This window comes from Macaca nemestrina, chromosome 2 (assembly GCF_043159975.1).
Source record: "Macaca nemestrina isolate mMacNem1 chromosome 2, mMacNem.hap1, whole genome shotgun sequence".
NCBI lineage: Eukaryota > Metazoa > Chordata > Mammalia > Primates > Cercopithecidae > Macaca > Macaca nemestrina.
Window position 1 is genome coordinate 57,813,296 of NC_092126.1, and position 144,179 is coordinate 57,957,474.

General features: G+C 38.3%; 1 protein-coding gene and 1 long non-coding RNA gene across 9 annotated transcripts; one reads left to right on the forward strand and one right to left on the reverse strand.

The window, feature by feature from the left end:
• The first annotated feature begins 16,386 nt into the window (after positions 1-16,386).
• Positions 16,387-117,224, forward strand: LOC105499001 (membrane metalloendopeptidase). 8 transcript variants are annotated; one of them, XR_011619821.1, is made up of 25 exons: positions 16,895-17,215; positions 18,720-18,766; positions 20,840-21,009; positions 21,738-21,773; positions 51,939-52,100; positions 53,403-53,483; positions 53,582-53,677; positions 53,790-53,908; positions 55,659-55,724; positions 64,224-64,358; positions 66,316-66,417; positions 68,141-68,277; positions 68,387-68,480; positions 69,601-69,729; positions 70,520-70,618; positions 73,285-73,365; positions 74,694-74,797; positions 83,822-83,880; positions 90,346-90,465; positions 92,207-92,340; positions 92,446-92,511; positions 96,134-96,229; positions 96,561-96,637; positions 110,728-111,223; positions 116,689-117,224. XR_011619821.1 is itself a non-coding variant. In XM_011771386.2 (25 exons), exons 4-25 carry the CDS (start codon positions 20,850-20,852, stop codon positions 110,825-110,827), a joined length of 2,253 nt encoding a protein of 750 aa, XP_011769688.1. In that variant the 5' UTR covers positions 16,895-17,215; positions 17,580-17,677; positions 18,720-18,766; positions 20,840-20,849; the 3' UTR covers positions 110,828-111,971. The 8 variants fall into 8 exon arrangements, 7 of the variants coding, with proteins under 7 accessions (XP_011769687.1, XP_011769690.1, XP_011769691.1 ...); XM_011771386.2 differs by lacking the exon at positions 116,689-117,224 and adding an exon at positions 17,580-17,677 and having other exon boundaries at positions 110,728-111,971; XM_011771387.3 differs by lacking the exon at positions 116,689-117,224 and adding an exon at positions 17,580-17,677 and having other exon boundaries at positions 16,895-17,054; positions 110,728-111,971.
• On the reverse strand, positions 50,977-61,667 carry LOC105499000 (uncharacterized). The gene is made up of 3 exons (XR_011619822.1): positions 61,551-61,667; positions 58,762-58,966; positions 50,977-51,308 (listed from the first exon to the last, which is right to left on the reverse strand). It is a non-coding gene; the product is annotated as an uncharacterized lncRNA (long non-coding RNA).
• Positions 117,225-144,179: the final 26,955 nt, after the last annotated feature.

Below are 144,179 nucleotides of genomic sequence, written 5' to 3' on the forward strand. Positions count from 1 at the left end.
ATCTATACCTATATACAGACACATCTCATTTTTTACACTTTGCTTTATTGCACTTCAAGATAGGGCATTTTTTACAAATTGAAAGTTTTTGGCAATCCTGTGTCAGGCAAGTCTATCAGCATCATTTTTCCAACAGCATGTGTTTACTTCATGTCTCTGTGTTAGCAATTTTAGCAATAAAGAATTTCTTAATTAAGATATGTACTTTTTTTTAGAGATAATGCTGTTGCTCATCTAATAGACCACAGTATAGTATAAACATACTTTTATATACACTAAGAAACCAAAAAAACTGTGTGACTCATTTTATTATAATATTCACTTTATTGCTATGGTCTGAAACTGAGCCTCCAATATCTCTGAGGTATACCTGAATGCATATATAAGCACATATGTTACATAAATGTGAGTGTGTGTGTATATATATATATAGTATATATAGGTGGTAGTTTTTCTTACACTGAAAAAGATCACAACTAAATAAACAGTAAATAAAAGCTCTATAAACTTTCTCAAAATTTCATTGGCCTGGTAAAGAAAAAAATAAACATTGTCTGTCAACAGATGGCCAATAACCCACACTCCAATTTTGAGTCCTACAGAAACAGAAAATTGGCCATCACATAACCTTTTACAGTTGAATTTTACTAGGAAGTTAGATCCTTGAGTCAGTGGGTAGACAAAAACCATGTAGAGCCAAAATAACCCTTGAAAACTCATTAGGAAGGTGCTAAATTGGAAAGTTGTAACATACCTCTCAGTAATTAAAAATATATATCTAGTGTTCTGTCCCATATTTGAATAGATAGCTGTTTCTTTCAATGAGCACCAGATGAAGGGTTTGGCTCATCCCTAGGGAACAATTTTTTGTTTTTGTTTTAAAAATATATTTAGGGCCGGGAGCAGTGGCCCATGCCTGTAATCCCAGCACTTTGGGAGGCCGAGGCGGGTGGAACACCTGCGGTCAGGAGTTCAAGACCAGCCTGGCCAACACGGCAAAACCTTGTCTCTACTAAAAATGCAAAAATTAGCCAGGCATGGTGGTGGGCACCTGTAATCCCAGCTACTCAGGAGGCTGAGATAGGAGAATCGCTTGAATCCGGGAGGTGGAGTTTGCAGTGAGCTGAGATCATGCTAATACACTTCAGTCTGGGCAACAGAGTGAGACTCTGTCTCAAAAAAATTATACATATATAATATAATATTATATATATATATATGCACTGTTCTAACCCTCTGATTTGCAAAATATTCAATAATGAAGGCACAAGAGAGGACAGCCATGCAGTCACAAAGGCAGAGATTGGGTGATTCATTAAGTGAGGCTAAGGAAAAAAGGTTTATGTCTCATTTCTCTTGTTGATTCTGAGACATATACGAAATGTGTGAAATAATGAGGAATATAACACACTGTTTGTGTATATGTTATTTATTGAACTGCACATATCATTTCGTATTTAGGTAACTCAATTATGTTGATGAGACTCTTCTGAATACTCTTTCACTCCTTCATGCCTGTGAACATGCTGTTACCTTCACTTGGAAAACTTTCCCTTCGGTCTACTTAATGAGCTCCTAGATATGTTATTAATTTTCCAGGGATGCTGCAACAAAGTGCAACTGGTGCTTAAAACAAGAAAAATATATTGCCTTACCATTCCAGAGACTAGAAGTCTGAAATTAAGGTGCTGGCAGAACTGCGCTCTCTCTAAGACTTTCTAAGGGAGAAACCTTCCTTGACTCTTCTGGCTTCCGGTGTTTGTCATCAACCTTTGGCGTCGCTTGACTTGTAAGTGCATCACTCAATCTTTGCTTCTGTTATCACATGGCCATATTCTCCCTGACAGAAATAGTGTCTCTGTTTCTGTGTGTCTTCTCTTCATCTTACAAGGATACCAGTCATACTGCATAAGGGCCAACTTACTCCAGTATGACCTTTTCTTAGATAATTCCATCTGTGACAATCCTGTTTCCAAATTAGATCACATGATTCCAAGAAGGACACGAATTTTGCAAGGACACTATTCAACCCAATAAAGTATCCTTTGGCAGTTTCCTCAAAGACAGTCTCATTTCTGAAGTGTGTGTGTCTGTGTGTGTGTGTGTATGTGTGTGTGTTTTCTTTTAACCTACCACTTTGGACATTCTTTCATCAAGACACATATAGTTGTAGCTACTGTTTCTCTCTCTTCCTCTCTCCCTTACTAGACTAAGACTTAAGAAAAGGCAGCATTCTATTTATCTCTATGTCTTAAGGACCTACCAGAATGGCTAGCATATGTATGTACTTAGTAAACATTTATGAAATAAAATGAATAAATTTCCCTTCCCTGAAGTCCTAAAGACCCTACAGATATGAAGACAAATGGGGACACCTCCCCCAGCAAACCAGCTATAGAAAAGTGGAACAGGATATAGTCACACTCAGCCTTCAACAAATAGCAGCTTACAGTTATCTTTAACTTTTCTTGAAATCTATATGAATAAAGTGAAATTTTGTCTCTTTATCTGCTAGTACATAGCAACAAAAACAGTTGCATAATAGATTCTTAGCAAGCACAAAGGTTAAGTTGTGGATTGCATAACTTAAAACATGAGTTAGATGACTTACACTCATGTGGAGCCCTGGGAGGTGCCTGAAATAGACAGGCGGTCAGTCACCCTCCAGAGCAGGCCCAGCTGAGGTAAAGCGAGAGGGTGGTGACTAATTAGGAGAAGCATTTCATACATAATATGACACTGTGGTCATAAAAGACAGTGCTTTCAAATACGGGCTCAAGTTGTTGAGATATACACTGATGTTCCAGATTGTTGTAGCTTCTGTGCAGTGGAGCTGCTTCTCACATAGTCAGTTCCATGAACTGCTTTTCAGGGTGAGTAGGACAGGGATTTAATTATTTAAGAAATTCAGGAGTGTTTCGCTATTCACTTAACAGAGCAAAGGGCTGTTAGACTAGGACAATATTCTAGATGTCGTCTAGTCCAATTTTCATTTTATATAGAAGTGAAGCTAAGGTTTACAGTTAAATAAATATTCTACAGTCCAAAAATTAATTTTTAAAGAGCACTTAATGACAGAAAATTAGCATGTTATAGTACTATTTTTTTAAGTATGTAACATTATGACAATCTAATTTTAAAAATGTGTATGAGCTTAGAAAAAGATTGAAAGAATATACAGTAAAAGGAAATAATCATACATGTGAATATGCATGATTATTGTCCTCTTTTTTTTTTTTTTGAAGTTTCCTGTTTTCCATAAATAAGTAATGAGTTGCTCTAGTTGATTCCAGGGCTGGTTTCCTAAACTTGTTTGCTCACTCTCTCCTTGCCTGCTCATTGCCATCTCCTCAACCCAATGGTGAAGGCACCTCCTAGTAAACCCTAGTTTTCCATGGAGTAAGTATAGTTTGAAAATAATTGGGCTAAACATTAAATAATTTTTCCCCAAATTGAGTCATTTGTATATTACGGTAACAACTTTTGATGAATCTGAATATCAATAGAATATTACTTATCTAATATGTTTTCTATCAATTAACTCATTTCCTTTAACTAAAATACATGGTGTAATGACATTTTATTCGCTATCACTGGCTGACTGATTGAAAATCTATGTCACTTACTAAAAAAGTAAATACAATGAAAAAATGCAAACAAAAAATCCTAGCTTAGTACTCTCAACTGCTGAAGACTTGAGACTAAGGACTGCTCTCTGTTGAGAAAAGTGATCAACTATTATCACAGAGATGTTACACAAACATAATTTCCAAGTTGAGATTTTTTCTTTACATAAGAAAATGAATCTAAAGAGAAGTCAAAATAGAATACCATTCTTATAATGAGATTTATCCTTATATAATAACTCTGTATACCCCTACAACCATCTCACCTACTACCATTAGAACTCATAGCATGTTTTAGAACTCACTTATTTAGAGACTATAGAGGAACCATGAGTAATAAGGCAGAATATTTAGGCTGGATTCATATAATGCATTTTCTGGATGTAGATAATGTTGAAGAAAGCTATGCTTTCCTTGTGCTTGCAAATGATTCTCCCAGAGACTTTATTTGTAGTTATTATTCCAACAATTATTTGGAAGAAAACATGGGCAATTTGGAAAAAAAAAAAAAAAAAAACCTCTCATTCAAAGATAAAATAGAGAGACTTTTGTATGTTTTAAAAATTTATATAACAGAGTTAGCTTTTGCAATTTATTTTCCTTTTTTTTTTTTTTTTTTTTTTTTGAGACTGATTCTTACTCTGTCTGGAGTGCAATGGTATGATCTTGGCTCACTGCAACCTCCTCCTCCCAGGTTCAAGCAATTCTCCTGCCTCAGCCTCCCGAGTAGCTGGAATTACAGGTGCGTGCCACCATGTCTGGCTAATTTTTGTATTTTTAGTTGAGACGGGGTTTCACCGTGTTGGTCAGGCTGGTCTTGAACTCCTGACCTCGTGATCTGCCCACCTCGGCCTCCCAAAGTGTTGAGATAACAGGTGGTCTTGAACTCCTGACTTCATGATCTGCCCACCTCGGCCTCCCAAAGTGCTGGGATTACAGGCGTGAGCCACAGCGCCTGGCCCTTATTTTCCTTTTAAAATACTTTTCAAACACTCACCAAACAAGATATATGGATAACAAATAGATGAAAAGATACTTGACATCATTAGTCATTAAGGAAATGCAAATTAAAACCACGATACACTATCATACACCAATTATAATGGCTAAAACTAAAAACTGTACCAAGTGTTAACAAGAATGTGGGGCAAATGGAATGCTTATACAGTACTGGTGTGAAAAATGCTACAACCGCTTTGGAAAATAGTTTGGCAGTCTGTTAAACAGTTAAACTTTACTGTCATATGATTCAGCTATTGCACTCCTAGATATTTACCTAGGAAAAGTGAAAGCATATGTTCCTATAAAGATTTAAAAATGAATTTACGTAGCAACTTTATTTGTAATGGCCCCAAGCTATAAATTATACAAATTTCTATCAACAAGTGAATTGATAAACTAAGGTATATCCATTCAATGGAATACTATTCAATAATAAAAAAGAATGAACTACTGCTACTACATGAATGAATATCAGCATAATTATGCTGAATGTAAAAAGGCAAAAAATAGTATATACTGTGTAATTACATCTATATAAAATTCTAGAAAATGCAAACTAGTATACAAATGGTATACTAACAGAGAGGCAATCAATGGTTGCCTGAGAATAAGAGATAGGTAGGGAAGGACAGCAGAGAGATATTACCAAGGCACAAGAGTTACTTTTGGAAGGTGATGGATAAATTTATTATCTCAATGGGATGACTCTTTTGTAGGCGTATGCATAATAAATGTCACATTTTATTAAATTATACACTTAAATATATGCAGTTTATTGTTATATCAATTATGCATTAATAACTGTTGAAGCCAAAATAATTCCTCCCAAAACTTGAATATTTTAGGCTGGTCTGACACGGTGTCACTGGTGTTACGGTATCAGCCACTTTTTTTTTTTTGTTTCTATACTTTTAACTACATTTCCCATTCTAACAGGCTTAGCACATGTAAAGTAGCACAAGTTTTATTAAATTAGGCTTAGCCGGCATAAAATCTGAAAATACAGAATTTTGCAGTTTCTGAACATCTGAGTGAGTAAAATATTCTGAGTTTCTATTTAGTTGACCAGGAAATAATGTGAACAATGAATTGAGATAAAGAAAAGATGAAATAGTGTCTTTCTAAGGATAATGTTCAAAATGTTAGTATAATAATCAAGGAAAAATAAGAGAATAGAATTTCTGCTGGCTAATGTTGGCTTTGGAAATAAAATGTAGGGAAAAGGATTCAGGAGATCCTGTGGAGATCAAAACGCTGACATTTGTAAATTCATTGTTTGTTGGGGAGTAATAAAGGACTCATCAAAGGCCACTGGGATGTGTCAAGCCTAGATGAACTGGAACAAGGCTGAGCCTGTAAAGTATATAAGTTCATGAGAGCATGGGTTTGTGAAGTATTCTACAAATGAAAGGAAAAGAGGGGAATACGTTGGACTAATTGTTGTAGGTTTGGGAGTTGTCTGCCATGAGATCAGAGTTGAAATAATGATATGCATAAAAACAGTCAAGCAAGAATTCCTAGAAAGAGAGAGATGAAAGGACAAGAAAAGATGCTTTATTTAGTAGGCAGATGGAGGACAAAGAGGAGGGAGAGACCTGCACAATGTTGTAGAAGCTAGAAGAACTGAAAGTTCAAGAAATAGATGTATTAAAGATTAAGAAATGTCATCAGGCTAGAAATAATGGAGAAAATTAAAGATGCTTTCAGTGAGAAGGATGAAAGAAATGATCAGCTTGGGGCAACTCAGAGTTAAGAGAGGTTTGTTAAGGCCCAGAATGACTGAGCTCACAAGTGAATGACTTCGAGGGAAGATGAACGTACCAGTAATTGAACAGCACTAACCTGGCCCTTTTTCTCTGAGACAACTTCAAATATTATTATTCATATCATTCCTTGCTATAATATGAAATTGGGCCTTAGCAATTTATTGGTGATATTACAGGAAGAGAAACATTGTACTTTATGGAGAATCCTCCTTACTGTTATTAATACCTATTTAAATAGTGACTGGATAAATTAATATCACTCTGAATTCCTTAGCAGGAAGAAACTCACTGGGTTTCAAATGGGTAAAAAGCAATACCATTAAATTAATGAACTAGGAATAGGCTCCATTACCTTCAGCTATTTTAATACCCTAGTACCAACAAGAATGTGACTCCCTCACCCTTGTCCCTGTGATGTCGGTTGACGTCAGCAGAAGGACCTTATTGAGAACTACCCCCCTACCCAGCTCCAGAAGCAACAGGAAATGGGCATAACCGCAGGGAACAGGAAGAGATTGTTTTCCCTTTGGAATGGAACTGCTGCCTCTAACAATAACCACTAGATAAGGCAGGTGGACAAGGCAAACAGACAACAACTCTCCTGTAAGAATACACTTAGTGTGATAGAGACAAAAGCAAAACAATCACATTGTTTAATGTTTTTGGAGCTATTTTTCAATTATATACAACATTGTACTAGTCAAATGGGCCCTCTTAATGCTTTTATTTCTTTAATTTTTCTGGCCTAGTTTTAAAATTTGCAGTGCATTAATATGCATTGAATACGCTTTTGTGAAATAACATCCTAAATCATTATAATTGAAAAGATTTCTTACACTAAAAGCATCTTGTAACAAGGAGCAGTTCTTTTCTTTAGGACTTGGCATTGAGATATTTTAAACATTGTAATGAAAGCATACAACAGAAGCCACTATGTACATACATCTGCATAAACAGATCAGGATGAGTTTTTAAAAGTGTTCTTTTTGCTTGGACTTAAAGGATCTAGGTAAATGCAATAATCTGAATTGGTAAGAATCCTTGTGGTAAGAATGACCAGCTGATAAAAAAGATTAAGAATAATGGGGTTCAAGATAAACTTTATCTTTGCAAAAGGATTGGTGTGGTATAAAGCATAAATAAATAAAGCACGGAACATAAAAGTCTAACATTTAGATATTTCTGTTTCACCTGGCACTTTTCCTGGAAGCATTATGGATTCAAGAGAAGTTGGGAATTGATTACATTTGGAATATGATTATTTCAAGTTAAGACACAAACTTTCCCACTCAGGAGTTGCTTAGAAGACGCATTTCTTCTTCTTGCTTGTCCTAGTTTTGATTATTTGGAATCAGCACCTCTGCCAAACATCAGAGTCAGAAAGAACCAGAGATTTAAAGGTTAATCATGCCAAAATTGGACAGCTGTCCCCCTGAGAAAAATCTGGGGTGTTTGGGTTTATTCCTGTGGCTGCTGCTGTGTAGTATTCAATACCCTGCTCTCGCCCCCAGAGTCAGGGCCACAGCTGTCCACAGGAAATGCATCAGAGAGGTCTAATGTGAATGAATCATATGCACATGTTCCTTGGTATGTGGTGATAGGTAAACCAAAGGCTCAAAATCAGCCCTCCCTCCAGGTCAGAATTGGTTCCAGGTTTGTGAATGCAAAGTGTCCACACAAGTTGTGCTGTGAAACTACCCTACTTTCCCCTTTCTCTATGTATTGCCAGTAAAGGAATTTTAGTGTGTTGCTGGGATGAAACACATAATCATCTTGAAGACATGAGGGGATGAGCATATCTCTGTAACTGAGCTTAGTCACATCATACGCGTGGCATGTGCAGCATGTCTGGGAGGGACTTTCATGCCCCACTGCATCAGCACATGGAACAGTTTAGACAGGGAATAGGCCCAATTCCATGTTTGGAAATTTAATTTTCAGTCACTCAGCTATAGTCATTTGAAAAACTGCTTAGTGAGTGACTGTTTTCAAATAATCGTTTGGTAATCATAGGGTATTTTTTCTTGAATGAAATTTGAAGGTATAATATTTCTGAGTCGTATTTGTCCCACCATCACAATTAATTATTGCATTTGGCATGTAACAAATATTTAGATGTTTTACCAAATTGTCAGGAGCAGCAAATATCCCATTGTATGACAGTAATGCTACAATTTCAACATGATGTCCATCATCCTAGCCACAACTCACCACCACCACTATCAGATGTTCCCTATCTCAGTGAAGTGGCAGATCTATCCAGTTGCCTGATACTATAGTAGTCATTCTGGATTCTTTCTTCTTTACCTTCAATATGAAAAAGTCGCTAAGTCCTATGGATTTACCTCAAAAATCTATCCAATTGCCTTAGATCACTTATTTATTTTTAAAACATCTCTCATAAGAATCACTGTCCAAGCCCTTTAACAGATCTCCTTGCCTCCATCCTTTCCCATCCTCCTCATTCCCATCAATGCAACATAGGCATTATAACGGACACTCCGACCTTATTGCTCCATTGCACAAAATTCCACCACGCCAAAAAGAGTAAACACTTTTCTATCACATGCAAATCTACTGTAAATGCTTGTTTGCATTTTTCTTACCCACTAAACTGTGGATTCCCTGATTACATAATCATTACATCTTCTGTTTTCTTTGTATCTGTTAATAGTCTACACAGAGTTTTCTTGCTTTTTCATTCAACATTATTTTTCTCATTTGTTTAGCTGCAACTGGTTATTTTGTATTCTGTGTAGTTTAGCTGCAGTTGGTTTGTTTGTTTGGTTGGTTGGTTGGTTTGTTGGTTTGTTTAGGGCAGTTGGTTATTTTGTATTCTGTGTAGTATTCTATTTTATGAATGTATTACCATTATCTATCCATTCTCTTATCAATGGACTTTTGTATTGTTTCTACTTTTTTGAAAATTATTATAGACCACACTGCTACAGAATCTTACACATATCTTCAGGTTTTTTTCTGAGACTGTGCACCTAAAGGTAAATTTGTTGGGCTGTAAGTCATGTGTTTCTTTAACAATTCTTGATAATATAAATGTTTTCTAAAATGGTTTACTGAAAGTTTACCAAAGTTTAGTTTTTTAAAAACTATGTTGGCCTATCAAAACTTTTATTAGCCTATAAAATGTAATGTTTAGAGTTATCGTTTCCATGGAAATCAATAGGATCTCTCCCAGAAAAAGTTCATTTTCATGATTTTAAACAAGAATCATTTGTATTGTTGTGTTTCCTACAAATTGCTAAACTAATCCATTTTCATCACTATCTATTTCCAACAAGGACAACTTTTTCCAAGTTGTGGAATAGCTTGGTCAATGAAAAGTCAACCAAAGGTGCATATCCCAATAGAATCACATAATCTCTGGAGGATCCACTGACCAGGAATCTGCAAACTACAACCAGTCAGCCAAATCCAACAGTGGTCAGTGGCCCCTTTCAGAGCCTACAAGCTAAAAATAATGTTACATTTTTAAGAACAAACAGACATTAAAATGAAGAATAAATAGAAATGACCACAGTACAGGAGATGCACAGTCTCATGAATTAATAAGTAAATGCCAGCTAGAACTCCAAATAAAACCAAGTCTTATTCACCTGACTTCTTATATACCACTAACAAGAATATCAATTTAGACACTAGTCAGTGCATAAAGTCTACTAAGCCTTGTACTTCACATTAGTTTGCTGTAAATAGAATGTTTTAAACAACAGTAGTGGCTAATAATAACACACAATGGCATTAATTTTAGAAAAGAGTATGAATTTGTACAATCTGCCAAAAGAGGGGAAAAAAAAAAAACAGTGTCCTTGTAAAGACCAAAACCAATTATTCGCTGTCTTTTCAGTAGGATTCTGAGCATTGGCTAGCACAAAGGCAGTGAAACTTGCTCTGTATCAAGCCAGATAATAAATATTTTAGGCTCTAAGGATGATTTAGGTCTCTGTTGCATATTCTTTTCTTCCCTTTTTTTTTTTACAACCCCTCATTTAGGATATATCTATATATTTATATCAATGCCTGTTTATCTGTCTACCTATAGGACTGTAGATGGGTCTTCTAAGGTTATGTTTTCTCATTTGTTTCTCTTGTAAAAATGCAATTAATTTTTTAATATTCATCTTATATCCAGCAATCATATTACTCTCTTATAAATATGAGTAAAATTTTATAGATTACTTTGATTTTCCAGTATTGATAATCGCACTACATAATTTACCATTATTTAATTAGTTCTGTCTTCTTTTCTATTCACTTCCCTTCATCTCTCCTTCCTTTTCTTCTCTCTCTCTCTCTTTTTCCAACTACACCATCCAGGCCTTCTAACCCAATACTTACTATTGAACTCATATTTAATTTTAATATTGAAAGTAAAAGAAAGCTATCTTTGGTCATTTTTATGTACTACTGCATTCAGTTCACTTTCTTAGGATTTGTTATTTTCTTTTTCTAACTTTCCAAGTTATATGCTCACCTCATTAAATTTTAGCTTTTTCCCTCTAAAATAAAATTATTTAAGGCTACAGATTTTCTGCTATTGATAGATACCTCGATTGACATATATTGTTAAGAAATATTTTTATTGCATTCAGTTATAGGTTTCTTCACTTCAATCATGATTTGCTCTTGCTCTTTATGTGTGTGTGTGTTTTCTTTCTTTCCCTTTCCTTCCTTCCTTCCTTCCTTCCTTCCTTCCTTCCTTCCTTCCTTCCTTCCTTCCTTCCTTCCTTCCTTCCTTCCTTCCTCCTTCCCTCCCTCCTTTCTTTCTTTTTTTTTTTTTTTTCCAGAGTTGTACTCTGTGACCCAGGCTGGAGTGCAGTGGTGTGATCTCGGCTCACTGCAATCTCTGCTTCCCTCATTCAAGTGATTCTCCTGCCTCAGCCTCCCGAGTAGCTAGGATTACAGGCACGTGCCACCACGCCCATCAAATTTTTGTATTTTTAGTAGAGGGGGTGGTTTCTCCATGTTGGCCAGGCTGGTCTCAAACTCCTGACCTCAGGTGATCCTCCCGCCTCGGCTTCCCAAAGTGCTCGGAATACAGGCATGAGCTACCACGCCTGGCCAATTTATGCGTTATTTTAAGGTGTTTGTGTGCATTGTTTAACAATTTCTAGATGTATATGTGGTTTTATTTTTATTTAATCATGTTAAGGTCCAAAAATGTGTTATGAAAAGTCTTCAAGATTCACTGAAGCTTATTTAATAGTTTGGCATATAATCAATGTTTATAAATATTTCATAGGTGCTTAAAAAATGTATAGTCTCCAATTCTTAAGTGAAATATTCTATATATTTCTATTGGATTATCTTTTAATATTGTTATCCAGATCTTCTATATCCTTACTGATTTGTGCACTTGATTTATCAAATATTGAGAAAAGTGTATTAAAATCACCCAGTAACATTGGTGATTTTACCCTTTTAATTCTTATATTATTTTTGTAATATATACTTAAAATTTATGCTACTAAATGTAATCAAGCTTAGAATTTTATCATCCTGCTGAATTGATTGCTCTCTTTTTTTGGTAAAATTTTAGTTTTATTACAATCTTGCTATACCAGTAATCCTTCAGTTATATTTGTTTGATGTATTTTTTACATTATTTTACTTTCAACTATTCTATAGCCTTATGTTTTAGATGTGTCTCTTTCAAACAGAAGCAGCTGGATTTTGTTCATTTGTTTGTTTTATGCCAATCTGTCTTCTAACTGGAGAATTTGGTTCAATTATATTCATTGCAATTAATATATTTTGATTTATTTCTAGCATTTTATGTTATACTTCCTATATTTTCTTCTCTAATGCTTTTTCTTTTTCTGTCCTCCTTTAGATTGACTTAGGTTTACTTTTGTTTTTTCTTTCTGCAAAACTTGACCTCATGCACTATATTTTTATCTTTTTAGTGGTTATATTAGTACTTTTTACATACATAATTAACCTAATGAAGTCTAAAGTATACAATTAATCAATATCATTATCCTTCTTTCCAACAATATAAGTAAGGACTTCATTTTATTTATTTAGCCAGTGTCTCACTATGTTGCTCAGGCTGGTCTCAAACTTGGGCTCAAGTGCTTTTCCTGCCTCAGCCTCCTGAGTAGCTGGGACTACAGGTGCACATCATCAGGCTTGATTGAGTAAAGACTTTCGAGTGCTTTAATTGTAATTAAACTCTCCCAACTTACACACCCCTGTTGTCTGGTTTTTTAGTTGATCTTTTTTATCACCATTTTTAAATTTTTGTTAATGTTTGCTTAGATTTATTTATGTTGTTACTATATTCTTTGCTTATCATTCTTTCTCGCATATCAGATCTTCCATAAACTATTACTTTGCTTCATAAATTCATTCTCAAGAAGTTCTTTTGGTTAGAGTCAGTTGTGGTAAGTTTTTCAGTTTTTATTTCGAACAGTCTAGCTGGGACTGTTTTACCATAAATCTTTAACTTGGAAATACTCAGGCTACACAATTAGTATAAATTCTAGCCCTGCATCCATCTGAAGTCTAGCTGAATCATGAATTCTTACAGAAAATTTTTGTTGTAAGTTTACCAGCCTGAATCAGGACTGAAAAAAGCAAATATATTTATGTTTCTTGTGGGAGAGTAGGGGTGAGGAGTGGGAGTTGGGGCTGAGTTTCATTTTTTGTTAGCCCACCTTTTCACTTTACTCTGAACTAGGCTTTGTATGAAGTCCCTCGGCACTTGCAAGTTCTGTTAAAGTGAAAGCTCTCGGTCACTTAAGTCCAGTGAGGCCTCCTGAAATGGATAGATACTACCAGGACATCCATATCCTTCTTGATTTTTTTGTCTGTGTTACAGGAAAGACATCTTGATCCCCCAAAAGAGGGTTCTTGGACCTCTTGCAAGAAAGAATTCAGGATGAATCCGCAAAGTGAAATCAAGTTTATTAGGAAAGTAAAGGAATAAAGAATGGCTACTCTATAGGCAGAGCAGCAGTATAGGCCACTTGACTGAGTATACTTACAGTTATTTCTTCATTGTGTGCCAAACAAGAGGTAGATTATTCATGAGTTTTCAGGGAAAGGGGCAGAGATTTCCTGGAACTGAGGATCCCCTCCCCTTTTTAGACTATGTAGGTTAACTTCTGGATGTTGCTATGGCATATGTAAATGGTCATGGCACTGGTGGTAGTGTCTTTTAGCATGGTAATACATTATAATTCACAAATAATGAGCAGTGAGGACCACCAGTGGTCACTTTCGTGGCCATCTTGGTTTTGGTGGGTTTTGACTGACTTCTTTACAGTATCCTGTTTTATCAGCACCGTCTTTATGACCTATATCTTGTGCCAACCAACCTTCTATCTCATCCTATGACTAAGAATGTCTCACCTCCTGGGAGTTCAGTCCAGCAGGTCTCAGCCTTATTTTACCTAGCCCCTATTCAAGATGAAGTTGCTCTGGTCCAAATGCCTCTTACAGCTCCCTTTGTTTTTGGCTTCTAAGGTTTTCCTTTACTTGCCTCCTGGCTCAATGGTGCGTATAAAAAGGCACTATTGCATTCTGAAAGGACTTAAAAAAACTTCATCAAGCATTTGTGTCACACTGGTGGTTTTTAAGGATCTATTCTGCATATTGCTAGAGCCAATGCATTCCATTCTTAATAACTTATGTGTGGTCACCAGGAGGACTACTTTTCCTCCATTCCTATAAGTAGCCAAACCGAGTGATCTTGGACCAACTCAGTAAGCCTCAGTTTTCTAAATTTACTTACTGTAAATACTTGAAGACTCTTTATTAGATCCCTTAAAAATTTTATCTCAAACTTGCATAAACTTCTGGGAGGAGATTTAGCATTCTTGATTTAAAAACAAACAAACAACAACAAAAATAAAAACCCCTAAGTTTCTAATGAACTTGAATGAAATCAAGATATTGTAAGGCAGGTGTGGGTAGTACAAGCCTGTAATCCAAGCTACTCAAGAGGTTGAGGCTGAAGGATTGCTTGAGCCCAGAGTTAGAGACCAGCCTGGGCAACACAGTAAGACTCTCATCTAAAAACAAAACAAAACAAAACAGAAAGAAAAGAGAAAAAGAAAAAAAGATTTGTTCTGGGAAAACAGTTAACAATCCATACTGTGGACTATCAGCTGAAAGTCAGAGTCTAAAAATAACTTTAAGTAGGCATTTTTTTTTCTTTTGTCATACATTCTAAGTAAATCCTCTCCCCTCCCCCCCCGCCCTTTTTTTTTTTTCCTTTAAAATGTCCTCACCGCCAGGCATGGTAGCTAACACCCGTAATTCCAGCACTTTGGGAGACCGAGGTGTGCGGATCACTTGAGGCCAGGAGTTCGAGACCAGCCTGGCCAACATGGAGAAACCCCGAAACTAAAAGTACACACACACACACACACACACACACACACACACACACACACAATAGGCTGGGTGTGGTGGTGCGTGCCTGTATTTCCAGCTGCTCAGGAGGCTGAGGCAGGCGAATCGCTTGAACCCAGGAGGCAGAGGTTGCAGTGGGTCCAGATCACACCACTGCACTCCAGCCTGGGCGACAGCGCCAGACTCTGTAGGAAAATAAGTAAATGAATAAATTCCCGTTGAGATGCTTTCCAGGGCGCTAGTCAAGCTCCATATGCTTATTTGTGGGAGTGAAAACACCAATATTTCAGGATTGTTGTGAGGTCTAAGTAGTGTCTGTAAGATGCACAGAGAAAGCGTAAATAGTCGTGAATAGCACTTGTTAGGTCTACACACTCCATTTTTCTCTATATTAATAAAATTATTTAAAGATTGGCTAGCTTTTTGGGGAAATGTCTCTCCATTGTATTCCACTTATTAGCATGAACTACCTTTTCTCCTTGCTTTTCAGCTTTCTCTCCTATGAAAAAGATGGAAAATGTTTTAGTACAAGAGGACCCTCTCAAGCAGTAAATCATTTTGATATTAAAAACAGATAATTGCAAACCCAGTTTTACTTCAGTATGAGTTCCGAGGGGAGTGTGAGTGTGTGTGTGTGTGTGTGTGTGTGTCTGTAATTACATGTGATTCAAAAGAGGAAAGGGATCAGTATTAAAGGTACTTGTATACTAGAAGCAAAAAAAAAAAAAAAAAAAAAAAAAAAGGAAGTTTAGTTCCTCTGAGCTCCTTATTATAGCTGCTAAAGGTAGCTTTTACAAAGAAACTGCCTTTGTGCCAAAAGTATTTATTTCCTTGTTTGTATTTATCTCTTTGAGGAGGAATCACTGTGTCTTGAGTGAAAGGGTGCTCTGCTTGCCTGCATTAAACTGATGAGGGTCCAGGCGCATGATGGATGATTTCAGTAGGTAGAGCAGACACATTTTAGTTTCTTTCTCTCTTTCTCACTCCCCACACTCAACCTCCGATGTACACACGTTACAAGATTCCCTGGAGTAAGGAGGTGGGAGCGGAGAGTTTCAGTACAGATCTTGACATCAGAGTACTCTGACCAAGAAAAAGAAAGAAAGAGGGAAGCGAGGTGGAGAAAGCAGGAGCAAGGAAAGAAAGAAGGAAAAGCGGAGGGACAGTAAGAAAAAAGAAAACGAAGGAGGGAGGGAGGGAGGAAATTTAAGTGAAGAAGGAAGGAAGCTTGGATTCAGGGAGGAAAGGGAGCGAGAAAGAGAGCGAAAGAAGAGCGTGAGAAGAGCCAAGCATTACAGTCTCCGGTCCACAGGAGAGAGATGGAGCCCTCATCCGCACTAGAGAATCCCAAAGAGCCAGTGTATTGTTTTCTTGAAAGCCCCGAAGCTAAGCAACTCCGAAAATGTTTAGCAAAGCCCTTTTGGGAATGGTGAGATGAGGGGTGGGGAGGATAGGACATTCTCATTGCCACCGCCCGCCCCCCTCCCCCCCCCGTCTCCCCTGCCCCCTCACATGAAGTGACTGGATTTGGGAGACCTAGCGGAAACCTTCAGGTCACCCAGGGAACTGCTCCTCTCGCTGGTCCTGCAGCGGCGAGGCGGGGGGGCGGGTGGCGGGGGGCGGGGGGGCTGTGAGAGCGCCGAGACGCGCGGGGCGCGGAGATGTGCAAGTGGCGAAGCTTGACCGAGCGCAGACTGGAGCAGCCGCCTAACTCCTGGCGCGGGATCTACTGAGAGGTCACGGTGAGTCTCTGCGGGTGCGGGTAGGAGGGATGCCCAGGTGCCTCGACGCCCCCCGGCCCGGGAGGAGGCGGGTCCGGAACCTCCCCCTAGTCCGGCCTCACCCCGGAGCCCGCGCGCCTTGGGCGGATGCACCGACTGAGCGGCGCTCGGCTGGGCTCCCAGCCCGCCACTGCCACCCGGCCCCGCGCGCTCATTGGTCGGGATGTGTCGGCTCAGCAGCCTCCAACTTCTCCCGAATCCCACTGGTGAGTCCCAGGAGAGCGAGCTGAGGGAGAAAGGTCCAAAGGGCGCGAGCGCCCAGGGCGCTGGGAGCCCGTGGGACGGGCACGGGGAGGGCAGAGCCAGCCCAGAGGAGCTGCTGCCGGGAGGTGCGCTGAGCAGGGTCCGCAGCGAAGGTCCGGCGCGATCCGAGCGCCCAGGACCCTGCGGCGGTGGAGGAGGCGTGCCCTGGGAAGGAGCCGCTACTGGGACCTGAAGAGTGAGGGGAGGGAGAGGGGCCCGGAGGTTGACCTGGAGGAGGGCTCTGGAAGTCACGTCAGGTTGGCTCTTCAGGTTCATTTCCATAGTTCCCTGCGGCCTCTGCCTCGGGGAGTTATGTTTGGTTACCGAGATCCGCGCTACCAGATTGCACCGGGGCTGATTTGGGGGCTGGGAATTTGCCATTCTGCTGTACAGACACTGATTTTTTTTTTAAAGCAAGGTTTGTTTTCATTATGGTTTCTGTCGGATTTTCTCATTTGTAACTCACTTTTCTATTTTTACTTTTCTTAACCGGAAGATCTTTTCATTATCCCACCTCTTCATCTTGCTTTTAACCTGATTTCCTATTATATAATTTATGCTTAAATCTCACAAGGGTTGGTCGGTGCGGGGTTGGGGTGTCCTTTTGTAGATGAAAGTTTAAGACTTCTTACTTAACTGGTTTCAATCTATTTGTATTGTTTCAAAATAAGGGTAATTGCAACCAAATATCCCTCTTTAGCCTCTTGATCAAGTCGATTCCTCCCCCATATATGATTCGAATTGCAATTTTATTAAACTGAAAACTAGTACCTGACTTGCAGCGTCAGCATTGGAAACTGCTTATCGGCAAATCGACTGTATGAAGGCGTGTAACTTCATTCCCTGCCATTTTTGTGGGTTCCAGCACTTTAAAAAATTGGTAATTTCTTGGACTTAACGCTGTGTCTTTGGTTGTAGAGCAGCACTAACCAGGAGAGTAACATGGTTGGCACTTTGTGTCCAGAACTCCGTATTTCAGGCTGGGAAACACCTAATTAATGTCTGGGAAACAAGAAGATGATTTATCCTGAGTACCTCTGTCCTCAGCTTCTGCAGACACAGTCTAAATATGCACACTGTTTCTCCTTCTTCCTGTGCCTCAGTTTCCATAATACAAACTGTAATTGCAAAGCACAGCTTCAGGAACCTGCAGATATAAGTTAATGTTATAATGTGCTATGAAGATGAAAATTGCTTAGCTAAGTCTAAGTCTGTAAGTCTATGAGATTTCCTTTTTAACAAATCAGTTATTCAGGTTTCCTGCTTTGACTATCTGATATAGTTATGCTTATGCTCAACTGGTATAAGAATTGCTGCTTTACATTGCTTTGAAATTCAGCTTACACTTAAAATAGTAATTTATTCTCTTGGTAATGTCGAGCTGAAGTTTGCAGGTTCTTGTTATCTTAAACTTTTTATTTAACACATCTTCAGTTGAAGTGAAATATTTTAAGAATACAGGTATGTTTTTGCATACCCTGCTTTATATGGGACTACAAGCATCAACTTTGTTGTTGTTTTTTTTTTAATTCTTTTGTTCACTTGTCCCCCTTACTCTTCTCTTAAATGGGATTGGGTGCGGTTAAGTTGGATATTCAGGTATCTGGGAGTTAGTCATATGTTCCACAGTGAGATTCCAGATACTGTCCCCTGATTTCTTAAAGAAAAATAGTGAACCTTCCAGAATTAACTGGAAATGAATGACAAAGTTAATTAGGAGATTAAACTTGCATCATTTCTGCCTGCGCTCAATGCTTTTGGAAAAACGCTACTAAGACCAAAAGACTTCCTTTAAGAATTTACAGAGCATTTACAAGAGGGGGAGATGGAGGAACACCTTGTAGATTATTCAAAGATTATATTGTTTTGATGCAGCTTCTCTCACTGTCTTCATTTCTCTGTAACTGTTTCTGCAAACTTAGGTGCTGAACCATTAAGAGCCCAGCTGCTTCAGTACGCAGTCTTAAAGGTAAGGAGAAGCCAAGGGAAAGTAACTTACAGAAACAAATGCTTATCCACTAGCTTTACTACACCACAAGGCATGGAGTTGCCACAGAGCACCTGTAATTTAGCCCTGAGGCTGCCCTGGTTCACCTCTTCACTTTAAAGGGACACAGACTGCCATTTCTAAGGAAGAACTAAAAACACAAACAACAAAAAACGTCATTTTGTACCAATAAAACATTTCTCTACATTGCCTTCTGAAATATACAGGGGGAACAATATTCAGGAAAGGGAAATACTTTAGCAAATGTGCTTAATATTCAGATGTTCTTTAGGACAGTCATGAAACATGGGGAGACTGGGAGACTTATTATTGTTTACCTCTCTGTAAGGTGTCCAAAGTATTATTAAATTTGTTCCCATCTTTTCTTTGCCCAACCAATACACTATTAAAATAGGACTACAATCAATGCAATTCCATATCATAACCCCAGGGGTGGTGAGACTAAGCCAGCATGCCTTACATAACCATTAAGTAAGACATTTTAACATTCAGATACATTACATTCCCCTTTTATTGAGCAGACACAGTTTTCATTGTCTAATAAAATATTTTTATTTGATAGTCTGTCCTTGCTTATAGCCTCATGTAATCAAGGGGACAGCATGCTTAAGACTTTGTATCCAGAACCTTAAGGTCTAGTTGTGGTTCGCTTATGAATAATTCACTGGGAAGGGTAATTGCTAGTTTTCTGCTGGGTCTCCCCACCACACTTCAAATGTGAAATATGTTTCTTCTTTCTCCTATGCGTCAGTTTCCACAAAACACACCCTTAGAGAATTGTGCGTATTCAACAAAGATCTTTAACTATAAGAGCATTTCTGAGCCGTCCCTGCATCCAGGGACCAAATTCTCAGAGCAGTTTGTATTGAGCTATAAACAGCTAATCTGTCAGTTTAAGATGTTCTTTTATACAGTCATGAAGCAAAATGGAAATTGTGTGTTCTAATCCTTGGAGACGGACTGATAAACTGTCACTAGGCCCCTGATAAAGTTTAATATTTAGGCTTATACCCCCTTAATTTTCCCCCTAAATTTCTACAATAAGATCTAAATTAGCTTTTACTGCATGATGATACAGCTTTATTTTGAACAATGACCGAGTGTGTTCTTTCCAAAGAATATTGACTAGTTGTGTAGTCTTAAACACGTTGTCTGACTTCTCTGTGCCCCAGTTTCCCAATTCTTTATTCTCTTCTGTGGCAGTGTCCACTTTATGGTTTAAAGTTGTTAACACATCTCCAGTTGAGGTGAAAGATTTTAAGAATACAGGTATGTTTTTGCATACCCTGCTTTACACAAGACTACAAGTGTCAACTTGGTAACTTTTTGTATTATTTTGTTTACTTGTCCCCTTTACTCCCCTCTTAAATGGGATTGGGTGTGGTTAAGCTGGATATTCAGGTATCTTTTGGTACAGTGAGTGTCCATTTTCAGAATGTTGTCTAACCAGTTAATAGATACCAGTATCAGTAGTAGTAGTAATTTTGAACTGTAAAAATAAAAGTTGTCTTTATGACTAAAATAAACTACCTCATGTGTTCATTCCTTTTGGTGTTTATCTATATTAATATTTCAAATTATTGCTTAGTCAAAACCTCAAGGTATTAGTCATTGGTTTTTGAGCTTATAAAGGAAGCCACTGGAGCAAGATATAAAATTAACTTTGATGTTAGTCCAGGGTTCAAAAGGGTAAGTTTAAAACTTTCTTAATGGTGGTATAGCAATTATTTGCTTATAAACTGCTGAATTAATCCTACTTGAGTATTTAACCAAGTCTTACTGTCTAATTTTGCTGAGATTTTCAGTGATACATCAAAACAAAACAAAACAACAGCAACAAAAAACAAAAAGTTGTGACTGAGACCTGTCGAATTCATTTGACTCTATAATCTTTGCATTCAGCAACAAAATTTTGACTTCTCAACAGCAAAAACATATTTCTATTTTAAAATGACTGAACCTTTTACTTTTATCCAGTCACATTACGCATTTGGACATTTTCTTTTTTATCATTAGCATTTTCATTTTTTGCAGATTTTAGGTGATGGGCAGATCAGAAAGTCAGATGGATATAACTGATATCAACACTCCAAAGCCAAAGAAGAAACAGCGATGGACTCCGCTAGAGATCAGCCTCTCGGTCCTTGTCCTGCTCCTCACCATCATAGCTGTGACAATGATCGCGCTCTATGCAACCTACGATGGTGAGTTTCTCCCACACCTGTGCATCCATAAATGCAAAAGAGAAGGAAATCTTCCTCCATGCTTTTACTGTCTATCTAACAAATGTGTTAGGGATAGAGGCACTTAAAGACTGACAAAGAGATTCATTTAAAAAATGTAACATCCGTATGTCAAAACAATTAACTTTGAAGTACAGTGCCTTTTATGTTTGAGCTAAGTTATTAATTGCAAGTATATTTAGTGTGCTCATGCTTACTTATGAGGAATCTCAAATATGGTTTTATTTGATTAAAATATACACAATTTTATGGCCAGCTTTAGTAATAGTCATTAGTCAGTTTTTGTTGTGTCATTGAAATTCTAAAGGGCTTCACAGGAATTTAACAAATTTAATTTGAGTCTTGGAAGTTTTTCAAAACTAGGATTAAAAAAGATTGATTTGTAATGGTTAAAAAAATGATTACCAAGCAAAAACAACTGATTATTTCAATGTAATAGGCCTAGAGCTTAGTTGGTAGAGAAGATATAATAACACATTTTTCTTCATAATCAAAATTTTCAATTTAGATTTTACCTATTTTATTTTCTTATATTTTTTCTAACCACTGGCAATGATATATAATGCTCAGTTTTTAGTTCTTGCTTTAAGAAATTGCTTATTTAATCGACAGTTTTTAAAAGAACAAAAGAAAAACAAATTTAAAAATGTGCGTTGCCAGTATTTATGCATATTCTCTCCTTTTTCTAGATGGTATTTGCAAGTCATCAGACTGCATAAAATCAGGTAAGAAACGGCTTTTACATGTAATAGTTACACAACTGATGTATAATATTGAAAATTAAATGCTAATCTTAGTTTGCTTTGTTTACACTTTTATTCATTATAGATCAATTATTTGTGTGTCTGGCTCTATAATCAAGGGAAATAAAATTATTTTTAAGTAATAGATTAATTAACTTGTCTACTGTGAAAAATATGTTACTATTGGCAGCCCTGGGCTGTATAGCAGGGCAATAGAAAACTATTTCTCTATTTGTATGGAGCTTGCCATGCAGTTGAAGAAAGAAAATGAGCACATATGAAATGGTAAGCATTGTATCATTGTGTTAAATTTCTCAATGCACCTCACTAGGTGGGTGAGAAGAAGGGAGTGAGATGTAGCATGTAAATCTAGATGGAGAAGTTAAAATTTGGGAAGAAACTTCTTTTTTTTTTAGACAGGGTCTCACTCTGTCGCCCAGGCTGGAGTGCAGTGATGTGATCTCAGCTCACTGCAACCTCTGCCTGCCAGGTTCAAGGGATTCTCCTGCTTCAGCCTCCCGAGTAGCTGGGACTACAGGTGCCCACCACCACGCCTGGCTAATTTTTGTATTTTTAGTAGAGACGGGGTTTCACCATATTGGTCAGGCTGGTCTCGAACTCCTGACCTCAGGTGATCTGCCTGCCTCGGCCTCCCAAAATGCTGGGATTACAGGCATGAGCCACTGCAGCCAGCCTTAAATTTGGGAAGAACCTTGAAGTAGGGCTGGAATTTAGATGTGGCAGTGCAGAAGAGGGAATTCCAAACACAACAGAAATAAACTATGTTATTGAGAAGTAGTAAAAATGTACGCTTGATAGAAGGGCATGTTGTGGAGAACCTTGAAAATCCATGTTTAGCCTTCATATTGTAATACAGGAGAAACAGATATTTTTGAACAGAGGAGTGACCAGGCCAAAGGTGAAGGATGATTCCGGGAATGTGAGGTTGGATGGATTGAGTGAAAAGGAGGGCAGGCAGGTGGGGGCTGCGTCTGTACTCCAAGTGTAAGCTAAAGAGGTTGGCCTGTGGTGAGATAAGAGTGCTATTGAGATAATACAGAGGGAGAATTGGGTGACTTAATAGAACGGACTTGCTAAATAAAATGAATGAGTTGAGAATGATGCCAAGTTTTAAAACCCAAGGGACTGAAGAGAATGGTGGCAGCCCACACAGAAAGAGAGAAGTTATGAGGTGGATGTGGATGTGTTTGGTCTAAGCCATGGGTAACAGCCCCATGAGAATAGACAGCAGGAAGGTAGAGGTGAGGTTCAGGAATTTGGAATATGAATTTGGGATCTGTCAGTTTAAGAGTGATAGTGGAAGCCTTGGGAGTATTTGAGTTCTCAATAGAAGAGAAGAGGTTCAAGGGCTAAACTTAAGACAATATCAGTGATTAGAAGAGAAGAAAAATAAGTCAGAGCAGAAAACAGAGAAGTGTATGGAGCTATATAAATCCCAGCAATTAGAGTGTGGTGAAAATGAAAGTATTTCTTCTTTCATCAAGAAGAAGGAAGGTGGTAGCTGAGGGCAGCACCCTGGGATATGAACACGATGTTTGTGGCCTTTAACAAGAGATTCTAAACCTCCTTTCTAACATCTAAGTGTCTTATAAGAGATAAATAAACTGCCCCAAATAATTTGAACCATTTTCTGCTGGATTTTTTTTAAAATTTTATTTATGTGTGTTTGTATGTATGTATGTATGTATGTATGTATGTATGTATGTATGTATTTTTTGAGGTAGGGTCTTGCTCTGTCACCCAGGCTGGAGTGTAGTGGTGTGATCACAGCTCACTGTAACTTTGATCTCCTGGGCTCAAGGCATCCTCCCACCTGAGCCTCCTGAGTAGCCGGGACTATAGGCACCTGCCACCATTCCTGGCTACGTTTTTTTTTTTTTTTTTTTTTTTTTAAGTTTTTTTGTAGAGACAGGGTCTCTCTATGTTGCCCAGGCTTGGTTTTGAACTCCTGAGATCAAGCAATCCTCCTACTTGTCTTCCCAAAGTGCTGGGATTACAGGCATGAGCCACTGCACCCAGCCTTGGATATTCTTTACATGATTTTTTGTTATTCACTGAATTTTGCAAAAGAATGACGGGAAAATATCTGGCAATTCTAGGTTATAGTCTAATGTCCTGAATCTATGCTCTTTGCTTTTTTTTTTTTGTATTGTTTTTTGATGTTTTTATTTGCTCTGGGTCACAAGTGCAATGGTCAGACGCCCTGAGATGTGATGTGGGGAGTGTGAGGGAAAGTTGATTTAGATGTTAGCCATTTACTCCTCAACATGGTACGTTTTTCTCAAAAATAAAGTTTCTTTATTCCCCAGGGAAATGACTGCACAGGTACTTTGGCTGGGGGATCTCCGTGGCCATGTGCGAAAGTCAGCATGTGTCCAAGTTGTCAAAGTTAACATTTACTTCCTCCCCGGATCCTCCTATGCTTCCTCTCTCTACCAGCTACCCTATTACATGCTCAGGCTGTCCTGTTATGGGAAACTTCCACTTACATATTGACTACTGAGGATTAATTCGTCTGTCTGCAATACACTTGACATGTCTGTCTCTTTGGTATCTTAATCTATAGCTCTCTTCTCTCACTATTTTTCTTTTTTCTCTTCTTTTCCTTGAATTTTATTTTCGAAGAAACTGGATTTTTTGACTAGGTAGGCATGTTTTTATAAACGACAACTGATTTTGCCTCAGAGATCTAGGCAGGTTTTTCTTCCCAAGGAGCAATGTGACATTCAGAATCTGGAATCTTAAATGTGACTTAATGTTTAGAGATATGGTTTTTAAATAGTGTTTGGCAAGTCTCAACTCACTAAAATGTATTTAACCTGTATCCTTTAATTGCAGCTTAGAAATCAAACCAAATATATAATACCTTGCAGAATGTATTTTGGCAGAGAAATGTAAACAATAGAAATAACTTCAGTGGGAAACAAGGTTGCTGTATAGCTGTGTATTTTTCTTCATTCTGCTCTGTTGGTTCACAAGCCATTAGAATACTTGTTCACACTGGTAGTTACTGTTCTTCCTAGGAGAATGAATAAGATGACACACACCCTCATGGATACACTCTTCATACTCAAACACACACACACACACACACACACACACACACACACACACACACACACAGAGTCTTCTGCTGGTTAGGAAATCTTTTCTGCCACAGAAAAATACAACTATTTCTTTTAGAAGTCGTTGCAAATTAGGAAAACCCTAGAGGAAATCTTGGACAAAAGCAAGTATTGAAGAAGAATGACAAGAGTAGAATAGGCCGGGCGCGGTGGCTCAAGCCTGTAATCCCAGCACTTGGGGAGGCCGAGATGGGCAGATCACGAGGTCAGGAGATGGAGACCATCCTGGCTAACACAATGAAACCCCGTCTCTACTAAAAATACAAAAAAAATTAGCCGGGCGTGGTGGCGGCGCCTGTAGTCCCAGCTACTCGGGAGGCTGAGGCAGGAGAATGGCGGGAACCCGGGAGGCGGAGCTTGCAGTGAGCCGAGATCGCGCCACTGCACTCCAGCCTGGGCGACAGAGCAAGACTCCGCCTCAAAAAAAAAAAAAAAAAAAAAAAGAGTAGAATAGATGGAAAGAAAAAGAAATAAGAAAAGAGAAGGCTGGGCGCGATGGCTCACGCCTGTAATCCCAGCACTTTGGGAGGCTGAGGTGGGCAGATCACCTGAGGTTGGGAGTTCAAGACCAGCCTGACCAACATGGAGAAATCCCATCTCTACTAAAAATACAAAATTAGCCGGCTGTGGTGGTACATGCCTGTAACCAAAGCTATTCAGGAGGCTGAGGCAGGAGAATCACTTGAACCCGGGAGACAGAGGTTGCAGTGAGCCAAGATAGCACCATTGCACCATAGCCTGGGCAACAAGAGTGAAACTCCATTTGAAAAAAAAAAAAAAAAAAAGAAAGAAAGAAATATGAAAAAAGAGATGTTGAAAAAAATATAAAATATCTTACCAGCAAGTCTATAGGTCACTTTAAGAGAGTAGGGGGTTCAAACCTGAGCTCAGAAATTCTTGAGAATGGGAAAACGAAGTATTGACACTCAGGGTGCTTACATTATGTGAAAGATGGCCCCAACTTGAACCTTTCTCCCAGTGGAAAGGAATGTCACAGCAAATGGACTTTTCTCTTTGATCCTTTGAAGTCAAGGAATAGAAGTCAAGCCGTACCAAGACAGAAGTAAAATATTGCAGAAGGCTGATTCAAATCTGTTTGGTGTTATGTATTTTAAATCTGAGCATCTAGGATTTAAATATTTATGATGTACATAAAATGATGTTTATGTATACTTTAAATCAACTTCCCTATATGTGTAATGCTTCAGTATAAAAGATTACACCAGACCTAAAGTAAAACAAATACCATTTAAGAAATAACATCTTAAGGCGGAGATCAAAATACTTCAAAGTATTGTTCATCACTTATTTACCCTATAAGGTTGTCAAAAACTTAGAGTTATAGAACTTGTATGTGATTTTGCAGACTTTTCCATACAAATCTAAATCCTGAAACTGACTTCCATTGTATTGTAACCTTCCTAACTCAGCTTTCAAGGAATCTTATGCTTTAAATCAGGGTTTCTCAACTCACTATTGATATTTTTGTGCTGGAATTATTCTTTGTTGTGGGTGTTATTCTGTGTATTATAGGATATTTAGCAGCATCCCTGGCCTCTACCAACTAGATGTCCAGTAGCAGTCCTCTCCTAGTTTTGACAACCAAAAAATGTCTCTAGCCATTACTAAATGTTCCCTGCAGGCAGCACAGTCACTTGTGACTGGGTATCCCTGGTTTAAATGGTCTCAAGATGTTATCAATGCTTCCCTCTTAATGGTAGGCAGGATAATGGCCTTTCAAAAATATTCACATCCAATGTCAAACTTAATCACATAGTAGCCTCATTTCCTACACTAAAAGGCTGCTACAGGGCCAGCAGCCCCCATGAGTTAGCCATCAGTCCTTCCTGTATTTACCTAATTGTGCTGTTTTTCTTCATGGAGGTTTCAAGGTGTTAATAGGCAAGAAGGCAGAGATGCTTTGTTGCAGCCAGGAAAGGCCAGCTGTTGCCAAGATACATCACCTAGGGCATCACCATGATGTGGCCCTTGCAGACATTTGCAAGTTTCATTTCAGTTCAAAGGTCATAGCTCAAAGCACACAAATCTGATCATTAAATCAGCATGTGCGTACAGTAGTCTCCCCCTTATCTGTGGTTTCACTTTCCATGGTTTCAGTTACCCAAGGTCAACTACCGTCCAATATATTAAATAGAAAATTCCAGAAACAGACAACTCATATGTCTTAAATCACACACCATTCTGAGTAGTGTGATGAAAGTCATGAAGGAGCCTTCTCCATTATTATCATATCAACTGTTGCAAGATGATAGTGTTTGTGTTCAAGTAACCCTATTTTACTTAATGACCCCAAACCATAAGAATAGTGATGCTGGAATAGTGTCATAATTGTTCTATTTTTTATTAATTATTGTTATTAATCTCTATGTCTAATTTATAAATTCAACTATATCATAGGTATGTGTATAGAAAAAAATATACCATATATAGGGTTCAGTACTGGTTCAGTCCAGTGTCAGGCATCCACTGAGGTCTTGGGGATCCTCAGAGGATAAGAGGGGGACTGCTGTGCATTATCTTACCATACTGAAAATATCTTTCAAGTAACAGAATGCCACCTCTCCTTGTATTAATAATTAAATAATCATCAAAAATTTTCTTGATACGTGCAGAATTAAAATAAAAGGAGTGGACAGTTCTGAGAGGTGTTTCATCCAGGTCTTCATGTTCCACAAGCCTGTCTGTCAAGGCTGCCATCGACAAATGTGCAGTGTACAACCTGCATGACTACACAGGTGGAGGTGGTCCCACTCTCTCTAGTAAACTGTATCGATCACATCTTAACTTGGCTACTCTGGTCTCTGGATAATTTAGGACCACACTTCTAACATATGCTTTTGCGGACCCCTCAAATCTCTGTTGTCTTTTTTTTTTTTCTTTTGGAGTCTTGCTTTGTCGTCCGGGCTGGAGTGCAGTGGTGCAATCTTGGCTTGCTGCAACCTTTGCCTGCTGCAACCTTTGCCTCCCGGGTTCAAGCAATTCTCCTCCCTCTGGGATTACAGGCGCGTGCCACCATGCCCGGATTTTTGAATTTTTAGTAGAGATGGGGTTTCACCATGTTGGCCAGGCTGGTCTTGAACTCCTGACCTCAAGTGATCCACCCGCCTTGGCCTCCCAAAGTGCTGGAATTACAGGCATGTTGTCATGTAAGGCAATATATTCAGAGGCTCTGGAAATTGGATGATTTAATGATCAGATTTGTGTGCTTTGAGCTATGACCTTTGAACTGAAATGAAACTTGCAAATGTCTGCAAGGGCCACATTATGGTGATACCCTAGGTGATGTATCTTGGCAACAGCTGGCCTTTCCTGGCTGCAACAAAGCATCTCTGCCTTCTTGCCTATTAACACCTTGAAACCTCCATGAAGAAAAACAGCACAATTAGGTAAATACAGGAAGGACTGATGGCTAACTCATGGGGGCTGCTGGCCCTGTAGCAGCCTTTTAGTGTAGGAAATGAGGCTACTATGTGATTGAGTTTGAAAAAAATCCTTCGTGGAATAAGAAAGCAGCAGACATCTTAGTATGAAGACCACTGAAGCACACCTTTGTTAATTTAAATGTGGCATGTGACAATTTGTTTTGGGTGGCTTCCCTGGCACAATTCTCGTGAAAATGGTATAGGGATATTACCTTACATTTATCCAGTCAAAATTAGCATCTTTCAATCAAATCCTTTCCAAGAAAGGGAATCAATTATATGATAAATATACAAATGTATAACATGTGTTTTTTACTCTCCAGGGAAATTTTAAGGAAGTAGTACATCATCATTTTTTAATGAATGGTCAAGAAATTGAAAACATACATTAGTTGAATTAAGCAGTTGAAGGGAAAGAAAATTAGCAATGCCTGGTAAGCTAAGTGGTACTCCAAAGATTTATTTTATAGCTACGGAAATTATCTACATGTAAAGGGGGTGAATACAAACTAACTTAGGTTGGGGTGAGAACCCTGGTTTGACATTTAACATTTTAGAATAAGAGACATAGAAAGATTCCTCTGTAGTTGAAGGATCCTGCTTTGTCCTACTCATAAGCAAATCCCTGGGGTAGCAAGGTGCTTTCTGGTAAACCTTTGATATAATATGAAGCTCAAGTTGATAAAATAGATTAATTGAAGTAAATTGAAAAATACAGAATTTTAAAAACCGTAAGAAGAATGTTGCACAAGCTTTTGAATCCTGTAAATTTTCATTCTTTAAGACCATTCAGAAAAGGAGATTTTGTCGGGGGCCGGTAGTGACTTGTTTTGATCCTATTTCTAAACTGACTGAAAACTAGAATACATTCTTTCTGTTCAAAACATCCTAGAAGGGCCACATATTAGTCAGCCCTTCTCCAGAGAACAGAACCAATGGTCTATATATATAAAGTCTCAAAATCCAAAGGCCCAAGAACCTGGAGTTCTGATGTCTGAGAACAGGAGAAGGTGGATGTCCCAGTTCCAGAAAAAAACAGAGAATTTCCTCTCCCACTGCCTTTTGTTTTATCTAGGCCTTCAGCAGATTGGATGATGCTCAGCCACAATGGCGGTTGAGTGTGGATCTTCTCTACTCCGTCCACTGATTCAGATGCCACTCTCTTCCATAAACACCTTCACGGATGCACCCAGAAATAATGCTTTAGAAATAATGCTTTATCAGCTATCTGGGTATCTCTTAACCTGGTCAAGCTGACACCTAAAATTAACCACCACAGGCTACAATGAAAAAGATAGTTCCAACTGTGAATGAGGATGTGGAGAAACTGAACCATCACTCATTAATGGTGGGAATGTAAATTTTAGTACACCTGGATCAACATAGAAACATTTTGGAAAACAGTTCGACAGTTTTTACAAAATGTTGAATATATACTTTCCAGACAACCCAGCAATTCTAGTCCTAGGTACTACTTAAAGTAAATGAAAACACATATCATCACAAGGACTTCTTTGTGATTGTTCCTTACAGCATTATTTATAAAAGCCAAAATATGGAAACATTCCAAATGTGTATAAACAGGTGAATAAACAAAATGCCATATAGCTATGAACTATGATACCACACAGCAATAAAAAGGAGCAAACTACTGTTATGTGCAATGGTATAGATGAACATCAAAAACGTGATGCTAAGTGAAATAAGCCAGACACAAACTGCATATTGTAAAATTCAATTTATATGAAATTTCTAGAAGAGGCAATTATAGGGGCAGAAGACAAATATTGATTGCCTGAGGCTGGAGATGAAGCAGGCATTGGCTGCAAATGGGCATAAGGGGACTTCTTGGGGTAATGGACGTGTTCTAAAATTGGACTGTGACAGATTCTCAGCCTTTTGGCTAAAGATGAAGTGTAAATTGGATTGTGGTGATGGTTGCACAACTATATAAATTTACCGAAAATTAATCAGGTGAACTTTATGGTATACCAATTAATAACCCAAAGCTGTTAAAAAAAAAAAAAAAAAAAAGCTGCCGGGCGCGGTGGCTCACGCCTGTAATCCCAGCACTTTGGGAGGCCGAGGCGGGCGGATCACAAGGTCAGGAGATCGAGACCACGGTGAAACCCCGTCTTTACTAAAAATACAAAAAATTAGCCAGGCGCGGTGGCGGGTGCCTATAGTCCCAGCTACTCGGGAGGCTGAGGCAGGAGAATGGCGGGAACCTGGGAGGTGGAGCTTGCAGTGAGCCGAGATCGCGCCACTGCACTCCAGCCAGGGGGACAGAGCGAGACTCCGCCTCAAAAAAAAAAAAAAAAAAAGCAAACAAAAATTTACCTTCATTCTTTCCCCTATCTCGCCAATGTCCATTTTTACATAGTTATCTCATGTTTTGATCTTATGCTTGCTATTGTATGTTGAGTCCATTGAGCTCCATTTTTGCAGTTTAAATGATTATATGTAGTTTTCAATGTCTACTAAATCTTCCCTAAATAAACTCAAGCTTTTTAGTTTAAGTGAACCTCTATTATTTGATTATATTAACATTATATTGATGAAAAGTCTCTGGAAATAGTAAATCAATTGGGAAGTTAAAAATTATTTCAGGATTAGGAGTTGGAAGCCCTGTTTTTACCCCCTGGGGTTTCATTTACAGAGGAAGTCAAAGACATATATGTCCAGGTGTACCAGCCATCTGGATCAAAGCCAGACCACTTGGTCTACCACAGAGCAGTTAGCAGTTCCTGTTTCTGGAAAAATGTGTGTGTTTTTCACACGGGTGCTGTGAGATGTTTCCCTTTCACCTTAACTGATAGAAAGCCAAGAACCAAGACAGGCGCGGTGGCTCATATCTATAATCCCAGCACTTTGGGAGGCTGAGGCAGGTGACACACGAGGTCAAGAGTTCACGACCAGCCTGGCCAAGATGGTGAAACCCTGTCTCTACTAAAAATACGAAAATTAGTTGGGCGTGGTGGCAGGCGCCTGTAATTCCAGCTACTCGGGAGGCTGAGGCACAAGAATTGCTTGAACCCGGGGGGCAGAGTTTTCAGTGAGCTGAGATCTTGCCACTGCATTCCAGCCTGGGTGACAGAGTGAGACTCTGTCTCAAAAAAAAAGAAAGTCAAGAGCCAAATTTGAATTTAACTTGAAATTATAGGACTTCTTTGTATAAACTTGCTTCATCAGCTTTATTCCTGTTCCTCTTTTCTTTCTCATACAATGTATATTAGTTTATTTTATGGATCTCTCTAAAGCCACTTTGAATTATTTTAGGAAGAATGTAGGTTAATAATTAGATGAATAGAATATAAATTCCAGCAACAGATATGTGCAGGAGAAGGGCTGTTAAATTATAAACTTTATTTCTAAGAGATGCAAGTGCTATGAGTAACTGAGGTACAATTTTTAGAAGCTTACTGCTTCTTTTTCCACTAAGCCAACTTTTAGCATGGGAGATCTGGGATGTAAGTTTTGGCCCCATCCTGTGTTATTGGTATGTGATCCTAATTAAGTCAGTTCAGCTTTCTGCATTTCATTTTCGTTATCTACAAAATTGGAATTAAAAGTGTCTCCTTTTACAGGGAAACAGCAAAGACTAACGACAGCCTATTTCATGTTACACGTCCTTCAGGGAGATACACCATAGGTATAATGCACAGATATGATTCATATAACATCTTAGTTCATGAAAATTACAAATACACTATTTAAAATTTTTTTATTGAGAATCAAATAAAAATCAAATCAAAAGCCAGTATATTTTTAAAAAGGAAGTTGTAGCCAGAGAGAGTGAGAAAGAAAGAGAGAATGCGGTACATTTTACATATTCTCAAATAAAAATGTGTCATCCTTTATTAACATTTTCTTTGATTGCTGTGCTCTGTCTTAGCATGGGGGTGAAAGTTCAGGCTTTGAATCAATTAGAATGAGCACGATCAGAAATGAACACTTGAATCTGTGTTTCCTGTAAAGAAAAACGTACCAACAGGGACACCTTAGTTTGCAAACCTAGCTAATCTGCACTCACCCTTGCCATTACCCCTTTTCTCACCTCTGATTAATCCCTAAAAGTAAATAAGTCAGAGGCCTGCATCAGGAGAATGACTAGATCCTTGGTATTCAATGCGTGGTCCGTGGACCAACAACAGCACTGAGAATGTGCAAAAATGCAGAGTCTCAGGCCCCGCCTCAGACCTACTGAATGTGCAGCTGCACTTTCAGTAGCCTCTTCAGGTGATCTGTTTGCACAATAAAGTTGAGAAGCACTGAAGAAACGTGATTTTCATATATGGCTGCTTATTACAATGATTTGGGAAGCTTTTGAAACGTACCCATACTACTAAACTTTCTATTCTTCCTGGGCACACAAAATTTCCATTTCTTCAGTGGAGTAGTTTCTGTTATGTGTTAGGAGGAAAAGCAATTTAAGTAAATGAATAGATGTTAAGGGATATAGGAATTGCCTGGATATTTGCATTTTTTAAAAGAAGGTACATATTGACCAACTGATTGCTTTAACAGGTTCAATTTCAGACTGTGTGCTCAGTGAAGACTTTAAGTTAGAGAGGAGAGACATCGAGCCTGATTTTCTGCTAATCATAGACAAGCTGAACCTGGAATGCCTTCCTAAATTTCCCCAGTGTGATGCAGGCATGATATTTCTGTAGAGACAGTAGAACAACTTTTTCCTCTTCCATTCATTTATTCATTTATCTATTCATTAGTTAATTAATTGTATTTTTTAAATTTTATTTTTCATTGTTTTTTAGAGGCAAGGTCTCCTTGTGTTGCCCAGGCTGACCTCAAGCTCCTGGGCTCGAGCAATCCACACGCCTCAGCCTCCCCAAGCAGCTGGGACTACAGGCACATGCCACCATACCTGGCATCCATTTTTTTTCCCCACAAAAGCATTAATCAAGCACTTTCTAAATATTCAACACTAGACATTGGAAATATGAACTAAAATACCCCCTGCCCTCAGGAAAATGATAATCTGGTCAGTGTGACAGACATAAACAAAATTACCATATTGTTTGATAAGTGCTATGATGGTGATAAGAAGATTTGTGTGCTACAGGTACTCTGAGAGAGGAGCACTTAACCAGAGTGGGTCTGGGAGTGGGCAGCTAAAGTGATAGCAATGAGGCCAGGAAAGCAGTCCCACATCACCCACTAAGTTCTGAAGAGCTAGATTGCCCAACCAATGGGAGCAGGGGAGAGCATGTGCATAGGCTGTATGCAAGATGGAGGCAAGAGCTCAGGGAGTTTAGGACCTACTAGTGGTTCATGATGGCTGGGATGTAGAAGCTAGCAAGACATGATACTAGAGAAGTAACCAGGGCCCAGGTCACAAAGGGTCTTATATGCCATGATAAATGGGTTACATTATCTCCTGACGTTTATAGAAAATGAATAAAATTAAAATGCCACAGAGGGCATCTACAGGATTTTAAATAGGGGTGTGGCATTGTCAAGCAAGATTGGCTGCTATCTATCTCACGCCGGGTAAAGTGGAGGCAAAGATTTACCCAAACAAGGGAATAACATTTCAGTGGCCCTGGTGTGTGAGAGAGCTTGGCAAGACTGAGAAACTGAAAGAATATCTGTAAGGCTGTCATAGAGGGTGTGTATGAAGATATGAGAGTGAAGGCAAGAAGAAGTGTTCACTGTTGGCAAAAGAAATAAGCAGGAGTTGAATTTTGTAGTCTGTGTTAAAGTGAATGCACTTCCTTCTAGTAGCCCTGGGAAGTCACAGAAGGAAGGGTTTTAAATGATGCATGACTTTGTCAGAATTATTGAGAAAGATCACTGACTAAAAATAAAGAATGGCTCTGGGCAGGAAATTGGGCTACTGCACTTATTTGGATGAGTATTATTATGGTTGCCTGGATTTGAATGGCAACAGTTTTTGTTGTTGTCGCTTGCTGTTGTTTGTTTGTTTCGAGACAGGGTCTCACTTTGTCAGCCAGGCTGGAGTTCAGTGGCTCAATCACAGCTCACTGCAGCCTCAGCTTCCCCAGACTCAGGTGATCCTCCCACCTCAGCCTCCTGAGTAGCTAGGATTATAGGCACGCACCACCATACCCCGTAAGTATTGTAATTTTCTGTAGACATGGGGTTTCACCATGTTGCCCAGGCTGAGAAATGGATAGATTTGAGAAGTATTTACTGGGAAGTAGAATTCATAAGGCACAGTGTTTCTGTAAGTAGGTGAGGTTGTGAAGGGGAAGTGAGGAAAAGGTAACTCAAGTTTCTGGCTTGGTAAATCGGGTGATAAGTCAGCCATTCACCAAGCTAGGGAACACTGAAGCAGAGCTTATTGGGTAATAGACTGGGACCAATGCAGTGAAGAGTTCACTTTGAGATAGTTTAAACTTGAGATACTGTAAATATTCGATGTGGTAGAGTTCAGGGAAAATAGTGTTGGAAATAAAGATTCAGGGGTTATCAGCATGTGGATGATACAGTTGAGATTTCCTAGGGAGGAAATGGAGAAGAGAACCCATAATTGCATCACATAAAGCAACATTTAAAAATGAGAAGAGGAAGAAACTCCAAAAGAAACTGAGAAGAAGTAATCAGAGAGGTAGAAGGAAAATCAGCAAAGTGTAAAATCACCAAAGCAAATGGAAGAGCAGATGTCAAAAATCAGAGAGTGATCATTGGAATTAAGCACAGCTGAGAGGTTGAGTAGGCTAAATGTTGAAACATAGAGGAAGACATTGAAGATTCAGGTGACGATCAGGTGGAAAATAGATGGATTTTGTCCATGGGGAAGTAAAAGAGGATGTATATCCAGAGAAAAGAATATAGGATAATTCTGAGATAAAGGATGGCCTCCTACTTCCCCTTTTGTTTAATACTAGGGAGAAAGAAACCAAGATGGCTGAAATGCAAATATGTTTGGAGGCTGGGAGGGACAGGAAGTTGAATGGGTCATGATCCAGTTGCCTCTGTGAAGTAACAAGCAAAAATCTCCCCCTGGGAGTGAGCTGATAGAGAAAGTAAGGAGAGTATGAAGACTGGAAAGGCTCCATGTGAGGAGTGGGCCATGCACACAGAATTGAGGACTCTGTTGAAGTGGAAGGCTATAATTTGAAATGGCATTTAAACCAGGCAGTTGTGGGGTTTCTCCAGCATCACCGATAATAGCTTCAACAGATATTGTCAGCACTGTTTTAGATGCTGAGGATACCTAGCACCTAAACACAGAGTGAACAACACAATGTCCCTGCTCACAGGAGCTTACAGTAGTAAAGGAGACAGTAAATAAACACACACAGGCATATAAAAACATTATTAGACTAGAATTGGAAGGGAAAAGGAAGGCAGCTGGATCAATTCAGGGTAGGCTCATTTGCAGAGGACAAGGGAATGAAATACTTTGGTGAGATGATGTTTTCAGGGATTGCACCACAGGATGTACTGGATAGAAGATATAAAACAAAGGTAAAGTAAAAACAGAGAGCTGGCCGGGTGCGGTGGCTCACGCCTGTAATCCCAGCACTTTGGGAAGCCAAGGCGAGCGGATCACCAGGTCAGGAGATCAAGACTATCCTGGCTAACATGGTGAAACCCTGTCTCCTAAAAATACAAAAAAATTAGCTGGGTGTGGTGGCACCCGCTTGTAGTCCCAGCTACTCGGGAGGCTGAGGCGGGAGAATCGCTTGAACCCAGGAGGCGGAGGTTGCAATGAGCCAAGATCGCACCACTGCACTCCAACCTGGGTGGCAGAGTGAGACTCCACCTCAAAAAAAAAAAAAAAGCACAAAGGAACAAGAAAAAATGGATGGGGTGAGAGTTCTCAGTGAAGTCGAAGAGCAGGTGTAGAGGGAATAAAGAAATGAAAAAAAAAAAACAAAACAAAAAGCACTTCTAAGAATCAGATGATTCTTATTGGAGATGGGGGTTACTCCTGATGAATGTTTCAGAGGTACAATTGTTCTGGGTGATGAGAGCATTAAGTTGTCGTCATGAAAATGTGTGGACCAATGTGAAGTGAAAGTGAAAGTTAGGAGAGTTCAGATGGTCAAGAAATTCTTAAGCTAGAGTGTAGCAGAGGTTGTCCACAGGGTCTCTGATGTTACATATCAAGATGGTAGAACTTATGTGGAAGGACAGACTGCACAAGGTGCCACAGTCTTAAACAAGCAGAGATGAATGCCTCTGGAGTCAGTAGAAGACAGAGATAAAGTAGGTGAGGCTGGGATGATCTGCTGGAAGAAGCCTAAATAAGCAGAGTGGAGAGTAAGGATTTGGCTATCGCACAAAGTTACAGAAAACTAGTTTTGCTTTTCCATGTTGGGACAAGGTGGAGGGATATGCCACCTGATGAGATTAGTTCATATGGGTTAGTATTTTCAGTACACGTGTTGTCATATGTAACTATCACTCAAAAGGGTAAGCAGCAACTAAGAAGAAGAGGTGCTGGAGGGCCACCTGTCTGGCATATAGTGTGGGATTCCATTTGACAGAATTACAAATGAATTCATTTTTACTCGTTTTTATCTTTTCACTATCCTAAATAAAAACTCAAAATGAATCCATGAGTTCTTATCTTAAAACAATATGTTTTGTTTAAACATTTCTCAGCGGTGTAATCTTCTTTTAATCTTCCATTTCTTCAATCCAGAGGAGTTCAACTACAGTGCCTTCACTGTGAAGCTAATGAAAAGGGAGTTGGTCCACTGCATAGACTAGACTAGATGATGGTGAAGTTAAACTGAAGTCACTGAGCAGGTACCCAATAGCCAGCAGTGGATTTGTTTCTCTGCGCTTGATGCTTAAGTAAAAACGAGCAAGCCAAGTATAAAATGGTGGATGTGGCCCAGGCCATATCGTCTAAGGAAGTTTGTTTTGTTAATCAAGGCTTCCCTGAACTTCAAATAAATTCTTATTTAAGTAACTCCAAATCATTAAAGACTTCTAATAAGATATATTTGAGGATCCGGTAGTTACTTAAAAATACTCCCAGAAAAGAAAGCTTTTGTTACATTCTTTGGCTTAATTTACTGGAGTAATGAAATTAGCTGAATGAAATTAGGATGTTTCTGATACTTCTGCCAGTTTGACACTAAATGAATTATTTTCAAAACACATGTATGTAGGAATTAATGATATTACTAACTTAGAAGCCAAGAAGCAAAATAGTAATAACTGTGTTTGTGACAGAGAAATAATTTTAATAATGTTTGAATGAATCAAATATACAAATAGTACTGTGATACAATATACACACAATCATTAACTCAACTATGCATTACTCAAAGCACTGTAGATAATAGTCTAGCAAGGATCTGACAATATGTTGAGAAGAAATGATGCAAAGGAAATCTTGAAAGTTGCCTTAAAGAAACTCATATCATGCAAATATGGATCTTCTAATAGCTACTATAAAATAGTAGAACTGAGTGCTGTGGCACACACCTGTAGTCCAACTACTCAGGAGGCTGAGGCAGCAGGATCACTGGAGCCCAGGAGTTGGAGATTAGCCTGGGCAATGTAGCAAGACCCCATCTCCAATCAATCAATCAATCAATCAATCAATCAATCAATCAGTCAGTCAAGAAGTTAGTAGCAATGGTTGCTATGAAACTTTTTGATGTAGCTTGGATATTTGTCCTCACCCAAATCTCATGCTGAAATAATCCTCAGTGTTGGAGGTGGAGCCTGTGGGAGGTATTTATTATGGGGGCAGATCCCTAATGACTTGGTGCTGTCTTTGCAATAGTGAATGAGTTTTCATGAGATCTGGTTGCTTATAAGTGTGTGGCACCTCCCCACCCACTCTCTTCCTCCCATTCTTGCCATGTGAGATGCCTGCTCCTCCTTCACCTTCTCTCATAGGTAAAAGCTCCCCTGAGGCTTCCCAGAAAGGAGATGCTGGTGTTATGCTTCCTGTACAGCCTGTAGAGCCATGAGCCAATTAAACCTCTTTCCTTTATAAATTACTCAGTCTCCATCATTTCTTTATAGCATTGCAAGAACAGCCTAATACACTTTGCATGGTGCATATCAACCATGGTAATAAAGTGAAAACAAAGAAGTGGGAAGCTTTGAAAAGTTGACAAATTGGTTGAGCTCCATATGGAACTCCAGCTGTAGGATCAGTCCCATTCCAGGCCCAGTTGCTCTCTGGGGCCAAGGTCAGTAGCTCAAACATTCCACGTCCAGTCAGCCCTACTCCTGGTGATCTGCCTCTGACCCCAGCTCTAGTAAATGGGTTTCTGCCTTTTCCCTTGGGGATCTCACTCCTGGCTCATTCCCCACTTCTGGAAAATTAGTTTCTTTTTTTCTTTTCTGTCTTCTGGGACTGAAATCTAGCTTAGCTCTTAACCTCATGACCTTTTGCCAGACCGTGGAGAACTGAAGTTTCCTTGGATCAACACACACCATCTGCTGGTTATAGCTCCCTCCTCACAGCTGCCTTGGGTGCCCTCCCTGTGTGGCTTCTTTCTGTTGCTTGTAGCTAGGAACTTCTGTTGATGATCCTTTATAGTCTGACGAAACCAGGATTCAGTCTCACTGGGCTGGTCAAACCACTTCTACCAGAGCCCAGTTTATGTGAATGATGAATGTTTTACATGGAAAAAAAGTTTCTTCGTTTACTGAGGAAGGAACAGCCTCACTGATTTTGTATGCCAACACAGACAGCCAAGGATCCTGCTTGTCCTTCACCTATCAGCCATCACACCTATTAATTTTCAAAACCTAGGAGGGGGGGAATTGGTCTTTTGTTTATTTAGTAAAAGAAAATCTAATTATATGTTAAAAGTTGAAAAAACTTTAGGTCCTGCCTATTTGACTTTAAAGTAAGCAATAAAAGTCGTTTTTTATTCGGGGATAGTAGCAGGAAAAAGAAGCTAGTATCAGAATGTTTTAAGATTCTGATACAGTGCATGTGCGGGTTTTACTTTGCAAATAGCAGATGGAGATGATTTACTATAAGAAGATGTCATTAATTGAGAATGAAGTATCCTTTTGGAGTGTCCATTATGGACTAGTCATTGTGCTAGGGGTAGGAATTAGAATCCTTTCCGTGGGTGGGGGTATGTTTAAAATTATTGCTTTTGTACTCTATGGATTACCTTGAAATATACTTTGAGTCATTTCTCAAAAATTGTGCATACCATACTGATCTGATAACTCATTGCACTATTGCTCTGAGGCTCCATCCCCTCACCTAACCAATGGTCATCCATTTTGCAGTCCACAAGAGCCCCGTCTGAATTCATGGAAAGAACTTGCTCGCACTTGGGCTTGATAAAGCATAAGTCAATTTGGCAGCGCATGTGTTAACAAGATGATTTAGAACTTTGCAACCAGCCAGAACCATAAAGACAGCTTGGAATAAAACTAAAGTTGTTCCCATGAGATGCCCATGATGAGGGCTTCTAAGGCAAGGCTGCTGTTTTCTGCAGCCTCAGCAAGAACGAGGTCTCTTTCCCATGATCATTTCCCTCCCGTTCACTGGGCAGGGTGACAAAGACCAGGCCTCTGCTCCCACCAGTCAACAACAGGCAGGGCTCCCAGCATGCCAAAACTGGAGACCTACCTCTTCCTCCTTTATCCGTTCTTCAGAGGGTAGCCTACCTGTCCACACCTGCAGAGAGTCACTCTGCATGCCAGTCCTCTTTCGGTTGCCTCTTTTGTCAAAAGCGTCACCTACTTTCTCTGCCTAGGACGCAGCTCAGAACCTGACTCAAATATTTGTTGAATGGCCAGATGAATGATTGAATTGCTCCTCTCTCCTCTGCCTTCGACTGGTAACTCCTCCTTCACTCCCAGAGCACCCTATACACTTTACCTATAACTCACAACCCACTTCTTATCAGTTGTTCAGTCTGGTTTTTGTCCACTAAAATGTAAGTTTTGACTGTTTCTATTTTATTCATTATTCTATTTCTAGCACCCAGCAGTGTGTAAGTTATCAATAAATATTGATTGAATAAATATACTCTCAGGTTCCTTATCTTGAAGTCACAAAAGTATTGATGCCTATACAAGGTGACTTGTAAGCACACCTGATACACAAATATAGCTGCAGCAAGGAAACATTTTCAGTCTAGTTAGGTCCTGCTTATGTAAGTCAGATTTCTCAGTTCAATATTTCTGTATCAAGCCTCCTAGGTTTAGCCTCTTTCTGTCTGATCCATCTTCTTTGCTAGCAATAAAGTCAATTACTCTCTTCTCAGTTGTCTAATTCACCTTGCCAATTCTACCCTCCTAAGCTAGAACTAGGTTAATGAGGAAACAGTTTCTGGATGTGTTTCTCTTTCCTACTATTTTTCTGTTTAAGGGAGAATCTCAACGAATTTTCCACTTGGGTAAGCATTTCCAGCTCTCTAGGAGCAAAGTCTCCATCAGTCTGGTTTTTCTTTTCCAACTCTGGTTTGTTCTGAATTCCTCCCTTCTCAATAATTCATTTCTTCTTTCTTTTAACACTCTATGTTCTTCTCTTGAACACCATTGTTTAGCTAAGTGTTGCTGTTCTTCAAAAACCACCATCCTCTAAAACTCCTCTGTCCCTGCTCACTTCATTCATAACACATGAATTCAAATTCCTAGCCAGCTCACGCATACATGCATAAACTCATTTATGGAAGGACATGACAAGTGACTCCTTACCTCTAGGTTAGGAGGAGCTTTACTTATCAACTGACTGAAGTAGGAGCTTTACTTGTCAATGAACACTGAGTAAGTTTGAGAATTGAAAATAAGACCTGAGCATCACAAAACAACCTTTCATATCTAGATATAGTGACCATGTAGGAGTTCACACACATTATAAAAGTCTTGTTTAAGATGAAACCCTGCAAGCTCTGTGAGGGCAGGGATTATGTCTGTTTATCACACCATGGTATGTTCAGTTCCTAATAGTGTCAGGTATATAGAGGCCGTCACTATTTGTTGAAATTAAATGAAAAGTTTCAGTCTTTTCATGCTTCACAAGAAGAAAACCTTTTGGAGAAAGCAAATGATTTAACATAATCTTCTGGATCTTCTATGATAGAAAATAGCTATTTACTCAGTAAAAAATATAAACACGTGAAGCCGAACACTGCCTTGTGCCAATCAAATGTTTGGTTTATTAATAGTTACTCAATTTATTAGTGCTCTCTAGACAAGAGCCTTTTTAGAATTTGATATCATTTTAGGCAGCATTCAAGAAGCACTATCGACTCAGCTTGTCCTCTGGCTGTTGTCTTTTTATACCACTCCCTAACCAAAATTGATGCAAAGGCAGGATGCTTTGAGTTACTCTCAGTAATTACATATTATTGAAGTTGGCTGGTTATTCTTGACCAACAGTATGATCCAAAATAACACAATGTTTAAACAGGAGGAACATGGGTGTGGAACCCCAGTGCTGCCTCTTCAGAGATGTCTTCCAGGGTGCAGGGAACTTGGGATCTGCCTGAAGAGTGTTACTAAGGGAACAATGGAGCCTTTTCATGACCTTCTATAGCTTTAGTTTAAAAAAGGAACATTGTCGTCATTTGCTAACATTATAATCAACAGCAGATCTCTGATAACTCATTTTAAGTGATATATTGTATTTAAATTACAGTATAATCCCTAATAGCTTCTTGCCAACAGAGTCTTTCAGGATTCAAAATGCAAATTGCACCTGAAAAAGAAAAATTATTTTTAGACTTATGGCACTTTAACTTAACTGTAACACAGAGTACTTTTTATTATTATTATTAATAGAATATGTTTCGGTTGCAAATTCTGGAGGAATCCCTACAGGAAAATAATTGCCAGTCCTCCCTTGGCTCTGAGCCATTCATTGAGATGGTCTATGAGATAAGACTGAAGAATTTCACTAATTTCGGGAGTGCCAACTGAAGATTATTATTGTGAATCCATTAGACATGAGATTTCTGCGATTATCTCAATGAGTTCTAAAATCCAGGGCCAAATGAGGTGAAAAACATTTATACGATTATATACATGTTATAGAGCAATTAAAATTTTAATTGGGTGTCAAGAAAAACAGTGGCTGCTCTATAACTTAATTTGGGTTCTCTCTGCCTCTCTGTAGAGTTTCTGAAAATTTTTAAATGTTATTTGGAGTTAAAGCAGAATGATACTGTGGAAAAAGCATCAGCTTAAAATTAGACCTAGGCTCAGCTTTAGATGAATTCCTTAAATTTGTATTGGTGACCTTGAGTTTGTAACCACCCCATAGCTAGATTTTCTTAAAATAGGAGTAATATGTCCTACTTTATAAAGCAGTTCTAAGGAAGAAAAATGATTAAAACCCAAGGCAGTTTCACATAGTATAAGATCCCAGACGCTGGCCACCAGGCTACTTGAGTTCAAACCACAGCATTATCCTTTGCCAACTATGTGAACTTGGACACAAATTACTTACCCTCAATTTCTATACTTGGAAAATGGGGACACAAATATAGTTACCATACAGGGTTAAAAGAAAACAAACATTAAAGAATGCATTTAAAAAACAACCAGCATGAAGCTGGTACTTGGTGTTTGACGTATGTCAAGTGTTGGCCTCTATTGTTATTATTATTATTACATTTAAGAATCTTTGGCTAAACCTAAATGAAAATCCTATAATTTACATTGTATATTTAAATCTGATAGTGAATTTATCTGATAGCAAGTGGATTCCAGGTTGATTATTCATATGTTTGTGCCTATGTGTGTGTATGCATATTTGTTGTATGTGTAAGACATATGTATTTAAGATAAATTAGTCACATGTATATATGAAATATAGTTATAAACTAATTACTCCTGAAACTAGAGCAGCAAAAATAGGTCTCGTTACTTGAGAGTACAGCTATGCAGAGTAAATTTACTACGCTTGGAAACTTCTTTCATATCTGCTTATGTAAGTCTGCGGCTAGTTTCTGAACAGTTGTATAGTGATGGTTTCTTGGTACTCACCAATTAGACAAGCATAAGTCATGACCTTGGCTTTCTTGGAACGTAACCAGTGGTTGACAGGGAGTGTTTGAGTTAAATGATAAACTAGCAGTCCAGATTACACTGAGCATCTGGTATCCCCCACTTTCCATCTTTCTTCAACCAAGGCATCACAAAAGCAATTTGGGGGCAGGGATTTTCATTTAAAAATGAAGAGTGGATTGTGGAAGCATCCTGGGTGTTTGTAATGAAAGCCATTTGGTTTTTATTAGTATTAGAGTCTATGTGCTTGCTAGTTTTCAGTCATTTTCTCTTCAAGAATGGTCCCCCAGATTCCAGTTTTCACATTGCTGCCTTTTGAATGGAATCCTTTGTGACCCGTTGTGATTACATTGCATTTTCCTTGTGTTCTTTTAAAAAGTTCTGACTTTCTCTGAATTTTGGTTGGGGGGATGGTGGGAGGAGGGTGGCAGCAAGGGAATGGGGTCAATTGTACTTTCAGAATGTTGTCAAAAGAGATTTTTAAATTGTCAAAAATTGTCTAGAAGTAATATCAAGCTTAGTGTCTGCTAATAAAGCAAGCATTTACAACAGAAAGTTCGGTCAAAAATGGGTGTCGTAAGGTCTTTACAAAAGAGCATTTGCTCCTGAGTGCCCCAACATTTCTCTGACCTCTGTTGGACACTTCTAGAACAGTTATAAATCGGGCTAATTATAATGATGTTAGGATACTGGTGTTGTGTGTTTGGGGTTAGGAAACTGAGAGCTTAAGCAATTTGAAGAGAACAAGCTGAAAACAGTTTTGTTCATATATCATTCCCTAAACCTTAATTCAGTGCAGATTAAGAATAATCAATGGGCCGGGCACGGTGGCTCATGCCTGTAATCCCAGCTCTTTGGGAGGCCGAGGCAGGCGGATCACGAGGTCAGGAATTTGAGACCAGCCTGGCCAACATGGTGAATCCCCGTCTCTACTAACATACAAAAATTAGCTGGGCGTGGCGGTGGGCGCCTGTAATCCCAGCTACTCGGAAGGCTGAGGCAGGAGAATTGATTGAGGCTGAGGCAGGAGAATTGCTTGAACCTTGGAGGTGGAGGTTGCAGTGAGCCAAGATTGCGCCATTGCACTCCAGCCTAGGCGACAGAGTGAGACTCTGTCTCAAAAAAAAAAAAAAAAAAAAAAAAAAAGAATAGTCAATAGAGGAATTTTGTCACGGCACCAGGGGTATTTACGTGGTATGTATGTTGTAAATAGATGCCTAACCTATTTAAAATGTGGCTAATCTATAGTGACCAAGAGTTTTTAAAATAGAGTAGTAATTGAGAAAGAAATTATTTGTATCTTTTTCCCACTTAGTTTTCTTTCCTGTTTTGGACATTTTTCTAGATGCTTCAAAAAGACCCAAAGAAAAAAGGAATACAAGCACAGTCATTACTCATTATTTGTGGATTCTGTGTTTGCTAATTTGCCTACTGCCTAAAATGTATTTATTACCCCCAAATCACTACTTGTAGCTTTCTCACAGTCATTTACAGACATGCACAGACTGGTGAAAAATCTTTGAGTCTTTCTACACAAATGTACTCAGCTGAGGTTGAACAAGGGAACCATAGACAAGGATCCTTTTTGTAGTCCATTTAGTCAACATTTTTTGCATTTTTGTGCTTTTTGGTGATGATTTCACTGTTAAAATGGTCCACAACCGTAGTGTAGAAGTGCTATCTAGTGTTTTGAAACACAAGAAGGCTGTGACATACCTTACAGAGAAAATACATGCAATGGATAAACATTGTTCAGGCATCAGTTACAGTGCTGTTGGTGTGAGCTAAATGTTAGTGAATCAACGAAATATATTAAATAAGGTGTCTTTAAACAGAAACACACATAAAGCAAGGCTATGTATTAATCATCTGTGTGACCAGAAGCTCACAGGAACCTAATCTTGTATTTTCTCCTAGGGTCAATGATTCAGTATTCACTAATTCAGTGTAGTAGTGACTTTATATAGAATAAAACTCATACAAATAACTAGAATAAACCACACTTGTTTTTTAATTCCTGTGAAAAAATTCATATGGGAAACCATCAACAAACTGCTACATAATGACGAACATTAAAAAAATTAAACCCGGCCAGGCATCCCACCTACTCGGGAGGCTGAGGCGGGAGAATGGCGTGAACCCAGGAGGCGGAGGTTGCACTGAGCATAGATCGCACCACTGCACTCCAGCCTGGGGGACAAAAGTGAGATTTCGTCTCAAAAAAAAAAAAAAAGAAAAATTAAAGCCATATAAATGTACTACAGCATAAAACTTTATGCTATCTATTTTGTTCATTTGCTGCTTGTGACTATCATATTTATGTCAACTTTCCCCTGTTTTATTGACAATTTTCCCAGGAGCACTTGACAATGTAGAAATTTCTTTAAACCCTCCCCCTTCCCCACCAGAAAACAAGCCTCCAGGGAATGTACATATATAAACATTTAAATAGTTGTTGTGTGTAGTGCCCCAAATACTATTTTCAGTTAACAAACTATTGGTAATGTTGGAAAGCAAGGCATGCACATAAGAAAGGGGAGATCTTGTGGCTTGGAGGCCATTCAAAGGCAGACTTAAGATTGCCTCTTCTTAAGGGAGACATGTAGTGGGGTCCTGTGTAACGAATTTCACCATGTCTAATCATGTCTAGCAGACCAATGGAATGCTGTGCCTCAAGTTTCTTCTGAGAGGCCTATGAGCCTCCTGAGATATCAACAAAAATGTTCCTTGGCCATCAGAAGAGAGAAGTGATTTTGAATATAGTACAGTTTTGCTATTATAATCACTCCAAAACCAGGCCTGTTGGTGCTTGTGGTTCTTCAGAGAGGAGGCCATGGGGGCAAAATTCAAGAGACCTGTTTACCTGTAGGCACAAGAGCCCTGCTCAAGACTTGAGACAATGAAAGATGAGGAAGGGAGGTATTTTCCCTGCATCATCCAGCTTCAGCACCCAGCAGAAAGTGGATCATGGATGGGGACTGGGTAGGAGGCCGTGGAGGCTAAAGTCGGTGGAGCAGAGTGGAAGCCTTGGGGTCATGGGCTTATGCATGAGACACATGTGAGGTTCCTTGCAACACTTTGCCCGCCAATTATAAGAGACTGAAGTCACTGCAAAACATAGATTGCCATGATGTAAGCCAATTTGCATTTGCAGACTGAAAAGGTAAAAGGAAATATTCCTACTTCAAGTAAGTATGGGACTATACTTTTTTGATATTGGATCTGTTGGTCCTCATTTCCATGTTTCTCTATTGTCTAATGTGGTGGTTCCCCCTCACTGCACATTAGACCCACTCTAGAAAATCTTAAAAAAATGTCTGGACCCACTCCAAAGATTCTGATTAAATTGATCAGGAGTAGATCCTGGGCATCCATGTGTCTAAAAGGCTTCTCAGATCATTCACGTGTTTAGCCAGGGTTGACAAGTACTGCCCTAAAACATGTTGCTGAGATTTTTCACACCCCATTTTCCAGTGTGCTCCAAAGATAACTTAGGCAGGAGCCCTGCTACATGTCCACTTCAAAAAGATGCACCCCTGAATGGGCCTTTGAGTGCATCCACCTAGAGTGACCTCCATGCCACTTTCCTGTCTGGTTACTCCACTGTGAAAAATTCATCTGCGGACTCTCCAAGTCCTCATGCTGTACATTGTCCTGCCTTTCTCCCAGCACAAATTGTTGGTGATAAGTCCGACAGTGGGGAGGTTGTGGCTGCAGAGTGGCAGGAAAGAGAGGAAGTAAAGGAGAAGGCAGGACAAAGGAAGAGTAAAAGGGTACTTGGAGTGGAAAGGAGGGCCATGCAAGGCGCTGCTTCTCACATGCTCCCCACCAGCCATCTGCATCCAAAGCGGGGAGGGAAGAGTGTGGGCTCAGAGCCAGACACACTTAAGTGCAAGCCTTGGGGCCCCATAATTTACTAGCAGCTTGATCTTGGAAAAATTACTTAATCTTGTACAACTAAAAAGTGGTGGAGCTCTGGGATTCAAAACTGGTCTGTCTGGCTTAAAAAAGCCCAAACGTTCTTCCCAGTATATGCTACATCTCCCAATCCATACACACACAATAGACTTTTCAGTGAGGAATACAGTAATTAATAACTTCCCAGATGGCAGTTGAACTTGTTTTTAAATTCCTATAGTCAAATAAGTTGGGGGAATGTTACAAGAAGATTAGTTAGAAAGAAAATGGTGTCATTTATTATCAGCTCAAAACATTCAGAATTGTCATTTATAAGAAATAAGCTCATTATTAATAGAAGATTACTTTTCTTGTCTTTGTGTGACCATTTTCTTAAATTAAAAATAAACTTTTTTCCCTTATTGCAAAAGCAATGCATGTTCATCTAATACAAATTGAAAAATAAAGATAAGCAAATAATACAAAATTAAACACACTCTTAATCCCTCTGCCCAGATCTAACTGCTGTAAATATGTTAGTATATATCCTTCTAGATTTTCTGTGCTTTTATACAGATTTTGAAAAATCATAGTATACGTTCTTTCACTTTAAACGTCTGGTCAACAACATTCCATGTCAATACATTTGCCTTTACTACATTGTTTTTTTATATCTGCTTATTAAGGTGAATAATTTTGTCTGATTTTAAACCACATTTGTTTACTGAGATGTCAGAGACCCACAGATAAGGAAACATCTGAAGAGCCCAGGTGGCTATGTGGAGAGGCTGAGTAATTCAAAACAAAGTACAAAACATAAAAACAATTACAACCAGTTTGACAGTTGTACGTCTGTTTCCTACAGCCTCTACCCACCAGTCTACCGCTGACTTCAAAGAAAAGTCAGCACAGAGGAGGTCCAGAGGATAAGGTGCAAAACGAGAATCAAACCCACGATAAGAGATTAAAGGAAGGTTGATCAAAGACCCAGCATAAAAGTGCTAGCCCATGACTTGACTTGGCCCATGGCCCCAAAATATTCATCAGAACAGAGAGCTCTCTTTGAAGCGATTGGATGCATCCATGCTCAGACAAGCTCTCTGGTCCAAGGGAAATTTAAAGAGTGGCCCTGGAAGGAGTTAGCAGGGTTCCCTCTTCCTCCCTCTGCTCTGCACATCCCTCACAAACTGAACGTTATTTCTTTGGTTTGTTGTGCAGATGCCAGTAGTTCAACTCTACTCTTTGCCTCCTGGGAGATGTGAGAAGTACAGTTGCATTTACAGGATGGAGAATTTGCACTCATGATCAGAGACCTGAAACCTCCAGCCGTCTTTTTTATTCAGAGTGTTTAAGGACAGGTGGTATTTCCAAATAGGCAGTAGGACTTGTTCATGACTCTCCTTGTTCATTCTGCGTGTTCATTACTTGTTCACTACTTTTCTGAGTAGAGTTTATTGCTCTGTGGTGTCGTGACGGAAGCCATTCATTTCCCATGAAAGGGGAAGAAAACAGAAGTGCCCCCTCCTGGAATAACCTTCACAACATTCAGCTTAAATGTTTTTGAGTATCTTAAAAGAGAAGTTATGTATTGCTAAGTGTGTTCTTAGAATGTCTGTAGTTAGCACTTCTTTCAGGCTCTAGTTTTCTGGTTTTTCGCTTTGCATAATAATCTTCTATGTATTTAGAATCTTTAATTTTCACCTTTCCCATTACCATATTTTTACTTCCTTCAAAGTTCAAGGGAATTGCTTTTTCTCTCTACCTTTTTTAGATCAGTTTCCTAGCCTTTAACTGAGGTGTTAAAGTTGGAGTTCTTACTGGCAAGTCTTGGATTGAGCACAGTGTTAGGCTCTGTGAGAGAGAAAACGCATTTTCTGTTTTCACAGAGCCACAGTCCAGGTGAGGAGATAATGAGTTTGCATGCAAAAAATGAATATGTTGTGAGCTGATACAGACTTTTCTCAGGCCAGTCTTTCATAAAGAAGGAGTACTTGGAATGGGCTTTGAAAGTGCCTGAAATTCCAAAATGAAATAATATGAAAGAGTATTTATTAGTACATCTTGGGGCTGGGTAATATGGTCAAAGTTACAGAGGCGGAAAACCATAAGGTGTCTCAGAGAAACTGAATACACTCATTTAACTCTGATGGATGGTTCATCTGAGAAAGTAGCAAAGGAGAAGCTTCATTAGTTCTATTAGTGTTACAATGTACTATGGAATCTGGATTTTATTATGATTGCAAAATGATGGTGTTGAAAATTTTGGAGTGGAAAATGACATTCTCAAGTATTTTGAGAACATGACTCTGCCTGTGGAGTACAGAATGGACGTGGGTAGGAAGAGGCCTGGAGCCACAACTTGGTCAAAAGTGCACAGAGTCTGAGAGAAAGACTTGAAACAGAATGGAAACAATGGGAAGGATGAAATGGACTCTGGAGGCAGTGAACTGAGAACTGATCTGACCTCTGTGACGAGGTGAGAGGAGGGGAGTGATGGGCTGTAAGAGAAGATGGTAAGAAGACTCGTAGATGATTCAGTCACAAATAAACATAATTGCACCCCTACTACCTAGGTGCTAGGTGATACAAAGAGACTAATCACATCAACAAAATGGTTAGGTAGACAGAGTAGGTATTTACAGTGAAAAACTCAAAGTAGTCTCACCTAAACGTTGAAGACAGAGTGAGGCAATGAGCTCTCAGGAGTTGGGAGAAATATTCCTTGAAGTTTTGAGTCACAGAAACATCAGGGAAGAGATGGAACATGAGCTGAACATTGAACGACGGGTAGAATTTGGAAAGAATGACAAGGGCAATCAAAGCTGTAGGATGAGGAGGTTAAAGCAAAGGCACAGGACTAAGAAAACACAAGGATCGTTTTGACACATTGACGAGGTCCATCTGTTTGGAACAGAGTTTGCGTAAAACACCAAAAGAGGAAAAGGGGAAGAAGGTAGGGTGATCCATTTAATCTGGTAAAGGTTTAGAAACCAAGTGTAAGATTTTATTTTTACTTCTGAGACAGAGTCTTTCTGTCACCTAGGCTGGAGTGCAGTGACGCAATCTTGTTTCACTGCAACCTCCACCCGCTGAGTTCAAGCGATTCTCCTGCTTTAGCCTCCTGAGTAGCTGGGACTACAGGTGTCTGCCACCATGGGCAGACAATTTTTGTATTTTTAGTACAGTTTGGGTTTCACCATGTTGGCCAGGCTGGTATCGAACTCCCAAAGTGCTGGCATTACAGGCATGAGCCACTGTGCCTGGCCAAGAGTTTATAATTTAACCTGGGAAATGTCAAGCCACTGACATTTTTCAGCGAGGTTGTGGCCAGTGTAAAAGAGTCTTTTGGGAAGTTTGGTTTGTGAAAGATGTGTAGAATATATCAAGATGAAGAACTGGGTGACTTCTAGTCAAAAAGGAATGATGATGTAAACCAGTTACCAATCAGAATGAGAGGTATGGAAGAGGGGCAAAGGAATTACCAGTAAACCAAGGGGAAATGGAAATACAGTTTTACCCAAAGTTTCAAACCCAGGAGGCTATGATAGCAATGTGCCATATACTAAGGCATAAAAATCATGAGAGGACTGGCTTGGTAACAGTCCTGAGCGTTTTGTATTAAAGAGCTGGGTCCTGAGGTTCCAGCCAGACAAGCAAACATTCTGAAAAGGTGGTTCAAAGTGGGGGCTTGACGCTCAGCTGGAAACCATATTTACCATACCAAGTTTAAAAAATCCACACAATTCAGCAATTGTTCGAAGTTTTTAATTAATTAATTGATTCAGAAAGTGAAATATTCTCCAAAGCTCATCTGAGAGCTCTATTCTCTTGATACAGATGAATTCTCAGTTGCTCTTTTGTTTTCATTCCAAACAGTTCAACTTGTATGAGACTGAAAGTGGGGAGGGCAGGAGCAGAATTTTCTCTGTTCCAGGTATAGACATTATGGGTATTGGGCCATATTCTCGTCTTCATTGGTAATAATTCCTGTTTCATACATCTTTCTATCAATTGCAGCTCTTAGCAGAGTCAGCGTCTTGATTGTAAATACTCAGTGTTGGTTGATTTGCATTTTCATCATAGTCCTGAAAGATAAAAGTGGACCTAAGAAAAACTAATAAGCTTACAGCGAGTTTTATAATGACAGACTCTATATAAACAAATGCAAATTGGATGTCAAATCTGAATTACAAAATTTATTTGAGCAAGGTCCAGGAAGTAATAACAGTGGCTTCAGATCCTTTCTAAAATGATAAAAATTCATTAACAATCTTCCATGGCTTGGAGTCTCAGAGACATTCAAAAGTCACAGCACTTTGAAGGGCAGAGTTGGCAACTAAAGTTATCAGAGTGAAGAATGACATACTAACCTCAGGCGCAGGATGGCCAACTCAGAGTAGACCTCTATTCTTTGTTCTTCTGAGATAGGAACTAGCCAGAAAACTTAGTGATTCGGGGGTGGGGTGGGAAGGCTGTGGGACCCAGGGTGGAAGGACCCACACAGTTCAAAATAAAACGAACCAACTATAAGGAAGGAAAAGAGAACTATGCACAGATAATATTCCTCATCCACCTGAATTGACTTATATAAAAAAGAAAACAGAGCATACGACAAATGGATGCAATCAAAAGGGAGCAATAAGCCTTTTTCTCCTTTTAAGCTTCTTAAGAAATGAACCCATCATTTTTATCTAGTGTTTTCTCTGCTCTTGCAGCTGCTCGACTGATCCAAAACATGGATGCCACCGCTGAGCCTTGTGCAGACTTTTTCAAATATGCCTGCGGAGGCTGGTTGAAACGCAATGTCATTCCTGAGACCAGCTCCCGTTACGGCAACTTTGACATTTTAAGAGATGAACTAGAAGTCGTTTTGAAAGGTTAGTAGAGAGTGTGTCTGTGCATCAAAGATTTCTCTCTTAATATGTTCATTTTTTAAATATACAATTGTTAGCCATTACAAGGAATGTCACAGAAGATTAAAAAGTTAATAAACCTTCCAGGATTTGTGTGCCACCACCGAGTCACTTTGGTAGGGGCAGACACCGAAATTAATATGCTGACATCTCTTAGCATTCCTGTTTTCATTTGTAGGTATGCAAATGATAAAGCTGTATCATCCCTAGAGATGGCAGGTTTGGTTTTTGTTTGTTTGTTTTTTGAGATGGAATTCTGCTCTTGTCACCCAGGCTGAAGTGCAATGATGCTATTTCGGCTCACTGCCACCTCTGCCTCCCAGGTTTAAGCGATTCTCCTGCCTCAACCTCCCAAGTAACTGAGATTATAGGCACCTGCCATTACACCCAACCAATTTTTGTATTTTTAGTAGAGACGGGGTTTCACCATTTTCGCCAAGCTGTTCTTGAACTCCTGACCTCAGTTGATCCACCAGCCTTGGCCTCCCAAAGTGCTAGGATTACAGGCGTGAGCCACTATACCCAGCCAAGATGGTAGTTTTATGTCATTTTACAGAAGAAAAAAAATTAAATGATTGACGCAGAAACATACTTTTGTAGTCTCCCTACCCAAACCCTGTGTTAAAGTCACTGTAAGATGTTACCAAGATTTGCCTTCCCAGCATAGGTAGATTCTAACCTGGCTAAGACTGTCTCCCTGGGAAGTTAAGAAATCTAGACAAGTCCCTCCTATCCTCTGTTCTGTGTTCTCCCCTCTTCTAGAAGTTATTTTGTAGAAGAACAATTTTTGCTACTTTTTAACGTTGAAACAAGTAGGACAATTCAATTCATTCATTTGGAGCATGAACAGTACAGTCACACAAAGATAATTATTTTCCAGCCTTCAAAAGAACTATTCATACTAAATTCCAAATTCCTCTGTGTTATTGTTTTCTTTTTAATCTCAATTTCAAGAAAAGTAACTGTTACCTATGGCAGAGCAGTATGCATCACTGTTCATAAAAAAAGATAATCTAGTCAAGGCTGATTAAACTGACTCCCAGTTATGTGCTAGGACTGATAATCTGGCAAGGGGTTTGGTTTTTCCTATAAGGTTTTGCAACTTGGGTGAGGAAATGAATGTACCTCCAGAAAAGCGAGGTTTTTTTTTTTTCTTTTTAACTGAACTCCCCTTGCCAATGTTAATTACTGCAAATGAACAATTATGCTTGCATAGTGCAAATAAGCAATTATGTTGATGCATTTTATTAAATGTCCTTATTTCAGATGTCCTTCAAGAACCCAAAACTGAAGATATAGTAGCAGTGCAGAAAGCAAAAACATTGTACAGGTCTTGTATAAATGAATGTAAGTGCTCTTCATTTGATTTCGTTAGGAGTATGCATATATTGGTGCCAAACTATGCCTAGATTTCTAACTGAATTTATGTTTGTTGTTTTCAAAAGCTGCTATTGATAGCAGAGGTGGAGAACCTCTTCTGAAACTGTTACCAGATATATATGGGTGGCCAGTAGCAACAGAAAACTGGGAGCAAAAATATGGTAAGGCAATTTTCCTACTTAAAAAAAAAATTTCCACGTAAAATCTATGTTACTATAATATCGTTAATGAACTAAAGCTTCTAAAGATATATTTTATCTTTTATTGCTTTAGGTGCTTCTTGGACAGCTGAAAAAGCTATTGCACAACTGAATTCTAAATATGGGAAAAAAGTCCTTATTAATTTGTTTGTTGGCACTGATGATAAGAATTCTGTGAATCATGTAATTCATGTAAGTTTGTGTGGCAAATAACTAAAGTTACCTTTAAATTGTAATAAAACTCCCACACACATTGTTGTTATTGATATTTAGAAATAATGCTATTTTCAATTGAATTGAATAAGCAAGGAGGTAGTATATTCATGCTCTGTCCCTAGTACCTGGAGTCTCAATTTTGAAAGTATTTTCTTAATGCTGTGTTTTAGACATTCACCTCTTGCTTCTGCTATCTCTGTTTTAGATACCTCTCCCTTCACAAAACAAATGATAAGAAGGGCTCCAGGCCTCTCCTATTCAGAAAAAGTTCCTAATTTCTTTTTATGGTATTTGAAAGGAGCATGCTTTGGTTTATAGAAGTAATGCAGGTCTGGAAACCAAAAAATAATAATTGCTTTCAAAAAGAACATAGAAAAGGGATTTTAAACATAATTTTTTTCCTCACTAAAGAATATCTGTACTTTTTTCTCAACTAAAGGTAAAAAAAAATGCCTTTCTTTTAAAATGGATTTATTGTATTTTTAAAAATGTAAACAATTTGGTTTAGATATCACCTAAGACTAGATTAATGAATATGTTTGGAATGTACTGAAAAATTTAGAGTTTTTCTTTCCTCCTTTTTTTTTTCTTGGTTTCCTGTATAAGGAATTATACCAAAAATTGCAGGTTACCGAATCACCTAATCATATCTGTGTCACTATTGCATAAACCTTTATGGTCATTTGTATTAAAATCATGAAAGGAATTGAACCCAAATCTCCTGCAGGGGACTCTTTCTCTTCTGAAACTTCCTCCTTGCAGGATCACCTTGAGGGCCAGGGCGTGGGGAAGGATCAGGGCCCTTCAGGTGGAGATATCTTCTGGCTCTTTTCATACCAGTTCTTTGGGTTTTGTTTCTTTTGTATTGGCCTAGGCCCTCCACAGCTGCTAGGATTCTCTCTTTAACCCAGAAATGCTCTGTTTCACCTCCACACTCATGTTGCCATGCAGTGAGTAAGAAACAATCTCGCAAAGCTGCAAGTATGCCCAGGTAGCTCTCACTTGTGTATTATAGATGGACCAGACATATTAGCGCAGAACTGAGTTTCATCTTTCATACCCTTAACTGCTATCTGGGTCTACTGAGGTTCTTCTGAGCAGAGCAGCTTTGGGGAGAACCATGGAGAAGTCGCCTCCATTCCCTTAGGGTGGAGAATCTTAAAAAACATTTTCTGGCACAAGTTACATTAGCTAAAAGGCTCTGGAGTTACCTTAGAGGTTTACCACTTCTCCTCCCTTTCTCCCCATCCATCCAAATCAACTTGAAGACTATTAACCCACTCCCTCCAATGAAAGGGGATCCCAACTAAGGGTGGGAGCAGATGAAAATGTTCCCAGGGGAGCACATTAGAATCTCCAGAAGCTGGGAAATCTGTGAATACGTAATTTAGAAATTTCCACGTCCTGGAATCTAACATGTTTTTGTTCACTTGCACCTTCTGCTCTGCATTAAAAATCCCTCCCAGTAAATCTTTTGTTCACTTTCTTTTGTTTTCCTTAAATACCTGCAGCACAATCCTCCAGATTATCTAACTGCCCATTAGTATAACACTTACAAGTAGTGTGGAAACCATTTCCTAACTAGGTATTTACTCAGTGTCTGATGGTTACCCCTATAAACAGCAAAAGTAGGATCTGTCACATACATAGATAGGCATGCTTGTATTTTTCTAACTTTTCTATATTCGCTGAATGATTTATTTTCTTTCATGTATATTTTTTATAGATTGACCAACCTCGACTTGGCCTCCCTTCTAGAGATTACTATGAATGCACTGGAATCTATAAAGAGGTAAAAAGAAAAAGAAAATAACCAAAACCAAACTACAGAACCATCTGGTGTAAACCTATAAGTAACGAACAAGGCCAAAATCAAATTTAGCCCTCTGATATTTTTCATTCATGACAGGGACTTAAAATCACACATAATAGTGAGCTGTCTGTGATAGAATGAACATTCTCAATAGAATGAATGAAGGTATTTTACAAAACTAGGAAACTTGAAATTCCTTATTTGTATCTTGGTTTTTAGTATTTAAAACATATGATCTATTTTGAAAATTAATTTAAAGTATTTTAATCCACCTGTAAACTGCATTATTTAAAAAATGAGCAGATTTATCATGGTCTAGGGTGGTGCTGGTGAGGACCAGAGGGTCAGTGAGAGATACACTATGTAGCATCCTTCTGGAACCATCTGATTTGACTTTCAGAGAACTATGCAGGTAGTGGCATTGGGCTCAGACAAACTTTTGCAGCTACCTTGTGACTCTAACATTGGCCAGGTAGCCAGTGGGCATCATATCCCATAGTGGACGTTCGGATGTTCTGGAGTGCTTTCTTATTGTCTCACAACCTTGTCTCCCTTGGGCTGATGTTCACGTACTCTTTTTTTTTTTTTTTGAGATGGAGTCTTGCTCTGTCCTGTCACCCAGGCTAGAGTGCAGTGGCATGATCTTGGCTCACTGTAGCCTCCGCCTCCCTGGTTCAAGCAATTCTACCAGCCTCAGCCTCCCGATTACCTGGGATTACAGGCGACCGCCACCACACCCAGCTAATTTTTGTATTTTTAGTAGAGACGGGGTTTCACCATCTTGGCCAGTGTGGTCTCAAACTCCTGACCTTGTGATCCACCTGCCTTGGCCTCCCAAAGTGCTGGGATTACAGGTATGGGCCTGGCCCACGTGCTCTTCTCACAGAAGTAAGGAACAACAGGAGACAAAACTAGTAATCTTACACATTATTAGATATTGGGGAAAGGTGTTGGTTCTACAAAGGTTTTTCTTATAATTATTTTGTAGCTCAAAAGTAAATTATCTTTGATGATCCTAATGTCTCACAGTGTAGTGATGTGACTAAAATTACATTTTATTTTAAATTACTAGCTAAATATGTTTATGATTGGCATTTATTTTGCCTAATTATGAAGTTCAAATAATATGTAATGAATTCACTGTAAGGTATCTTTTTGAATGACTGCACAACACTGAAATGAAGAAAAAGATCTGTTATCAAAGGCCACAATTAATAGCATAGATAAATACATGGGTGTGGGATATTTGGGTTCAGTACAATCTAGTTACTGTGCGGGGTACAGCTACTGGCTTTAAGAGCTATGCAGCTGCTTTCTGTTACAGATTTGAAAGTGATTGAGGAATTTTGGTTCACTCTTGTACATTTTTATCACCATCAACTGGGATGCTTTTCATATTTAGGATTGTGTTCTTATATCAAATTTTTCAAATCCTACAATACATACTCTTTTTTTACATTTTAATATTTCTGGTATTAAGGTATACGTGGCAGTCAATGTATATATTTAAGGCAGTAAAAGTTTTTTTTTTTTTTTGTTAAGATGTTGTATTCATGCATTTTATACTCAATGCTATCCCATAATCTCAGACAGGTCACAAACTGGCAGTCTTTGGCTCAAATATGATATGGAAGCATTTTTGTTTAACCTGTAGTGTTTTTTTTTTTTAAATTTTGAATTACTTGCCAATATTTTACAAAATTGAAAGATTTCATTTGAGAATCCAGATTTCTTAGTAAATCAGTAGAATTTGAGCCCCTAGCTTGCATTCTTATATGGCAGCAATTGGCCAGAGTGGTGTTGTGGTTGCTCCTTTTAGAAAGGGCATTTGTTGGCTGGGCGCGGTGGCTCATGCCTGTAATCCCAGCACTTTGGGAGGCTGAGGTGGGCGGATCACCTGAGGTCAGGAGATCGAGACCAGCCTGACCAACATGGAGAAACCCCATCTCTACTAGAAATACAAAATTAGCCCGGCGTGATGACCCATGCCTGTAATCCCAGCTACTTGGGAACTTGGGAGGCTGAGGCAGGAGAGTCACTTGAACCTAGGAAGTAAAGGTTGCAGTGAGCCAAGATCACACCATTGGACTCCAGCCTGGGCAATAAGAGTGAAACTCCGTCTCAAAAAAAAAAAAAAAAAGAAAGGGCATTTGTTCCAGGTTTGAACAGTCCTCATCAACATGATTCATTGATTTATATTGACTTCTCAGCTCCTGTAGGCACTTGATTTTGCATATTAGTCTGGCCTTGGCTAAACCACAGCAGTAAAAATACAAATACAGTAGCTCAAACAAGAGAGAAGTTTACTTCTATCTGTCATGCCAGTCCAGAAGTAGACAGGCCGTCTAGATGAGGCAGGAAGCTCTGCTCCATGGGAATGTCTGGGAGCCAGCTTTCTTTGATTTTGTTGCTCTAACATCAGCCTCCTCTGGTGTTTTTCTTAGTCTATTTGGTCAAAGTTGGTTCGCCAGTGCCCTGTTCACATGTCAAGCCACAGGAAAAAGAAAAGAGGGAAGTGGTAGACAAATAGTTAACTTTTATGTAAATGGTGCAAAACTTGCATACTTTCCATTGATTAAAACATTGTCATGTGGCCACAACTAAATATAAAGGAGGCAGGAAAATGTAGTCTTGAGCAGAATGGCCATGTCTGTGCCTTGTTAAAACCTGATTGGCAGAGAGGAAGGTCTTATCATTTAAAAGATGAGAAGCACATATACCAATGTCATTTAGCAGACTCTGCCACAGTTTACATCCACTGATCTAGGAAATACTGTATTTGCGATCAAATAACACAGTGGTGATCAAATCTAGAATCAGTAATATGTTTATAGAGTTTATGGGTGAGAAATCTGAGGCTCAGAAGTTTGCCCTCAACACTCAGCAAAACAGTAGTATAGTGGCAAACTTTGCTCCTTCTGTCTTCTTCATTCTATTACATTATTACAATCTCTTAAGAGTTGGTAGTTCATACTAGTAGAGTTCTTTCAATGAGCAAATGATAGAGGAAACTCACCTGCACTGGCACTTACAGCCCGGAAGTTATTCTCAGCTTAAATCAGGTGCTCTTCAACAATCTGAATCAGACTAGCAAACACGCACCATGCTTGCTGCCTCGCTCCTCTTCCACAACTATGTACTTTTGGTGACATCCTTCTTTCCTGCTAACCTGAGATCTTAGAATTCTTCTCAAGGCAGTGCTCCAAGCTGTAAGCAATCTCCTTTCAGTGGAAGGGAGTTGCATATAAAATAAAAGCTACATGTCATCCCAGAAATGGGTAATTATCTGAATATTTCTGCACCCTCTCCCTCTTTTTACATCCATTCTTTTGGGCATGGAGGTGAGAGTGTGTGTTGTTACAGTAAGAATTCCAATGTTATCCTTATTTTTCCCATGATATTTTCTACTCTCTCCTAATCCCTACCCCCTGCAATCCCTCAGTTTCCCCTGCATCTCCAGCAAGTTATCAAATAAAAGTTAATTCTAATTTTTCCACTACTCTGCTATCTTTGAAAGATGTCAACCACCTTAAGTATTTCTGTCTTGTGTCTTATTGCTTCATGAACAAAAAATGGTGAGAAGTGTAGAATAACAAGTTTACCTTCAGTAGAGGAGTTATAAATCTGGAAGAAATGTTAATGTCAGTGTATCATTGGGCTTCAATGATTTTCTCCCTTATAGGCTTTTATATATGCTTTTCCCTTTGCCTAGAACTTGCCCCCCGCCCCCCCCCCCCACACACACCCCACCTGCCCACACTCTTTCCTCTAATATAGTTTTCCTGGCAACTAGGTTTCTGTATACTTCTTATTTAATGTCTTTTTTTTCTATAAAACTGTAAATTAAATGGAAACAATGCTGTTTCTCATTGTCCTTTGCTCTTTTTCTGATACCTACCTCAGTTTCTGGTCCTTAAATACTACAGAATCAGTGAATGAATGATTGAGGGGGAAGACGGCAGGGAAGAGAGGAAACAAAAGAAAGAAGAACCCAATCTTCTGGAAGCCCTTCTTATTTCCTTCCCTTGATTCTGGGAAACATGAGCTTTAGGGCATCAACAGCTAATAGCATACATTTCTTGAGCATTTTACAAACTCTGTGTTCTCTTGCCTTTTTTCAATCCCCAGTTATTTCTTTGCTAAACTCAGTTTGCTGAGGTGTATTTATGCAATCAATGGGTAACATGCACTTGCAATTTACATTATTTTATTGAAGATAACTAAGAGAAGTTTTGAGAATTGGCATAGGGTCACCAACTTTTTTTTGTCAAAGAAAGATGTTTTTAGACCACGGAAGTCTGGCTTCCTTGCACATCGCTTTAGCCTATAATTTTAAAACTTTAGTGTGGGGTCTATCTTCTGCAGATATGCCTCAGAGGCTGAGGATCAGGGAAGGTCACATTCCCTCGTCAGTCAAAAGTACTCTAATCATGGGTCTCCTTAATCAGATTATTAACTCAGCCTGTTTCCCCAGGTCTTCTTTGATCCTTCCTTCCAGGATAACCCAGGTCATCCAGAGGAATCATCTTCCATAATCTTAAAACCGAACTTCTTATCAACTTTGAAAATAGCCCCTATAATTACTAAGACAGATCATTTCACTTTACAGAAATCCCTTTTTTTTTTTTTTTTTTTTTTGCTTTGGATAACCGCATAATGGAATTTTTGTGTTGTAATATTTGATTATTATTACCATCTAGAAAGGAAAAGTGATATGGAACAGTTGCATCATCTCAGAAAGGGGCCCACATTCACCGTGTCTGCCATTCCTAACAAACTGTTCTCAAAATATTCTCGTCAAGGAGCTTCTTGTGACACATCTTTGTTACAGAGGTAGAACCTGAGTTCTGAGGTATTCTGATTATCTGAAGAGATTACTTAATGACACACTGCAACCTCAAAGAACAGAGTAGTGAGATTCAAAACAATTCTATTCCTTACAGGGGTACAAATTTCTATGCTAGGAAAACAATACGAAAGAGACACATGGCCCATAAACATAACCATGACCAATCACAAAATTTTTAAATGGAACCAACCAGCCCCCTCATGTGAGAAAGTTCTTATATAGTGATTCACTGAGAGGAATGAGGACCTTATTTTTTTTAAGGAATCACCCACCTTCAGAAGAGTCTGAACTCGGTATTGGGGGCGAATTGGAATTGGTCTCAAATCTTCCCTTTCTCTACCTTCTTAGCGTATCAAGAGCAATTGTTATCTTACTTTGTTCTCCTTCATAAAGAAATCTGAAGGTTAGGAATCCAAAATATTTGAGCATAATTAGATAATAGATATGTTTATGCTCTGTACTAATGTTTGTCTGAGAAGGAGAAATAAGTGAGGTTAGTGGTTTCCAACCCTAAGGACTACTTTGTGTGTGCCACTTACAGGGCTCTGTGCAGAAATACCTCACACATACACACACTTCAAAAGCCACTGTGATTTATTTTACTTGTGTGTTTATACATCAACAAAATATTTCTTTGAGTAGAGTATTTCAGGACTAAAAGAAAAGTGAGAAAACCACTGGGGCTAGAGTTTGAGAGCATAAGGAGGTGGGGAAGGAACTGGAGAGTAGAAGCTACAGGGTATACTGCTGCCGGGCATGGCTAGGGAGGAGAAGCCAGAGTTATAAAGAAGTTTAGAGCCTTCACAAAATCTGGGGTTCATAAAACTGGAGACATTTTAGGGACGAGGATAGAGGACTTGGAACATGGGCATGATGGACTGAAGCCAGAAAGTGATGACCCAGAGTCTGTGCGCCTAGATCAGAAAAGCCAGGAGAAGTCTCCAAATTGTACGTACCTGGGAAAGAGCACAGGCTGAGATTGGCCATCCTGTAGATGAGCAGGTGCAAGCTCGAACGGAGACTTAACAACACGAGATTTTCTTTGTCCACCTACCCAATGTACAAGCTGAGAGAAACTGTTCAGGACTTGAGCTAAGAATAGAAGTTCCGAGGAAATAGGAAGTGAGAGAAACTTAATATATTTACAATTTAACTTCATTGTGTTTTTTAATTCAACAGATCTTCATTGAGCTTATGCTATGTGACAAATACTTTTCTAGGCAGTAGCGATTCCAAGGAAACGAGGTCCTTGTTCTCATGAAACTCATGTCCTAATGGGAAGAGATAGACAATCAATAACCAAGTAAATAATTTAAGGAAATTAGACAAATCGTGAGTGTTATTAAGAAAATAAATCAAGGTGATAGAATAACAAGTCACTTGGGTAAGGCATGGGTGATTCAATTTGGCTTGCTTAAACCATCTCTGACTGCTGTTTGTAGAATGTGTTTCAATGGAAGCAGAGAGATCAGAGAAGGCCAAATGGTAATTCACGTGAAAGATAATGATGGACTCAGATGGTGGCAAGTCAGGTAGAGAAATCTGAGCAGACCTGAGATAATCTTGTGTAGGTGGCTCTATCATTATAGGGAAACAGTTTGTGTATTTTAAACTGCTCGGCCAATACGTGCCTCGGTGATACGTGGCGGAGCTTGTCTCACTGCATAACACAGCTATGACATGATAAGATGGAGCTTGCAAGGGAAACTGCTGACCTTGCTTTGTCCTTTCTGGGCACCAGGTGACTAATAGTCAGAAGGTTTCACTCAGTTCAGTTATCTGTGTTTAAGAAAACAAAAGGGAGCTTTTAAACATGAGATTTAGTGAATATGACAGAGAATTTTTGAGATCAACTGAACTCAGTTTGTAAAAAGAACTAGAATCAGCCCCCTAAGCATGCAATAAACCTTAGAAGTTATACAAGAAGTTGTACAAACCTTCAGGTTCTTATTAATAACCTGATGAAAGCCGCAAATGGTCCCTATGCTGGTCCGAGTTCGGGTCCTCTTAGGCCCCATGTTCCTCCTGCTCTAGCGTCCTGCTTGACTGGGGACTATTTTTTATTTCCAGTGCCCAGAAATGGCTGCGTGACTATGTTTGCAGTCTGTTGGAGGGAAGCAGGCCTCTGAGGTAGTGAGCATAGTACCCGAAAGTCAGTGTTTCAACCCTTACCACTCTCCCTCCACCCGCTGGTAATCCTCAGCATCTATTATTGCCATCTCTATGTCCATAAGTACCCAACATTTAGATGTACCTTTGCACTCACAGTGAATATAAGGATGACCCTTTCACTTCTAATTGTTCAGTAAGGATGTAAAATATTCTTAAAACTGTGGAAATGTTAAAGCACATTATAGCACACTTTATGGCCTTTCTTTGTATTTACCCTGCAAACAAGTCTTTGAAGCATAGAAATCTCACCTATCCATAATCACAATTGACTGCTTTACTAAATTTTAAAATGAGGTGGAATTGTAATGTATTTTAGTTGCCAATAGGTAATAATGGCTAATAAATAACAATTGGTGCAAACCTAACGAAAGTGGGACTCTATTTCCTAGTGTTCTTTCACTACGAACTTGAATAAGGCATTTACATGTTCTGTAAAAGGTTAGTTATACAACTATTCTGTAGTTTAGCAAATTAAGATGTATGTGAAGATAAAATATAAAGAATTTGAGTTATTAGAAGAAAACTAATATCTAAATCTATGGTATCTTATAGTGAAAGTTTACAGTAACAGGAGCTATTTATGGAATTAAAACCTACAGGTGTGTATTGGTGGAGCTCCTGACAACACAGCTTCATAAAAAGGAAACTGCTTGACTCAAGGACACAGATAAAAAGATGTCTGATTTTATTATATGAGTTTATGGTCATTTTTCCATGAATAGTTGAGAAAATGATTATATATGAGCACAGAAAATCTGAGAAAAAGAGATTTGGTAAAGAAATAAATTATGATGACTGGGCACGGTGGCTCATGCCTGTAATCCCAGCGCTTTGGGAGACCGAGGCAGGCGGATCAGAAGATGAAGAGTTTCAGGCCAGCCTGAAATCCTGTCTCTACTGAAAATACAAAAAATTAGCTGGGTGTGGTGTGGTGGGCGCCTGTAATCCCAGCTACTTGGGAGGCTGAGGCATGAGAATCACTTGAACCCTAGAGGTGGAGGTTGCAGTGAGCTGAGATAATGCCACTGCACTCCAGTCTGGGCAACAGTGCGAGACTCCGTCTCAATAAAAAATAAAATTTAAAAAGAAACGTATTATTGTTCATAGAAAAAATTAGTATATGTTATTGCTTATCAAGTGTTTTGCAACTCATTCTACTTAAGGCAAAATAACTTTATTGAAAATTGAAAATTACAAAGTCTCCATAGCTAAGTGGTTATACATTACTTAGTACTTTCAAAGTGATACCTCATTGCTCTCCTTTAAGCTCTAATTCAAAGATATATTGACTGTCTAAGAATCTGTGCAGGTCATTTCTTTAAGTATTTAGAAAAGGATTTTTATTTTACTAAGGTTATCTATTAGCAAAGATTAATATTGAAATGAAAATAAATTTTAAGTACCATGATGAATATTTAGAGCTTCTCCAACAGTTTAGTGCTATTTATTTCTTGCAGGCTTGTACAGCATATGTGGATTTTATGATTTCTGTGGCCAGATTGATTCGTCAGGAAGAAAGATTGCCCATCGATGAAAACCAGCTTGCTTTGGAAATGAATAAAGTTATGGAATTGGAAAAAGAAATTGCCAATGTAAAACGCATTTTTTTTTCTGATATACTGAATAATGTCAACCGCTTTTTTTTTCTTTCCCCTCTCTATCCTACTTTAAGAGTAAAAGGTACAGCACTTTAACAAAGTAGTAATAATGCATGGCTTGGTAATAGATCATTGACTTCAAAAGGACCTTTGAAACTAAAGAATTTTATAGTAAACTGGGTTCCTGACATTTAAAAGACACACCAAATTGGACAAATATTAAACTGGAAACACTTAATTGCCTGTTATAAGTGGATTTCATCAGAATTCTACCATTTACAGTCAAACTGTTGTTAGATGCCCTTCAGACTCAGGGCAAATGCAAAGCTGTTTTAGTTTAGATATGTATAGAATGTTACTTTATTTTAAAGTTTAAAGTGATCACAGAGATTGTCTCTATTTCTTTGCTAAGAAGTATTAAACCCCTGAACATAGCCATGTGGCAATGTGATACCACTGAGTTCAAATTGTCAGGCTGCTGAGCTGACAGAGGATAAGACAATAATTTCGCAACAAAGCCCAAGGAGTGTATTCCTGAATTTCTTCTGGCTCTAGGTCAACCCTTGGAGTCTGAGTTGGCACTTTCTTCCCTGATGATTCTTTGATAGGGCACTGCAGTCTCTGAGTATAAACAGCATCCAGGTTATTGATTAAACCCATGGTCAGAGTCAGTCTAGGACCCACAGAGTTCTCTTTGTCATTGCAAACGACAACCTGCATCCCTGACTCCCTATACTTGCCCCTGCCATATAAGCTTATCAGAATCTTGAAGAGTCAAGATCATGGAGGGCAATTTTAGCTTTCCTGGGGCTATATGAAACCAAAAATCTCCTATCAGAACCAGGCTGTTCTTGGAGGGGCCACTGAATGAATGGCATTTGAATGGGTTACATGTGGTTCTGTGTTGGAAACAGACTTGCTAGAGGAGAAATGTTTCCTGCTCTCAGTTTTTGCCACTTACACCTTCCCAGACCATGCTCTCCTTTGACCAGCATCAGCTCTGTAGTTGTTGTGTCTTATCTCAGCATTATGTGTCTATATTTTCAGTCTCGTATTAGACTCTCGTATTAGATTGGTATGAGGCCTTAGCCATTGTTGAATCATTTATGCATCTCTAACAAAATCCAGCATAGTATTGCACATAGGACATGTTCAATAAATAATTGTTTTCATTACACGAATAGGTAAGTGACCTAAAGCGGAAACTGGAGCCATAGTCACTGAGAAATAATTGCAATTTTAAACCTTTACCTTTTGTCTCTTCTCACTTAAAATTGCTTTTCCTTATTTCAGCCACTAGTTGGGGAGTTGTTATTGCAATTTTTTTTAAATTCAGTGAAAGAAATAAAATTGGATGCTGCTGCATGTAGAGCACTAAACTGGTCTGGCAGGGTGGGAGAATGGTCACAAAGGAAGGTCCTTGATGTTGCCACTCTCAGATAACTTGCAACCAAATTGTGCTCTGTACCGGGAATTTTCTGTGTTACTTGCCATAAATTCTTGTAGAAACAGTGGCACCTATTTTTCCTTGCTAAATTTTAACTAGGACACTGAATGGTAATGGTGAAGATGGGAAAAATTTAAGAGAGAAATTGGAGATGACTATATCAAAGAAAGTTAAAATATGAAACATTCACAGACATAACTGAACTGGCCTTTAGCCATAGCTCATAAATATTGCTTATATGGCTTGGCAGTTGTCAAAATGTAGAAAGATTTTTAAAAAATTTTAAACTAGACACCACAGCCAAATCTCAATAATTCTTAATAAATATACTCCAAAAATCTCTTACATTTCACTTTTTTTGAAATGACAAAACGAACTACAAAACCAAGTACAGAATAAGACTTAAATTATGTTATAGCTATCCTATATTTTACCCTCAAATATAGTTATATTTTTCTAAAGAATTCTTAATTCTAAAATAGTGATTAAAAATTAAATCCATAGGCTACGGCTAAACCTGAAGATCGAAATGATCCGATGCTTCTTTATAACAAGATGACATTGGCCCAGCTCCAAAGTAACTTTTCATTAGAGATCAATGGGAAGGTAAGTGGTTTTTTGTGCTCTCTTATTGTGCCATTTTCTAAATTATAACATTGAAATACTCTTTCTAAAATTCATCAAGTTTTTATTTGTTGAAATAAATGGGACTTCAATTCTTTTTTTTTTTTTTTTTTTTTGAGACAGGGTCTCGTTCTGTTGCCCAGGCTGGAGTACAGTGACACAATCTTGGCTCACTGCAACCTCCACCTCCTAGGCTCAAGCAATTCTCCTGCCTCAGCCTCCCAAGTAGCTGGGATTACAGGCATGCACCATCACACCTGGCTAATTCCTGTATTTTTAGTAGAGATGATGTTTGGCCAATCTGGTCTCGAACTCCTGAGCTCAAGTGATCCGCCGGCCACAGCCTCCCAAAGTGTTAGGATTACAGGTGTGAGACACCTCTCTCAGCTGGTAAAATTCCTTTTAAGGCAGCTATACAATACTAGAAACTCCCATAGGAAAGGGTTTGGAAAATACTAAAACTGAACATCTTTCTGAGAGGCCATTATATAGTCATCAGACTTGGACAGTCACACAATAAAAGCACTAGATTTCCTTTTAACTCTGAAAAAGGATAATTTATTCATAGAACTTCTCATGTTCTCATCAAGGCCATCTACAGAGGTGTTCAGAACAATAATTCAGAAATAGAACACAAATAAAAAGAAAATCTCTCTCATAGATTCCATTTATAAACAACAATTGACTTCTTTTTCCTTACCTACTATCCAATAATCTCTTTTTGTGGCTATGCATTTATTCTTGTGTATTAGTTGATGCACACAGCCAAGAAATGAAGCAACATCCATGGGAAAATCTACAAACTACCACATTCAGCGATGACATTCTCTTTGGCACTAATTCTAGTTAACAAGGACTTTTCCAAAGGCATAAATTATTGAGTTAGATATCTTACATATATTTTTTAATATAATAAGTGTTTAATAAATATGTTTTGAAAGAACGACCTAAATCACCAAAGGAAATGAAGAAAAGTGCATAGCATAGCACCCCATACTCAGTAGGTGATATGTGCCTGTGTTTGTGTGCGTGAAATACAGCCTAAGATATTGATAGTCTTAAACATTATCAATTCTTATTTAGAAAGACAAGATTTCATCTTTTGGCAACTCCAAACTTAGCTTCTGAAGTGTAAACATGGCATGCCTGTAGAGCCAATATTGATAATTGAAAAGAAGCTGTTTTCTTTGACTTCATAACATCACTGTACCACTGCTATAACAGTATGTTTTCATCTGTAATAGAATTTCCACTGAGATGTGTTACTGTGTTTGAATGGTTTATTAATATCCATTTTTAAAAGATAAACACTTTATACATGTTTCCATTTTTGCATCAACCAAAAAAGCTTTATTTTTAAATTTAAATTTAAATTCTATTTTTATTTCTGTATTGGTTAGACAAAGAAGATGACATTAAGCCTAATTTCTAGGTATATGTTCCCTAAGCTTAAAGGCTTTGTTTTTACTCTTAAATGGTTGGTTTAATTATTCTATGTAAATAATCATTTAAAGAACTAGTTTTTATTTAAAAACTTATTGAAACAGTTGAGGAAGAATCCCAAGTGAATATCAAACTGATCAATGTGATAATTATGTGATGCAACTGACACCCTTTAATGTCCAACCCTCTAACTATAACTGAATCTTGGAACCAAGAAGAGAAATACACAATTTCTGAATGTTTCATGCCTGCTTTTTTCCAGCCATTCAGCTGGTTAAATTTCACAAATGAAATCATGTCAACTGTGAATATTAGTATTACAAATGAGGAAGATGTGGTTGTTTATGCTCCAGAATATTTAACCAAACTTAAGCCCATTCTTACCAAATATTCTGCCAGGTAGGTATGTCACAGTCCCCGTGTCTTCAAAGTTTGTATTTCATATCACTCTTCAGAAGCTTTGCAGCCTCATCTTTTCTGTTGCTGGGTGGTGGTTTTTTTTATACAGAGATCTTCAAAATTTAATGTCCTGGAGATTCATAATGGATCTTGTAAGCAGCCTCAGCCGAACCTACAAGGAGTCCAGAAATGCTTTCCGCAAGGTGAAGAAAAAATCTCTCTCTTTTCTTAAGACTTAAAACATAAAGTGATACATGGTTATGAAGGCTTGCCATGTACACTGCTAGGACATGGTGAACTTTGAAAAGGGACAAAAATGCCAAAGTTGGTTATCTTGCACATATTTAGGATATGTTGCCGAGGAAGATAAGTCTTCATGGGCTTCACCATCTTATGATGGTCTATGTGGCACCATGATTGCATTGTCCTGTAAGGAGTCACATTTGGTTATTTAACCAGTTCGTGAAATAATACCATCTTGATTTTTGTTGTTGTTGTTGTTACTGTGTTAAAAGTAATTTCAGGGTTATCTATTTTAATTAACTTGATTTTCAGGTGCTCATTGCACACTGGACATATACACAGATGGACTATATTGATGTGGGCGGTCTATTGAAAGTACCCCTACCTGGAGTTAGATAAGACCTTTTCTTAGCCTATACCTCTGTTATTTAAACCATCACCATTTTGGTACTATGGTGAGGGGAGTAGGCAGTAGAGGTTGAGGAAGGAGAGACTCCAGCAAACATGTTACTTGGAGTCTTGGAAAGAAAATAACATTGATTGATTAAAATTTCCAGTTTTTATCTTCAAAAATAAAATGTAGACATCTTTTTAAATTAAAGAATGCAAAAATGGTATTATGCTGAATCTCCCTTGCTTAGGTTATCCTGTTATTCTTAAATCTATACACATACAGGTTCTCTAAGTACTCAGAGTTCAGCTAAAAAGTTTAAAAGCAGTAATGTGTTTTCTCATATACCATATTTGCCCCATTAGATTTATTGAATATGACTTCACATTTATGTTTGTACAGTGGTTACAATGTTGTATTTTTTTCTAATGCTTTCTACAATGATATTAACTTGTAATAGCAAAAAGTTCTACTGGGGCATCTACTGAAAATATACCTAGTTTTCAGATCATATATAAGTAAACAATCCATTTGGATTAGATTTCATCATAGGCTAGGAACATGTGCCTTGTGAGGAGAAGTGATGAATATTTCAAGAACTTAGACGAGACATTTGTGAAATGTGTGCTCTTAATGTGCTCCAGACCTTTCCTTCTGGTCAAATGCCATTTCCTTTTCCTCTTCCATAGGCCCTTTATGGTACAACCTCAGAAACAGCAACTTGGAGACGTTGTGCAAACTATGTCAATGGGAATATGGAAAATGCTGTGGGGAGGCTTTATGTGGAAGCAGCATTTGCTGGAGAGAGTAAACACGTGGTAATGTTTTCAGAATGATACATTGTCAGTTATATAGGGCACTATCAGTTTGTTCACATTGATGAGCGATTACAGTTCTCCATCATGTGGCTAAAATTTTATTAATTTAGGCAGAGAACCTCTGAATCATAGTATGCCATTGTTTCCCAATAAATCTTCCCTTGCTTTCCCCAAGAGTCTAGTTATGTTTCTGCTCCTAATACTGTCTAGTCCAAAACCAGCTCACCGTTTTCCAGAGGCAGTGTATTTGGAGTACCCAGTAACATGTTCTATTTATATAGTCATTTATTATAAACTCTTCTATTTTCAAAATTGCCCCCAAATTAGTATTTTCTTAAAAACATAGAAAGTAAAACAGGATTCATTTGGAGTGTAAGAAATGTGCTTTATTTTTCATTGTTAGGAAAATGAAGACCATGGAACTTAATGGTATGGTGAAAGAATTTGTTGAAATGTCACTTTATGCTTAGCTAAACCACTAATGGTAATGATAACCCTAATATTTTATGTTAGTTCTTCCAGTATGATAGTGAAACCATTACATTCTGAAAATGATTTTTACCTTATTGCATATATTAAGACCTATTTAATCAAGAGTGTTGATAATAGCAATATTGCTTTTAAAATATAATGGTCCCATATATTTGTTAGCTTAGGTCACAGTTTGTCTATAAATTTACATTTATTAATATATTAAGTCATACAAAGATAGCATATAGCTCTATTTTTAAAAATCTGTGTTACAAAGAATGAATTAATGACCTATATTTGTCTTCTGTTCTGATTTGAGGTTGAGGATTTGATTGCACAGATCCGAGAAGTTTTTATTCAGACTTTAGATGATCTCACTTGGATGGATGCTGAGACCAAAAAGAGAGCTGAAGAAAAGGTAAAGAGCAAGCAGCTAACCAGCAAAGAAAAATCTGTATAGGAAAAATTAACTTTAAAAACATTTAGGAAAAAAAATATAATCAAAGATTGCATAAAAACTTGTAAGCTCTTTCAATATGTAATATTTCCCGAAAGAGTTTTTGTGGATAAAGATGTATTTCTACAATTTGAATCTTTTATCTCTGCAACCAATACTCTAGCAAGGTGAAAATGTTAAGTGTCTGTTCAAGCAAATGTAAGGTGGTGCATTATAAGATCTATAATTAAAGAGATGTTGAAGAAGCTTTTTGATAACTATTCCTGCCTGCCCATAAGGTGCAGCTTTTATTGAGACTTTTACTCTCTTGCATAAGAATAAGTCTAAGATTTCTCACGAAATCTTAAGTTTAAATTTACTGTGATCATTTGTCTTTATAATTACATAACAACTAGGGGGAATATGTCCTGTGAAAACTGTGAACATGCTTTATGAGCAACATTCACATGCATCCTGACTAATCTCTGTAGTTAGGGTGGCAGAAAAAGCAGACTCTTTGGATTGATAGAGGAGACCATAATAAATGTATTTTAATAAGATAATCAACCTCTGGTCTAGTTTTCTTTTAGAATTAAATCACATGGAAGGATTATCTTCTTTCAGCTCTCAAAGAGCCCTGAGTGGGTTAGGCCTAGAACCTCAGCCCCCATTATTGCTATTTTTCCATCACTCTGGCCAGCTCTTCAGACATTCAGGTTGGATTTGCTCCTTTCATGTCACAGCTGTGCATGACATGGTTCTGCTTGGTAAAGCTAGTTGGATTGTTCTGGATCAGCATTTCCAAAGTGGTGTCACAAAATACCGAACATGCAAGTTGTTCCACAAGAGGCTCATGGTCAAAAGAGTTTAGTATACAATTCTCATAGGAAGGCTTCCCTCATCTCACCCAAGGCTAGGTTACATGCTTCTAGGGTGTGATTTTATCATACTTGAGAGTTAATATTTATTTCACTGCTTATCATTGCTGTTTACAATAAGCTCTTTATGGGTGGGGGTGGGGGAACAGAAAATATTGCATAGCATTATATCCTCAGTCCTTTACAACATACGTGGCCTTTGGAAGACCCTTGAAATATGTTGAGTGAATAAATTGATAAATTAATTTCCCATCTTGGACATTTATAATAACTTAGGATTCCAACCTTATAATCTAACCCATTTTTAATTGTAAGAAGTCCTGCAATAAAGAAACTTGCTTAATGTTTTTGCTACAGTATTTACTCAAAGTAATTGACAATGAATTTTTTTGTGTGTACTAGTTTATACTTTCTGTAGAATTTGTATCCTTTAGCACACTCTTTAAGGAAATGTCTTACAGGAAATAAAGTATCATTGAGTGGGGGCTGGTTTGTCATGACTGATGGCAAACCTACAAGAAAATGGGTTTGGCTTCAGTGACTTCAGTGATACATATGATGTCTGATCCACTGACTGGGGAAACCCTGGGATCATGTAACAGATTTATGATAAAACCACATCCATTTGATGGCAAACCATGTAACTCAGAGATACAGGCTAAACTCTTCATGAAAATTTTAACTTAATTAAATTATTTAAGAGTGATATGAAATAGTAGAATCAGAAGTCAAATATCATTGAGAAAACCAAGATAGAAATAAAACAAAAATAGAAATAGCAAGTAGTAAACAAGTGATAATGAAATAATAAAATAAGTAAAGTAAACCATTTTAAAATAATTTAAAATGAACTTTAGAAATAGTGGTAAATAGGCCGGGTGCAGTGGCTCACTGATGTAATCCCAGCACTTTGGGAGGCCAAGGCAGGCAGATTACTTGAGCCCAGGAGTTTCAGACTATACTGGGCAATGTGGCAAAATGCTGTCTCTACAAACAGTACAAAAATTATCTGGGCGTGGTGGTGCATATTTGGGAGGCTGAAATGGGAAGATCACTTGAGCCCAGGAGGTAGAGGTTACAGTGAGCCCTGATTGCGCCACTGCACTTCAGCCTGGGCAACAGAGCAAGACCTTGTCTGAAAAGAAAAAAAAAAGAAAGAAAGAAAGATAGTAGTAAATACATGATAAATATGAGCTGGAATAACAAGGAAAACTCTGTTTTCCACTTACCTAATTAATGTCATTTATTGAACTTGAGAAGATAGGTACACTGATTTTGGAGAATAAAGGAGAACATAAAAACTCCAGGAACCAATATTTAGGAATAATATTAGCAGTAAACCTATAAGCCCATGTTTGTTTTCTCAGCCAAATCAATGAGGCAGAAGATAATTAAAACCTGCTAGAATGGAAGCTCTAAATATTACTCCTTCTAAAAACTTGTAAAAATAAAAAAGCCTTTGAGAGAAAAAGTTCATAAAACTACAAAATATGTGGAACAATGAGTTTTGTCAGTTTTCATGTTGGTTTTCTTGAGAAAGCTGCAGCCTGTAAGGATAAGGCATTAGAAACTCAATTTCAGACCCAATTTTCCTTTGTTCTTGAATCTCCCAGGAAAGATCCATTGCAAAGTTCTCTGTTTAAGAACGTCAGACACTCGTTTTATGAACAGTATGGATCAAGTTATTCAATTGCTAGTCATGGACAGATTATAAGTGTGTATCTGAAAGTTACATAATCATCTTCACATTCAATATTATAATTTTCATAGGCCTTAGCAATTAAAGAAAGGATCGGCTATCCTGATGACATTGTTTCAAATGATAACAAACTGAATAATGAGTACCTCGAGGTAAGTCTCTATAAAGACTCTGGACTACTGATACTTAGGGCTGATAGTAGTGTCATTTTTAGCTATGGGGTGCCTGAAATTATGTGAAGTAGCCTAAAACCACAGGTCATATTATATAAAGCCTTCAACGCTGGCAACGCTGGTGCCAGAATGATATTTGTTTTAGCCTTTTTGTTTTCATTAGCCAGGACTATATTTGGTTATTGTTCATTTTGTTTCCATATATTCCATTTTAAGAACAGTGAGTAAAATCTGGTGTCCTTTAAAGAGTATCAAGGAAGGGATAGACATCAAGGTGGTGAACAACAGGCAAGCTCCTTATCACGTTTTACACAGGCTTCGAGTTTTCCTCCGCCTTCTAAGTTTTCCTCTACTGGATAAACCAGTTCATGCCTACTATATTTTAAAAACAAAACAAAACAAACCCTGATATTTGAGAACTGAAAACTATTTTGTTCTGCCCTGGTAATGTAACAGCTAAAAGAGCAGAGAGTTGCTTAAAGTCACTACAGTGCTGATTTCAGACTCAACTGAAAGTCCTGTTGCTAACTTTGTGGTCACCACAACTCCATGATACCCTGGTGACAGTGAGGTGATCCTTGCCCAGGTCCTGGGATGACAGTAATTCCTCATTCATTGATTACTAGTCTAGCATGGGGATTTGCAAGCCATACTGCCTTCTTCTCTCTTTCCATTTGCAGAAGAAACTTGACTTTCTCTTTTAAATGATCTGGTTACAGTTGGAAGCCCCAGGGGTCCTTATAGCAGGAGTGTAGTGGCTACGAACATAGACTGAAAACCAAGTTCCTTGATTCCAGATCCCAGTTCCACCACTCATTTAAACTTGGGCAATTGACTAAGTTGTATCTCAGTTTCCTTGACTTTAAAATGGGGATAGGAGCCCTTAGTTCATTGGTATTAAATGAGCATAATATTAGATTCTATTAGTATAACAGAATTGAATGAGTATAATGTATAATTTGAAGAACTTAGAACAGTACTTGGCACATGGTAAGTACTAAAGAAGAATGTATTATCCATATGTATTATGTGAAGATTAATGTCATTAATGTGAGGTTTGTTTGACACTTGATTTCATTTGATTATCGTAAAATAATAGATTGAATTTGTGATTTGGCTGGAGTACTGACTTGTGATATACTAATAGAATTAGGTTAATTGGAACTACATCCTTTTTTGGTAAGTTTTTTAATGCTCTCTGTTAACTTTATTGACTGATATAATTTAAGAAAATCCCTATGTTTTTTAGCAAAAATTTTGAAGATATTGGTTTTAATATTTCTCCCCAAATCTTTTATATAATATAGTTGAACTACAAAGAAGATGAATACTTCGAGAACATAATTCAAAATCTGAAATTCAGCCAAAGTAAACAACTAAAGAAGCTCCGAGAAAAGGTGGACAAAGACGAGTGCGTATATTCTCGTTTCTAATGTGCTCATTTAGAAGCAGGTCTTTCCCTCCTTTCTTTGTTGGATTAAGTGAAAGAGCCTCAGTTAGAAAAATATTAAAAAGTACAAAGTCCTCTTTTTATTGAGAACTTCTAAAAGCATCTAATTATGGTATACTAAAGATATGGGTCAAGAATTTAACCAGATTAAAATACCTTTTTCGTTAAGGTATCCTCAAATTTACATTTCTTTAGTTTCGCCTTATATCATTGCCTGTCAGCTCAATTTTATTTGTGAACAAGATTCTCAAAAACACCTTAGTTTAAGTAAGCCACTTCATAGCTCCTTTGAGCCTTCTCTTAGGCCTTACTCTGTGTCCAGAATTTTCTTCTGCTGACAGCCCCCTTTTTTCTATCAGTCAATCCCACAACTCCATCCCCTTCATAGATAGTTAATGTAAGACTCTTCTAATCCTGTGGTAGTCAAATAGGAGATACCGGGAACAATTCTTATTCATAGTCTTCTTATGCTCTTAATCTCTGCTTGTTAGTGACATCAGTACTTCATAGTATTAGTTTAGAGTTTATTTTTTCTATTAAATAGATATATCTAACATATTTATCAGCATGTGTGTTTATGCCCCTAAACTCCTAGAACCACTTATGTTGACTTTTTCTCCCTAGGCTCCTAGCCCCTAGAGAACAGGGGCTATTCTTTTTGACCATAAAGTCTCAGCGTCTAGCATACTGAAGAATCTCAGTTAAAACTAAATTAATGACATAGTGAGCACGTGAAAAATAAATATACTGACTTGATTTGTGTGGTAACTAACACAATAACATGCCAAAGAGGTGCTTGTTTCATTCATGCATTCATTTATCCTTTCATGCATTTATTAACATTTTGGAACATGAAGTCCAGGTGTCATTGGGTACTAGGAGAATCAAAGGTGAACTTTAATTACATTCTGAGAGCAGAAGATAGACAAGACATAATGTAATAAACAGCACCACCAGGAGGGAAATGTCGTGTCAAGCAAAGTACAAAGTGCTGTGGGCTTATTTGATCATAAGACTGTTCCGTTCTCAGTAAACCAAGTACAGGTTGGACAAAACTACTAATAGAAATGCCAATACATTTCAGTAATAAATCTAACTCAGCTGCTAAAATAAAAATGGTCACATCTGACTGGACCCAGTGGCTCACATCTGTAATCCTAACACTTTGGGAGGTTGAGGCAGGCAGATCATGGGTCAGGAGTTCGAGACCAGCCTGGCCAACATGGCGAAACCCTGTCTCTACTGAAAATACAAAAATTAGCCAGGCATGGTGCCATGCGTCTATAATGCCAGCTACTCGGGAGGCTGGGGCAAGAAAATCGCTCGAACCCAGGAGGTGGAGGTTGCAGTGAGCCAAGATGGCACCACTGCAGTCTAGCCTGAGCCACAGAGAGACACTCCATCTCAAAGAAAAAAAAAAAAATGGTCACATCCAAACATTTCACTATCATGGCTGGTGAAGATATACAACATCATCTTTAACAAATTCAAGAAATTGAGGAAGTCAAGAAGTCTGCATGTGAGATACTCGAGTTAATCATTTAGCTAAAAGGCCCTCCCTCTGCTTTTATGAGTGGCTGGCGCCTGCAAAGGGCAGGGATTTACTTTTTTTTTTTTTTAAGATTGAGTCTCACTTTGTCACCCAGGCTAGAGTGCAGTGGCACCATCTCTGCTCACTGCAGCCTCCGCTTCCCAGGTTCAAGTGATTCTCCTGCTCCAGCCTCCCGAGTAGCTGGGATTACAGGCGTACACCACCATGCCCAGCTAATTTTTGTATTTTTAGTAGAGATAGGGTTTCACCATGTTGGTCAGGCTGGTCTCGAACTCCTGACCTCAGATGATCCACCCGCCTCGGCCTCCTAAAGGGATTTAAATTTTAAAAGCTCTTGCTTCATGTGGTTTCTGATGCCTAGTATGTGTTTCCAAAAAAATCTCAAACATTATGTCTTAAGGATTTAGCGCCAGTTGGTAAAGAATTTTAAACATGTCATTATAACATAGAGATAGTGCTGAATCGGGAATGTAATAGCCTTTGGTTACTTAGTAATATTTCTAAAATATTTACTTCTAGTAACATGAATTTTCATTTAGAGTTCATAGAGCAAACGTAAATCTCTAAAGAAAAAGATGTACAAGAACAAAACAAAATGAGTCTCTTGTTGTTTTTAGACTTGATGTTATTTTGTTAGTTTCTCAGGACAGAACTTTCTGTGATGTAATTGTAATGGGTGTTGCTAGTGTTTGTGAATCATAACTGTTGAGCACTGGAGTTAACTTCTTGTAAAGTACAAAGAGGAATCTCATTGCTGCGTCTCTCTTGCTGTTCTGCATCAAAATGAAAGCATACTGACATTGATAGGAGCCAAGTCAATAAATATTTATTGAGCAGCTAGCCTATGCAGAGCACTGTGCTAAACAAAGTAGATGATAAAGAGAACAACATGTTGCCCTTTACTCAGGAGGCTATGATCTTAAGGGGTAGGTGATTAAAAATTAAATCTGATGAAAGGCAAGGTTTGGTCGGTGCTATTACCAGGAAACAAAGTGCTAGAACAGCACTTTCTTCAAACTACAAACCTTTACTTATTAGTAAAACACAATTTTTCAAACCACAATTAAACTTTTACTTATTAGTAAAATATTCTCTGGAACCAATATATCAGCATTTCCATTAATATTGAGGTGAACACAGAATTCACTAAAAACAAAACAAAAATGATTGGCTCGTTTCTGTCTTCCCCTTGGTTGCTTCAAGCGTGGTGTTTTTTTGTGTTTTTTTTTTTTTTTCTAATCTGGTCCAACTGGATGGTGGCACACCTCTGAAATAAGTGGAACCCCTAAAGCTGGAAGCTCAACATCTGTAACTCCATGGTACATGGAGAAAGTTCCTGAAAGGCCAGCACCACCAAAAATGGCAGAGCAGTTGGCACCCTGGGAAGTGACGCTGGAGTTTTGCCACCGCAATGAGTGCCTAACTAATACTCTTTTAGTGTTCCAGTTCTGCCATTCACTACCTGTGGCCTTTTAAAAGCCCTGCAGTTTCCTTATTTATAAAATGAGTAGGCTGTGCTAGGCTGTAGAATGTGTCTAAGGTTCTTTCTGGCACTGAAATTCTGTGGACCTTACTGTGAAGTTTTCATAAGAGCCAGGAAGTTTTCCTCCTTGGATTCTCCACATCAAATGACCCAAGGGAAAAAAACACAATCTTGAGTAGCAGAGAAATACCTCACTTCTTTCTAAAATATCCCTTCTGATTTTTCCACTTCACCAATGTTTCGAGAACCAGCCTTCTTTCTAACTAAGTTCTGTGTAGTTCAACTTGAATATCAAAGGAAAAATAATTATGCAGAACTTATATGGGTAAATATGATGGCCCAGCAGTGGAAAGTTGAGAGTCTGTCCAAGGTAGGCAGGCAGAGCACCAGACACTTGAGACAAATGACTCTCCATAAATGTAGACAGAGATAATTTGTAAAAAAGATTATTTGACTCAGCAAATGTTAGCCAGAAAGAAGAGATACACTAAACTTGAACAAGTCACTTTAATTTCCCAGAGCAGTATCTGCCATGGCATCCTCATGTTCTACACATGTTGCAACAGATGAAAATTTTAGATTTTTACCTTTTATGCTTCCATTAAGCCAACAGAGTCTTTGCAGATTTTCAGTGTGTTTTGGGGTTGTAAGCAAAATATGTTTTATTGGCAAAAAGATTTCTGCTTTTTAGTCAGCACTTGATGAGGAATTCTGTTTTGTTTTGTTTTGTTTTGTTTTGTTTTCCAGAGGGGGAAGGGGAATTAGAAAAGGAAGCTGAATAATTTAAAGGTTGAAATTTTAGGTAGTTCTTTTTTAAAAACAAAACAAAACAAAAATATCGTCTCCAAACAACACAATTAAAAGTTCCTAAACTTCCATTTAAACTGAAAGAACTTTGCAAAAGAATTCTGATGCATGTATTTCAGGGTCATCTCTTGAAAGGACAACATTCAGCGGTACACAGTTTCTAATAGCCACCACTCTCTACAACGTGCATAGCAACAGTGCCCTCTGCCCTCCTAGAGTCACAGGATGAAATGGGTCAGCACTCCGGGAGTTTGGAGGACCCAGTGATATACCAAGGCCCAAAGAGCTGAGTGCTTACTGTGCTCCCACACTTAGCCCTAGGATTCAATTAACAACAAAACATGGAATATTCCTGCCTTCATGGAATTACCTTCTAATGAGCTAGGTAGACAATAGTCTTATGTCAAGTTATGTAAGTACTGAGGGTTATATAGTGTGGAATAGGTTTCACCTCTTTCCTGGAAGTTCTCAGAATTACTTTAAATCAGGAGAAAAGTCACCAAAGAAAATTCTGACAGGAACGATCCACCCACCAAAGTGTCTCCAAAATTAGGAATCTCTCCGAATTTAGCATACCAAGTGTGTGTGCACATATATGTGCATGTACACATATATAAGGCTAGCAAAGACTAAAAAGATTGTGCCTTGTTGCCAAACAGAACTACACACAAACAACTGGTAACATCTGGGAAAGAAGTAGTAATTTTCCATTACCTTTCATTGAAAGAGAAGTGGCTTCTCCCAGTTTAGTGTCAGAATGAGAGTGCTAGCCTCAGACAGATTCAGGTAAGTCACCGGAGGACTTCAGTTATGTTAACAACCAGTATGCAGCAATAGAAGTTCTTTGGTCCTACTGTGCTTTTGCCTTTGGGTAAAAAGTTACACTTAGGGATCACTGGAAGAGCCTGTGCTGTGGCGTCAGGGGGTAAGGGGAGTAGACCTGAGTCAGAAGTCCTGCTTTGCCTCCTAACCTCTGAACCTAGATTTTTTCCTTTATAATCTGGTGATAATAACTTCACTTTTGTCTTGCATGGTTGTGTTGTACATTGTGTAATGCACCTGGCACATAACTTCGGTGCTTATTAAATAGTAACCAGTGTGACATAGTAGTAAGAAATGATCATCTTCGTTTTTAAAGAGGATGGGAAGAAAATGGCATTAATCCCTGTAATGAAATTTTGTATATGGTGCAGATCAACAGCTTAGGAGTAGGAGATTTGATTGGAAGCTGAGTAGGTTCCTATTCTTCTTAGTTTAAATATGATTTTCCCAGTTATATAACGTAGTTTGTAAGTGTATTAGGAAAGAGTTTAATAACCATATTGTGCCTCAGTTTCTATACCTGCAAATATATGGATGATTTGGAAGATGAATAAAAGTATATGGAAAAATTCAAAGTCTTGATGAGAGAATATTGATAAATGTAAAGGATTAGAGTGATTACTGTGATTACAAGATAAGAATTCTTTCCACCCAGGGGACTGGAGGAAGACACAGAAAAACTATCGTATTGCACTGCTGATTTCAAAGGAGTTGCTTTGAGACTACTAAATACTGAGAAATTGAACACTGGCAGTAAAGGCTCACTAATAATTTCGTTGTTTTCAGTTTTTAAGTTACACGAGAGTGGGTGAAAAAAAATTTATTCTAGGTGCTTTTGCAATCTAGTGGGCTTATTATAACCAAAAGGCTATAGGATCCGTCTGTTGTCTTCTGCTCTCCTTCCCAGCTATAAAAATGATTTCTTCACACTTTCCTCAGCACTCAGTTTCTTCAGGGCAATAAGAGATAGAAGAGAAACACCTGGTTCCTCTGTCAAGTATATTTCAGTTCTATTCCCCACCCACATTGTTAGCTCAGCTTTGAGGGCCGTACTGCTTCTTGTGGCCCCTCTTTGTTTTACTGCCGAATGCCCCCAAACGAGAATAAGCTTACCTGACAAAATTACATCTCATAAATTAAAAATAAGGTTTCTTCCTTCCTGCTTCCCCACTCTTCACTTTATATCACATACATCCCCACATTCGTACACATACAGACCACCAGAGGAAGGATGAGAAATGGGAGAAGAGAGTGGTTCATCTCTCAAGTCTGATACTTCTCTGCGGAGGCTGTTAGTGTTTGACCTCCACACTTTAAAGATATCTTCAGGTAACCTACACTATTATTTTAGGGCAAGAATCACCACCTTTTCACTCTCTCTTTGTGAATTTTCTCTTCTCTGTGCTGCCAGTCAGGGTCACATTTGGGCTGCATTCAAACCAAAAGAATTTAGAGTTTTTGTTACATCACTGTTTAGTTGGCCCTGTTAATTTAACTTTTGTATTAAGATTGAGAGATATTTTGTGATTGATCACAAATATTAGACATTCAGTCTATAGCTGTTATCATCACCTTATTTAAGATGTAATGGTCTAATCACAGTACTTCCAGTTCTGATTATTACCAGGGAAAAAATGTCCTGAGCTTTTGGTAATTCCCCAGACTGGTTTGAGGGCACATCAAGAAAGATCTCAAAGAAGAAAAGGCAAACCCTATAAGCTAGTGCTATGTAAACCCAACACCATAATTCTAATTTTATTTGAATGTTCAGTGGTCATAAATAGCTACCTATTTTCTTTAAGGTATAATTCACAGTGGACATTTTAATAAGCAAAACTATCCCTGCTGGAAATTTGCAAACATAAATCAAAATGCAATCTTAAAGCCCTTAGCGTAATGTAACAGAAGAGCAGAAAAGCACTAAAACAAAAGGTATGACATTTAGTTCTACAAAAGCGATAGACACAAGATGGATAATATATAAACTTCATTCATTCATGTCCCACTGTTGTGATCTATTGTTGTCTGAAAAATTAATTTCATGTATCTTGTTCCTCTCCTCCGTAATAACAATTTAAAAACAATTTGGATTGGCACCTTTTCTGTTTCAGTATTAGGATTTCTGACTAGTCCAGAGCCAAAAAATATGCAACTGTTATTTGTAATTACCTATAAAAGCCCATGGAGAATTCACTGTCACTAAACCAGAAGTTTGCAGTTGAGAAGCTGAACCCTAGAACCCCTGGGACCTAGATAGCTGTTAAATTAACTTCTATAGCAATTAAAATTTTAATAGCTATAAGCTGTTTATGTAAAAAATTTGCTGCCATGTTTGCCATGAAAATGTCGGGGACACATGAGAATTACCTTTTTCCAATCATGCAAGGAACAATGTTTCCCCCTAGGAGTAGTAAGAGCACATTTTCCATTTTGACCTTCTTGCCAGACAGCCTAGAATCATATCTGAACCTGAATTACAGTAACTGTCTGAATATATATAAACATAGTCATAATATATTTCCTAATCATGATTTTTGCTTATTTTCTTTTATAATACTTCACAGTCACATAAATTGCAATCTATTTGTTCTACATAGTTTCTGATCTCTCAATTTTAGTCTAATATCCCTGGGTTTACACATACATGCTTTTCTTGTGAGTCACCACAAATTATGTGGGAAGCAAATAGAGTTTAATTAAAATAAATAAAATTATATTGTTGTAATCATCAACGTGCAAGAAATATTAAAATACTGATGACTCGGCTGTGATTAAATTAAGGAGGGCTGATATTATCAGTCCCCCCCATCCTGTTTAAAAATGCTTTCTCGATTTAAAACAACAGCAGTAACAAACTAAGGAAGAAACACGTTGATCAATCATTCTTCCCCATCTCCAAGCTTATTTTCTTCCTAAAGAAAAATTCACAGAAATGTTGACTAGATTTTTTTAAAACCCCAAACCCTTTAAATAAAAAAGTCTTAATCAGGTTGTTGTAGACAAAATCCATTCTTTGAACTTATCAGTCAGTTGATATATATTGCCCTCTGCTCCTTATTTTTAAGAGATCAAAATAAAATTCACTTCTGACATCCCAAAATAGTTACTGACATGTAAGTAAAGTGACATTGTAACTAAAGTCGACTTTGCATAGCTCAACTGGCAGAGCAGGGTTTAGAAACAGTTCTGATGTAACCTCATTGTACTAAGTACTGTACACCCCTTCTGTGAGTAGGATAATTGCCATTCTAACAGTTGCCATGAAAGTAGAACAACTGCAGTGAAGCCATTAGATGATGATGTATGACTGCCTTAAATGTATGCATGTGTGCTGACATTTAAGAGGTTATCTGAAGTCAAGCAGTATCCATTTTTCCAATGAGCAAATAACAATACATGTAATAGTCTACTAAGATGAGAAATTTAGTCCTGTTGCACAAAATTTCTTAAGACATGATTATTAATATATAGTCTTCATAACATCTGAACAGAGAGACATGGGAACTTTGGCTCCTATCCTCGTCCCTCAAATTATCATCTGGGAGCCATTTGTTTTCCATTTTCTCATTCAGCCTATAGTTATTTATGCATTTTTCTCATCTCCTCAACTAAACTAGAGTCTCCTGAAGTCAGGAACTGTATTTTATAAAATCTCTAGGTTCTATACAGAGCCTTAGACATAGTATAGACTGACAGAGAGACCGACAACTCTACTTAAGAATGACCGGGGTTTCGTTTTAAAGTCATACAAAAATGTATCTTTGCTCAATTAGCTGGAATGTTGTATTTTTTGAAGATACTTTTAAAGGGCAATAATCAGAGACATATTACTCTGACACAACTGCTTGAGATATCTTAGTTCCCAAAAAGGTTCTTTGTAAACCAGGAATTAACTATTCTTAATATACTTGAATCTGAAGTTTTAATGACCCACACTTCAGTATTCTGTCAACTGCTCCAGAATGGTTGTCATAGTTACCTAGTATCAGGAACATAAAGCTAAATAAATTTCAGTACAATGTTACCCCATTGCAATTTCTGAAGTGATACATTTGAATAGGTTTTGCAACATCAGAGGCCTCCAAAAAAATCTATGCAAATAAAACAAAAGATTACAGACTTGAATATATGCTGATGTTTTTCAAGAAATAGAAATGCCTTCAAATGAGCTCTCACCTAGTGAACTAATTTTCATTTGTTGATCATGTTTCAAACAGAAAGTTAAGATTCATCTAGGAATAGTAATATTGCTTTAATTGTGTGAGTGAGTTGAATCAGATAATGCGGTACCATTTGTAATGAGTTCTTATGTTTTCTACAGGTGGATAAGTGGAGCAGCTGTAGTCAATGCATTTTACTCTTCAGGAAGAAATCAGATAGGTAAGGTGTATTCTTAAATGATTATTTAATATTTCTGTATTGTTCCCAACCTGTAGCACATTGTATGACCAATTACAGTACTTCTAAACAAGCACAGCTGAGGCTGAGTTATTGATCTTTTGAATACATTTCTTGAAAGTAAATGCATCCGTGTACCTTTTTTCACTATAATGGGAAAATTCAGATTAGTACAAATCATGTTAAGTAGTTGTGTTTCTTTTACAATATTCCTATTTATATCTAAAATGGTTTATCTTATTTCTAAATATTTTTATTTTATTTCTAAGTACCTTTTAAAAGTCCCTTGAATATATCTATATAAAGTCATATTGACTTTAGGACTCATTAAGCATTAGCTTCTAAAAATGGTTTAAGGTTTCAAGAGCCAACTTTTCACAGATCTAGTCCTCCTGGCAATTCTGTATGCTGCCTCTGTGAGAGATGATCCTATTCTATGTCATCTCCATTCAGGAAGGCTCCAAGGGCTTTAGAGAGTTGGAATCTCAATTATATTAGATTGAATCATATGAAATTGCATTTACCTAGCCACAATTGATCAAAAAAGAAAAAAATTTCATATATTCACTTATAGTATTGTTACAGACATATACTTAGATTAATACATGAATAAATTATCATATATGATGAATAACTGAATGACATAATGTGACAAAAATATTTCCTCTTCCTGGGAAGGCCTGGACATCTTTGAACATACATTGGATCACATATGTCACTTATCACATACATTGGCTCATTTTTTTTTCAAGGGTTTTTTAGCATTAGAAAGGTACTCAACTGATTCAGTACTGCCAGAAATATTCTAAACAAATAGTAGAGCAAGCTTCTGCAGGTGCACTCAGTTCTCCAGGTGCACTCAGTCCTGCCCTTCCTTTCTAAACATAGTCTAGAATTAAGAGAGAAGATAACCTCAGCATTATTCTAGACCATTCTTCTTATATCTCAGAGTCTGTTGTAAGCCTCATTTTTATTGAATTCTATTACCAATTAGATTAGAAATTATAAAAACTCTTACAAGATATTTATCATTGGCTTAAAAAAAACCTTAAAATAAATTGTATATTTTTATGTTAAAGTTTGATTATACCTTTCCCCATTGCTTTCAACTCTAAAAAGAGTTAGGTTAAGAAGTTATCTACATTTTCTTCTAGTATTTTTATGATTTCTATTTTTGGAGTAAAACCTTAATCCATCTGGAATTTACCTTGGTACATGACCCGAAACTGAATTATATAAAGTAACCAGAAAAGATTATTTTGTATAACATATAAACAATAAGTAAGATATATTTACTCAGATTAAAATTACTTAGCTCAAAGTCTAAGCTAATGTTTTCTGGCTAGGGAAATGATTGCCCCAACCCAGACCAGAACCTGCTTAATAATCAACTCATCAGAACCTATGAAGTCAGTCCTTTATAATATATTATTTGAAACCATTCAGATCTTGTTTTAAAATGCCTTTATCTCTAGAGAGTCTTCACTTGAAGCCCTCTTTTTAATATTCAGTAGTTCTGTCAGTGTCTAGTTCATTGGGTCCTGAGCCAAACAGAAGAGTTAACTTTCAATGGAATCCCAAGTCAAAGCAAGGCAACTTAGACCCCTTAGTGCTGCATTAGAGCAGACTAAGGGATGCAGCTTCATTTCCAGTCCAGCCCAGGGAGGACCCTGGATCCTGTTGGACCTGGTGCTGATGCATCCTCAGTAGGACCACTCTGGCATGTTCAGTCCTTCAGCCCTTCTCTAGAGTAGGCTCAGGCATTTATGCCAAGACAGGGCCTTGTTTGATTCTGAATTACCCCAAGTCCCTGGAGGTGGCTCAAAATTGGCCCACTTCAGAGATTCCCCTATCAGAGAAGAGCTGAAAATATTTTCATTTTGAGTATAATGTCCTGAAACCAAAGAAGCATACAGAAAAAGGAAAAGGAAGGTAAAAGTGGCCCAATAGTGGTCTATTTCACGAAATAGACAATAATCCTCTGGCAAATCAAAAATTAGCTATAATAACAATTCTGAATTATATAAAAAAGATCTTTTCCAAGATCCTTAAAATAAGGATCCAATGGAAATATAAAATAAGAAAACTTGTTAACTTCTTTTCATATGCTTGTCTGCTTCTTGAACAGCAAAGAGGAGAAATCCTTGAAATGTACACCTTTTTTCTTTGACAATTTAAATCTTCAATGTAGGGATTGTCTTACCTAAAAATAGCTGAAGTGTCAAATCTCCATCTTTTTTCTTGATAGGAATGTGTATGTGGTCTGGGTGCGGTGGCTCACGTCTGTAATCCCAGCACGTTGGGAGGGTAAGGTGGGTGGATCACCTGAGGTCAAGAGTTCGAGACCAGCCTGGCCAACATGGTGAAACCCCATCTCCACTAAAAATACAAAAATTAGCCTACTGTGGTGGTGGTTGCCTGCCTTCCCAGCTACTCAGAAGGCTGAGGCACGAGAATCGCTTGAACCCAAACGCAGAGGTTGCAATGAGCTGAGATCGCGCCACTGCACTCCAGCCTGGGTGACAAAGCAAAACTGTGTCTCAAAAAAAAACAAAAAGAAAAGAAAAGAAAAACAAATGTGTATATGAATATAAATACACACATACATACCTATATACATGTCTTCTTCAACACTGTCTTAATGGATTTGGGATAATGTCCATTATAAAATTAGGATTGGTATAGAATAGCATGTGCCACCATAAGTGAGTCCCTCCCTCCACACACACACATAGACAGGCAAATACTCCAAATTAGATTGCATACACTTTCTCATGGGATTGGTCATTTTATGTTGTTATGTTAAAAAAAAAAAAAAAAGCACTTGTTTTGTTATATAGAGACTTACTCGTATCAATAATTTCTACTTCTTAATTCAGTTTTCACTATTTTGTTAGAACTCACACATGTAGACTACATTCCAAGTTGTATGCATTCCTACATCTTCATATCAACAAAAAAAGTCAATTTCCAAGAAAGAAGGCAAACTAAAAGTGCTTAATCCACTGTTCCTCTTCCTTGCATGTTTACTTCATGGAGCTCTAGAAGGCCCCCATACCATGACATTAGGAAAGCTGCACTTCAATATTTTGTCATATGGTTCTCTGTAAGTTCTAGGTGCTGTTCAGTCATCATATTAAACCTTAAAATCTCAGTCAAGGAAATGATTGAATGTATTCTCCTTTTCCATTAAAATTGTAGAATCTTTTAAATCATTTTTTTTAATTTCTCAAATATATAAGTTCTTTAGTATGTTCAGCCTGTGTCAAATATAAATACTTTGAGATAGTTAAATGTTCTAAATTGCCTTATTTATTCTTAGGAGCTTTATTTTCAGGCTTGAAAATTAAGACAGTTTCCAAACATAATATTACTCCATTTAATATAAAAAGAATGTTTCGGCTATGCATGGTGGCTCATGCCTGTAATCCCAGTACTTTGGAAAGCTGAGGTGAGCTGATTGCTTGAGCTAAGTAGTTGATACCAGCCTGGGCAACACGGTAAAACCCTGTCTCTACCAAAAACTACAAAAAAAATTAACTGAGCATGGTGGTGCACGCCTGTGGTCTCAGCTACTTGAGAGGCTGAGGGGGGAAGATTTCTTGAGCCTGAAAGGTGGAGGTTGCAGTGAGCCAAGGTCACACCACTGCACTTCAGCCTGGGTGACAGAGTAAAACCCTGTCGCAAAAAAAAAAAAAAAAAAAAAAAAAAAAAAATGTTTAATTAATTTGCACCAAAAACAATTACTCAATTGCTGCCTTAGGCTTTATATGAAATATTCTAAAATTGAATTGCTAGCAGCCTTCAAAAAATAAAGTTGTGTTGGGGAGCCAAAAAAAAAAAAAAAAAGGCAGGGGAAAGAGGAGACACAGTCTTTGCTTCATGGCCCAATGACTTATTTAATTAACTAACTTGTTGACAATCGTGAACATAAAAAATGCACAACTAAGCAGTTGGTTATAAACAACAGTTGTGACACCTACTAGGTAACAGCAGTAAGGCTAATGGGGAAAATCCTCCTTACAGAGATTTAGCTGACAAAGTAAAAAAGGAGGTCATAATTAGCAAAGTTGAACTTGAAGACTAATATTTAATAAGAACCATAAAAGTCTTATCACTTGCCTGAAGGATGGCATATTGGGGCATGATTAAAGCAGCAGGATCTTTATAGTTAATATTTAGTCTTGATAGCACGTTTCATAACAGCATTTTATATAATGGGTGGATTTTAATCAAAGTACATAGTGTGGGAGATAGCATTCACTTTAAGTTAATAAAGTACTGCACATAATTTTTATACTTTAAGCTAAAAATAATTTCATGGCTCCGTTTAGCTCAGGCTGCTACACGTGAGGTATAACTTTCATCAAAATTCTCTAAGGACAAAAGTACTTTTTTGTTGTTGTGTCATTTGAATGTTATGGCAACTTTCCAAATTTTTGTAGAGGTCTGGAGAGCAATTAAATTGCTCAGATACTTTGAAGTCTTCTCTGTAAATATCTAATATTTATCCCTGAAGCCCATGTGAGGTTATATTGTGTTCAGTACACCTGAAAGATAAAGAAATAACATGTGCTACTGTGTGTTAACTAGATCTTAAAAATCTTGAGGTCAGGGCCCTTCTTTTATATTCTTAATGTCCTGCATAGCAATGACCCAGGGCTTTGCATTTAATAGGTGTTGATACTGAAGGTTTTTTTTTTTTATTACAGAAAATAATGTTTCAGTTATTCAGTGTATACTAGAGTTTTAAGCCATTAAAGATGGAATTACTAAACTATGAACATTTAATTAATTTAATTTTAATTTCTTTCTAAGGTCAAAGATTAATGACCTCTAAATAACATGACCCAAAATTTTATTAAACAGGGGAAGTGTATTCCAAGGGAAGATAATCTCCCTCTTTTATTAGTATTTAAGACATATTATTAGTATATTTCAGGAATAGTGAAATATATTTCATCAGAGTTTATATTATAAGAGGATACGGGATATGATGGAAGTGGAGAGGGGAGAGGACCCTGGAGCCATAGGCCAGAAAGATGTGTTTAGCTAGCGAGCAATGGTAAGCCTTCCAAAGACTTTTAGCAGGAGAGTGATGATGCCCAGATTTGTCTTTAATCTGGTTGCAGGATAGTTTCAGAGAGCGGATTCGATTTAGAATAGATTACAGTTGGGTGAAACAGAAAGTGGGAGACTGATCAGGAAATTCAGTCATCCCTGAAACAAGGAATGAGAGTATGTGGGGACAGTAATACTGACAGGAGGAGATAAAGATGCTCCTGAAAGCCACCTCCCCCAGCCTCCGCCTAAGCAGACTTGTAAAAGACTGTAAAAGAAAGGAGGCATCTAAGATAAATAGGAACATTTACTTTTGCTGATAGAGACCCTTCAAGTGCCATTAGCAGAAAAAATACAGAGTGAGGGCCTAGAGGGGAAAATGAATTTGATGTTTGACGCATTAAATGTAACACGTTTGTGAGATACCTGAATGGAGGAAGTTAGCAAGTTAATGCAGATGTCAGAGTAGACATATGGAAAACCGCTGTTCATTTATTAATTTACTAAACTCTTTAGAACACATTAGTAAGTTAAGGTGATCATTCATTTATTTATCATTGATTATTCATTGATTCAACACATTTCCTGAGCACTGTTAATGTTCCAGGTACTCTTCTAGTTTTAGGTATTGTTCAATTTTAGGCATTTAGATAATGAACTAGAAAAATGTATGAAATTAAAACATAAACAAATGTATGTACAGACACACAAATCTCTGCTCTCCAAGGGCTAATACTTGAGGACCTGGAGTAGGATTGGGGCAGACAGGAAAAGGAAGGACTGCGATCATAAAGAAATAAATAGAATATGAGGTAGTCATAAGTGCCTTGATGAAAATAAGGTAAGGTTACGTGATAGAGGTATACTTACAATTGAGGGGCAATGTTTATTTAAGATACTATTGTAGATGGATACAATTTCTTTGATAACATTAAAAATAATACTGGTGTTATTGAATAACTATTTCTTCCAAGTATTTATAAGGGGGAAAGAACCTTCTGAAAGAAGGTTACTAGTTCCCTTTGCTCCAAACTCCTTAGAGCACAAAACAATCTTAAAAGAGATTGTAAAGTGAATCATGATGATAAATCACAGATTATAGCCCCACTCCAGGGTGAACTCTGTTGTCATCCATAATAAAATGCCTGCATTGGCTTCTATTACAGAAGATTTTTGTATATAACTAAGTGAAACTGACATTGTGAACAGCAGCTTAGCCAGCACAAAGCCAACCCCAAGCCTGCCATCACTTAATAATGCCATGGTGGCATGCACCTGTAGTCCCAGCTACTCAGGAGGCTGAGGAGGGAGGACTGTCTCTAAGAAAATAAAACTTTTTAAAAAATTATGCCACAAATAATCTCTACCTATCTTCTCTCCTTGTAGTCTTCCCAGCCGGCATTCTGCAGCCCCCCTTCTTTAGTGCCCAGCAGTCCAACTCATTGAACTATGGGGGCATCGGCATGGTCATAGGACACGAAATCACCCATGGCTTTGATGACAATGGTAAAGTGCAGTTGACATTTTCCTTTGGCTAAGGCATATGCTCATAAATTTGATTGAGAGTTATTATAATTTATTACTACAAAGCTACATTTATTCAAACATGTATCATTTCTCTAATTTTCACCACACTTTCAATTTTCCCTTTAAATTGTTGCTTAAAGAGATCAAAAAAATTCTCATAGTGAGGTGAGCAATGTGTACTTTACACTCTGGCAGAATGAAGTAAATATTCCTATTGGGAAAATACTATGGTGTTTGTCAGCAGCAGTGATAATGCTTGGTCTTAGTTTCCTGATTGTATATGACGTGTCTTGTCATACTCTTAAAAGACAGGCTGCATGTATACGTCTTAAAATCAGATGTAAAATCAGAAAATATTGTCTCTGCAAGTGCTCATAAGACTCTTTACTTTTTTTTTTTCTTTTTTTTTTTTTTTTTTTTTGAGACGGAGTCTCGCTCTGTCGCCCAGGCTGGAGTGCAGTGGCGCGATCTCGGCTCACTGCAAGCTCCACCTCCCGGGTTCACGCCATTCTCCTGCCTCAGCCTCCTGAGTAGCTGGGACTACAGGCGCCCACAACCGCACCCGGCTAATTTTTTCTGTATTTTTAGTAGAGACGGGGTTTCACCGTGGTCTCGATCTCCTGACCTTGTGATCCGAAGACTCTTAAGCTGCTTTGGGTCAGAGACTTTTTTTTATTTTTTTTCATCTTGTACCTACTACCTAGTTCAAGTCTTTGCAAAAAGGCACTTAAATGCCACCCTAAATGGCAAAATCAATTTAGAGTTTCAATCAAAGCTGAATTCCTGAGAGGAATAAAGACATGAAATAGTAAAGAGGTGATAGTTAAATCTATGACAAATTTCATTCACAAATGGAAAGAAAGTAGAAAGAGAACAATAAAGAGAAAATAATCCCCATTTTAGAGAGCCAGAGAAAGAAAAAGAGGCAGGAAGGTTAGAATTCTTAAAAAGACTTACTAAGTGTCTATTAACTCAAACTATGCAACAGTCTTTACAGGTAGGTTCTAATACTGTTTCTGTTTTCCAAGTGGAAAAAAATAAAAGCACATGAAAGATGTGCCCAAAGATACAAAGATAGGAACTGGTGGAACCAGGAGGTGTGTTCAAGTAGGTTGGCTGCATAGCCCTTTTCTTAATCACTACATCATAGACAAATATGAAAAAGATGGTAATATTAAGTGTCAAAACACGTGATACATATAAATGCAATTGGAGCTCAAAAGGGAGAAAGATCGATGTAGTTTATGGTTGGCAGGGAAGCTACAGGAGAAAAAGACTTTTGTGTGTGCTCGAGGTAGAGGCAAACTATGAGCCCACAGTGTCCTATGAAGGGTCCAGGAATATAAAAATGCCAGAATAAAAATGTTGACCATTTAAAAAATCTCAAAATATCAAAGTAAACAGACTTGGGTCAGGTAAAAACCATTCAACAGAACAAGGCATAACTTCAGGAATATTTTGTCTGGCGGCCTCTTCTGAGATATCAAGAGCAAAATGGGTGAAATGTCTGGGTCATTGCTGAGACACATCAGCAAAGAAAGCTCTGGCAGTCCAGGCTTTGCCAACTCTGTGATGAGGAGGGATGACAGTTTCTCTCATTGTCTGCCTAATTTAATGTTCTGTCACACAGCAGTATTTCAGTCCTTGCACTTTGAATTAAAGATATCTTATAATTCTTGTTGCAATGAGTTCCCATTTTACTTAAATAAATATGTTATAGGCAGAAACTTTAACAAAGATGGAGACCTGGTTGACTGGTGGACTCAACAGTCTGCAAGTAACTTTAAAGAGCAATCCCAATGCATGGTGTATCAGTATGGAAACTTTTCCTGGGACCTGGCAGGTGGACAGCACGTATGTCATTAGCATTTTCTTGAAAAGTTTTAGACACGTTCAATCTTAAGTGTATTACTGATATTTTATTTTAAAACAATCCTAATAAAGTGTCTTTTTTAACAGCTCAATGGAATTAATACACTGGGAGAAAACATTGCTGATAACGGAGGTATTGGTCAAGCATACAGAGTAAGTAAAAAGATTTTCTTTCCATTTTAGTGATTTAGAGTGTTTCTCATATTTAATAATTCATTTACAACCTTTTGCAAAAAAAGAAACTCATATAATATAAGCAATAAAAGATGAATAGAAAATGGAAAAAAATATGAGGAGAAAGAGTTGTGAATATGCTAACCGTAAGGGTCAATACATTGATGTGACAGAGCTGAACACTTAAGTTTGCAAAGAGCCAAGAAGAAAAGAAAACATGGAATATTATATCAACTGAAATGAGCAGATAGCAGGTTCACAAAGGAGGCAACATTTTTCTAAGAAATAATATCTGAAATAATTTTTTTTAGAAGAGATGTCCCATAAGAAGGATTATTTCAGGGTCATTGACCAATATAAGAAACAGGACCTTCAGTTTTGTTGCAGGTGAAGTAGCATTTGGGAACAAAAATCAATGTAAACCACAGGCATATTAAACCATAGTTCACATATAATACAGTAAGGGACTGATGTGATATGGTTCCAGCACATGGCCTTGTAGTCAATCACACTATTATACACAGAAGACTATTATCAGTGGAGCATCGCTTAGAATCCCATTTAGCCTTCCATTCATTCTTGCGTTCAATACATATTCATTGAGGCTTAATAGGTTTGGCACTATTCTAAGAGCTGGAGATAATGCAGTGAATGCTTTATAAAAGGTCATTATTTGAGGATCTGAGCAAGGGTTAAAAAAGAATCTAGTAGATGCCATGTGCATAAGAAAAAGCAGGGAATTTCATAAAAGGGTGGAGGAATGATGGTCTAGGAAGCATCAAAGAGGAATGAGGATGATTTTGAGTGTTTTTCTCAACTATGAAGTAGCCCATATGTAGGAGAACGAGCAGCATCTACTTGAGATGTCACAAGGAACAAGTTGTTCCTAGGCTAGAACTAGGCTTCTCTAAGACAAGAATGGATGGAATGATCCGTGGAGAAAATGAGGATTTAGAATCATTTGTTCATTATAGAAATGTTTGGATTAGAGTGGAGGAGGAGAAAATCGATGGTTGGATTAGGGAAGGGGAACACCAGAGAAGTGGAGGAAGAGAGGTAACTGATGGGGCATGCAATTTGGCAGTGACCAGAGATGATCAGAGTGTGAAGCTTGGAAGATTAAGTAAGCTACAGGTTTCCAAAAGAATAAGTCCAGCCAGTTCCAGGGGCATGGTAGATTGCTGCTGCTTTGAATGCTTAGCAATTTTTTTACTCAATGCCAGACACTTTGCATTTTATCTTTTTTTTTTTTTTTTTTTTTGGAGATAGAGTCTCATTCTGTTGCCCAGGCTGGAGTGCAGTGGCATGATCTTGGCTCACTGCAACCTCTGCCTCCTGGGTTCAAGCGATTCTCCTGCCTCAGCCTCCCAAGTAATTGGGATTACAGGCGTGTGCCACCATGCCTGGCTAATTTTTGTATTTGTAGTAGAGATGGGATTTTGCCATGTTGGCCAGGCTGGTCTCAAACTCCTGAACATCAAGCGATCCACCTGCCTTGGCCTCCTAAAGAGCTAGGAATACAGGCATGAGCCACTGTGCCTGACAACATTTTACTTCTTTGGGTGCTGGATGTTCTTTTGTTCCTATACATATTCTCTTGCCCAGGCTGGAGTGCAGTGGTGGGATCTCAGCTCGCTGCAAGCTCCGCCTCCCGGGTTTATGCCATTCTCCTGCCTCAGCCTCCCGAGTAGCTGGGACTACAGGCGCCCGCCACCTCGCCCGGCTAGTTTTTTGTATTTTTAGTAGAGACGGGGTTTCACTGTGTTAGCCAGGATGGTCTCGATCTCCTGACCTCATGATCTGCCCGTCTCGGCCTCCCAAAGTGCTGGGATTACAGGCATGAGCCACTGCACCCGGCCTGTTCCTATACATATTCTTGAGCTTTATTCTAGGATACAGTTAAATTCCTGGAAAATGGTTTGATCCTTTTGGGTCTTGCTTTTGTAATATTTGTTGAGATGGGGGCAGTGTTCAGTCTAGGCACATTATTCTCAATTGCTGAGATAAGAATCTACTCTGTGAATCTTGGGGGTTTCCATTCTTGTCCTGTGTAAGTACCATAAATTGTTATCTCCAGTCCTTTTGGGATATTGTTTTCCTAGCATTGAGTATTTTGCTCACACCCATCTTCAGATCAAGACGAAGCTGAATGCTTGAGGAAAGCCATCTGTAATCTCTGAGGTTCTCTTTTTGTGTTGCTTTCTCCTCTTTAGTAACCTGTTCTTGGTGTCCCTGAACTCTCAGCTCCTTCTCCTCAATTCAAGGAGTCTCCCCAGCTCTGACTGGTTTTCTCCTACGATGTGGCCTGAAAACTCTCAGGACAATAAGCTCAGCAGCAATAGGACTCACTGAGAGTAATGTTTAACATCTCTCAGGGGTCATTCTCCTTTTGCCTGATGTTCAGTGTTACGCAAACCATTATTTTAAATATTTTGTTCGTCATTTAGTTGTTTCAGCAAGAAGTTAAATCCAGTCCCTATCACTCCATCTTGACTGGAAGTGGAAGGCATTGGCACTCAATATTCCCATGGTGATTCTAATACACAGCCAGATTGAGAATCACTGCTATAAAATCCAGCCAAAGTTGGGATTGATAGTACTTCCATGGAGATCCTTACCTAGAGCAAGTACAGAATTGTAACGATGATGCAAATGACAATTGTGCAAATATTTTATTACATTGAAAATATGTAAATTCTTAACATGTAATACCTTGCCCCCTGCTAGATTGCAAGCTCCCTAAGAGCGAGCAGGTGCAAGCCTTTCCCATATCCCCAGCATTGTTAGTTACACAGTAGAGGTTCAGTAAGTCTATGTTGATGGTAAGTGGCAGAAATGAAATATATCTTCTGCTCATCTAGTTGGTCACCTTCCTTTGTATTAAATTGGAAATGACACATCTCAGAACGATTATTATGAATTCCTTTTAAAAGTTTATTTAGTAGAGGAAAACTCATTTTTTTCAGTAGTGCGCATAAATCTTTAAGAATTAAGAGCACTTTTTGATATTCAAATTACCTAAATATTTTCCTTGAAATGTACCTGAGGCTTTGTCCATTTTGTCCTGTCTTCAAAAGATGAGAATAGTTGCATTTTATTGTCCTCAGACTCATAGGAGACTAGGCCTCTAAGGGATCTCAAGAGAACCCTTTGACTTGGCAAGAGTCACTCGAACTTAGTCTGGTGAGTCTATTTTGCTAAGAGAGTGGTAACTAAGTTAAATGTAGCAATTGTAGACCTCCTTGGCAATTCATTTGTCCTGGCTGGTCTTATTCATCAATTTATAAAACAACATTTAGATAAGTTTTTCATCACTTATGTAGGTCATCCATTCATTCAATTGGCATTTATTGATCACCTAACATGTACCAGGCTCTTGTCCTCTACTAATCAGTATCTTGTTCTTTTCAGAGCATTTGTAAATAAATTTGATTTGCCTTTCTAATCCATAAAATAGCTGTAGGTTACCATAACTAAATGTATTATTAGGGTGATTTTAATATAAAATATTAATTACTTGGTGATAAGATCTTTTACATGGGTTTATATATATAACCTTAGGAATTATAATTATTGTTTTTCTATTTTATCAACTGCCTAGGCCTATCAGAATTATGTTAAAAAGAATGGTGAAGAAAAATTACTTCCTGGACTTGACCTAAATCACAAACAACTATTCTTCTTGAACTTTGCACAGGTATTGTGTCTTTCTTGATTGATAGATATGAAAACCATTCTGAGTTGTAATTTCACAGTAAGTTAGATGTCACATGCTGAATTCTCTTGTTTTAATCAATTGTGGCAGAGCATTTGACTTGATTCACTTTCATTGTTTATAATAGACTGTTGGATCATATTAATGATAAATAACTATGTTCCTGGTTGCCTTTCATTGAACATTATTTGAGAGAATGGTTGAGGAATGCAGAATTCCAATTTAATTTTTCTCCCTCCCCTCAACTTGCTCAAACAAATAATCCTTGATTGAACCTGAGTACATGCTTTGCTTTTCCTATTCCTATCTCTAGGTGTGGTGTGGAACCTATAGGCCAGAGTATGCAGTCAACTCCATTAAAACAGATGTGCACAGTCCAGGCAATTTCAGGTGCGTGGGTATGAACAGCAATCAAGGTGCTCTTATATTGGGTCCATTGCTTCCACATTTGGAATTTAGACTTTTCTAACTCTGATTCTTTTACACTGGGAAATTCAGTGCTTTTTGTTTGTTTGTTTGTTTGTTTGTCTGAGAGTCACAGATAGGATCGAGAGAACACATTAGAGCATTCTACATAAGCATCGCCTTGGCTGCTCTCTTTCTTCGAATCTACGATAATTATAATTCCTTAGAATGTATGAGGCCCAGGGCTTGATCTATTCCAACAAAGATGTCGTCTCAGAACAATGGCTCAATTTAAAGCTAGCACAAAGACATTTCTAAGAGGCTGTGAATGGTTTAGGCCCAGGCCAAATGAGCTCCAAATTGCGAAGAAAAATTTCAACATAAAGGAAAACTTCCTACTAATTAATTAGAGGTTTTTCAATATGGAATAACATTATTCCCAAAGCTTCAGGAGAGAGTACATTGAAGCAGAGGTCAGAACAGCCCATCAAGGATGTGAGAGAAAAATGCTCTACAGGGTAGAAAATTGTTTGTATATTTAAGTTTTTATTGTTGTTCTGGTTCCAAAGATCCCTCATCGACTATTTTTCATTCGTAACAACAGAAGTGTGTGTGTGTATGTGTGTGTGTGTTTTAAGGGTAAATGGAATGCCAACATTTTGTCAAGGAAATTATTATTTTCTCCGGAGGTAAGGAGATTTTCTTGGCAAGATCTAGAAGAAGTTAAAGTTCTTCCCAAATTAGAAAATCTAAGAGAACAATGATTGAAGAGAGTCCTTCTAACCAACATTTGAATGTTAAATCGCAGATCCTATGTATTTGTTTAAGAACTGAATTCCTAACGCTACCCCTTTCCCATGTGCTAGAACACTTAGTCACTCATTTGTTGATCAACAACGCCTCTCAGGCAAGAAAGTTTAAAAAAAAAAAAAAACCTAAAAAATTTGTAGGGTAGTTGGAAAATGGAATTTGAGAACAAAAGAGAACTAATGGGCTACATTTCAAAAGCTCTACATAAAATGAATGTAAGCATACTGCCCAGATCATTTACTCTTGGGAAAAAAACACATTCAATTATGGAGAAAAACATATTCAGTTATGAAACAATAAAGTAGCTCATTTAAAAATTAAAGAATTTACTCAGCTTGTTAGTATCATCATTGTCATCATCAACATTATCATCATCATCTAGTATTTGCCTTAACATTTCTTTCAATATTCATTCACTCAATAATTGCTTATGGTATGCCTATTATCTCTGTAATCCAGACTAACTTTAGTTCTGCTAAGATATTCAAATTAACTGCTTTATAGGTAATGAGCAACAAAAGTGACTGGATTAATTCCCACTGTGGTTTATTCAAGAAACTTTTAATTTTTTTAAAGTTGTCTTTTTCTTTACTGAAGTGAACTTAAGCTTTGAAGTAAGAAACACTTGAGTTCCAACCATGGCTTCACTATTTACTAGCGTTAATGTAACCTCTGTGCCTCAGTTTCTTGATATGTAAAATGAGGATTAAATTATCATGAGAGTTGCTAGAGGATTAACGTTAATATAAATGAAGAGCCTATGTTGTGTGTGTGTGTTTGAAAGTTCATACTAGGATTATTTGTAGACAAGAGTTATGAACAGAATAAGAATTCTTATGTATTTTGCAATAGTTCCCTATCAGTCAAGGCCGTTTTGGTGCTCATTTCTTATGTTCTGCACATTTCAGAATGTTAGTAACTGATCAGTGGTTAAGTAAAACATAGATAAGTATATAACTGTTTTCTAGCTCCAATTTTAAACTGAAAACAATATTTTGCTATAAATAAGTTAAATTATGTGTATATTTAAGTTTTTATTGTTGTTCTGGTTCCAAAGATCCCTCATCGACTATTTTTCATTCATAACAATTGTGTGTGTGTGTGTGTGTGTGTGTGTGTGTGTGTTTTAAGGGTAAATGGAATGCCAACCTTTTGTCAAGGAAATTATTATTTTCTCTGGAGGTAAGGAGATTTTCTTGGCAAAAGATTGAGCTTACATTTAGTTTTGGAAACAGACCATTTCCTGGCTGTACAAAGTAAAACATATTTTTTAAAGAACTTTAAAAACTAATAGATACCGAGTTGCTATTTAAGAATTGTGCTTGGTGGTTATATAGAAATATTTCTGAATTAGATATTTGTAACCTTATATTTAAACAGCCATAGTATTAAAACAAAAAGCAAAATACGCTTGATACAAAGCTGCGTCTATAAAACCGTATTTGCTATGTCTAACCTATCGTTGTTGTAGTCTTCCTGACTAAAGCTTTATTTATGTTCTTTAAAATAAACTTTAGAAGTTAAGGTATAAGAATCTAATTCTAAGGATAGCAGCTAGCATTTATAAGCTCATACAAACCACCATACAACCTAATTTGTCAAGGGTTTGCCCTGCATATCTCCATAAACTAAAACAGATGTCCATAAAAATCTAGGTGAATTTCAGTAATATTATTGTAATACCTGGTATATCTACCATCCTCGGAGAATGAGAGGTTGCAAATTAAGTTTTGATAGGTAAAATTTGTCTCTTTTAAGTATTAACATTTTTATCTTAACAACTGGATTAAAATTTCTTTATTAAAAATATATTTCTGCCTTCCTACCTTAAAACAATATCCTGAAAAAAAAACCTCACCTTTTAAAACATTTTGATGGTACAGACTACTTTATGATTATTAGTTATGCTTTTACTGTTTATTAATTTATTCTGTGGAGCTATTTATTCTTATATCAATTGTGATGCTTTTTGATTTATTTTGGCTTTTTATTAAGGTTTTTCTGTGCGTTTGTTTCTTTCCTAGTTTTCTTTCCTATTATTGTATTGCCTGCCTTTAGTTCCCTAATTCCTCCATTTTGATTAGCTCAGAAAACATGTGGTTAAAATTAAATGGTATGTAAGCCAAAAACATTTTTCTTTTAGTAGTCTAGAAATTGAATCTGTAATTTAAATATTGACTTCATTTTGGAAATGCAGTTTATGGTTAGCCATCTATCGTCATTTCAGGGAATGGTTATTATAATATTTATATGTAATCTATAAATATGTTTCTAAAATTATTTAGATGTAATTTTCTATGCGATATGTAAGGGTCTGATAATTTTGTAAAGCAAGTCAAAATAGACAAACTGATTTAAGTGCTTAGATTGCTCAACCTTATCTTCCAGTCAGGAAGAAAGGGCACTTTTTAGAACTGACACCACTAGCAAAGTAAGAAATGTTTTTCAAAGCTTAATTTTTAATATTTTTGAAGGAATATTTTGTCTAGTGTTTTATATAGACATGTTCAACTAATAAGGCTATTTTGTTCCTTCATAACTCTGTAATTTAGCAGGCTAATAAGCCCTCTTTGAAATTCTTCTGTTTCTTCAATTTCCCTTCAATATTAGCATTGGTTCCTGATATTTTATAGATATCAGTATAGATTTTTTTTTCTTTTTTTTTTTTTTAATTTATTTATTATTATTATACTTTAAGTTGTAGGGTACATGTGCATAACATGCAGGTTTGTTACATATGTATACTTGTGCCATGTTGGTGTGCTGCACCCATCAACTCATCATTTACATCAGGTATAACTCCCAATGCAATCCCTCCCCCCTCCCCCCTCCCCATGATAGGCCCCTGTGTGTGATGTTCCCCTTCCTGAGTCCAAGTGATCTTATTGTTCAGTTGCCACCTATGAGTGAGAACATGCGGTGTTTGGTTTTCTGTTCTTGTGATAGTTTGCTAAGAATGATGGTTTCCAGCTGCATCCATGTCCCTACAAAGGATGCAAACTCATCATTTTGATGGCTGCATAGTATTCCATGGTGTATATGTGCCACATTTTCTTAATCCAATCTGTCACTGATGGACATTTGGGTTGATTCCAAGTCTTTGCTATTGTGAATAGTGCTGCAATAAACATACGTGTGCATGTGTCTTTATAGCAGCATAATTTATAATCCTTTGGGTATATACCCAGTAATGGGATGGCTGGGTCATATGGTACATCTAGTTCTAGATCCTTGAGGAATCGCCATACTGTTTTCCATAATGGTTGAACTAGTTTACAATCCCACCAACAGTGTAAAAGTGTTCCTATTTCTCCACATCCTCTCCAGCACCTGTTGTTTCCTGACTTTTTAATGATTGCCATTCTAACTGGTGTGAGATGGTATCTCATTGTGGTTTTGATTTGCATTTCTCTGATGGCCAGTGATGATGAGCATTTTTTCATGTGTCTGTTGGCTGTATGAATGTCTTCTTTTGAGAAATGTCTGTTCATATCCTTTGCCCACTTTTTGATGGGGTTGTTTGTTTTTTTCTTGTAAATTTGTTTGAGTTCTTTGTAGGTTCTGGATATTAGCCCTTTGTCAGATGAGTAGATTGCAAAAATTTTCTCCCATTCTGTAGGTTGCCTGTTCACTCTGATGGTAGTTTCTTTTGCTGTGCAGAAGCTCTTTAATTTAATGAGATCCCATTTGTCAATTTTGGCTTTTGCTGCCGTTGCTTTTGGTGTTTTAGATATGAAGTCTTTGCCCATGCCTATGTCCTGAATGGTACTACCTAGGTTTTCCTCTAGGATTTTCATGGTATTAGGTCTAACATTTAAGTCTCTAATCCATCTTGAATTAATTTTCGTATAAGGAGTAAGGAAAGGATCCAGTTTCAGCTTTCTACTTATGGCTAGCCAATTTTCCCAGCACCATTTATTAAATAGGGAATCCTTTCCCCATTTCTTGTTTCTCTCAGGTTTGTCAAAGATCAGATGGCTGTAGATGTGTGGTATTATTTCTGAGGACTCTGTTTTGTTCCATTGGTCTATATCTCTGTTTTGGTACCAGTACCATGCTGTTTTGGTTACTGTAGCCTTGTAGTATAGTTTGAAGTCAGGTAGCGTGATGCCTCCAGCTTTGTTCTTTTGACTTAGGATTGTCTTGGAGATGCGGGCTCTTTTTTGGTTCCATATGAACTTTAAAGCAGTTTTTTCCAATTCTGTGAAGAAACTCATTGGTAGCTTGATGGGGATGGCATTGAATCTATAAATTACCTTGGGCAGTATGGCCATTTTCACGATATTGATTCTTCCTATCCATGAGCATGGTATGTTCTTCCATTTGTTTGTGTCCTCTTTGATTTCACTGAGCAGTGGTTTGTAGTTCTCCTTGAAGAGGTCCTTTACATCCCTTGTAAGTTGGATTCCCAGGTATTTGATTCTCTTTGAAGCAATTGTGAATGGAAGTTCATTCCTGATTTGGCTCTCTGTTTGTCTGTTACTGGTGTATAAGAATGCTTGTGATTTTTGCACATTAATTTTGTATCCTGAGACTTTGCTGAAGTTGCTTATCAGCTTAAGGAGATTTTGGGCTGAGACAATGGGGTTTTCTAAATATACAATCATGTCATCTGCAAACAGGGACAATTTGACTTCTTCTTTTCCTAACTGAATACCCTTGATTTCTTTCTCTTGCCTGATTGCCCTAGCCAGAACTTCCAACACTATGTTGAATAGGAGTGGTGAGAGAGGGCATCCCTGTCTTGTGCCAGTTTTCAAAGGGAATTTTTCCAGTTTTTGCCCATTCAGTATGATATTGGCTGTGGGTTTGTCATAAATAGCTGTTATTATTTTGAAGTACGTTCCATCAATACCGAATTTATTGAGCGTTTTTAGCATGAAGGGCTGTTGAATTTTGTCAAAAGCCTTTTCTGCATCTATTGAGATAATCATGTGGTTCTTGTCTTTGGTTCTGTTTATATGCTGGATTATGTTTATTGATTTGCGAATGTTGAACCAGCCTTGCATCCCAGGGATGAAGCCCACTTGATCATGGTGGATAAGCTTTTTGATGTGTTGCTGAATCCGGTTTGCCAGTATTTTATTGAGGATTTTTGCATCGATGTTCATCAGGGATATTGGTCTAAAATTCTCTTTTTTTGTTGTGTCTCTGCCAGGCTTTGGTATCAGGATGATGTTGGCCTCATAAAATGAGTTAGGGAGGATTCCCTCTTTTTCTATTGATTGGAATAGTTTCAGAAGGAATGGTACCAACTCCTCCTTGTACCTCTGGTAGAATTCAGCTGTGAATCCATCTGGTCCTGGACTTTTTTTGGTTGGTAGGCTATTAATTATTGCCTCAATTTCAGAGCCTGCTATTGGTCTATTCAGGGATTCAACTTCTTCCTGGTTTAGTCTTGGAAGAGTGTAAGTGTCCAGGAAATTATCCATTTCTTCTAGATTTTCCAGTTTATTTGCGTAGAGGTGTTTATAGTATTCTCTGATGGTAGTTTGTATTTCTGTGGGGTCGGTGGTGATATCCCCTTTATCATTTTTAATTGCGTCGATTTGATTCTTCTCTCTTTTCTTCTTTATTAGTCTTGCTAGTGGTCTGTCAATTTTGTTGATCTTTTCAAAAAACCAACTCCTGGATTCATTGATTTTTTGGAGAGTTTTTTGTGTCTCTATCTCCTTCAGTTCTGCTCTGATCTTAGTTATTTCTAGCCTTCTGCTAGCTTTCGAATGTGTTTGCTCTTGCTTCTCTAGTTCTTTTAATTGCGATGTTAGAGTGTCAATTTTAGATCTTTCCTGCTTTCTCTTGTGGGCATTTAGTGCTATAAATTTCCCTCTACACACTGCTTTAAATGTGTCCCAGAGATTCTGGTATGTTGTATCTTTGTTCTCATTGGTTTCAAAGAACATCTTTATTTCTGCCTTCATTTCATTATGTACCCAGTAGTCATTCAGGAGCAGGTTGTTCAGTTTCCATGTAGTTGAGCGGTTTTGATTGAATTTCTTAGTCCTGAGTTGTAGTTTGATTGCACTGTGGTCTGAGAGACAGTTTGTTATAATTTCTGTTCTTGAACATTTGCTGAGGAGTGCTTTACTTCCAATTATGTGGTCGATTTTGGAGTAAGTATGATGTGGTGCTGAGAAGAATGTATATTCTGTTGATTTGGGGTGGAGAGTTCTATAGATGTCTATTAGGTCTGCTTGCTGCAGAGATGAGTTCAATTCCTGGATATCCTTGTTAACTTTCTGTCTTGTTGATCTGTCTAATGTTGACAGTGGAGTGTTGAAGTCTCCCATTATTATTGTATGGGAGTCTAAGTCTCTTTGTAAGTCTCTAAGGACTTGCTTGATGAATCTGGGTTCTCCTGTATTGGGTGCATATATATTTAGGATAGTTAGCTCTTCCTGTTGAATTGATCCCTTTACCATTATGTAATGGCCTTCTTTGTCTCTTTTGATCTTTGATGGTTTAAAGTCTGTTTTATCAGAGACTAGGATTGCAACCCTCGCTTTTTTTTGTTCTCCATTTGCTTGGTAAATCTTCCTCCATCCCTTTATTTTGAGCCTATGTATGTCTCTGCGTGTGAGATGGGTCTCCTGAATACAGCAGACTGATGGGTCTTGACTCTTTATCCAGTTTGCCAGTCTGTGTCTTTCAATTGGAGCATTTAGTCCATTTACATTTAAGGTTAAGATTGTTATGTGTGAACTTGATCCTGCCATTATGATATTAACTGGTTATTTTGCTCGTTAGTTGATGCAGTTTCTTCCTAGCCTCGATGGTCTTTACATTTTGGCATGTTTTTGCAATGGCTGGTACCGGTTGTTCCTTTCCATGTTTAGTGCTTCCTTCAGGGTCTCTTGTAAGGCAGGCCTAGTGGTCACAAAATCTCTAAGCATTTGCTTATCTGTAAAGGATTTTATTTCTCCTTCACTTATGAAACTTAGTTTGGATGGATATGAAATTCTGGGTTTAAAATTCTTTTCTTTAAGAATGTTGAATATTGGCCCCCACTCTCTTCTGGCTTGGAGAGTTTCTGCCGAGAGATCTGCTGTTAGTCTGATGGGCTTCCCTTTGTGGGTAACCCGACCTTTCTCTCTGGCTGCCCTTAAGATTTTTTCCTTCATTTCAACTTTGGTGGATCTGGCAATTATGTGTCTTGGAGTTGCTCTTCTCGAGGAGTATCTTTGTGGCGTTCTCTGTATTTCCTGGATTTGAATGTTGGCCTGCCCTACTAGGTTGGGGAAGTTCTCCTGGATGATATCCTGAAGAGTGTTTTCCAACTTGGTTCCATTTTCCCCCTCACTTTCAGGCACCCCAATCAGACGTAGATTTGGTCTTTCTACATAATCCCATACTTCTTGCAGGCTTTGTTCATTTCTTTTTCTTCTTTTTTCCTTTGGTTTCTCTTCTCGCTTCATTTCATTCATTTGATCCTCAATCGCAGATACTCTTTCTTCCAGTTGATCGAGTCGGTTACTGAAGCTTGTGCATTTGTCACGTATTTCTCGTGTCATGGTTTTCATCTCTTTCATTTCGTTTATGACCTTCTCTGCATTAATTACTCTAGCCATCAATTCTTCCACTTTTTTTTCAAGATTTTTAGTTTCTTTGCGCTGGGTACGTAATTCCTCCTTTAGCTCTGAGAAATTTGATGGACTGAAGCCTTCTTCTCTCATCTCGTCAAAGTCATTCTCCGTCCAGCTTTGATCCGTTGCTGGTGATGAGCTGCGCTCCTTTGCCGGGGGAGATGCGCTCTTATTTTTTTAATTTCCAGCTTTTCTGCCCTGCTTTTTCCCCATCTTTGTGGTTTTATCTGCCTCTGGTCTTTGATGATGGTGGTGTACTGATGGGGTTTTGGTGTAGGTGTCCTTCCTGTTTGATAGTTTTCCTTCTAACAGTCAGGACCCTCAGCTGTAGGTCTGTTGGAGATTGCTTGAGGTCCACTCCAGACCCTGTTTGCCTGGGTATCAGCAGCAGAGGCTGCAGAAGATAGAATATTTCTGAACAGCGAGTGTACCTGTCTGATTCTTGCTTTGGAAGCTTCCTCTCAGGGGTGTACTCCACCCTGTGAGGTGTAGGGTGTCAGACTGCCCCTAGTGGGGGATGTCTCCCAGTTAGGCTACTCAGGGGTCAGGGACCCACTTGAGCAGGGAGTCTGTCCCTTCTCAGATCTCAACCTCTGTGTTGGGAGATCCACTGCTCTCTTCAAAGCTGTCAGACAGAGTCGTTTGCGTCTGCAGAGGTTTCGGCTGTGTTTGTTATTGCCCTGTCCCCAGAGGTGGAGTCTACAGAGACAGGCAGGTTTCCTTGAGCTGCTGTGAGCTCCACCCAGTTCGAGCTTCCCAGCAGCTTTGTTTACCTACTTAAGCCTCAGCAATGGCGGGCGCCCCTCCCCCAGCCTCGCTGCTGCCTTGCAGGTAGATCACAGACTGCTGTGCTAGCAATGAGGGAGGCTCCGTGGGTGTGGGACCCTCCCGGCCAGGTGTGGGATATGATCTCCTGGTGTGCCTGTTTGCTTAAAGCGTAGTATTGGGGTGGGAGTTACCCGATTTTCCGGGTGTTGTGTGTCTCAGTTCCCCTGGCTAGGAAAAGGGATTCCCTTCCCCCTTGCGCTTCCCAGGTGAGGCAATGCCTTGCCCTGCTTCAGCTCTCTCTGGTCGGGCTGCAGCAGCTGACCAGCACCGATCGTCCGGCACTCCCCAGTGAGATGAACCCAGTACCTCAGTTGAAAATGCAGAAATCACCGGTCTTCTGTGTCGCTCGCGCTGGGAGTTGGAGACTGGAGCTGTTCCTATTCGGCCATCTTGCTCCGCCCCCATCAGTATAGATTTTAGTGAGTTTTGTAGAATTTATATTAGCCCCTCCAATCTTTAGCTGATAACTAGAAATCTATTCCAGCATTAATTTCTTTATGAATGTATAGCAGAACATACACTCATCAATGTGACTTTGCTTTGAAAGAACCATAAAAATTAGTTAATGATGAAGGTTAGATAGCTTATTCCTGAATGAAACCAGTTAACTTTGTAGCTAAGTCATTCATTTACAAGAATTAACAAAAAGTTGTCCGAGGACCCATTAATTGCACACAGTAATTCAGAAGTCCAGTTGTAGTACGCAACAATAGTCAGATAGTATATAAAGTCCATTCTTGGTCACAATGCCAAATCTCTTAGATGTTTTTAATACAAGTAACTGTTTGCCAAGGGAGAAAACATCAGCAGTACAATAAGTTATTTTATATAATAAAGTAAAAATTTCAAGTAAATCACCTTAAGAAATCATCAATAAAAGCTTTATTATCTTCTGTTAGTAGAAACACAAGTACACAGTTTTATACAGCATGAAATTCATGTACATATCTTCTAATAACAGAAGATAATTCATGTAATACGATCTCACTCTTAGGAAAAAGATGTATTTTATTAATAATGTATTCACTTTTCAAAATAGATTATCTAGGCCTGGTACAGTCGCTCATGCCTGTTAATTCCAGCACTTTGGGAGGTTAATGAGGGAGGATCACTTGAGCTCAGGAGTTCAAGACCAACCTGGGTGACATAGTGGGACCTCATCTCTATTAAAAACAAAAAAATTGCCCAGGCCTGGTGGTACATGCCTGTAGTCCCAGCTACTTGGGAGGCTGAGGCAGGAGGATCACTGGAACTCAGGAGGTCAAGGCTGCAGTGAGTCATGATCGCACCACTGCACGCCAGCCTGAGTGACAGAGGGAGACCCTATCTCAGAAAAAAATAGATGATCTATTCAAAGATTTGATGTCATCAACACCAAACATTAACTAAGAAAGTAAGTGAAGCCCTCGTGTGTTGTTGACCTATTCAGGATCAAATTAAGTAGAGTCTTTGGATGGAGAGAGGATGGGCAGAGCGGGCGTGGAGAGCTGAGTGCACAGCAGGATGAGTGTTTCTGCAGTGCCCACTCTCCACAGTGTTATCTGAAGACTTTTCTTTGAGGTGTTTTTTTGTTTGTTGTTTTAACTTAATTTTGAGATTTATAAATATAAATCCTAAAAATACTTTTTAAGAAAAATATAAAATTAAATAGTGGGTTTGGACATTTTTACTGAAGTACTTGTTCCCATATGATTAAATCTAAGACAGAATCCTTTGGAAAAAAATTAATTAAAAAAAAAAACAAAAACTTGCAGCTCTTCCAGTCAATGACTCGTGGCTTACCTGGTCAACCAGGGAGCTTGCTCCCCAGTGTGAGGAATGCCCAGGATGTCAGGATGACTGTCTTTAGCCAGTATCTAGGCATCCTGAATTGGGAAGAAGGTTGCATGAATAAATCAAAGCTCCTCTCTAACATAAAGGATCATTGAGTCCCACAACCTGAAAGACTAAAGACCAACGCAAATTCCTAATTTCTAAGCTCTTTTGATTCCTACACAGTCACTTTTGACTACATTATAGAAGTGAATTTTTTTTTGGCTTATGAACAATGGAAATTTATTTCTCACGGTTCTGGAGACTGGAAGTCTAAGATCAGGGTGCCAGCATGATCGGGTTCTGGTGAGGGCCATCTTCTGGTTTGCAAACTGCAGACTTCTCCTTGTACTCTCACATGGTCCAAAGAGTGAATGTGTTTTTCAATATTTCAGATGTAAGAAATGGACATTTTTTTTTAAATCAAGTTAAGCCAAACTCTGAGCTCTTAGACCAAGCTAGGAGATGAGCCATTTACTTTCAGTGACTTTTCAACGTGCTCTTTCAGGGTTATTCTGGAATCTGAAATCATCACACAGACATAGAAATTAGAGAATAGCTTCCATCTTCAGTCCACCATGGTCACTGCTGACATCCATGCAGTCCAAATCCTCCCAGTCAGTGTTTCCATTTCCTTCCAATGCTCATGAGCTCCAGAGCCTTCACTCTTCAGGTCCAGGTTCTCCAACAACCATGCGCCATTGCTATCAGAGGGACTCTCAGAGCCATGCTCAGAGCGGGAAGCATCTCCTTGTCATTCACACAACCTGCCTTTACTGGAACTCACCCCATTCTAGGGAAGGCCAATCATCTCCCTGTCAAATGGACTAACATATAAATTCCCCAGCTCCTGGCTCCACTTCACAACCCCAGGAGATTATTTTCATTTTTAAGACTCCTCTAGGGGTCCTAAAAAACAAACAACTAAAAAAGGTTACATCCTCCATGAAAGATAGGGGAGTTGTGGTGGAGAGGAATAGAGAAGTTAGTTGATGCATTGATGCGTGACATATTAGAAAGTCAGACTTATGAAAAATCCACATGGATCTCTATTTTCTGGAATGAGGAAACAGAAAGAAAATGCTTTCTTTCTCTTCCTGTTGGTCCATAATATCAAACAAACGACAGAAACACTAAGTAGTGTTTTTCTTCCTGATGCCCTATTGCTTCTCTACAGGTAATCACTGTGACAAACCAGGTCAAGGTTCATTCATTCAATATGTACTGAGTCCTGTGCTGGACTTTGGGGGCACAGCAGGGAGCAAGACGTACACAGTACAGCATCTTCCCTCAGTATCTGTGGGGGATTGGTTCCCCTCCCTGCAGATACCAAAATTTGTGGATGCTCAACTTCTTGATATAAATGGTGTGGTATTTATATATAATTTATACACCTTCTCCCTCCTGTACTTTGTCACCTCTAGATTACTTATAATACCTAATACAATGTAAATGCTGTGTAAATATTTGTTATACTGTGTTCTTTAGGGATTAATGATAAGGAAAATAAGTCCATATGTGTTCAGTACAGACACAATATTTCCCCCACATATGTTCAGCCACATTTGGTTGAATCCACAGATGTGGAACTCAAGGATACAAAGGCTGTATTTTGCCCTCATAGAAATTAGTCTAGTGGGTGTGTCAGGAAGTAAAAAAGGAGAACAAATCATTGTAAATGTGGTAAGTGCTTTGATAGGGATAGTCCCTGCGAGAGGAGTTAGTTTAGATGGCATTCAAAGAAGGGGTCCAAGGAGGGTATATTTAAGCAAAGGCATGAAGGCTGAGGAGTTAGCCAGGTACTGACTGCTGAGCAACTTTCCAGGGAGTGGGACCTGCAGGTAGCAGGAGGCCCTGAAGAAGGACAGGGTTTGGCTGGTCTGAGGAATTGAAGGTAGGTCAGCATAGTTTGAGCCTAAGGAGGAACAGGAAGAGAAATGTACCACGAGGAGGCTAGAGAGGAGACTGGAGCCATCAGGAGGACATTGGAGGCCATGAACAGGAGTGTAAATTTCCATCAAGTCCATAAAAGGCTTTAAGTAAGAGATTATGGAATCTGATTTAAATTTTAAAGATCATTCTGACTGTGGTGTGGAGAATGGTTGGAGGAGAGAGAAGTGCTAAGATGTACACACGGTAGTGCACCTGCCACATAGGGAGAGCTCCGTAAATCAAAATGGACTCACCTGTCACTTGTGCCTAGTCCTTGCACCACTCCAGTCCACTTGTCTCTGGGCACCTCCTCCCAACCCAAGCAAGCATGGTGGGCTGGCCTCAGCAGGAAGAGAAGGGAAGGAGGTGGTTCAGGGTTCAGGGTGGGTGTGAAAACATCACCTCTACATCAATGTACTGACCCATCTCTCCCCTCAAATGCTGCTAGGTGCAGATAGTGAACTGGACTGTGTTGTTTTTGCCCACTGGGGTCAGAGATAAGAGGAAAGTGGCATTTTGCCAGCCCTTTCCAGTTATTCAGGCTGAATCCAGTTTCTGATATTTAAGGAGCCCTTTTGGAAAAAGGAAAATAATCCTCTATCAAATCAACAAAAAATATCTATTTAAAGTCTATTATGCTTAAGTCATTATGTGAGCCCTTTCAAGACATTTACCGTGAGAGGTCATGATTATATTCTTTGACCAAACTCTTATTATAATACAACTCCAAATAACTGCATTTTCAAATGTGAATTATTCATTTGTTTTACAAACACACATAATGCTTATAAATTACTAACTCTCCATGACAATCTTAAGATGCATGTTCTATTGTGCAGACACCAAGGCACAAAGAAGCTTCATAAGCAGGATTCAAGCCATGTAGTCTGTCTCCCAAATCTGTGCTTTTAACTCCTGTACTTTGTTACCTCTCCATTTAAAAATTCTGTTAATGAGAAGGCACTGACTCGTTGTACCAGGTTATTTTAAGTTTAACTTCAAACTCCAAATTCATTCACTTGACCTGCAGAGGGAAATGCTGCAGGGCTCCAGTGTGGTTTGGACATGAGTATCAAATGCTGATGGTGACTTTTTTTGTTTGTTTCAAAGGATTATTGGGACTTTGCAGAACTCTGCAGAGTTTTCAGAAGCCTTTCACTGCCGCAAGAATTCCTACATGAATCCAGAAAAGAAATGCCGGGTTTGGTGATCTTCAAAAGAAGCAGTGCAGCCCTCGGCTAGACTTGCCAACACCACAGAAATGGGGAACTCTCTAACTGAGAGAAAATGGGCCCTAGGGGTCACTGTACTGACTCGGGGGTGATTAACAGAGAGGGGAGCATCACAATACAAATAACATTAGGTTGTTCTAGAAAGGGTGTGGAGGGAGGAAGAGGGTCTGAGGTCTGTCAAGTCAATCACTTCTCACTGTGTAAATAATGCTTAATTTCTAAAGATAATATTACTGTTTATTTCTGTTTCTCATATGGTCTACCAATTTGCTGATGTCCCTAGAAAACAATGCAGAACCTTTGAGGTAGACCAGGATTTCGAATCCAAAGGGAAAAGAAGATGTGGAAGAATACAGTTAGGCACCAGAAGAACAGTAGGTGACACTATAGTTTCAAGCACATTGCCTAACTACTAGTTTTTACTTTTATTTGCAACATTTACAGTCCTTCAAAACCCTTCCAAAGAATTCTTATACACATTGGGGCCTTGGAACTTATACAGTTTTAAACTCATTTTTGCCATACGTCAGTTATTCATTCTGTGATCATTTATTTGAAGCACTCTTAGAGCAAAAAATGAATGTCTAAAATTGTTTTTTGTTGTACCTGCTTTGACTGATACTGAGATTCTTAAGGCTTCCTGCAATTTTCTAAGCAATTTCTTGCTCTCTCTATCTCTCAAAACTTGGTATTTTTAAGAGATTTATATAAATGTAAAAATAATAATTTTTATATTTAATTATTAACTACATTTATGAGTAACTATTATTACAGGTAATCAATGAATATTGAAGTTTCAGCTTAAAATAAATAGTTGTGAACCAGGATCTGTAAAGTGATATGCAGATGAAAATTTGAGACTATTTAAACTTATAAATCATATTGATGAAAAGCTTGAAGCACAAACTTTAGGGTAAAAATTGCCATTGGACAGTTGTCTAGAGATATATATACTTGTGGTTTTCAAATTGGACTTTCAAAACTAAATCTGTCCCTTAGAGTATGTCTGATAAAAGGGCAAATCTGCATCTATGTAGCTCTGTGTCTCCTGTCTTTTCAGGTTTGTCATCAGATGGAAATATTTTGATAATAAATTGAAATTGTGAACTCATTACTCCCTAAGACTTTGTGACAGCTGTCTAACTTTAGAAGTGCATTTCTGAATAGAAATGGACCTTCTAGAATTCTAAGTCACGAAGAGTTCTGGAAAAGAACTGTTTAGTGTTTGATAGGAATTCATCTTTTCAGGCTTCTATTCCTCTCTTTTGCTGTTCTATTGACTATTTTAGTTTATTACCAGATTAAGATTTTACAAAAGAGGTGCACTTCCAAAATTCTTACTTTTCCTAACAAAAGATGAAAGCAGGGCTTTTCTATCTAAATAATGAGTATTAGTTCCCTGCCTCTTGAAAAATGCCCATTTGCCTTTAAAAAAAAGTTACAGAAATACTATAACATAGGTATGTAAATTGCATAAAGCATAAGTATACAGTTCAATAAACTTAACTTTAACTGAACAATGACCCTGTAGCCAGCACCTGTAAGAAACAGAGCAGTACTAGCACTCTAGAAGCACCTCCTTGTCACTTTATTTCTCCCAGAATGATAACTATCCTGACTTCTAATATTCACTAGCTTTGCCTGGTTTTGTCTTTTATACAGATAGAATCAATCAGTATGTATTCTTTTGTGCCTGGCTTCTTTCTCTCAGCCTTAACATTTGTGAGATTCCTCTGTATTGTTGTGCTGATTGTGGATCTCATTCTCATTGCAGAATAATGTTCTATTGTGGTACTTATTACAATTTGTTTGTCCTATTGTTGATGGGCACTTCAGAACTTTCCAGTTTGGCGCTATTACAAATAGTGCAACTATGAATGTACTGCTTGTTACCATCTTACTTGAGCCTTCAATGGACTTATTTCTTCAAGTCCTTCCAAATAGTATTATAAGCATTGAAATTATAGTTTCAGGCCAACTGTGGATACCCTTACCCTTTCCTCCTTTATCACAACCACCATTATAATGGGCAATTTCAAGTATACTTATATCTATATTTCCTTAAAGTAAATTTAAAACTTACCTAAGTGATATTTGTAGTTGAAGTAATAGGAGCTTCCAGCTCTAATAAAACAGCTATCTCTTAACTTATTTTATTTCCATCATGTCAGAGCAGGTGAAGAGCCAGAAGTGAAGAGTGACTAGTACAAATCATAAAAAGCCACTAGACTCTTCACTGTTAGCTTTTTAAAACATCAGGCTCGCATCCCTATGGAGGAACAACTCTCCGGTGCCTGGATCTCCTCTGTCTATAAATATAAGATTTTCTGGGCCTAAAGGATAGATCAAACTCAAAATAGCAATACCTCCCTATCCCTAACACATCCAGACATCGTGAATTTTACATGGTACTCTTGTTGAATTCTATAGGGCCTTCTGATGTCTCTAAAACACTACCTATTCTTTAGAGTTGTCACATCAGATGAGACATATCTCTAATCCCATCCATAAATCCAGTTCTACTGTGGCTGAGTTCTGGTCAAAGAAAGAAGGTTTAGAAGTTGAGACACAAAGGATTGGGAGCTGATGAAACTCACAAATGACAGTAGGAAGAAGCTCTCGACAATACCTGTTGGGAAGGAGTCTGCCTCCATGCCAGTGTTCTAGTGGGTTGTAGGTGCAAAGTGGAAAGGATGCTGTCCAAAGAAAAGAGTCCTTGTTCCAGCCCTATTCTGCCACTCCTGACAGGGTGACCTTGGGTATTTGCTGTATTCTTTTGGGCCTCTGCTTCTCTCACCTAAAAAACAAGAGAATTAGATTATATCAGTGGTTCTCAGCAAGAGAAGGAGTATGTGTCCAATGCTGCTTTCCCATGAATCTGTCTCCCAGTTATGAATCAGTGGGCAGGATAATCTGAAAACTCCCATTTAAGTGTCTGAGTCGAGTTAGACAAAATTTTAGTCCAAATAACAAGTACCAAAGTTTTATCAAGTTTGGGTCTGTGCTGCTGTTACTATTAACCATTTAAGTGGGGCAAAACCTTGCTAATTTTCTCAAGCATTTATCATTCCTGTTGCCACAGATGGAGTACTCAAACTAAAAGATATTTGTTACTTTGGAAAGAAGAAAGACTCTATTCTCAAAGTTTGCTAATCAGAAATTTTTATCAGTTTCAAGTCTCAAAAATACAAAATAAAAACAAACATTTTAATACTATTGCTTTTATGCCTAGTCAACTCTGTTCCAAACTGCCAACTCCTATGTAAATCTCTACCCCATTTATGTCTTGAAAAAATATTAAGATTAAATGGAGCTTTTATCTCTGTAATCTTGTACTTCCCGCTAGCTTCAAATTGAATTTTTAGAAAATGAATGATACAAACTTTGTATCCAATATGTCCTTGTTTTCCCCACCCTTTTTCAGAGATCACCATGATTTTCTGATTGGATTTTTTTTTCAAAAGTTAAGTGAAATGGCCATCAAATGTTATAGGGAGTCACTAGCATAATCAGATGACTTAGGCAAAAGCCAAAAGTAAGTGTCTTTGTCCACAGTCTCTAGGCTGAAGAAGTTGATCATTTGGTTGGTCAGGTGGAGAGAGGAGTCACATCTGACTGGTGTCAAAGTGGCACATGTTTATCTCATTCTAATCTTTTATCTAACAATGTTTTCTTAACTTCTGCTTCTTTGTATTTTGCATTTCCTCTAAAACAGTGAGAAACACTACTTTCATTTTCAACCTCACAGACAAAATGTTGTGTTTCTGTTTTGCTTGACAAAACAGATCTTCTCAGTTGTACAAAGGAAGTCTGGCAGGAAAATAATCATTGGCTCTTGCCAGAAATAATGATGAGTTTCCAACTTGGGAAGTATAGAAAGACTGGAAAGCCTAATGTTTATGATAAATTTTTATACTCTAGATTTTCCTTCTACTCAGAAACTAACAATTTTGCAGGTATTAGGCATACTAGCATCCCATTTCACTCTTATAAATACACTTGATAATATCTGCAACCTGACATTTATGCTATATCCAGGAAGACAAATGGAGTCAAGTATCTATATTATCGTTTTACCTTGGTGTAAATCCTTCTTACGTGCTATGAATGCTCTATGTCCTTTGACATACTGCATCAGAGATGTAATGCTAAGACGTATCGCAGCTTTATAATACCAAAGAAATAGGGATTCAAACTAGGGCTAACTAGGGCTGGGTGCAATGCCTCACACCTGTAATCCTAGCACTTTGGGAGTCTGAAGCAGGAAGATTGCTTGAGCCAAGGAGTTCGAGACTAGCATGGGTAACACAAGGAGACCCTATCTCTACAAAAAGTAAAATACAAAATTAGCCAGGCATAGTGGCACATGCCTGTGGCCCCAAATCAAGAGGCTGAGGTGGAAGGATCACTTAAGCCCAGAAGGTCAAAGCTGTAATGAGCCGTGATTATGCCACTGCACTCCAGCCTAGGCAACAGAGCAATACTGTCTCAAAAAAGAGCCAGAAAACCTAACCAGCAGAAAATATTTAGATGTAGTAAGTGAAAATACAAAAAGGGCACAATGTTGAGTATGCATTATCATATCAACTATGTTAAAATATTATTCCATAGAAAAAGAGTTGGAAGAATATATGCCAAAAATTAACCGGGGCTATCTCTGGGTGGTAGTATTATAAGTGGTTCTTATTTTCCTTTTTTGGTTTTCTACATTTTAAGTTTTTCTGTAATAGGAAAATGTTACTCCTAAAAAGTCATTTTAAAAATGTTATTTGGAAGGAAAAAGAAAAGGAATATGAAAGGGAGGGGAGTGAGGGGGAAATTGACCCAAAAAGAAAAATAAAATTTCCCTGAATAAAAGGGTTGTTCATTTTTTTTTTTTTTTTTTTTTTGAGACGAAGTCTCCCTCTGCCGCCCAGGCTGGAGTGCAGTGGCCGGATCTCAGCTCACTGCAAGCTCCGCCTCCCGGGTTTACGCCATTCTCCTGCCTCAGCCTCCCGAGTAGCTGGGACTACAGGCGCCCGCCACCTCGCCCAGCTAGTTTTTTGTATTTTTAGTAGAGACGGGGTTTCACCATGTTAGCCAGGATGGTCTCGATCTCCTGACCTTGTGATCCGCCCGTCTCGGCCTCCCAAAGTGCTGGGATTACAGGCTTGAGCCACCGCGCCCGGCGGTTGTTCATTCTTTAAGGACCTATTCAGTTTGATGTCTCAGGCAACTTAGAACCAAGGAACCTGGTGAAGTAGATTTTGTTCAAGAGCTTGCTGCTCCCAGGACAGGCCAGATCTGTTTATAAAGTAACTTTGACACACACTGTATAACACAGAATGGAGGAAGTTGCTGGACCTTCCTCTGAGACTTAAAGTGCCTCTGTGAGAACAAAGCATGTAATCTAGAGGAGGTTTTGGGCTTTTTCTAAAAATGCTAAAAGGTTGACTGATCCACCACCTTCTCCCACCTGGTCCTTCACACCTCCCCAACCCGCCCAAAACTCCAGCATTTGCCAAACCCTGACCCAGATGAGGATACAGTGTATGGCTGTGAAACACAAACCAGTAGATTATGCAGTAATTAGATCTAAATGCTTCACCTGGTAGGCACCACGATTCACCTGGTGGTCAGCTGCTAAAATTTAGACGTTGAATAGGGAGGAAACAATGGGATACAGCTAATCCCAGGTGACTCACTGCTTAAATACGCTTAAATTTGATAAGACTTTAGTTGCAAACGTGAAAGTCAAAATCACGCTAAATAAGCCAAAACTCGAGTTTTTTTGACCTGCCTTACCAAATACGGGATGAGCGTGAGTAACTGGGCCTTCTTTCCCTGTCTATTGTTGCAGACTTGCTTTCTCTAAAGTCAAGTCATGATGGTCAGTCACACTCAGGCTCGGAGATTCTCCATTTCCTCTCCAAGAGAAGGACAGATTTCTTATCACAGTACGCATTTGACAAATCCTAGAGAAAAACCGATCGGCTTATTTTGGAAACATGGCCACCCCTGTGGACAATGCATGACGAATTGGGGAGGTTGTAGAAATTATAATCTTTCATCTCCTTTGGAGCCAAAGGAGGACAATTTCTCAAAAGAAGAAAAGCACCATTCCAAGAAGAAGAAGAGGAAGAAGAAGCAGCAGAAAAGAAGAAGAAAAAGACATTAAAAACACCAGTAATTACCAGATAATTCTCAAAAGCTTCACAAAACATTTTGGGTTGGATTATATTGTGCATATTACTCTTAGAATAAATGTTATCTTTTCATTTTGTTTAATCAAAAAGAAGACATTATACCATTTAGTTAGATTTAATATTTAAGAAAATGAAGTTATTAATAAAGAAGAGTGGGAAGGAAGAGCAATGATACTATTTATTGTGAGCTGGGCACATAATTTAGATTGTTTGCATAAAGTGTTCATTTAATATAGCTAACCTGTGAGGTTAATGTTAGTACTCCTATTTCTTTCCTTTTTTTTTTTTTTTTTTGAGACGGAATTTTGCTCTTTGCCCCAGGCTGGAGTGCAATAGCAGGATCTCGGCTCACCGCAACCTCCGCCTTCTGGTTTCAAGCGATTCTCCTGCCTCAGCCTCCTGAGTAGCTGGGATTACAGGCGCCCACCACCAAGCCTGGCTAATTTTTGTATTTTTAGTAGAGACATGGTTTCACCATGTTGGCCAGGATGGTCTTGAACTCCTGACCTCGTGATCTCAAAGTTCTGGGATTACAGGCGTGAGCCACTCTGCCCAGCCAGTACCCCCGTTTCGTGGATGGTGAATTTAAGTTTCGGAGAGTTTAACTGATATATCCAGATTCACACAGAAAATGACAAGACCAGGGACGAAACCAAGTTATATTGAAGTGCAAAGTCTATGTAAATTTACTATCAAATCTGTACCTCACTATAAAATGCACTTAATCCTATCAAAATCAACTCATTGGCCAGGCACGGTGGCTCACGCCTGTAATCCCAGCACTTTGGGAGGCCAAGGCAGGCGATCACGAGGTCAGGAGAGCGAGACCATCCTAGCTAACACGGTGAAACCCCGTCTCTACTAAAAATACAAAAAATTAACCGGTCATGGTGGTGGGCACCTTTAGTCCCAGCTACTCGGGAGGTTGAGGCAGGAGAATGGCATGAACCCGGGAGGCAGAGCATGCAGTGAGCCAAGATTGTGCCACCGCACTCCAGCCTGGGTGACAGAGCAAGACTCCATCTTAAAAAAAAAAAAAAAACACACAAAATTAGCCGGGCATGGTGGCCAGCACCTGTAGTCCCAGCTACTCTGGAAGCTGAGGCAGGAGAATGGCGTGAACCCGGGAGGCAGAGCATGCAGTGAGCCAAGATTGTGCCACTGCACTCCAGCCTGGGTGACAGAGCAAGACTCCATTTAAGGAAAAAAAAAAAAAATCAACTGATTACTTATAGCTAATAAAAAGTAGTATATTTTTAAGTTTCTTTATTACTTATAGTCTCCTATTTTAAAAGAAATATTAAGTATTTTAAGTAATTATATCAATAAACATTTATTAATCATCTTATATGTTCAAGATACTATATTGGAAACACAAAATTAGGAAAGAAAAGCAAGATAAAGCAATATTGTTTAGCCAGTACTATACTTCTCTACTACATGTGCTCACTTATTCATTGATGAAACATTGAGCATTATTTATGTGTAGTGCACTATACTAGATCCATTAGAAGATAAATGAAAACAATTGTCCTTTTAATATAGTAGAGACACTAAAAATGTACACAAACATATTACACAGCTAAGCATATGGTATGCTAAGAGATATAGAGAAAACAAAATTTGAAAATTGAGAATTTCCTTTCCTATCATGGGGAAAACATCCTGGATGGGATAGAATGTAACTTGCATTTGACAATATGGCTGGGATTTTGGCAATTAAAGCAGAACATAAGGAAATATTTTGGCCTAAGAGTATCTCACATGCAAGATTAGACAACAAAATAGTAAGAACCCCACAATTACTCTGTAGCAGTGCTAACTCTGAAAGAACATAGCAATGGGACCTATGCACTCTGAGTCTGTTGACACAGTTATTCATTATTTACAGTTGCCTTTTTGATGCCTGTACCAAGAAAAGCCTTCCTTATGTATTTGAACATCTTATGCTACTCTCAAAGTTTATTCATGATCATTCTACTGTGAAAGATGCCTTGAGCATTTCTTGGCATTTTGTTAGAAGCATGATAGGATAACATTTCATCCTATTCCTGAGAAGGTAGAACTCTCCTTTTATTTCAGCCCTCTTGCTAATTCATTGCACTGAGTAAATAACTAACTTCTCTGCATTTCTATTGTCTCAGAATTAAAATCATAGTTAGGATCAAGGCCTTGTGAAAATCATAAGGCAGACAGGTAGCATTTTGCAAACCACACTTTTTGAGAATGGTGAGAGATATCAGAGTGCACAGGAACTAGAGAACAGTGTTGTGAAACATCTGAATCCAGAGAGAGTCAGACAGACCCAGGGACACAGAAGGTCAAAGCAAAGACCCTCCAAATGTCTATAAGCATTTGACTCCTCAATTTCCTCCTCTGCAAAATGGCCATGATTACTTGCACCTCTTTGGGAACGATACTGTACCGGTTGCCAACGAATTATATTTGCAACTGCATTAAAATTTAAGACCTTTATTCTTACCTCTGACTTTTCCCTGGCATTAATTAAGCTCTATGGATCTGTAAAAATCAGGGCTTTTGGCTAAAAGACCAGGATTTTATTTTTTGTCTTTTTACCATATTATCTTTCATGTTGCTTTCAGGAATCACTTGCTTGATCCCTTTTGAATCATTTTTCTCACTAGACACTCTTGAAACAGAAAAGGCACAAAAAGTGCAATCCTTTAAATAGTAAGAGATTTCTTCAAAAGTTAAAAAAGAGAAAGCAGGAACATACTCAAAACAAAATTGAAGTGGTTTTTGTTTTCTTTTTTTTTTTAATTTGAGATGGAGTCTTGCTCTGTCACCCAGGCTGGAGTACAGTGTTGCAATCTTGGCTCACTGCAACCTCTGCCTTCCGGGTTCAAGCAATTCTTCTGCTTCACCCTCAGCTAGGATTACAGATATGCACCATCACACCCAGCTAATTTTTGTATTTTTAGTAGAGACAGGTTTTCACTATGTTGGCCAGGCTGGGTCTCAAACTCCTGACCTCAAGCGATCTGCCCGCCTCGGCCTTCCAAAGTGCTGGGATTACAGGTGTAAGCCAAAGCACCTGGTCCAAAATTGAAGTTTTGAGCAAGATGCTAATTTTGGGGAAAACAGTTTATAGCATTATGCAGATATCTTCACTTTGCTCAAAAAATGTCATTGGCCCAGAGACCTTAGGAAAGCCATTTAACTCCTTTGAAACTTAGTTTGCTCAGAAAGGAACTATGAAAATGTAAACACATTTTTGCCATTTAGGTGTGTTGTAGGCAGAGTAATGATCCCCCAAGGATGTTCATGTGCTAATTCCCAAAAGTTATGAATATGTCAGAGTATATTGCAAAGGGGAACTAAAGGTTGCAGATGGAATAAGGTTGCTAATCAGCTGGCATTAAGAAGAGGAGAGTAGGCTGGATTATGCAGGTGGATAATAACCCAATGTAATAAGGGTTCTCAAAAGTGGAAGAGGTAAGCAGAAGAGCAAGTCAGAAGTGATGTGATGTGAGGAGGGCTTGACCTGCTCTGGCTGACATTGAGGATAGAGAAGAAAGGTCATAGGCCAAGGAATAAAGACAGCTTGTAGAGGCTGAAAAAGGCAAGGAAATTGATTCTCTTCTGGAGCCCACAGAAAGGACCACAGTCCTTCTGACACCACTGTTTTGGCTCAGTGAGACCACGTCAGATTTCTGACCTATGGAACTGTAAGATAAGTTTGTGTTGTTGGGGACCACTAAGTTTACGGTAATTTGTTACAGCAGCTATAGAAAACACATAGTATAAGTAATTATTTGGCAAATAATACTTCAGAATTATTTAAACATTTTGAAAAGAATTCTAATCTCACATATTCTGGTGGTAAAGTATATGCAACTATAAAAATTTTATCTCAAACTACTTACTGTTCTTCACTTAGCTGTTTTTAAATGGTGACTATAGGGATACAACATCAATTTGAGATAACTAGAGATGAGTTGGTATTATTTTAAATTAAAATTAGTGGTCATAATTGATTCACTCATTCAAAGACTAAAACATTGGTCTTTATAAAGTAAACATAATTCATCAGACAGAGAGGTTAGGTATTTGGCAGTTAACAAGCCTTGCCTATCACCCACCTTTCGTCCCAGCATGCAAACTAATTAACCACTGAGAGGACTTTCCCTGTATAAGCACTAATATGTCAGGAAAATATTTATGGCTTTATCCACTAAAGTAGCTAAAATATAAATTGTTTAGGCAAAGCTTTGAGAAAATAGAAACTCGGGACCATAGAAACACTAATCATAAGGCAGCCTTCAGATTTTACTTCACTTGGCACACTGTATTTTCCTGAAAGTTATTTATATGTATTATTTTTACCTTAGGCAAGCTAATAATGAATTGCTCTGTTCTAAGGAACTTCAGCACTTCAACTTTAAAGAGCATGTCATTAAAAAGATATACATATTCCAAGTGCTTAAACATTATGAATAAAGAAGGATGGTCACACTGGCAAGTGTGTGCTATCCCCGCAACAACATAAAGAACGTTGCTGGTTTTTAAGTGTACAGCATCTGTAAATTCTATATTTACATTGCTCAGGGCTTCCTCGACCTTCGAGTTCTGCAGATAGCAAAGTACATGAACAAAGCCCAGCCCACAATGTGCCAGAACCAGCCTCAACAGTTCATGAGAGCTGATTGCTAAATTTTCAGAAATCCCATGAGCTAGTTGATGTCATACTGGTAGCTTGAAATCAGCCAACACTATAAGTCAGGTTTGGTTGGCTTATTTTTCCTGGAGAATCAGCTGTTCAGCATTTGCACTTTACAAAGGCAATTTACAGTCCAGGAAGTGAAACCAGGGTCATCATCTAAAGCCTACACAATATAGGGGACTTCTTATCTTAGTTAGAGTAGACTTGCATATTTGTAGCTTTTTGGACAGATGGCTAAAATTTTCTTATTCTTACAAAATTGGTATGCTAAAGGAACTTTCCAACAGATGAAAGTCAAGTATCTTGAGGAAGAGGTGCCTTTTTCTACTTCACACAATGGCAATGTGTGTTAATGCTAACCTGAGGGGTTAACCTAAGTCAGTGCTAAAGACTGAATGTTTATGTCCCCCAAATTCATGTGAAACCTAATTCTTAAAGAGGCAATATTATAAGGTGGCACCTTTGGGAGGTGATTAGATCAAGAGAGTGGAACCTCCATGTTTGAGATGAGTGTCCTTGTAAAAGAGACCCCAGAGAGATCCCTGGCCCTTTCTGCCATGTGAAAAAACAGTGAAAAGACAGCCATCCATGAATCAGGATGAAGGTCCTCACCAGACACTGAATCTACTGGTGCTGTGATCTTGGACTTTCCAGCCTCCAGAACTGTGAGAAATTTCTGTTGTTTCTAAGATACTTAGTCTACAATTTTCTGTAGTAGTAGCCTGAACTGACTTAAGATTATCAGAATAAATAGAATATGATATAGGATTCAATAATGATGGAAGTGATGAATTACAATTACCTACGAATATTTGCAAAGTCTTTAGTAAAATGTGTCATTGAGGTAGGTTTTAAAGATGGACAGGTTTTTTTTCCCAAGAGTGAATGGTAGGATGGGAATTCCAAGAGAAGAATACAACCTGAATCAACATTCACAATTGGGTCAGTTCTTCGAGTCAGTCAGGTTATCCCAAACTAACCAGATAAAAGAGTTATTTTTCAAGGTAGTTCAGAGCCAAACTGGGGGCATCTAGAATTCAAACTAAGAAGTTTTAATTTTGGAAGTGCATTTGAAATTTTAAAGCCATATTTTCTGCCAAAAAGAGGATTGCACTAACATGAAAATAGAGACCTGGTAGACAACACAAGAGCAGACTTCATGTCTGTTTTTTCACCATTGAAACTTCAGGACTTGTTACAGCACCAAGCATATTTTAGCACTCTTTCTTTTTCTCTGTTTGGGAACTAAAAGGTGAGTTTATGCCATTGTCCTTAATGATTTTACCACAAAACACACCTGTTGAAATATCTTCAGCATATCCAACTAAGCCAACCCCCGAACCATCTCTTGAGTCATTTTATAAAACAATTTTTGTATCCTTTCCTCTGATAAAACATCTTGCCAGATTAAAATGCTAAGAAACAAAATTAATGATAAGAACATAATTAGAAAAATTGTTGACAAAAGGCTAGAACACGAGAAACTTGGTTAATAGTATGGTTCTCATTCTGTCACAGAGCTGTGAATCAGCAGTAGCAAATGGTACTCAAAGTGAGATCAAGGCAGAAAAGAAACTGAAGTTGAATGAAATGAGATGCTTTCGTGAAGAGGCCTATTTTATTTCAGCCTCAAGATTGCCTGTTCCTGAATAGAAAAGGTGCTACACTGGCACCCTTCCCTCCTCTGGGAATCCTGGCAAATCAGTGACAGGACAAGTGTGGTGGGGCAGTAAGGATAGCTGGCTTGAATCTCTACCTGATGAGGACTCAAGCACTAGATGAAATAGATCAAGAGCACTAACTGTGAGGTCCGTATTTATAAAACGATAAACAGAGATGGTAGAGAAAGTGTCACAGTATATGTCAAACAATCTATCTTAACTCGCATCATCATGTAGAGACAAATTCCAGACCCTCTTAAGCTCCTCTCAAATACTTTTGAGTCCTACATGGCCCACACGTAAGTCCCATATCAAACCAAGTTTAGGGCCCTTGACTGCTAAAGAATTCCCTGCTTCCCAGCTCCAGTCTTCTGCAAAGATTTCCTCTGTCAATGCCAATTCCTAATGCAGCAGTTATGCTCCAGTGCCCACAAAGGGGCCTACTGCTGCCAATCTACACCAAAGGGACAGCCACAGCTACCTGTCCCTGGTGATATATCTCTGAGCATGCTGATGCCAGACACTGATGGCATTGTCATCTGACCCAAGGGCACTATCTCTTGTTACTGCCAAAGATGCCAGCATAGAATCTTTCCATTGCATCAACTACTAGATTATTGAAATCTCATGTTCCCACATCTGATGGCTTTTTATGGGGGGAGGGGAATATATCTCTGTCTATCATGTTTCTGTTTGCTGACTTCTTCACGTAGGACTCAAATTTGAACTTATGGTGACATTCCAAGTGACAGACAATGCAGTGAGCTTAGAATCTTTTCCTTCCCAAACCAAACTTTTGAATTTCAACTCACTTCTCTTAGGTTAAATTATCTCCTAGGAGGCTCCTCACTTCATTCTAAAATTCCCGCTGAGATGCCTCAGCCCCTAGACAGGGCTGATACTCAGCTGGTACATGCCTAGGTAGGTGTGCCATCTGTCCACAGCTGGCACCTATTCTGATTGACTGGTGTTAAATATTCTGGCTAGTTGCCTATCTCCAGGCCTACCTCAGCCCTAGGGTAAACACAGTGGAGGCTCACAGAATCGTACTTTTAAAAATATCAGAGGAAAATGTTTTCCATGCCTTAGTTTCTTAATACTGAGAAAAATATGATTGCTACATCATATTAAAGGTATTGATTGTTATTTGAGGAGACGTCAGTGCTTCTCACTTACAGATGAATACACTGCAGTATAGTACAGAATATGACAAAACGGATTCCTTCTGATTCTGAAGCATGACCTGAAGGTCCCAAAGTGGTTTGTCAGGTAAAAACTACTAATTGTGTCTCAGCATCCATTCTCTCTCTCTTTTTTTTTTTTTTCCATCACAGAATTCCCCAGTTTTATCTGAGCACATAGCCAACCTGGCTAGAGACTTCATTTTCCAGCCAGGAGTGGACATGTGATTAGAATAGAATATGAGGTGAAGCTATATATATACTACCTGGGTCACATCTTTTAGAAATGAAGTTACTTGAACTGCAAGGTGCAGTCTGGACTTGACAAATGTGGTGCTGATGAGCCAGCCTCAAGCTGGGATGGTAAAGTAACAAGATAGAAAACACCTGGCTCACTGGTCACTCTCACTGTTGACCTATTCTGGACTGTCGAGAGAGAAATAAACTCCTGTCTTGTATGAGTTTGACTTGTTAACTTTGAGTTTTTTGTTTTTGTTTTTTTGGTGGAGGAGGAATGTCGCTTTGTTACAGCAATGTAGTCTGTGTGCTGACAAATGCAAAGAGCTATCAGTCTCTGGAAGAAGTAAACAAATGTTTAAATATGTGTATAGGAATGACCAGAGAAATGCATGATGGAACTCCAGGGACTGTGTAGTCATCATGGAAATAACATTTATTGGGTAGAAAAACTGTAGGCTTAAACTTTAGATGTTAAATGCTAAAAGTTAGATGCTAAATGACATTCTGGAAATCTACCCAATGCAGGGTTTAAAGACAAAAGAGAATTATGTTACAATCATTTCCTAATGATGTCCTCTGTAGCCACTTCTCTCATATGACCTTCCAGCCAATCATAGCAGAATGAATGAATGAGTTACATTTTTAAAGTTGTTGGATTTGTTGGGGGCAATTAATACTGGCTACTAAAACACACACTCCCAAAATTTAAAAACAAAATAAAAATTTTGTTCTCCCTCACACAAAGTCCTATGCAACTAGGCAGGTTTCCTGGAAGGCTCTTCTCTAACCTGTGACTCCACTATCTGGGCTCCTTCTAGTTTTTTTGTTTTTAAAACAGGATCTCACTCTGTTACCCAGGCTGGAGTGCAGTGGCATGATAACGGCTTACTGCAGCCTCAACACCCACCTAATCCCCAAGTAGCTAGGGCCACAGGCACGTGCCACCACACCTGGGTAATTTTTAATTTTTTCTAGAGATAGTTTTCCCTATGTTACCAAGGCTGGTCTCAAACTCCTGAGCTCAAACAATCCTCCTCCGCTGGCCTCCCAGAGCTCTGGGATTACAGGTGTGAGCCACCATGCCCACCTTCTAGTATTTTTACTTACCATCTTGAAATTATTTTCTTCCCAACATGTCAGTGGAGGGAGGCGGTAGAGAGGGAGCCTGGGGAAGACACAGAGCACATTGAGCCTGAACCTGCAAGCGAGGGCCCAAATTTTCACATGATTTCATTGATCAGAACTAGTCACGTTCAAGACTGGGAAATGCAGAGAGTTCATAAATATTCATAAATGTTCTGTCTCTTCCACAGCAGTTATTTTGCCTGCTCTAGAAAGCAACATCCTTAAACATTGGTTGTAATTTATTGTCCTTTTAACTGCTGCTCTCTGCACTTCTGCACTGCAGTTCTGTAACTGCTGCTCTCTGCAGTTAAGTACGCCCTTAAGTGTAGTGTCTAACATATGCCAGAGTTAGGAAGGATCCAGAGCAGTCCCCATTCTGCAATGTTGGTCCTAACTTTATGAGAGTTAAGAGATTAAAATTTATTTTCTCATTACATTTGAGATCCTTGGTGAAATGCTAAAATTGCATTCTTAATTCCAACCCAGAGTTTAGTTGGCCTTATCAAGATATAGCTATAAACTGTTGTATGATGGGCCAGGAGATAGATGTGTGCACTCACTCAGGCTATGTGTCCTTAACTGGCTGAGCAGATTTGGGAGAGTCACCCTGTCTGGACTCCATGTCCTTATCTGGGAGCCAATAAGCCAGCAAAACACTGAAACTAGAGAGGATGGAGTGGAATTAGATGATTCCTGAGGTGTCTGTCCCACCTAACAGTCAGTGGATCTCTAATTTTAAATTTTACATCTTAGAAACCAGGGCTTTTGAAGAGCTTTCTAGTACCTTGTACATTTTTACTTTCAGATGCTCTATCCTATTTCATATTAAACATTGAAATGTATACAGATCCCACATGAAATATGGTTTATGTATAACTATACAAAAGTTTTCATATGTTGGAGCCAACAACCTTTTCAAGTCTAAACTTTTTTACTGATCTTAACACTGTGCCTAGAGGGCTTAATGATACATTAATCCTCCAAAGAACCATTCTACAGATTCTCACAAAATGGGTTTCAGTACAGCTCAGTGTGTTCCACAGTGCAGAACTCCTACGAAATGAAAGAGATGTTAAAACACTTTATCCCTAAGAAGCAGTGACCACACAAGTCACTACCCCCTCACTTGGGAAAACAAGAGAGCTGGAACAAGGATTGGCAGAAAGGGCAACCTAATGTGACAAATAGATCCAAAGCTATTTGAGCAATGTGGGCCCACAGCCTGATGGCTCATACACACTCTCAGAACATTATCGTGGAGAAACTGGGTGTGTTTAAAACAGTTTAAAGATCTGAAAGGAAATTTTATATTGTGTGAGAACATTATTTACAGTAGTTGAGCTGCAAGAAAATGGGAAGCAGATACCATAAAAATTAAAAATTGCATGGGTTATTAGCCTAAATGGTCTCTGATCTGAACAAATTCAGCAAGTTGAACACTTCCTAGCAAAGTTTAGGCAGCTTGTTCAATCAATATGCCACACTACCCTTTCAGAGAGAATTGTTGCTAACGTTTAGATTGGCTGTATTACCCAGAAGGGCAATCCAGCTGGAGACATTACTGAGGGACTTGTGAAAAGAGCAACACTTCTTCAAAAGGACTTTCTCTCCAGGAACCTTCTGCCTCTGAGCAGAGAACAGGAAAATCATGGCCTGTAAAGCTGCCTCAGCCTAGCCAGGCAAGTACCTGCTTACACTGTTCCCTTCCTAGGATTCTACCTCTTCCATGATGAGTCATCTTGGGGTCAGTCAGTGCAGATAATCTGAACTGATGAAGACTTTGACAATCCAAGAAATTCTTGTTAATAGGCTTACTGACATGCAGTGTCAAAATAAGATCACATTTGTGGCCATGCAGTCTTCCAAAATGTCTCCTACCACTGGCTAATCTGGTGGCTAACAGGCTTACGTATCACTTAGGTCTTCAAAAGGAAGACAGAGACTACTTCTATCTTGACACTAATAAAACTGGGTATTTATGCAATAAATGCCGGCAAGATACCAGCTTTGTTAAAAAATATAAAACAGACATAATAATCCCTTTGTTTGTCTGAATGCCTGTGGCTTATGAACCTTGAAGAACAAACTTAGAATTACTTGACATTCCCAGTTTTGAACATTATGACTTTTTTTTAACTCTAAGATCACAAATAAACTTGTCATGTAAGGCCAGTATTAAAAATTAGTGAAAAATATTTTAAAACCATGGCTCATTCTGAAATCAACTGCATTTGGCAAGTATCTCACTAATTACAAACTTTTGTAATTTGGAGTTAGGCCAAGCCATTAAGATAGTCTATACAAAACAGTCCAGGCTAATAAAGTAGCCCAAAAGTTAAGATGAACCCAAAATGAGGAGACCAGTTGCCTAACACTTGGTAGGTAATAAAAACTGAAATCAAGTGGTAAGAATAGCCAGAGGAATGGTTGAAGCATGTAAAGATGACTATTTACAGACAACGAAGGAACCCTGCAAAAAAGGGAAAGAATTCAAGTTTCCTGAGCTAATGAAGTCTATTTCAAACAATTCAAGTATAAATCACAGAAAATCTTAGCACCAATACTTAACTTGAATTTGATGGAGGTAGGTAAAAGTAGAAACTCTATGCCCCATTTATAAGTATACATGGAAAAATTGACGATTAAAAATGTAAATAATCTTACCGTTATTTTTTTACTAACAACTTCAAAAGGAAATAAAACAGAATTGGAAGGAAGGAGGTCTGTCCTGAAAAAAAACATGACCTTGAGCAAGTTCTTCAACTTCACATGCTTCCATTTCTCATCTAAATTGAGGGACTGAGACTAGATGATGTCTAAAATCTGTTCCAGCTCTAACCCTGTTTTTCACGAAAACACTTTCGAAGCCTCAGCATACTAAATAAAGGGAGCGATATGTTACTGTGAAGAATAAGAACAAGAGCCTGAGGGGAGCACATGCTTGCTTTATTTCTTACCATTGAATTAGGTCCACCATGCCTAAATTCAATGCTCTCTCCTAATTTCCATAACAGGGCATTGTTACTCATGCCTGCTAAACAACATGGCTGCCTTCAGGATATTGTACAAACTCCCCTACTAATTTTTCAATGTGCTCTGCTTTGAGGTGTATTTTTCATGGGATACCCACAACAAAAACATTTACCTTTGCCTTATCACAATAATCACGGTTTAAGGAGCAAAGTTTTTTTTTTTTTTCTCCATCAGGACCAGTTCTAAGGCATTTAATGAAGTGGGTCCTTGGAGCCTTACCCTCTTTGCCCATAGCTTTGATAGCATCCTTTCCTCAAGTTCCCTACCTTTGGCTTCCCTAGACCTCACATCCAGGAAGCTGCCTGTGGGGGCAGTTCGCCACATAAAGAAGCACAGGCTTCCCATGGGAGGAAAAGACAAGCTTTTCAGAGGCAGACACCCACGCCGATCGCAATGCCTGGCACAGGATCGGAGCTTAATAAATACCAAGTAAGCGACTCAAAGCATTTCGAACCTAACAACTCTGACCCCATATTTTCTCAAGACTGCTCACTTATCTAATAAATAGTCCCAACCCTCAAGAGCCATTGGATGTTCATATGTTCATGTGACAATCTCCTAGGTCAGGGGAAAGCATTGGAAAAGGAGCTGCTGAGACCAAATGCCTTTACCCTAAATTCCAGGACTCAGAATAGTAAGTGGAAGAGCAGTTCAGAATTCTTCAGGTTTACAATATATATTTTCCATACTGCAACCTCATCCTTCAGTGACTTATCTTTAAAAATTACAGTGCAGAGATGTAAAATTTTCACTTACTTAAAGTCACTAGTATGGGCAATTTTAAGACTTAATGGACAGAATGAAGAAGAATGGAAAAAGGAGCAGGAGAAAAGGGAAGTCCTTTTTTTGAGCTCTGCGAAATTACAGGTACACTTCTGGGTACTTACGTAGGGTGTCTCATTTAAGCCTCAAGCGATGAGATCTTCCCTTTACAAAGAAAACGAGGTTTGCTGAAGTTGGTTTGCTCAACAGGATTCCTTAGCCGGAAAAATAGCAGAGCGAGGACTGAAATCTAGCTCTTTTGGTGGTGTTATTGCTATTTATCTCTTTCAAAAAAGCGTTTCCATTTGTGCTTGACTCAGGTATAACATGGCAATCAAAGGAATCACAGTAAATCTGTATTCCCATAGCTCATGAAGCATTCAGTTTCTCTCCACTAGACCTTGTAGTACCCTGTACCTTTGGAGCCTAACTCAACATTCCCGAGAAATTTCTACTTCTTATTCACCTTACTTTACACTATTGCTTGACAATAATATGCAACTGTTATGATTTAAATTGTGTCCTTCCAAAACATGTTGAAGTCCTAACCCACAGTACCTGTGAATGTGACCATGTTTGGAAATAGAATCTTTGCAGATAAGGCGAGGTCATTAGGTAGCCCCTAACCCAGTATAACTCTTGTCTTTATAAGAAGGGGAAATTTGGGGCTGGGCACGGTGGCTCATGCCTGTAATCCTAGCACTTTGGGAGGCCAAGGCGGGTGGATCACGAGATCAGGAGTTCGAGACCAGCCTAACCAACATGGTGAAATACTGTCTCTACTAAAAAAAATATAAAATTAGCCGGGCGTGGTGGTGGGCCCCTGTAATCCCAGCTACTCAGGAGACTGAGGCAGAAGAATCGATTGAACCTGGGAGGTGGAGGTTGCAGTGAGTGGAGATCGCGCCACTGCACTCCAGCCTGGGCAACAGAGCAAGACTCTGTCTCAAATAAATAAATAAATAAATAAATAGAAGGGGAAATTTGGACACTAAGACAGTCATGCACGCAGGGAGAATGCCCACATGAAGATGAAGGCAGAGATTGGGAATCCAAGTCAGGAAACACCAAAGACTGTCAGCAAACCACCGGAAGAAGCTAGGTGAGAGGCATGGAACAGATGCTTCCTCACAGCCTTGCCAACACCTTGATCTTGGACTTCTAGCTTCCAGAACCCTGAGATAATTTTCTGTTGTTTAAGCCACCATGTTTGTTGCACAGCAGCCCCAGGAAATTAAGACAGCCATCATTTAGCAAGCACTAAGACATGGGGCAAAAGCAAATAGCTGCAAATCACATAACACAAAATTATTCTGAAAAATAAAAAGTCAGAAGGCAAAAGTAATACAATATTTGATCAATATTTATTCTACTCTGATCACTACTGTATTTAGAAAATGAGGCCATCAGACATAACCAAGTATTTTAATTACATGAATTGCTTACAATATAAAAGCTTTTAGAATGGTAAGTAATGTTAATGCTTCCTAGAACTGTATTTTTCCAAGATTCAAGCCTATGATATTGACAAATGTATTTTTAATTCACAGAGGAAATTGATATTGCTCAGAAACCGAAAGATGTTTAACTAATACAACTCAGTCATAAATTTCAGCTCAGTGAAGGCAAGTCGTGATTCTGATGATCCAAGGAGTGAACAGTGACAGGCTTCATAGATACATTTTCCTAGGACCTTCAGCACTAGCCTCCAACAGCCCAATCCTGGTCATGCTTTCATATGCATTTCTAGTTTGCTTTAAAAAGCACAAAAGGAACAGAATTCAAACAGTATGGAAAATAAGACTGTGTTTTAGTCAACCCAATTCAATTTGTTGGCAAATATTGAACTTTGTGAATTATGTGGAAAATTGCCAGGGACCTGAGATAACTGTTCTTCCGCTGTGTATCACATGAAGTTAGTTGGCACTAAGAAAAGAAAGAGAGAACACGATCATAGCTTATACAGATCAGCACATTTTGTAGATATTTTTCATCAGTCATCAAACACCACATTTTTTCTGGCCCCAGCTCATTGGAATACATTATTCAAGAAACTATTTAAAAATTAACTGAGTGACTATTAAATTTTTATTTGTTCAACAAATACTTATTTTCCTTATAGTGTGGGACAGGCACTGTCCTAGGACACCATGATAAACAGAACTGATACAATTTCTGCCCTTATGAAAACTACCCTTGAGCTCGTGCAAACTTTCGTTTGGTACAAATGGAGTGCTTAGAAATTTAATATTCCCACAAGAAGTTTATGGTGTATTATAATGGCCAGCCCTACATGGATCTCTCAACTGACAATATAATATACAACACAGGATTAATGACCCAATAGTGACATTAATAATTATATCTAAGTTAAGTAAAGAAGATTATTGTTTGAAACAGAAAAATCCTGTTGCTTTCCTGCATGGAACCCCTTTCTTCTAGGAAGTGGCCCATTTCCCATTCAACATCCACGACTAAAGCAGAGGCAGCTATGTTTCAATGTGACCCTGCCCCCAGAACTATACACATCCCCTGCAATTATTGCTGATGTAACATGGATTGTGATAACTGCTAAGACTGAAGTGAAACTCGGAAGCAGCTAAAGTTTTCCTATCCCTTGAAATCTAGAGAAGATTGACATAAATCCCTCTTTTTTTTCCCTGACTCATGAGCACCTGCAGCCTTGACTTTCTGCTCTGTCAACTTCTTATTTTTAACTCTATGCCTTTTTAGTGTATATTTATTTCCACTACTTTTAAACCAAATGTGCCTCTCCAAAATAAATAAAATAACTATGTTTTCACGAGACTGTTGAATGTGTGGCATACTTCACTGAAAGCTTTAGAAATACAGATGGGATGCACAATATAAGGATACAAATGCCCTGTTGTAAGTCTTTAAGCTGCTCTGCCATGTTACTCAATATTTTTGCCCAGTTCCCTCTACTCACTAATTTCTATTCATTTCTCATTCACAACCATTGGACCATTTATTTCATTGCCAGATCTTTTGCTAACATGTTACTTATTTTGGGGATTATGAAGACCTTTTCCCAAACAAAGATGATTTCTTTCATAAGAATAATTCTGTTACCTGGTAATGAGATTTCTTTTTTTTAACTCCACTACAGACTATTTGTCAAGTACTTTAGGAAAATATGAAAAGGAAACAGTCAAGTTGAGAAGGCTTAAGTGAGGAAGCAACAGTGAGTTGGGTTTTCAAGGATTAACAAGCTTCTTCAGGCTCATTAAAAAATGAGACGAGGGGTGTCCTGAGTGGAAGGCATCACATAAGAAAGCACAGAGCAATGTAAGAATACAGAGCAGGGGCCAGGAGCCTTAAGTGATAATTCAGGCATCTCCCAAGTAGAACTCCAGGTCAAATTGAAAAGGTGCTTTGTAGTGAGAGAGGGAGAGCTCTATAAAACGGTCTTGAAAAAAGCATAGATGAATGCATAGAAGGCTTTATTATGGATCCCCAAAAGTTTTTGCTTGTCATGAAATGAAGAATCTTCGTTTCAAGATATCAGCTTTAGAACTTTGTATCAATTCAATGACACATGTTAGGTACTTAGTATGTGATAGGCACATTGTTAAGAATCGGTGATACAAGATAAATAAATGCTCTGAAAGCTAATGTACTGGGAAGAATCTAGTGCAAAACTTTCTACCCAGGGTACTAGGAAGGCTATAACACCTGTATCTATAAATGCTTCAAGATATTGATCTCTTCAGTCTTTGGGACAACTTAGGAGGAAACTTCAGTAGCCGGAATCTACATCTCTCTCCAGCCACAAGCATACCTTTTCATTGACATCAATGTGCAATGCAAACATCGCATGCTGTGGATACCATTAAGAAGCACTGGCAGAGAATTATGATGCCATTGCACAAGTCCAGATGAGCTGAATCAGGCTGCAGCTGTGGTGATGGTGAAGAGCACATGGACTTGGGAGCTACTTATGAGGCAGAATCAACAGATGTTGCTAATTGAGTTCTTGTAGGAGGTAAGGATGAGGGAGAGGACAACGGATTCAGCACGAGAGGTGTTTAGAAGGATGGGTTTCTACAATGTGCCATCCATCAGGGAGGAGTAGAGAAAGGTTTGGAGAATCTCGCTCTGGTAACACCTTCCCGCCCCACACATTTCCCGCCTTGAAGAGTTTAAAACGTGATCAAAAAAATCTAACACTGACTACCCGCTCGGGCCCCCTTCCATGTTGTGGAAGCTTTGTACTGTCACTCTGCTCAGTAAAGCCTACAACTTTTTTCTCTGAGTCAAAAAATAAAAATTAAAATAATAAAATGGTTGAACCTGGTTCTCGGGGGAGAGATTTTATAGCCAAGAACTGGTGAGCAATTCTGAATTGCTATCATTCGTTTTCTTTAAACTTTTCCCTTGAAACTCCCTAAAATATGAATTTGACATAGTCTTAGCAGTATCTCAGAAGGGGACATCAGAATTGGGATTCTTATAGGACTTTCAGGTCGAAGCTCAAGTTGTTTAAGGTGAGGGTGGGGTTTTCAAAGTGAGGAACTGATTGGGATTCAGCAAAGTCTGTGACATAATAGTTTAAGATTGATGGGTCCAGCAAGGCAAGGGTCTTAAAGCCAATCTTGATATGTAAACAGTGATAAGCAAGAATTTGCCCAGATGAGCAGACTGTTGTCTCCAATTAGTTGATATGTAGGAATTGCCTGAAACAAATAGAGAAGTTATTTATTGGTTACAGTATTTCTTCCCAAGACAAAATTTTCCCGAAACAAACAACAAAATCATGTTGACTTAGATTGTCTATAGTTTTGTTGTCATAGACAGTCTCAGTTATCACTCTCAACTTTCCAAAAAATGTTGTTTTATGTCTATGCCCAACTAGGATGAAAGTTAGCTACTATGTCTAGTTACCAGAACCTCCCCATCCATCTAAGACAAGAACTCCCTCAAGCAAATCCTGAGTAAACACACACACCTCCACTCCACTCCTGACTGTGAACATGGATTTTTGCAGTAAGGTAATGACTAAGAATGAGTGCTTTGTAAGTGGTGATGTGGATTGAAGACACAAAGGAAATTAAAGACAGCAGAATTTTTTGTTTTGTTTTGTTTTCTTTGAGATGGAGTTTTGCTCTTGTGGTCCAGGCTGGAGTGCAATGGCACAATCTCAGCTCACTGCAGCTTCTGCCTCCCAGGTTCAAGCGATTCTCCTGCCTCAGCCTCCCGAGTAGCTGGGATCACAGATGCCCGCCACCACACCCAGCTAATTTTTGTATTTTTAGTAGAGACGGGGTTTTGCCATGCTAGCCAGGCTGGTCTTGAACTCCTGACCTCAGATGATCCACAGGCCTCGGCCTCCCAAAGTGCTGGGATTACAGGTGTAAGCCACTGTGCCTGGCCAAAGACAGCAGATTTTAAGGGTTGGTCATTTTAACAGGTTGCAAGGCTGCTAGAGAAAATTATATAATACAGACTGCACGGTTCCCAACATCACGTGAGCTCTCAAAGCTATCTGAAATCTTTCTATATTTTCTTAATAGGTTTATTTCTCAATTTCCATGAAAGGAACTTCATGCATTCTCCAGTTTCCTCATAACTCTAATCAACTATCCCCTTCTACTCCCAGCATATGACCTTGGTTACTATTTCAAAGATAAAAGAGAATCAAGTGGATTTAGACTAAAGTTGAGTTACTGCCATCTAAGTTAAAACTTACTGCCAGATGTGGTGACCCACACCTGTGATCCAAGCACTTTGGGAGGCCAAGTCAAGAGGTTTGCTTGAGTCTAGGAGTTTGAGACCAGCCTGGGTAACACAGTAGACTCCATCTGTATAAAAAGTAAAAACAAAGTAGGTGGGGGGAGGGAGGAGGGATAGCATTAGGAGATATATCTAATGTAAATGATGAGTTACTGGGTGCAGCACATCAACATGGCACATGTATACATATGTAACAAACCTGCACGTTATGCACATGTACCCTAGAACATAAAGTATAATAATAACAAAATAAAAGTAAATAAAATCCCCCCCAAAGTTAAAATGTACAAGTATCTGTGTTTGTCCTTTTCTACTTGTCTCCTATTGAATTGGAGGAGGTAGCATTCCTCCTCCTTTTTCTGAAGCTTGCTCATCTCCTCAAGTGCATTGCTCTATTATTATCTCCACACCTCTATGTATACTCTTTTTCTTCTTAATTGAATCTCTGTCTTCTGGTTATCTTTTGGCCAGTTTGCCACTTCTTTCAATTTCTTCTTCAGCCACCTAATCCTTTGACTATCTTGTAAATACTTGTCCTACTCACAGTTCTGTCCAAAAGTGTCTTTTCTTCTTATTCTCTGTGCTCTTCTTTCATAATCTTCTCTCTATGTATGCCTTGAACTGTCACTGGGACTCTCAACTTTATGTCATCTGTACAGTTCTCTCTCTAGAGCTCAACTCTATGCATTTGATTATGCATGTTTAATTGGCCATTGTCCTTTCATATGAAACTAAATGTGTCTAAAATGGAACCAGATACTTTTCCCTTGGAATCGGCCTCTCTTCATATCTTTGAGAATGATGCTATCATTCATGCCATTACACCCAGTACCTGGCTGTCTTTTTTACTCCTTTTCTGTCATCAATTCCCATATTCAATCAATCACTAAATTCTGAATTCTATGGATATCTCCTACATGTGTGCATGTCACCATTTCACTGACTCTTCCCTAGTTTAAGCCAGTATTATATGGGTTGCTGCAATCACCTTGCATTATCCATCCTTATCCCTTCTAATGTATTCTACACATGCAGTCCTGCATATAACTCTTAATGTCTCTTTGTTTCTCTTTGATAAGCTGCATAATTCTAACCAGAGTTTATTAGGCATTATTTGATCTATCTTTTCTGAATAATTTCTTTTATAGCCACATCCTTTTGTGGTGTGTGTGTGTGTGTGTGTGTGTATATACCATATATATATATACACCATATATATATATATATATATATACACCATGGTGTATATATACACACACACACACACACACCACATATATAGACATCCAGGACAATGTTATAGCAAACATCCAGTGCAGTTCAGATGGTCAATAATATTTGTTGAATAAATAGTTGCATAATGAAATCCTATATTTTTTGGTCTCTTTAGATGGCTCTACTCTCTGATATTCTCTTACCTTAAAGAAAATCTAGGACAGGTAATCTAGGACAGGTCTAATCCCTCAAAGAAGTTACAGCTCTTTCATCCTAACATGTCTTCCATATTGGTAACTCAACTCAAAGCATTTTCTGTCAAAGGATCTGGCTGATCTCCCAGATATCAATGTTTAAATCAAGGAAAGGTCTAGCTTCTCTCTGTCTTCATTTTTGTCACTGTCATCCCTCAGCAGTTTGTCCCATCCCCTTTCTTTCTTTTCTAGTGCTTCTGGGTTTTGTATTTTTTAATTTTTACTTTAATAAAGTTAAATCTGTGCGTCACTTAGAAAGTCAAATAGTTTCACAAAACTTGTTAAGAAAAACAGCAATCCCCAGCCCTATAACCTGTTTCCCACACTCCAGAGCAACCATTTACAAAATGTTTAGCTTTCTAAATGGTATGCTTGAACTACTACTTTTTGACATTTTTTTATTGTTATTTTACTTTAAGTTCTAGGGTACATGTGCACAATGTGCAGATTTGTTACATAAGTATACATGTGCCATCTTGGTGTGCTGTACCCATTAACTCGTCATTTACATTAGGTATATCTCCTAATGCTATTCTTCCCCTCTACCCCCTCCCCACAATAGGACCCGGTGTGTGATGTTCCCCTTCCTGTATCCAAGTGATCTCATTGTTCAATTCCTATCTCTGAGTGAGAACATGAGGTATTTGGTTTTCTGTTCTTGCGATAGTTTGCTGAGAATGATGGTTTCCAGCTGCATCCACGTCCCTACAAAGGACATAAACTCATCCTTTATTATGGTTGCATAGTATTCCATGGTGTATATGTGCCACATTTTCTTAATCCAGTCTGTCACTGATGGACATTTGGGTTGGTTCCAAGTCTTTGCTATTGTGAATAGTGTCGCAATAAACATACGTGTGCATGCGTCTTTATAGTAGCATGACTTATAATCCTTTGGGTATATACCCAGTAATGGGATGGTTGGGTCAAATGGTATTGCTAGTTCTAGATCCTTGAGGAATCGCCATACTGTCTTCTACAATGGTTGAACTGGTTTACCGTCCCACCAACAGTGTAAAAGTGTTCCTATTTCTCCACATCCTCTCCAGCACCTGTTGTTTCTTGATTTTTTAATGATTGCCATTCTAACTGGTGTGAGATGGTATCTCATTGTGGTTTTGATCTGCATTTCTCTGATGGCAAGTGATGATGAGCATTTTTTCATGTGTCTGTTGGCTGTAAGAATGTCTTCTTTTGAGAAGTGTCTGTTCATATCCTTTGCCCACTTTTTGATGGGGTTGTTTGTTTTTTTCTTGTAAATTTGATTGAGTTCTTTGTAGGTTCTGGGTATTAGCCCTTTGTCAGATGAGTAGATTGCAAAAATTTTTTCCCATTCTGTAGGTTGTCTGTTCACTCTGATGGTAGTTTCTTTGGTGTGCAGAAGCTCTTTAGTTTAATTAGATCCCATTTGTCAATTTTGGCTTTTGTTGCCATTGCTTTTGGTGTTTTAGACACGAAGTCCTTGCCCATGCCTATGTCCTGAATGGTATTACCTAGGTTTTCTTCTAGGGTTTTTATGGTATTAGATCTAACATTTAAGTCTCTAATCCATCTTGAATTAATTTTCATATAAGGAGTAAGGAAAGGATCCAGTTTCAGCTTTCTACTTATGGCTAGCCAATTTTTCCAGCACCAATTATTGTATAGGGAATCCTTTCCGCATTTCTTGTTTTTCTCAGGTTTGTCAAAGTTCAGACAGCTGTAGATGTGTGGTATTATTTCTGAGGGCTCTGTTCTGTTCCATTGGTCTATATCTCTGTTTTGGTACCAGTACCCTGCTGTTTTGGTTACTGTAGGCTCGTAGTATAGTTTCAAGTCAAGTAGCGTGATGTCTCCAGCTTTGTTCTTTTGGCTTAGGATTGTCTTGGCAATGTGAGGTCTTTTTTGGTTCTATATGAACTTTAAAGCAGTTTTTTCCAATTATGTGAAGAAAGTCATTGGTAGCTTAACGGGGATGGCATTGAATCTATAAATTACCTTGGGCAGTATGGCCATTTTCACAATGTTGATTCTTCCTATCCATGAGCATGGAATGTTCTTCCATTTGTTTGTGTCCTCTTTTATTTCACTGAGCAGTGGTTTGTAGTTCTCCTTGAAGAGGTCCTTCACATCCCTTGTAAGTTGGATTCCTAGGTATTTTATTGTCTTTGAAGCAATTGTGAATGGGAGTTCATTCATGATTTGGCTCTGTTTGTCTGTTACTGGTGTATAAAAATGCTTGTGATTTTTGCCCGTTGATTTTGTATCCTGAGACTTTGCTGAAATTGCTTATCAGCTTAAGGAGATTTTGGCCTGAGACAATGGGGTTTTCTAAATATACAATCATGTCATCTGCAAACAGGGACAATTTGACTTCTTCTTTTCCTAACTGAATACCTTTTATATCTTTCTCTTGCCTGATTGCCCTAGCCAGAACTTCCAACACTATGTTGAATAGGAGTGGTGAGAGAGGGCATCCCTGTCTTGTGCCAGTTTTCAAAGGGAATGCTTCCAGTTTTTGCCCATTCAGTATGATATTTGCTGTGGGTTTGTCATAAATAGCTCTTATTATTTGGAGATACGTTCCATCAATACCAAATTTATTGAGAGTTTTTAGCATGAAGGGCTGTTGAATTTTGTCAAAGGCCTTTTCTGCATCTATTGAGATAATCATGTGCTTTTTGTCTTTGGTTCTTTTTATATGCTGGATTACATTTATTGATTTGCGTGTGTTGAACCAGCTTTGCATCCCCGGGATGAAGCCCACTTGATCATGGTGGATAAGCTTATTTTTGACCATTATCTATTGACTTCCCACCATGGAAGAAGAGGATTAACTCTTACACACACACACACCCCATTACACACATGTACACTTCCTTTCCCCCTCTTCTCCAATAGTCAAACCCTTTCCACAATTGAGTCATGTAGTCAGCTCAGAGAACTTTTCCTTTCCTGCATATATTTTTGCTTCCATGGAGTTAGTAATTTTCTTGCTTTAAAAAATTTGTTTGGTTTGCTATATACTCCTGATTAGTTCAACCCCAAACTCTCCACTAATTGTCTAAAGCTCCTCTCTATACTTTGCAGTAGACATTATACCAATTTCATTAATTGGAAGAAATTTCTCGCGGAGTTTTCCTCCCTACTTTATTCTAGATGGATTGCACCCTGTTCTTAGTGCAGAATATTTGCCCCAGAACCTTTTTTTCTATCATCACGGGGATTCTTTTCCTTACTCTTGTTTCTCCATGTTTACCTCGAATACACCTAACCTGGGAAATAAAAAAAAATAACCTGGGAAGCTAAAAAACCCTGATGCCCAGGTTTCATCACACACTAATTAACTCAGAACATTTTGAGACAGAATACATCAAAGCACTACAGTCGATTCCAATGAACAGCTAATGATAAAAACCACTAGTCCATCTAAATTTTTCTTTGGGTACTTTCTAATTTTGGTGGAACACATCCTCCAGAAGCTCTGAGAAAGAGCACATAAGAACAAATTTAGAGACTTTGCTTTTCTGAACATGCTTTTATTTTATTCTCCATTTGACTTATAACTTAACTAATGTAGAATTCATACTGAAAAATATTTTTCCCTCCAAAGTTGTGATGGCATTGCTCCACTGTCTTCTAGCTTTCAACATTACTTTTGAGAAATTGGAAGACATTCTGATTCCTGATCTTTTGTATATAATCTGTGTTTTTCTCTCCCAATGTTTATGGGATCTTTCTCTTGCCCCAGCATTCTAAAAAAATTTTTAATGATTGCCATAGTATGAGTCTATTTTTGCCAATTTACTTGCACATTCATAGCCCCTTCTAATCTTGTAGCTTGAGTCTTTTAATTCAGGGAAATTTTCATAAATTTCTCCATTAATGACTTCTTCTTCTTCTTCTTCTTCTTCTTCTTCTTCTTCTTCTTCTTCTTCTTCTTCTTCTTCTTCTTCTTCTTCTTCTCTCTCTCTCTCTCTCTCTCTCTCTCTCTCTCTCTTTCTCTCTCTCTCTCTCTCCCTCTCTCTCCTCTCTTCAATTCTGGAACTCATTTTTTAGACATTGAATCTTCTTAATCAATACTCTTCTTGACTCCTATGCTGTTATTTTCCCTCCTGGTTTCCATTTCTTTTTCTTTCTTTTCTTTTCTTTTTTTCTTCTTTGAGACAGTATCTGGATCTGTCACCCAGGCTTGAATGCAGTGGTATGATCATGGCTCAGTGCAGCCTTGACCTTCTGGGCTCAAGCAGTCTACCTGTAAACCAAAAAGTATGAGACAGGTCTCAATCAATTTAGTTTATTTTCCCAATGTTAAGCACATGCCTGGAAGAAAGGAACGCAGAATCGCAAAAACAGTCTGTAGTCTGTGACTTTCTCCAAAGATGATTGAGGACTTCAATATTTAAAGGGGAAAAGTGAGCTGGAAGGGAAAGAGGGAGGTGTGGTTACACTACTGAATCCATATGTTGCAGGAGAAAAGGTGTAGGTGTTGGAATTGTGTATTCATCAGGCACTCAATAAATTGGCACTTTACATAAGGTGAACATAGAGAAGCTACCTGTGGAGATATCTAATCTCTTTTCTGTAACTATCTGCTTAGGAACAAAATGAAAGGCAGTTTCTTGCATGACTCAGCTTTCAGCTTAATTTTTACCTGTTGGCACAGTGAATTGAGGTCCTGAGATTTTATTTTCCTTTCACACACCTCAGCCTCCTGGGTAACTTGGATGATAGACGTGCACCACCTGCCTGAGTCTCACTTTCCATTTCTAAGTCTTTTTGGCCTAAATTATGGGCTGATGTGTCGTCTCTCCCTTCCCACCCCAATTCATATGTTGAAGTCCTAACCTTAAATACCTCAGAAGGCGGTATTTGAAGATAGGGTCTTTAAAGAGGTAATAAAGTTTAAAAGGAGGTCATTAGGGTGGGCTTAATCTGATATGACTGTGTCTTTATAAGAAGGGAAATTTGGACACAATCACACACAGCAGAGGGGATGGGGATGCCATCTGAACATGAAGATAACCACCTTCAAGCCAAGGGGAGAAGCCTTCAAAGGAACCAACCTTCTTAATACCTTGGTCTCAGACTTCAAGCCTCCAGATCTGTGAGAAAATAAATTTCTATTACTGAAGCAACACAGTCTGTGGCACTGCATTATTGCAGCCTTAGCAAACGAATACAGTTTGCTTTATAGGAACTTTTCTCAACTTGATTTTCCAACATTAATCTTAAATTTTTCTTACATTAGCTTTCACATTTTTTATGTTTAAGGTTCTTTTCTGTTCTCTGAATGTTCCTTTAGTAATAGCACCTTGCTCATGCTTCAAGGACACAATATCTTTTCCTGTCTCACCCAGGATGTTAATGGTAGTTTTCCTCTTCATGTTTTCATGTTTCTGCATAGTTTTGGTTTCCTCTAAGTTGTCTATTTTGTGTATATGTGTTTGTTTTAGTTTTTATCTTTCATGGTAAAGATTTTCTTCAGGTATCTGACTGTCTGTTCATATTTAAGATTAAGGCTATATTTTTGCAAAAGCTGATTTGACAGTCTGCCTGGTGGATGGGGTTATTGACTGGGATCTCATGCCCTTTGTTCTTTAACCCAAGGGGTTGAAAACTGGCAACCCACAGGCTGAGTCTGAAACGAACGTGCCTGTGTTTTGTTTTTCAAGTAGATTTGGATTCCTTTAACTAAGTGTGTTACATTTAACTACCCATGAACCCTACAAATGCTTTTTGATTGCAGCTAATTTAAGGTTTAAAATTTTTACCTAACTTTTTTTTTTCTTTTATTATAGAGACAGGGCCTTCCTGTGTTGCCCAGGCTGGAATGAAACTTCTGGTTTCAAGCAATCCTTCCACCTCAGCCTCCCCAAGTACTGGGATTACAGGCATGAGCCACCACACCAAACCCCTAACATTTTTTGCTACCAGTCAAAATCTTCCTTATGCTTTAACACAAGCTCAGATGCTTCTTCCTCTGTGACACCTTCTCTAATCCTCCCAGGCAAAGTTCAACTCTGCCTACTCTGGGCTCCACCAAGTTTCATATCCCCATTAGAGCCCTCACCACAGTCTTCCTCATTGTGAGAGATATTTGATGTGTATGTGGTACACTCCATAAGACTATGAATATTGTCTTCTTTGGAGAAAGGACTCTTTCAGGCATATTATTATCTCATACAGCAGCTTTGGTAAATGCTCAATAAAAGGTTTCTTGAAACTTCATGCTCAGTCGGGCAGGGTTTGAAGGAAGGAAAAGACAGGGAAGCATGATTTGATTATCTTCCTAGAATGCAACTGCTTGAGTATTTGATTGTTAAAATCAGGAACTACAGGTTTTCCACCAAATTAAGCAGCATGCCAGGCCAAACGACAATGTGGCTTTAATATACTTTCAGATGATCACACAGAATATAATCTGTTTCACATGATTGAACATTTCTCAAGCTGGAACAACAGAAAGAAGGAAAAACAAAACCACAACATATCTAAATGAAGAAATATTTCTGCATTTGAATAGGCAAGTTTTTCTCATTTGTGATTATCCGCTCTTTCAGGACTCAAAGCAGCTAAAGCAAAAATCTTGGCACATCTGCCAAAGTGCCTATGTCAAGAAATCATAGTTCGTAGTAAATGTTTTGAAAACAGTTTTCAGGTATCTGAGGCCTTAGCATTTCTGCTACTATTGTTTCACCCTGGCCTTAATTGTGAAGTATCTTTCGTGTTCCTAAGAAGCATGGATTTTTGCCATGTGTTGCTTCCATTTCCATTTAAAGTTCCACGACACAATCCACATTCTCCCATCCTTGACTGAAGTAGACTTTTTCTTTTTTATTCAGCTACTCATGGTGGCCCAATTAAGCAAGATTAGTTAACTCTTTGTTCCTATTAATCTTTCCCTCCCAGCATGATTTGAACATTGTGGTTTTTTAATTATTGAGAAAGCCCTGGGAGTTACCAAATATAGACTCATTCATGTGAACAGTAAACAAAGTATGTTTGGATTCACACAAATTTATGTCTCTGGAAGACCCTGAAGAACCAGATGGATTTTAAGCACTGTGTCTCCAAGTTCTACTCTTAAACTGGATATGGTGATTAAGAGCAGACTGTGGTACAGGTGGCCTGGATTCCCATCTAGCCACTACTACATACAACTGGGTGGCCTTGGAAATTATTTAGTGTCTCTATAAGCCCCAGACACCATCAGTGAAATGAACAAAATAATTGCATCTACTTCAGAATATTTTT

What these genes read in the sequence shown, in the direction of transcription:
- LOC105499001 (XM_011771385.3), top strand. Translation starts at nt 20,850, where the DNA reads ATGGGCAGATCAGAAAGTCAGATGGATATAACTGATATCAACACTCCA. An exon ending in CATTAGAGATCAATGGGAAG is followed by an intron (nt 66,418 to 68,140) that starts GTAAGTGGTTTT and finishes GCTTTTTTCCAG; the next exon opens with CCATTCAGCTGGTTAAATTT. An exon ending in CACAGTCCAGGCAATTTCAG is followed by an intron (nt 96,638 to 110,727) that starts GTGCGTGGGTAT and finishes TTTGTTTCAAAG; the next exon opens with GATTATTGGGACTTTGCAGA.